This window comes from Larus michahellis, chromosome 4, assembly GCF_964199755.1.
Source record: "Larus michahellis chromosome 4, bLarMic1.1, whole genome shotgun sequence".
Classification (NCBI taxonomy): Eukaryota; Metazoa; Chordata; class Aves; order Charadriiformes; family Laridae; genus Larus; species Larus michahellis.
In genome coordinates this window covers 4,371,211-4,509,851 of record NC_133899.1, presented here as the reverse complement: position 1 = coordinate 4,509,851, position 138,641 = coordinate 4,371,211, and the positions used below count along the sequence as shown (strand labels likewise).

The window sequence follows — 138,641 nt, the reverse complement described above, 5'->3', positions numbered from 1 at the left end:
TTGTAGGGTGCCACCCAGGAATAAAATACAGGAAATGTGTGAGCTAACTTGTTCTTCCTCGTGTTATTTTAAATAATACTCTTCATACCTGATTTTTTTATATAGTGCCATTAACTACCAGTCAATGGATGACAAAAGCAGACAGAAGGGGTTAAGTGACTTGCCCAAAATTACACAGCAAGGGAATTTGCCTGATTCCTTAAGCCTCCAATTTCTACACTCAGCCTAACATATCACAGCTTCTCAGTGTCTCTATAACTTTCTTGGATCGACAGATCTGTGCAGTCCTACCTTGTATATCACAGAACACACTACTCTTAATCTCTGAGGCACTCAGGAGAGTTAGGTGCTTTTCAAAATCTTGGTATTAAGTTTCAATAATTGATCCAGTACAGCCCATCATAGCTAGTATGGCAAGACCACAGCACAGGATGACACTGCACTATAAACTCTGAAGAGGCTAACGGTAGCGTGGGGTGAGTTTCAGTAGCCATGGGATGGACAGGACTATGCTTGGAGATCTGCAGGTTTCAAGCAGCAAAGCCTACTTTGCAAGAACTCTCTGCAAGACACAGCGCTCTGTTGTCAGGGTTGTGATTTCCTGATACACGAAATCAAACCCTCGGCTGATATAAACTGCCAGAGTACCAGTGACTGCCCTGAAGCTGTGCTGATTTACAACTGCAGAAAGTAGATCCACTGACTGTAGTGAAAATATTTGCAGAGCATAGAACCCTTTCACATGACTAAAAGCACATTTAATACCTGAACACGTGGCAGTTTATTAGCTTGGACTCAGTGCTATGTTAATACAGTAACAATTTCTGATAAGCTCAGACTGAGGTAGAGCAAGCTTAGGTCTTCCTAGAACTTCTAGAGGTCAAACTTTTGGCTCTACGACGTGGTAGGCAGATGTTCTCTAAGTCTGTCAGAACATCATTCTAAAGCTCAAATTCACTGCTTATTCACAGGTCTAAGTAGTCTTATAGTCTGATTTCAGTAAGAAAATGAACAAATAAAATGGAGGTGAAGGAGAAGGGAAATTTCACAATTTCCAGTAAATGCTAAAATTTAATTCCTCAATGTAATTCATATCGTCCTGCAGAAATATAAGTGGTTGCACGCAACCATTGCCTTCACATGGGATTTGCAACGGAATAGTTTAAAAGGATCTGATACCTGATGCAATTTGGGGGTTTTGGTTTGGGGGGTTTTTTTCTTATCTTCCTCTCTTTACCTCTCAGTGTTTGACCAAATTTTTTAGAATACTGCTTGTTTTGCCCTTCCCCTTGGCTCACAGGGAAGTATGTCTTGCCTTGTTAAAGAGTAATTAGGATGTTCTATTAATCATTTCATTAATAGGAAAGGACCATAAGTGATTCTTGAGGGTTTTGAAAGAAGGAAAGGTGGAATAATAATCCCCATGGATATAACTTTTTTTCTGCGTCCTGTGGGACTATTATTTAATTAAAGAACCCTGTAGTTTTGTTTCTGGTCAATGTGAATAAATTAAGGTAATTAAATTCATTAAATTCAACGTATTGCACTAGTTGAACTGACAGTTCCACTCTTGCGAACTGAAAGTAGAAATCTGCTAAAAATAGAAATCAGTCATAAGCTGTTCTTCTGTCATGTTAGCAGCTTCCCTTAGCAACATTTTATTTTCCTATAGGACCTTACTTTGTTTTCTCTGAAGGCTAGACTTCTGCACATTTTGCCTGCCTAGCAAATACAGCTTGCAGGGAGTTAATTATTTTAAAAGAACAGGTTTTTTAAAAATAGCTGTTTCTTACAAAATCTGGTGTCCCGCTCTATTCAGCAATCTAAACGATTTCATAAAACTTATAAAAGTAGTGAAATTGCATACAAGCCCTACGGACCCCAACGACAAAGATACAATTTAACGTGGTGTTTAAGGCTACGGGGAATTTCTCCAAAAAGAACAGAACGGTAGAACATAATTTGAAAGCACCATAACAAATGCAATTTAGCTGATACTGACGTGATGTGCAATTATATAAAGCTTCTCAAGGACACAACTAAAATCTACCTTAATTTCTTACAGGAGTTGTGGGAGACCATATATTTGAGATCTACACATTCCTGGCCATTTCTACACTAGAGGATTAAGAACGGGCTCACAAAAAGACTTAAGCAGAGGAACCTGTGGTCTGTAGCGCTTCAGCTTTGTGGCAGCCTGTTAGTCTGGCTGCAGCTTGGTCATAAAGTCACGCGCTGTGCTAGTCCACGTGCTGCACGCAAACAATAGGGATTTCAGGTGAGGCTGGACTTGAAAACAGGTTCAGAACTGGCCTATTTGAAACAAATAATGTTGATGCACACACAGATGGATATCATGATGATCACTATGTTAACTTTTCCCAGAAAAACTACCATTGTAAATGCCTAAATTCCCCCAAAATAAGCATTTTGGTGATTCTCATGAAACTTTCTCTAGACAGTCAAATATCTAATGAATCATGAAAGGTTGCTTTAAAAAAACAAAACAAACAAACAAACAAACAAAACCAAACCCACACAAGAAATTCAAGGCACTGAATTTATGCTTTTGCATGAAATCCAGAATAAGTTTACAGAAAGAATTTTATTAATCTGGGTCTACGTAAAAAAGATTAATTCATTCAAATGGAAACGGGTCCCATTCTCAGAGCCTACTGAAATAGATTGAAAGACATATATTGACTTTAGCAGGCTTTGACATTTGTCCTTAAATCCACAAATAATCCACAGTTACAAAACAGTAAAACAGTTAGGTGGCAGAATCAAGAATGGAATCCCTAAAACCTGTTTCATGCTGCATTGTGCTAATCAGTAATAGCCTTGCTTCATATCAACACCAGCTGATTTTTGGGAACATTTCTATTGAAATTTGCATAAAGAGATAGGTTTACACTTTCAGTGAACACAATTCAGACTCTATACCCAGAAACAGTCATCAGAGTCACCAGAAATATCTTCTCAGGGTATAACTCGAAGGAGCAACGTGCACCTTAAAATACAAGAGAGATCTGCTTACGGCCCGTGCAGTCTTTTTGTCTTGGAAACTCATAATGACCAGTGATGGTTGCTTAAAGATTTTTAATTTCCACTGCATTTATGGATGAAAATGAAACTGTGCAATTCCTTCAGAACACCTGTGTTTATACTGAATCTTCAGAGCTGTCAAAACTCCTATCATATCGTTATATGGAATTAAACTCCTGGGAGACTCAAAATTTTAGCAGTGGCCTGAGTTTTGGGAGAAAAAAAAGAAAAAAACCTCGAAACCAGAAGAGGATTCATCAGGCCCAAGACAGCGGGGAAATACTAAACCATGAAAGAGGTATGCATTTCAAGAGACAGCCCAAACGCCAATATGAGCAGCATTTAATCTGGGATCTTTAAAAAACTGATATTTAAAATATCTTTTAGTAAAGCTGGCTCCAAACCATTCTCCTCCTCTTTTCTCCTTCATTTTTATTACATTTCATGAACCAATAGCAACAAATGGCTTATTTTAGCTTTGTGGCAAGTGAAGAAATTAACCATTTTTTTCCTTGGCTGTAAAAAAATTCAGGGGTGTATAAATGGACAGGAAAACAGTATATCCCCAGGGGAAAAAGCATTTTCATAAAGATTACAGTAAAGAAGACATCAAACATGAATCCAAGGTAAACATGTCTTTATCGGTTATAGGGTCTTGCTCATGCCACCAGGCTGAAAGAGGACACCATTTGCCATTGCCAATCTCCTGCTCATTAGATATCAAGCAGCTGCTGGTGCTGGCAGCAAACATGAGAATGAGAATTGGCTATTTGGCTTATCTGAGCTCATCCATATTAATACCTTGTTTCCACAGAGCAAAATTTAGGTGCTTCTTGAAAATGTCCTTGGTGTCATCACCTCCTAAACCTTGCCAGATAGTTTGCTCCAAACATTTATTACCTTCAGACAGAAAAGATGCTCCCCCGTGTCTTTATTTCAATTTGAATTCCATTTGTGCTCTTTTGTCAAGTTTTCTGCATTGAGTTATGAATAATGCTGACACTAGCTCTACCATTACAGAGTTTGAGCTCTTTAGATTCCCTTATTCAACTTTTTTTCTGAGGTTAAGGTTTTAAAGTAGTCCTCATAACTCATTCTTTTAAAGCTGAAAGCAACAATGCCAATGTTTTACTCTCGTGTTCCTCTTTTTTCAAGTGCCAGAATATTCTTTCCAATGCACTGACTGGAATTGACTGCTTTGATTGAGGCACTATTGCAGAGAAACTGAGGCTAGGTATTGAAGTACTAAGGGCTAAGAAAGATCCAAAAGGGCAACTCTCCATTTCTGAGTTCTCAGCGTTACCCACTTGAAAATAGGGCATCTGTAAAAATACAAGTCTCACTTGCTGTATGTGCTGTCTCACTAGAAAGTATGTATTCGTTGTTGCCATTGCTTCTGTATTTTCTCCTGGATGTGAATTTTTGAAGCTCATGGAACAAATCATTCCTGTCATAGGAGACTTTCTCAAGGACACCTTAAGATGTAGACGGGACAGTAAGACACATTCATGTCTCAGTGTGCTGGGAGTAATGCATGAAAATCTCTTTTTATGGGGAATATAACCGAGTCATTTAACTAGTCTGTCCATAAGCTCTGGTAGGCAAGACATTCCTCTACACTATTAACCCCCTAGTGGTTTATATCTTGGTAAGTGATGCTAAGACAAGATAATGTCCAGCCTGTGAAAGATTTTATGATAATGATTCCAAATGATGGGTATGAAGAACAAACTCCTTAGGCTATTTTCTAAGTTCTAAAAAGATTTAGGAGGGGGAGAGGGGGATGGATAAATTACACTATCCATTGTTTTTTATAATATCGAAACCACTGAAGAGATATGGATTCGGTATGTAGGAAAGATACTATACCAAAAATCAATTGCAGTATATTGTCTATGTCAAAGCAACTTCTGAAGCGGAAATTAATTTTCCATTTCTATTATGAGGATCCCTGACAGCTTGAGAGAAGGAAAAAAACACAGTGTAAAATGATATGCTAAATCCCCCCAAACAGGCATTAACAATAATGATAAGGGACAAGCCACAAATTCTGGCAGAACCAAGTGTGACATCTAAAAGTGTGGATCACCCCTTCAATGACTGCTGCCTCCAGGATGGATGTTCAAAGTGGTGACACAAACCAAAACCGGCAAGTGCAGTCCCTTTGGCAGCTTGAAAAGCCAGGTGGAAAAGCAGAGTCTATCTGTGTCCAGCAGCCTCAATATGCAAATCCATTTGTATTCATTATAACCTAATCCTGCTTCTTACCTGCCAGGACACATGGCAGGAAAGGAAATAAATCCATCAAGGAGGAACAAAAGCCAGGAGGCGATGTCTCTCTAAGGAAAGGGACGATGGGCTAAATTCCCTTTTTGAGGCACTGAATAGAACCGTAGCAACATCCCCAGAATTGTACACACTTGCAAAACAGCTGAATTTGGCCCTTCATATATAAATACAGCCAAATAACCAGGTGTTACCTGTCTTCAACGCAAGCCACGGGAGACATTTATTTGGAGGAACATTCTGAGGAACAATTAGGAAAAGACTAAACGGAGACAACCTGAGCTGTAACAATGGTGCAACATAGGTAAATTACTGTGGAGGAGCCGGGTGCTTGGCTTCCCTCAGCGTCCAAGAAACTCTGTCCCTATGTGTTGATTAGTCTGGACAGAAGCACATGCATGTGCTCCTTGCAATGCATCCTGGAATACATGTAAGAGAAGAGGAAGACACTTTTAAAGTGAGAGTGTGTATTCCAGTTTCATATTCTCACCAAGCTGGAGAGGGATGTATCCTGTCATATTTAGCCAGGATTTACACACCTTTTTAAAAACAAAATATGAAGTAGGCCTGTCATTGAAATTATACCCATGCGATTGCATGACAGAGGAAAGGAAAGCAAGTGCAGCTCCCCATCAGTGAAGGGAAGGAGAGAGAAGGCCTCAGAACAGGTGGAAGGGTAGACAGAAGCTGTGTCATCTTTTCTGCAGATTTACTAGAAAAACAGCGCTTTGCCTTGCCATGCCTTGCCTTTAGCCTTGCCTCTCATCTCACCGTCTCTTTCCCCTTCTCTTTCCCCTTCCTCCTCAAAATATTGGTGTCCACTCAGCGAAATTTCAATTGCTGTGCTGAAAGTCCTCTAAACCCCATCATGTCGTTTTGATTGCGTAACATGCACACTGTTGATTTGACATTGAACATTGCTTCCAGTACACTGTGTAATGATTTAATGCATCTGCTCACAGCAACTGCTTATACTGTGTGTAATTTTCTTTTAAAGGGTTTGTGGTTGGACCACAGAAAAGAAGGCCTTTTGTTTTACTTTGTGATGGCTGCTGCACGCAGCATGGAGAGACCACTGCACCTTCTTTGAGAAGAAACCAATACAGGCAGCAGGGACCGTGCAGGGTAGGAAGAAGGAGATATCTGAGAAAAGGAGAGGAGACTCAGAGCAAGCTTTAGATGCTGTGGAAAGAAAAAAAAATCTCAAGGTATGAAAGAAAAGTGTATTGAGATTGTGGCAGCCCAGGAAGTTACTTGAGATTGCCGGCCTGAGAGCAAACCTGAAAAGAAGGGCAGCTGCTGCAAAGCCACAAGGTAAGTATGTAGGGGGATGAGTTGTTTACGTTGCTACTCTGTCTCACTTAGAAGTTTGCTCTGCTTTTAAAAGCTCATGATTCTAGGCTCTCTTCTAATTAGACTTAGCCCTAGAATGTAAAGCCCTTTTGGCGTTCTTGGTATGCTTGCTTGAAGGACAAGAGGCAAAGAGATCCAAGGCAAAGCCCATCCCCTCATAACAAGTCATGAAATAAAAAGAAAAAAATTGTCTCAAGATGTACAACAGGTTTGCTGCCAGAAAGAACTTCCTTTCTGTCACAAGCTCCTTGGTATCAGCTAATGAAAATACATGCAAATTTGTCAGAGCTGACTTGCCCCAGAAGGCATATAGCTCTGCCCTCAGCCCTGGGCATGTGCCATGTGAAATCCAGCCTGGGGCCATTCTGGAACCTTCTGTCTGTCTCAAATTAGCACAGCACAGGTAGCTCATTCACAGCTTCTCTAATCAATCAGTTATGCACATACTCCTTGTATACCCAGGCACATCATATTTGAAAGTATAATTGCCACAGCGAGACAACACAAACTAGAAACATTAACAAATCTTATTTTTTCACATCCCCCTTCCAATCGAGAATTTGAATAATTTAGTATGGGTTGGCAGCTCTTGATTACATTTTTGCACCTTTTAAAATTGGCTAAATGAAATTTTCAGTGATTTAAGCAGCAAGTGAAAATGACACGTCTTTGTGGTCTGCTTGCATAGGAGAGAATACTGAAAGTGTCAGGTTTAGTAGACAGAAGGCAGATTCTCCAGCAGTTTTCTGCTAGGACAGTGAAATACCTGACACTGCTCCTGGGTACAAGGAGGAAAAATACTGATGTGAGCGAGGATTGTAGGGCTCAGTCAACATGAGTTGGCTGTGTGTCAGTTTACTTGGTTGCTGGGTATAACAACAGCATGCAGCCTAATGAAGAATGACTTCAATGGAAAGGCAGGATTCAGTTTGCAGAAGCATTGATATATTACGGGTTATTCAGACCTTAATCTATCCAGGGGATCGTAATTCCTGTAACTGGCATAGCCTTAAAAAGGCGCATGCAAAATGTCATGCAATGGGAGAAACTGCTGCTACCTCTCATCAACAGGCTGCATCCAGCCTTGTTAGCTGCTCGTTTGGGCAGTAAGTTTATTAGCAAGGGGGCCTTGTGTTCTATCTCTGCAAAATGATATGGGAGTATATGATATTATATAAATGAAATCTTTATAATTACTGTTTATAAAAGTTTAGACTGTGTATAAAGTAGGCAGACATCTTGGGGATACTCAGCTTGTTTGGAAAGCTCATAAAAAGATTTTTATATTGTAGCTTTCTACCTTAATACCAAGAAGCAGATTTCCTTGTGGTATTTCTCATACACATTACTGAAAAGTTAAGCTGACACTCTTTTTTTATTTTTTTTTTTTTTCCTATTTAGGAGACCCATTAAATACCATGAAAAAAGTACTCGCTTTCAGTGTACAGGTGAATTTCACCTTTCAGCTTCAAAACCCAGGGAATAGAGAGAAGAGCTAGGCAGCTCCCAAAAATAGGTCCATTGCCCTTCACAGAAGGAGCAAATAGAGGATTGTAATGGAGTGAATACTTGCAAGATCTCTGAGCAGTTTTAAACCTTTTCTTCCAGATTCATCTCACATTCCAGGAAGAGTCTGGTTTGTATTTTATCTTCTTCACCAGGTCACATATCCATAATACACAGTCTTGTGGATTTCTGTAATCTAAATTGTCCTTCTACTTAAAAGGGAAATGTATAACGTGATCAATATTTTTTACCCTGTTAGAAATGGAACTGTCCAACTACAAATAAATCTTTTGTATGTGACAGGCCCACAGCAAATGAGAAAAATATTCTCTTATACCCGTTATGTGTAAAATTTAGAGTTTTAAAATGAATGAATGAAAACAGAGGGAAGAATCACTTAAGTCTACTGAAGGAACTTGAGGAATACCTAGCATGCTTTGTCCTTGCTATTACCTATTGACTAACAATGGGAGAATTTTGAGTACAGGCTGAAAAAAACCACCCTCTTATGTAAATTCCATAGAATCAATGTCTCCTGCAGCTGCAACGTGAAACTAAACTGTGGATAGAAGAAAGCCTGAATAATTTCTTGTCAAAAGAATGATACTGGCCATACACTCCAAGACATGCATAAGATGCTATTGAAAATTACATGCTAGAATCTGGACATAAGTAAAAAACTAATAAGTTTCTTTTGTTTTACTGAGGTCCCAACTCTTGACTCAGTGAATTAAGAATTGGTCTCAATATGGCATTGCAAATTGCAGCTTCTTTATAATTTGCCCTCTTAGAGCATGTTTCATTGAATGGTTTCAAGTACCATTATTGAAATGGGACTGTATAACCGTACCTATGCTGTAAGGCAGTTAATAATTTCTTTTTAAAAAATGACTTCTTCTCATTTCTTATTATTCTAACTCATTTTTGGGTTCCTTTTAAAATGAGGGAATATGTTTTATTAACAAGAAAGTGAAAGTATTCAGCAAAAATTAGTATATTTTGCTAACATATTTTTAAAAAAAGAAAAAAGAAAAAGTAATTGCAAAAGAAATCCCAATAACCACCAAAGGAAACAATCAAAAAAACTTAAAGGAGAGAACCTTTTCAAACAGCCCAGAGTTATTCCCATTTAGCACTACGTAAGGTCCTTCAAAATATAAATTACACACAAGATGTTAACCCTGGAAATCTAATTTAGTTATTACCTTTTTCTTATATAGAATAAATGAAAAGAAACAGGGAAGCAGAGAAGAAATGAATCCATCAGAAACTGAAGCATGTCAGCATGAAGCACTGACATTTCAACTCAATTTTGCAAATAAAAAGAATGTTTAGAGAAGGAAAGAATTTAGGAGTGAGCGATGAAGGAAAAGAGGCATTCATTACAAATGCCATCATGCAATGCCAGATCTGGTTAAGTACAGTATGTCACTCTTTCTATAGTTAGGTGTTATTCAGTTTAAATTGAGCTGAGTTATGACAGCCATGAGTGGAATTTTTCATACAGTGCCAAAGAAATATAATCAGCCTCCAGAAGACTCTCACTCATCTACCTACAAAGCTGCATAGCAGAGTAATATCTGCAGAGGCTGAGCAAGGCCATGATGATCTAAAGAACCACACTTCACAGCTCCTGGAGCATACCTAGCACATCTTGGAGAACCATAACAGAATTTGGTGGACAAATTTGTTCACTGACTCTGAATTTCCAAATGAACACTTATTTTTTTCCAGAACATAATCATTCCAGCCTAATGAGCTATCTTCACAGTTCCTGGACCAATGCATTTTTTTAATTCCTCAACTCCAAACACACTAAAGTGGAAGATCTGATGCAAGTACCTTGGCACCATGAGGGACCCACACACTGAGATCTTGTCTTGCTCCCATTCCTGCTGTGCATGTCGTGGTTGTGTCTACCAGAGTCTGTGGCTTTTAAATCCAAACCTTGCAGCTTGACTCATAAAGCACTGAAATGTCAGAAAAATGGGACAGAGATCACATCAAGCTGATGAATTTATATTACAATGACTTTGTCCCTTTCCTCCCAAATACGTAAATTGTAGAGAGTTGCTGCATGCAGAATACGATTACAAACTAGAGAGGAAAACTGATCCCGCATGGATGATGCTACTCACTACAAGAAAAAAAAGCAATAACTGGTAAAAGTGATGGTCCTGTGTGTTTTGTTTGCTTGGCTTTGGCAGAGTGTTCCTGTACCCATTGCCTTTTGCCTGCAGTCCATTTTCTGAGACGTATTGCAGAACGCCATCGTTATGAATATAGGTGTTATTGCTGCTGAATTTCAGGTGATTCATTCCCACAAAATAGTGAGCATCATTAAACTAACTTTTAAAGTATTCCACAACTCCTCAAAGAGACCTGCACATCATATAGACCTTCTTCAAAGGACTCTCCTAGGCACCACTCAGGAGTCTCCCCCGTGACAGATATTGCTGCAAACAGCAGCTGCTTTGCCTCTCCCTGTATTATCTTAGAGTGAGAAAAAGTGAAAGCTATGAATCAGTCTGCTATCATGAATCCAGGGATAATGAAACAAGGAATAATTAAGGTGCCAGCAGTACCATTTGGCACATATAAATTATAAGTAATTTTTGAACACTGGTTCCATAAAACTTCTATTCTTCCCCAGTGAAATTAGGCCAGTATCGCAGCACAGAAACTGTGGAACAAGTTCTCAAAACAATTACATTCTACCCATGTTTCTGTTTTGACTTGGGAACAGCAAGGTTTCTGATAGAAGAATGAAGTTGCTTATATGTGTTTACAGATGGCTGTCTATTTGAGTGACAGACATATGTGCTGGAGCAGTGTTAAGTGCTGTCACTTTGGTTTATGGAGCAGTTGCTTTGGAAAGATTTAATTTTAATGCTAAATAAATGAGATTAAACTAAAAATATGTAGGGCAATTACAAAGTAAGTGTTTTCTTTTCAATTCTAGACCAATATTAAAGCTTGAAAAAATTGTCCAAGCATTGAAAAAATGTGGACCGAGGAGTAAAGAAGACTTTAATAACAAAATCACTTTCAAGTTTAGGAAGAAATACAGACTGTTATCAGGGGAACTGTGAGTATTTGCTTATCAGTTTGTTCAAATAAGATGACTACTGCACCTGGCAAGTCTGTCTTCTGCCACCTGAAGGGCGACCATTTAATATGGGGCATTTTTTGACCCAGTGGTGCAAATCCTACAGCTGATGGAGGTAACACAATGTATGAAATGAGTCTAAGTCCAGAAATATGAAAAAATACTGAGCCAGGAAATACATGAAATATATTAATATATTTTTGTTTGCGTAGGGGAGGCTGTGATCTTCTTTTTGCCAGTGAAAAGTGATTCACAACTGTCCTCAAATCCAGAAAATGATCTGCAACTTTTAATGTTTTGCAGAGGGAATGTACAGGAACAAAAGCAATTAGGTGTCACTGCAAGAGTCTTTTTCCTCTTATTAAACGTATCCAGGGAAAACCATGAAAAGAACTCCATGCTTTTCAAAGGAGATTTTTTTTCTCCTTCACAAACTGTTTTGTTCCTGTGGCTTCTCTTTTAAATTCCCAGTGCCCAGTTGACTTCAGCTCAAACAGTACATATATGTACTGAAATTACTGAAATTAGCATACCCAAAAAAAGTCATTCTAAACCAAGTATTGTGGAATTTTACAAGCAGGAAGAAACCCTGAGAGACAGGAGGGTTCTTTCAGCAAAACAAATTCTTGTATTTGCATTTTAGTTGGTCAGGAAAAAAGAAAACAAAACCCGCAAGTGCAAGGAGGCTTCAACAGCAAGTGATTGTCTTTCTACCTAAATTCTATTTTTATAAGTTCGTTATACTGTAGTGAAAGGAAGATGGAAGTGCTTTCTAGTCATAAGGATTATTAAATACTATCCAAGATCATGTTCAATAGAGTCTATCAGAAAATCAAACATCAGAAAGAATGGATATCTTTCAAGAGTTCAATGGGAACAGGCTTAGGAGATACCTGAGGTATTTCCTGAAGTGTCTGAGGACTGGAAGAAAGCCAATGTCACTCCAGTCTTCAAAAAGGGCAAGAAGGAGGAGCCGGGGAACTACAGGCCAGTCAGCATCACCTCCATCCCTGGAAAGATGATGGAACAGCTTGTTCTGGGTGTCATCTCAAGGCATGTGGAGGAAAAGAAAGCTATCAGAAGTACTCAACATGGATTCACCAAGGGGAAATCATGCCTGACTAATCTGATAGCCTTCTATGATGGCATGACTGGATGGATAGATGAGGGGAGGGCAGCAGATGTGGTCTACCTTGACTTAAGCAAGGCGTTCGACATGGTCTCCCACAGCATCCTCATAGGGAAGCTTAGCAAGAGTGGGCTTGATGAATGGACAGTAAGGTGGATAGATAATGTTCGAAAGACAGAGCTCAGAGGGTAGTGATTAGGGGCACAGAGTCTAGTTGGAGGTCAGTGACGAGTGGTGTTCCCCAGGGGTCAGTACTGGGCCCAGTCCTCTTCAATATATTCATCAATGACCTGGATGAGGGGATAGAGTGCACCCTCAGCAAGTTTGCTGATGACACAAAGCTGGGGGGGGTGGCTGACACGCTGGAAGGCTGTGCCACCATCCGGAGAGACCTGGACAGGCTGGAGAGTTGGGCAAAGAGGAACCTTATGAAATTCAATAAGGGCAAGTGTAGGGTGCTGCACCTGGGGAGGAATAACCCCATGCACCAGTAGAGGTTGGGGGCTGACCTGCTGGAGAGCAGCTCAGCTGAAAGAGACCTGGGAGTCCTGGTGGACAACAGGATGACCATCAGCCAGCAATGTGCCCTTGTGGCCAAAAAGGCCAATGGCATCCTCGGCTGCATCAAGAAGAGTGTGGCCAGCAGGTTGAGGGAGGTCATCCTCCCCCTCTACTCTGCCTTGGTGAGGCCGCACCTGGAGTACTGTGTCCAGTCCTGGGCTCCCCGGTTCAAGAAGGACAGGGAACTGCTGGAGAGGGTGCAGCAGAGAGCTACCAAGATGATGAGGGGACTCGAACACCTCTCTTATGAGGAAAGGCTGAGGGATTTGGGTCTCTTCAGTCTGGAAAAAAGATGGCTGAGGGGGGACCTTATCGACATTTATAAATACTTAAAGGGTGGGTGTCAGGAGGATGGGGCCAGGCTCTTTTCAGTGGTGCCCGGGGACAGGACAAGAGGTAACGGGCACAAACTTGAGCATAGGAAGTTCCACCTAAACATGAGGAGGAAATTCTTTACTTTGAGGGTGGCAGAGCACTGGAACAGGCTGCCCAGAGAGGTGGTGGAGTCTCTGTCTCTGGAGACATTCAAAACCTGCCTGGATGCATTCCTGTGCCACCTGCTCTAGGCAACCTGCTCTGGCAGGGGGGTTGGACTAGATGATCTCCAGAGGTCCCGTCCAACCCTATGATTCTATGATTCTATGATACCTAGACTACTCAAGTAAAATCACTGAAAAATTTTGAAAATGTGTAGAAGTACAAATGTCGAGCTAGTATTCAGGAAGACCAAGTGAAATCGCTGAGCACAGTCTTGTTAGCTCATCATGAAAAATCTGAAAAGGAATTCAACTGAAAAAGAATTAAGGGGGACTGCGAGACACCATGGTTCTGTGGAAGAAAGTTTTTTGCCAGACTAACATGATTTCTTATCCTGGTAAAAATACAAGTGCAGTTTATGCAGTAAAACACTTAAATTCATATAAATGTAATGTTAGAGTATTGTAATGCACAATATTCTGTTTAAATGTAGTATTGTATCTTCTTAAGATAAACATTAAGTGGATTAATAACCAGCCATATGGCAGATTTTACAAACCTATTTTCAAGGAAAGTTGTAATGGAAAAATGGAATTTTAGTGCCTCATTGCCTACTAGAATTCAATCTTTTAATCAGTGATCCAGAATTAAATATAAAATCACTATTGAGAAAATTGGTGGTTGCTGTAGCTATTGCTTGAGAGAAAAATTGGTAAGAAACCTGAACAACTGCTTGGTAAATTGGGGGAACTCAAGCAAAGGGCACTAATACACAGCCAAATGCAACTGGACATATCTAAACACAAGGAATGCTGGCCATGCCTATCACACAAAGGATTTATAGCCTGGAAAGAAATAACTCCTAAAAGATTTGCTGCTCAGAGTGGATATAGAGCTGAATGGATGAGTTTCCAGGATGGTGCTGTACCAAAAAGAACTAATGAAAGCTTTATATAAACAGAGGCAATGTGAGTAGAAACAGAAATGTGATTTTTATCTCCTCACCAAACACTCAAGAGTCTGATAGAGAAATTCTTGCATTCAAATAGATGCTTTACAATAAGATGCTTAAAAGCTCACTCCATTTAGCTTATCATAAGAAAGAAAAAAGGTGTCTTGAGGATGAAGAAGATAAAAATGCCATGTCCTGTAGTTTTTTAATCTGGTGGAGTAAAAGACAGGAAGATAAGAGAATGGAATAGAGGCCCAAAAAATCAAAATAATTTTTTTCAGATTCATCCTGGTTGTGTCTTTATAGATGTTTTAGTAAAACATTTCTCATCAAAAGCAGCATGGGAGAAATCCATGATCCTTGTGAAGATGGAAAATTTAGATCAGTATAGGCCAGGTGCAGTCACAGGTCAGATCTGACCTACAAGGTACTTCTATCCAGCCTACCATCTTTTTTCCAAAGGTTGTAAACATAGGTTCCTTTCGGTGGTGGACATGGCTTTAGCAGCCAAAACCTCTTTGGTTATACTTGAGTATTTTGGATGCCTCTTCTGCTTCCATAGATCAGTTAAGAAGAAGAAGAAGAAAGGCAGTCACCCTACTGGGACTGGCACCTGTGTTCTCACTATTACACTGCATCTTCTGCAGATGCTCTGCAAATGAGTGAAAAGCAGGCAACTTTTATTTTCCTCATGACTTCTTGTGGTATGCCAGCGTCACATTTCATAAATGGCTACAATTACTGGTATGAGGCTGTCGCTCTGGGAGGAAATGCTGACCTGGAATCTATGGATATCTATCACTTTTTTTTTTTTTTACCTATGTTAACTTCATGTACTTTTGAAATAACTGCAATATCTGTACTTGAAAGTGAAGTATGTAACAAGTGAGATGGTTTAGTACCATCACGCCGTATTGTTCCAAGAATAAACTTTTCAACCAAAGAAAACACCTATTTTGACATAAATGTCAAATGCTGTATCTTTTTCACCTTTAGAACGTATACAAGGTCTTTTGCAACCTTCTCCTCTCAGAAAAGTCTTGTTTTTCTATTAAAGATTTTCTTGTCTGCTATAATAAGCTAGCTTCCACTCCTACTGTGTTAAATGTTAACTGCTCTCAGATGCTCTCTTTCTGGCTGAGTGGCAGGGCTGAAGTTTGGGGAGACAAGAATCCTTCTCTCTGCAAAGGCTATTCAAATCTTGCTCTTAGACACTTGAGTCCAAGAGGAACTATCATAGGTCCCAATCATTTATTTCTTTCAGCTTGCTTCCTTCAAAAGGGAGACAACACAATAGCTCTTCTCCACTCACAGTTGATTTGCTTTTCTATTTGTGCTAATGAATAGGGGAAGCAGAACATCCAAAAATGACATCAGGGCTGAATGACATCTATCTTTACCCTTTGGGGAAAAAGCGGAGTATTTAAAAATTGATTAATGCATGCTTTTTATAGAAATTTAAGAAAATTTGCCTGTACCTTGGTGTGACTAATCCAGTCATCTGTGATTGACCTTTCCCTGCAGCTTGGAATAAAGCCACTAGATTCCATGTTGCATTTGACACCAGTTTATTTTATTGTCCTTATTGACACAGTTATTCTTTTGAAAGACTTGAGTATTTAAGGGAAATACTATCTTCTGACAAGGGGATAGGCCTTTTTAAATTAGGGCCATTGGACGAACAGATGTGAATAGACTTTTCATAGCTACTGCTGCACAAAAAATAGAAAGAAAAGGCGTTCAACAATTGTACTGGAAAGGAATGCTCACTTTAAGAAGTACAGTCTATTTCTATAAGGCTAAAAATTTTATTCTAGAGTGCTGCCAGCCAGATAATGAGGTCAGGGAAAAGGATGTGGGTGCATGAGGACTGCAGTGGATAGGACCGCATTGTACTGCATCTAGTACAATGGAATATGTTGGAAGACTGTTTTCTTATTGAATGGCATTCCAGGAAGGAAATGCATTTTATATCTACAGGATTTTAACCCATCTTAGAAATGCATTTTTTCCTGTTTACGTAACTAATGTATGAGCTTATTCCCGAAAATAATTGTGACAGTGCATTTGGATTAGATCCGCAGTGCCGTGCCAAAGAGCAAATGAACAGGAGATAAGTGCTGCTAGATCTTATGTAGGTGCTGCCAACCAAGAATGAATGCATGAGGAGGGCTTTTATTTCAAGGACTGCTTTGGGAACTGAGGACAATCAATTTAAATCAAAACATGTCTTATTGAAAGTAATTTATGAATAAACTGTTTTCTCAGTTGTTGTTGAGAAAAACACTGTAGCACAGAAGATGATGAGTAAAGGTGGCTTTAAGTTGGGTTTGAAATTCCCTGACCTTTGTCTGGGTTTAAGTCTGCCAGCACCGCGCTGACTGCATGCTACCTAGAGCCTACCTGGGCAACTGGCCTGAAGGAGAGGTTTGATCACCTCCATTCCTCTAAACCACAGTCCTGTTTCTGTACGCCACAGTTGGTGCTGAAAGTGAAGTGGCAAATATTCACTGAAGTATCTCCCTGGAGGAAGCCCTTTCGGAGTTGGATTTCCCCTCCCACCATAATCTGATTCATCTCTAGAGGGAAGAGGGTGAAAATGAGCTATTTTACACTAGACACACAACCCAAATTGGTTGCAACACTAAGGAATCAGATCTAAGGAGTCAGCTTGGTTCCTTATTAGTAATGCCTCAGCATATTATCACACCCTGGCATTGAAAAAATCTCTCCAGAAAGGATTCATCCTTTTGCTGCTAACAGAGACAGAAACAAAGAAAGAGAAAGAGAGAGACCGCGAGATGGAAAACAAGACAGAGGGAAAGAGAAGGAGCAAGAGAGAATGTCTTGCTACAGAAAATTCAAGCTACAGTTGTAAGTTATTTCACCTCTTTCTTTCTGCTGAATTGCACGTGAACAGCTCATAAGTTACTGACATTATTTCAGTGCCAATAAATTTACTTGAATAGTTATTGGCTGGGTGCTCATTTACAAATATTCAGTATTAAGAATATAAATTGTTTCAGCTGCATACATAGAATTTGTTGTATATTTGTGTTTCCCAAAATTTAACATTTAGATCAAGGTTTCTGGAATGAACACTGACAGTTACAAATGTGCTTTCTGTTAAAATTACTCTTAGGTTGGCTATTTTGATTAAAATAGCGTGGTGGAAGATTCACAAGAAATGAAGTCTGAAAAAGCACGGAACTCAATTTTGATGAAAGTTCTTTTCAGAACTGAAATAAGTATTCAAGAGGGATGGTGGGAGTGGAAAATGAAAAGTATTCTGTCAGCCTTCAGTCCAGTACGCAGAATAGTCACGCATCAAAATCATGCCATTTTCCTCAGTTTTCTTGATACAAACCCCATAACGCGCACTGAGAGGCTACATATTTTTCAGTGTAGCTGCACTTCACTAATGAATTCTAATTAACACCCTGAAATGCATTTAGTGGGAAGAGGCAGTCATTCTGTGCTTGTCACATTTCATAAATGGCTACAATTACTGGTATGAGGGTATCGCTCTGGGAGGAAATGCTGACCTGGAATCTATGGATATCTATCACTTTTTTTTTTTTTACCTAAGCATTGGAAAAATAAGATTCTCACTTGTGCCTACAGGGTGAACTACTACAGGCTGCTCATCACAACTCCAAGCTATTTCTGTTCTTCATCTTTTTGCAGCAAGTCCTTCTAATGTTTCAAAGTCCTCTAGAAGGTTACGTTCAGAAAAGTGGTACTTAATTACCCAGTCAGTCAACAGATTATTCACCTGGGATTCACTTTAGCATCTTTAAGTCCTGATTGTCCTTACTCCAGTGGCTGCTATTAAAAAGTCAATGATACCATGGCTACTACAAAGGCTTAGCTACAACTAAGGCTGGTTCCTGACTTACAACCTATGAGGACTTTTATTAGAATAACACGGGCCACTTGCGTGCTGAAAATTGTGTGAATATTTCATTCCCTCCCTGAATCAGATCTTCAGAATGCCACAGTTTTCCCCCCTGCATTAAATAGTAAATCATTGTATTTTATAATCCATCATAAATGTAAGCTACCAACGAAAATCATTGCTCATTCCAATCACTGTCTCTCTCCTACAAGCCAACACTAAATCTGCTTATCCATTGATGCAGTAATCAGTTCATTCTGTTTGATTTCTCTTCCCAAGTAGAAAAACTATGAAAACTCCAATTTTAATCTTCATTCTAGTCCAATAAATAGAAATAAGTAACGTATCAGAAAAGTGAGAATATCATAAGCAGTGCTGCAAGCCATTTAATACATATTTTTGGTATTTCACTTCATACTTCATATGTGATGAAGAAAAAGGAGAATTAATAGAACATGTATAATTTATTTGTATATGGGTAATATATTCATGATGTCATAGTAAGACTCTCATCTAAGAAGCCATAATGTAAAGACCATATAAAATATATATAAAAGAGTGAACATATGTCTTTAGTGAAAGTTCAGTGAAATATTTTATGGATTATAAATGGACTAGAACTAGAAAATAAGCTCCTTCTGAGGTTGATAGCTCAAGTCATTCCAATTATTATTCTCTCCAAACAATCAAGGTAGAATATTTCTGGCTTCTAATAACCTGCTCATTATGGTCTCACAGGTGAACATTCTTTCACAAAGAACAAATGAAGCACCACTGAGAACCATAACAAAAGTAATCTGGAGGGTACTCCTGAAAAGTGGGTAATACATTTTTGTTTTACCTTTTGGGGCACAACCATGGGCCCTACTGGCAGCCAAATCTCCAGGTACTACCAATTAAAATGAAGGTGGATGTTCCCACAATGCATCTACCATTAATGGGGTTGCAAATTTAGATGAGCTGGAATTTAGGTGGCATTGGATTGCATCCATGACAAGGACTGACTAGCAGAAGGAGATCCAAGATTCAGGCTGATAACAAAATAAGTTTCAAATTTCATATTTTCATGATTCTTTTGCCCTTCAGTGAATAAAAATAATAGGAGAAGCCCCAGAGACACGACTGGGTTCCAAGTAACTGTGTTCCTTAGCAATTCACAGAGGTGAATTGCTGACTTCTCTGAATGGTGGACAAATTATTATTTTATGGTTCTTGTTGAAGGCTACACAACACAAAAGGCACACAGACAATTTGTTTAAAGAGACATAATCATATTTCAGTAATACTCTTGAGGTGCCTGTAAAAGTCAAAAAAAAAATGGAGGAAACAAAAGTGATTACTTAATAAAGCCAAACTCTTACAAAGCTAGTCTAAAAGCCCTTGAAGGGGACATCTAAGAGACCTGAATATCTCAGGCCTAGAGAAAAGGAAGGACACAATCATATGAACCATATAAAGAGGCATTATAAAAAGACCTTGAATACTGTGCATAGGGCTGGTTCTCTCATCTCAAAAGGAATATATTAGAAGTGGGAAAATTTCTGAAAGTGGAAACTAGGTTGTGCAATAACTGTATAAAAGCAATAATAGAGTAGATTTGGACTATTCAACCTAGGAAAAGAATAATCTGGTGGGATATGATAGAAGTGTACAAAATTCTGAAAGAATGGAGAGGGAGTAATTTTTTACTAACTGTTCACTAGCTCATTCATGCAAGAGTGGGGGTATCGAGTGAAGTAAGGGGGTAAGGGGGCGAAGGGGCATGTTCAAAACTACTGAAAGGAAGTAATTCCTATCACTACAGGTAGCAGATCTGTGAAAATCTTTGCAAAGCATGCTACAGATGCCAGAAATTTACACGGACTCAAGTTGAAACTGGACATATACTTGGAAGAGAAATTAATTGCATATGAAGGATCAACAACCAAATTCGGTTCTCACGATGCATGGCCACACTGTCAACACTGAGACCAAGTAGATAATGGATTTATTTCTATACTCTGCACAATGCAGCATAATTTACAGCTCCAGGCAGTGGAGACTGAGTAAATTCTGACGCTAGGGAACTGCTAGCAAGGTATTTCACTTAAGCAGGGTGAATAGGCAGGATTAGGTATTAACACAGGCATTGCACTACAAGGTTGTGTCAACAGTGCTTTTTCAAGACCTAATCTGCCATGTCCACTTGGTGCTATGCTCTACTGAGCAAACGTACCACTCAGACTCCTGCTCTTTGTGCTGTACTAGCAGTATAAAAATAAGTTAATTACTAATTCTAATTTTATTCTTGAGCTAGTAACAGAGTGTCCATCATTGTGACTTGTGGGCAGATGTTTGACTTCATCTACATAAGCTTGCAAAATTATGTGCATGGGGTTAGTTTTGTCAGTTAATTTACGGCCAGATTGAGCCTAGTGGTGATCTTGATGTCTCATAAGCATCCCAAGGATCTTGGGCAGCTTAACCTGATAACGCTTCTTCAGGCTAAACTTGTAACAGCAGTGCAAGGTGTTATTAAATCTATTAGGCAAAAGCACATGAACTTAGTCAGCACTTCAAAACATTATTTGTGTCATGCAAATGGGGATGCCACTCAGGGCCACAAGCAATTCTGGGAGCTCCAAAGAGCCTATTGCTCGAAATGTTGATCTAATATAATCATTTTGTATATGAACTGAATTAGAAGTCTGCTAATTGGACAGCTTCTTTGTAAAGTAAACAGGCATGGATTATCATATGAGGTTTAGAGAAAAATTAAAATCAAGTTCATTTTTTAAATGGAATGCAATAAGAAAACAGCAATGGAGATGGCAACCTGACATGTACATGATGTGTCAATATTTGCTCCACACAATTGTTTCTCTGAAGATTAGGAGGGCTGGACATGGTAGATAATTTGAGCTGAATCACACTCCAGAACATATTTTTTGTTAGGAGGAGCTGCAGTAATAGATTTTGATAGCCATTCAATTAGTAGCCAGTACATGAACTCCGATTACTCATCAAGTATTCAGGGAGTGTATTTTCAATGGAAACTTTTAGACCAAGAGTGACTAAAGACTTCCAATAGTTTAAGCTTCCCTGAATCACTGCAATAAATTTTGGGGTCTGTAAAATTGGTGTGAATCTGCAAAGCAGATTTACACCCACACCCCTCAATTTAATTACTTTTCTTTCCCCAGAGGCAGCTCTATTTTCCCCCTCCTTCTGCACCCTTATCCACTTCTCACAGAAAGATCTTCTAGCAAAAGGAAGATTCTACTATTGAATTTCCCTTTAGCCTGGAAAAATATTAAGCTGTTACCAGAGGTGCTTCATGTACAATGCAATAATATTTGCACATGTTCATAAACACTTATTTTCATATTGAACATTATATATAGTTTTCTCTATATATAGTGTTCCCCTGCTATCCCCCAAGTCTCTCTTCAGTTGCTTATTTCATCCTAACTATTTTCGTTCCACCTGGTGCAAACAACATTAAAACTCCTTTTTAAGGGATGGGTTTAAAGCACCATTGGACTCTAATGAGGCAGAAGCACATGCTTAACTGCTTTGCTGAACTGGGGCCAAGAAAATGAAGTAACTTGCTTGCATGTGTCCATAAGCCAATTGAGTTTTAGTCTTTTATCATCGTAGGTTAATGCTGGAATGAGAACAGCTCAAGGCACCCTCAGTGGGAAGGCTCTGCTTAGGGAACTGCTGTCTTGAAGGCGGTGAACAGTCACTCTGAAAATCCTTTTCTGAGTCATCTCGGGGACTGTTCAACTCCCTCTGCTCCCAAGGCCCGATATTTTGAAGATCTGCCGCTAAGCCTTAAGAACCACATTTTCGTGTTATTAATTGTTGGATATTACCTTAACTGGGCACTTTGTAAATGGGATGAACAAGGAAAAGGTATTTCCAGCAACAGTCATCTGCAGCTACCATAATTTATCTGCTAGATTTTGTGTCAATATACTGAAAAGTTGTACTAGCAAAATAATCTTGTGTGTGCCTGTGCTACAGCCTGCAGAACAGTGTACAGAGAGAGAAGCTAGCTGTAAACAAGCTACAAGATACCGGAAGGAGAACAGCAATGGCAATAGATTGCTCACAGCTCAAGTTCCGTGACACACACAGGTATCTCATTGAAAGAGAATTCAAGATAAAAACAAAAGTGGCGATATTTGTGTAGTAAATTAAAGTGGTAGTACTTATAACCACAATAAAAATACTATTAATTGTTAAGTCTGCTCAACTGGTATGCAAATCAATGCTGCAACACATGGAAATTTTATGTTATATAAAACCATTCCATTTGATTTAATGTAATTTTGAGTGGCAGGAATAGGAAGGGAGGAGAGAAACAAGCAAAATATGTATTTGGTGAACAATGTTGCAGTAACATACTGAGATCAATTCAAGGTAAATTCCAGGGAGTCATATACACTGAAAAAATATTCCTATATTCCTCTTTAAGTAATTACTATGCTTTACCACTTAGAAAACTCCAGTAAAACACAGACAAGAGTCTTTTTATGACCAAACTGCATCCGAATTGCTTAATGCAAATAAGCCCAGTAAAAGTAGATTCATTCAGTGCATGCAAATCCAAACTGCTAGATCCAGAACTAGGCTCATCTTGTGTAAAATTAGGTCATTCTCCAACAGATGAAGGAATCTACAATGGCCAACACTTTTCAGAACAAATGACATCCTTTTCGAAGTGGCTTCATTAGCCTTTCCTGCATACAAGTAAAATGCAATTTAATTTCTTAAAGGGACTTCTCTCAACTGTAAAATTCATAGGATTTGGCTTATGGAACAATATTTTCTTCTGAGTTATGATTAAAAAGTATAAACTTAATAATCCGTAAGGCTATGAACAACCTTTGTATTCAGTACAGAAAGCTTTTCAGTTAGCTGAAGTGAGCATTTGGGTTTAGACACTTCCAGTCCATTGAAGTAATTGAATAAGCGAAAATTCATTCTTCCAGAATAACCAGTTGCTCCGGGAAGTGATGCTGACAATTAAGTAAGTGACGCTCTTTCTTCTGAAGCATAACCAGCAAGTGTCCCAGCAAGGAACTCTGTTGAACTACACATACCTTCTTAGAACAAATCATTAAATGGAGGCTCAGGCAACTTCAGAGAAGTACCGTGTTTGCCCCAGTTCTTTAATCACTTCCCAAATGCATGTGCCCTATGAACATCTCTCTGACCAAAGAAGAATGTAAGTCTGCATATTTCAACATTATTGGGCAAGGATCACAGATGGGCTGTCATCAGTCTCCCCACATAGCAATGGCTGATGCTGTTTATCTGCAAGTGTTTCTCATTTCAAGAAAGGCAGCTGAGGATTTTTAAACTAGGGATATGAGAAAGCTAAAGTGATTTAGCTGGATGAGCTTGAATTTAACAGGATTACTTCTTATTTTTATTAGAAAGCTATAATGTGATTCTGCTCTCTTTTTTCCATAGAAAGGTCATCACAGTAACAGCAGAATTATCTGCATTCTGTAGAATTCCTGCAGCAATATTATTGCACAGACTCACAGAGGTGTGGCATATTTAACTGGTTTCCCCATCCATCATATAGAACTGTCTACTACACACTCAAGCCTCTGGAAGATTTTAAAAAAACTGAACTGCATTTTTCAGTTCATTGCAAATTAAGAGCACACGGAGTTCAAGCAAATCCCGAAACCAGCTACCACACACAAAAGAAGTTTAGATGAAGAAGAAATACCCAAGACAAGAGTCATTAAAAATATAATAGAAATGAAACTGCTGCAATTTCCACTTTCCCCCCCACAGAAAAGGAGGCTGGGTTTCAAAGCACAGTATTACAATTATCATTACTAAAGCTGAATTGCTGTAGCATTGCTTCCTAATGAGAGATTACCAGTCAAGGATGCCTACCTATGTAAAAAATTGACTTGGTAACGCAAATCCTAGATGACAGACAAATGGGCAGTCATAAATCATTATATGCTCAAGGACTCTCAGTTGACACTGGAAAAAGAAGACCATGCAGTATATGGGTAACTGGCAGAACCTAAGAGAGGGAGTCAGTGACTCATCAAAAATAGCCACTACTTTTCTGAGTAATCCAAGGAAAAAATGTTTTTGTTCTATGCAGGTGACAGAAAGATAATGAGATGCTTTGTATTGAACAGAAGCATAAGCTTCTGAATATCAGAGTACCTTTCTACACAGCATGTGAGATGGAGTGATTAGTTTGCTCTTATTTTATGGGTAACAGCCACAAGTTTCATTTTGCAGGCTGTTCATGGATCACTAATGGTGAAGGCTGTGCACCAACAGGAATTAGTAACACCATCTGGTTAATGCCATTTAAGCTCTTTAAATGCCTCCTTTGCATCCTGCCCTTTGAACCAGGTTTTCTGAGTATTGCTCCACTTTTTTAAGTATGACTTTTTGTAACTCTTGTTATCAATAAGATTAATGTGGTTATAGAACCAGACAGAAAAAAGATAAAAATCCTGGCCTTCTGGTTGTTCGGTGACTTAGTTTTTAGCGGAGCTATGCTGAGCTCAAACTTTGGAATACTTTAGGAACCTGTGGGATGGAGAATGCTGAATAGATATCACTGTTTGTTAGACTAGATTCCTTCAAATATCACAATAAATCCTATTCAAAGCTTTACTTTCTGGTTGTAGGCAACCAAACAAGATGTGTGGGCATGAGTTTTGAAAGGCATGAGTTTCCCAAAAGAAAGCTCAGACCCCTCTCAGCTCCTCCAAGCCACGCGAAAAGCAGCTATGCTAGCTCTTTTACAGCCTGATTGGTGCAGTAGTAACTTAATTTGCCTGATTCTATAATTAAGAAGATACTTAGACTTGTCAGCAACAACACAGCCAGTTTGTTCTAAGTTTAAGCTCCATGACAAGGAAGATAGTAATCTTCAGGCTCCTGAGCATAATACATTAATATAATTGTTAATGCCCTGGTGTAATTTTTTTCTCCATTTTCTTTCCTCTTTCCCTCCTCCTTTCTTCTCTTCCATTTTTTTTCACTATCAAGACAAAACTGCATTAGAAATAGCTCTTATCATTTTAATAGTCTTTAAATTAGGCTGGCACAGCCTTAAATAAAGAGATATTTTGTGGGAGAAAAAAAAAGAAAATAGAGAAACTGTTTGTAAAACATAACTCTTGTGCCCAAAGGGACATATCATTTTCATATTTTAAATCTGAATGCATTTTAGTTATTTTGTGTTTTTGCAGCAATCAGTTCACATTATGAGAATAGGGTAGTATAATTATGGAAATTAAGTACAGATTTCAGTTGAATGAACTCATCAGATGGAATTACAGCCTTTCTAGATTGGTCGTCTGGCTTTATGTCAAATGATTTGCATAAAACATTTAGCTTAATGAGAAGTAAACAACGAGACTGCGGAATGTATTAACCCAAGGGGGTCTGAGCTGACATGTAAGAAATATTAAGGTTGTAGCTTTTTTTTATTTTAAAGACAAAAAGGAAGCCTTGAGAGCAGATTAGGGACATAAAGGTAATTCTGGCTTGGATCATAATTCTTCATGAGTGATATTCTTCACCACCTACAGTCATACGCTGTAAAGTAGTTTTTCAGGTTTATTTACTTTCAGTTGCCTGTAAGCAAAATCTGACATAATCTAGTTACCCTGTCAGATAGTATTCATGGCTGCAAACATGTCTTTGTGTTCAGTGGTTGAATTTTCTTCTGGTCAGTGGTCTGGAACTTGCTCAAATTACGTTCTGGGGTATCTAGTCATTTATCCATAATCCCTGGAGGGTCTAATTTTCATTGGGAAGTACAAAACCAAACCATACTTTTGCATCCTTAATCATCAAACTCAGAAATGCTACCATCCTAAAAGCATACTGATAGCAAGTCTACTTAATGCACAGAATATTAAAGGGCTCTTTCTTTCTGTTCCCATGGCAGCATCTACTTCTGGGAAGGGATTCTCCAGGAGGCCTAAGCAAAGTATATGAGAGGTGCATTGAAATCACTGTACTTCCCGTTAAGATTTTCAGGCTCTGCCTGTGAGCTGCCTCCTAGCCTGGTTACAGCTTGGCATTTCCACAATACTATTAGTTCTATACTTCATCCCATTTTAGATCACCTCTTGACATGTCTCCCTCTTATGCTAGAATTTGAAGGTGGCCATTTACCATAACCCGGTACTGTACTTGCACTAAGGGCACCTTGTTCTCTGTCTACAGCACTGTGGGCTGTGAAGTAGAAAGACTGTAGAAAGAAGCGGAATTCCTTCCCTAATATTTGAGAGACTTAGGACTTAATTAAGCCTTCAACACTGTACCTCCGACAAGAGTAAGAATGTGGACAGATGATCATAAGAGACCAAGCTACCACATAGAATCATAGAATCATAGAATTGTTGAGGTTGGAAGGGACCTTTAAGATCATCGAGTCCAATGGGGCCTCACCAGTGCCGAGTACAGGGGGATGATCACTTCCCTAGTCCGGCTCACCACACTATTCCTGATACAGGCTAGGATGCTGTTGGCCATCTTGGCCACCTGGGCACACTGCTGGCTCATATTCAGCCGGCTGTCAACCAACACTCCCAAGTCCTTTTCTGTCAAGCTGCTTTCAAGCCACTCTGCCCCAATCCTGTAGCGCTGCATGGGGTTGTTGTGTCCCAAGTGCAGGACCCGGCATTTGGCCTTGTTGAACCTCATACCATTGGTCTCAGCCCATCGGTCCAGCCTGTCCAGATCCCTCTGCAGAGCCAACCTACCCTCAAGCAGATCAACACGCCCGCCCAGCTTAGTGTCATCTGCGAACTTACTGAGGGTGCATTCGATCCCTTCATCCAGATCATTGATAAAGATATTAAAGAGAACCGGCCCCAGCACCGAACCCTGGGGGACACCACTTGTGACTGGACACCAACTCTTAAGCATTAGCTGAAAATTACCACCCTCAGCAGATGGGCAGCATTGTTTGAGAATGTGATTGCTTCTGAACATCTGGCCATACCTGTAGACCCTCTTCAAACTCCAGTCCCTCTGATTGCAAATAAGGCGCTTGATTACTTGAAAGAAATGTCCCTTGTAGGAATGTGTCTGAGAGAAAATGGTCATGTGAGCCAGCCTCCCTACTATGAGAGATTAGATTAAGAGCAAAACAGGTGGTAGAAGATGGAATTAGTACATGGGAAAAACGGGAACTGAGAAGGTAGAAAACATGTTGTGCTAATGACTAAGCAATTTACTATGTGAATTCTTGTAACCAATCTGATCTGTGAATGAACTGCATGGACAGTGCGTGGACAGAGACTGTAAGCCAATCATATAGCTGCCGCTAGCGCGTGCTCTTATTGCCTGTCTATATATACTCTGTGAAAACTTGAATAAAGGGAGAACGATCATACTCATATTGAGACTCCATCGTTACTCCAGGTCCATCTCCCACTCAAACAGTCCCAAATTAAGAATGTACCACTCACCATCCTCACTCAGGGAAAAATAAAAGTCTGCAAAGGCACACTAAGCCCTGTTGCTCCATCTTTCATTTAACCTACACATGTGAACATTTCAGGGAGCAACCCAGATTAGGCACTAAAGTGGTAATTAGAAATTCTATGGCAAGTATTTTGATTAATGCAGTTCTTACTTAGAGGCATGGAATCAACTACCGCGTTAGGACCCTGATGGTGCAAATTTTAACTTTTTTTGTATCCTCCAAAGAAAATCACCATATGAGACTGTCTGACTAGAAGGGTATGAATAAACTTTCATCTAGAAGGCAAGGCTTCGATTACCCTTGCCTAGGAAGGAACAGCACTGGGAGAGATTGACTTTCCCCAGTTCATGATGGCTAGTGACAACATACAGAGAAGCAACTTACCAATTCATTGAGTTGAAGAACAGCATGCCACATGTTGTGCTTAGATTTCAAAATAAAAAATCGTATGGCAGTAGGAAATGGAAAAAGGCACTCTGCTTTTGCTGCCACATGTGTTCTTTCTACTGCTGAGCTCTCCTTAATGAAAAATCGGTGCAGGCTTGAAGAAGCAGAGCAAGAGATGTGAAAGAAGTGGTGGCGTGGAAAACTACTGACCCTTGTGTCTAGTTGAATACAGAGGCAGCATAGGTAGGGGGTTCCTTAAAAGAGTATGTCTGAATCTATGAGCTTATGACTGGCTGCATTTAGGGAAACAAAGTGAAATGAGAAAACTTCAGTGTGCTGGATGAATGTGCAGATCTGAGGAGAAAAGATGAGCTATAGCAAATTAAAGGCTGACAGTTCAGTGGCCACACAGCCAGCATGAGGAGAACAGGATTGCTGCTTATTTCAGAAACATGTTGTATAAAAAGCCTTTGGGACCCGTCCTGCAGCAGTTCAAATCAGTGGGAATTGTACTTGCTAGAATAGCTGATCTGGTGCTCCATTTTGAAGTCAGACCACGTACCATTACCATAAACACCCTGGAGACTCTCTCATCCTTCTAGGTGGTCTGGTGAATATCACCCAGAAAGAAATCAGTACCAAACCTGCCATGGTCTCTTAAGAGAAGGCTAAAGAATTCCCTAACCGTTCATTTTTTAAAATGGGCCCTGTCTCACCCTTTGGTGACTCTGAGATTCAGGGCCATCCCTCCTGCCTCCGACACTCCAGAACGGTCCTGCTCGCAATGAGCAATTCCCACCTTCTGTCCTATGGGGAATTTCCTCTCAGGAAAACAATTCCCCTACACAGTCTCAATACAGAAAGTGCTTTGGGATGGCTGGGGTGAAGAAGGCTACAGGAGACTCTGGAACTGGTGTATTTTAAAGAGGTTAAGAAAGCAAACGTCCTTCATCTCTTACCAGAAATAGTGAAAATGATGTGCATTTCAAACAGCTAGAGTAAATCAGCAGCAAAGCCATGCCTCTTTTTATTTGTAATTCAACTGAATGATTGTGTTTTTCTCTTTGCCTTGGTTTATGCTCTGCTATAAACCTGTATGAGGCCCTCAGCTCAATCATCAACTAAATAAAATGATACTTTGTGCTTAATAAACACATTCTACCCATTGATCGCAAAATGCTTTCCAAAGATAAATGAGCACTCAAGACATGGAGAAAAACTATATCCAATTATTTAAGATTATAAAATGAAGCTGAATCAGAATATAGGTACCTAGGTACTAAGTATATTCATGCTCCCTCTTCCTGTCCTTCAGGACCATCCTTCCAGAGGTAATACAGCTTTTACTCTAAATTTCCTTGAGTACCTAAAAATTATATTTCATAGCATATGATGCAGAATCATCTTTTTTTTTGAGGAATGGATTTCTTGCTCCTAATTCAGGCTGAACAACTTACATGATTACAAACACAGCATTCAGCAAAATTTTTAACTCGGTGAAACCTGGCAACAAGACAGCCTCTCCCTTGCAGAGAGGGTGATGATACTGCTCATCACTTGATTAGTAGCACCTTATCCCTTTGAGATACATTATGTCCCAGCTCCCTCTAATACCATCCTTACCTATAATTTGGGGAAAAAAAATAATACAGTCTTGTATGTTACTGTGAAAGATTGCCAGCCCCTGCCTTAGGAAAAGCTCCCACTTGCAACTGAGCATGACTGGATGCAGAAATTAGATGGCCACCAATGATCCATTTGATTGTATTGGTGTGGTCTCCCCTAGCCATTTCTCTCAAAAATTTAGTCCAATGAGTTTTCCCAGGACAGCTATATCCTGGGGACTGGCAAAGGATCTGATAGAGGAGATTTCAGAGAAGGAAGGACTGTCAGTAAAGGAATACCCCTCAACTATCCTCTTAAATTTGACCCCTGTGCAGAGAGGAATACGAGATTCATTAAGCCAGAAATGGGAGCACTAGAAAACATAGCCTGGTGATTACAGTATTCAGCTGGAATAGTTTGTAATTTAAAGATGGTGAGCAATGCTCAAGTTGTTTACTGCATGTGGCCCCAAGTCACTTGTACCATAAATCAGTGTCAGAGCTCCTGATGCCTCTACTAGTCCCTTATCCACCTATGTTCCACAGACCCCTCTTTTATTAGCTACAACTTTTTATCAATTCTGCAGCAAATGAAATTGTAGAGGGGATGAAAATTCCCTGCTCTTTTTGGAACCAAGAAAGCAATAAGGAAGTTACAAACTTTCAGAACTATGGGAAGGAAAACTGTAACAAAACCTGGATCCCTCCAGATCATTCCCTCCCAGTCTGCTCAGTGTCACCAGGACTTCTCACATCTTTCACCTTCTCCTTATAATGGGGGATCTGAGACTTCTCACTCTCCATGAGAGATCAGCACTTTCCTGATAGCCAATACTATAACATCCTATTCTTAAGGCAAGAAACCAGAATGACACTACAGGGTACCTGATTGCTTTATTTTTGGAATATTAAGTGATACCTATGTTGATATTGTGAGGGGCGTTTTCATACCATGTGCTCTGTTTGAAGTATATACCATCAATGAATGTAATGCTTTGAGCTTATTCACAGAAATATTTACTGTTCATTCCAGAACTTCCCCCTGTGTTCTAGATTATGCCTTTTGTGACATAAGCTCCTACACCACTCGAAAAAACAAACAACATGTCAAGTAATCAAAATTTCTTGTTTGATGCTGTCCTAGGGTGCAGAAGGAAAACTGCAGGTGGAACTGCCAGTGTTAGTTGTATTTCAACAGCTGTTAAAATGTATGAAAATAATATTTATGTTTGAATAAGCATTGCCACTCCTACACATCAAGGAAATGTGGCATTTCTCTCTCCCCAAGAGAGAGAAGAAGGAAACCTCCTTTTGCATGTATCTTCTTCCTCAACACTTTCTTCCCCTGGGTGTTTTGACTACAGAGCAGCTCAGCTGCAGGGACTGCTTCTGACTTGCCACTTTTGCATCATAGAGCAACTACATCCTCCCGAAAGGCAACCTCTGTGCTGCGGTTCACACATCACAATGAGAAGTGACAGAGAATCTAGGCCCAGTCTGTTTTAAAAGCTGACATTTGGGGCACTTTCCTATAATTGAAATCATGCTGAATTTTTAATTCTCTCTTCATATAAATCCTTCCTGCCTACACATTTCTGTTTCTCTATTTATTTATTTGGGGGTGGGGTGTAAGGTGTGCTAAAAGCGCACACGTTTGAGCAGAGAGTGTGTGGTGTGGGCGTACTTTTGAATTAACTCCTGTTTGAGGTTTCTTAACAGTTCGATGAGGTTTGTAAAAATGTTGAAAAAGACCTGTTGATTGCATCTGTTCGTAATTACTAGTTGTGGAATGTGAATATGCAGTATGTATTTATTGAATTATGCTCTGAATATGAACAGTGTACTGCTGCTTCTTAATTGCCTACTCCGATAGGTGTCTGACAGTGTGGCTTTTCATCTCATCCCGCTTCTTCAGGAAAAAATAAATACTTTTTCTTTTTTTTCTGTTTAACAGTATGCTGACATTTTGTCAGCTAGAGCACATATTTTAGGAAATATTACTTCAATACCGGTGTTGCTTAGTAAAGTTTAAGGGAGGTGGAGAAAGAATCAGCAATAACAGAGATGAAATCACTCAAAAGCGATATTATGAATAATTTTAGTGCTTCATGAAGTGCCCATGGAGGTCACTGAGACTTTGTGAGACATTAAAGGAATTCTGCATTAGGTTCTTACATGTTTTGCTTTGCTTTGTTTTCTCCAAAACAAGGTCAATTTTTCTGCCAATGTTAAGTGATGAAGCTTCACTGAAATCTCTGGAAATGCACCAGCTTATGCCAGAAGAATATGTTGTCTATAATATTTCTACAGAAAGACCAAACTCGAACAAAATGTGTCTATAGGAAGGTTTCTTACCCATGTCACGAAAGAAATTTTATAGTGATCATACTCATTTATCCATCTGTGCACACAAACACTGCTCACAAGTCTTAAAGCGGCAAAATTCTTCTTTGTCTTATGGCATACCCTTGATTACATTCCTTAATAAATATCTTAAATATGTGTAATAAATAAGATGTATTTATTACACCTGCAGTCATTCACGCTATTTTAAAAGGAGTTTCAGCAATGGGCACCTTAGGATACGGTTTAGAGATATTGACAAATCTCCTGATTTAATGCATTACCACATCCCACATGTGACTGTAGCAGTTTTATATCTTTGACAATAACGGAGACATGCAGCCTAATTGAATTCCATTTAGAAGGGCTGTAGAACAAGCCAGATACAGTGGAAATTCTGTATTTTATAGTAGTATTGTAGCAATTTTTTAACAGTAGCTGAAAGTCATTTCCACACTTCTGATTTAACAAAAGAAAACACAGCCAGGGCTCCCAAGTATAATTAAATTGGTATTCATCATTCAGCAATAAAGAGTGCCATAGCACTGTGAAACAAAATCTCTCACAGGGGGTCTTAGCCCCTCTGTTTCAATTTCCTGAAGGCCAAGACAGTAGAAAGAAGATAAGCAAACATCCCTCCAGAAATGGGAAATAAGAATGTATTTCTGTGAAAGTCTGGATAAGCGGTAGCATAGCAATGAAAATATTGAAGTGTTTACAAATGCTTCAGAGGGATGCTATGGATTTTGGGAGATGGGGACTCTGCATACAGATGGATAAACTCCTTTTCTTTTGAGGAGCTAATCCAAATCCTGCTGAAATACATGCAAAGAGCTGTACTTCTGCGTACATCGATTTGATAATGTCTCATGTGATCTGTTCCCACCTGTGTCACCCAAAGTATAGGACCTCAAGGCCACAATAATCATTACAATATTTCCATATTATATATGGGAAAGTTTAAGTTTCAGACATCTCTGTGGGCCAGGAGCTGAACAGTCATTTCCTTTACGCCTCTAAATCACTGAAATAACCACAGAATTATTTTTCTAAAAGAATTGTTGCAATCTTAGAGCCCAGAAACAGATACAGCTGACAAGGGGGTTGACTTGTTTTCACAATCACTGTCATCCCTAAAAGGTAAAAAAACCCACTGCATTTGAGTAGAACCCTCTCATTGCAGGCAAGAGTTCTTACTTAATGGCTCCGTATTGCTGCAGTTTCTTGAGCTATCTCTGAACTTTAGTAATGCTGAAGACAGTGCTAATAAATGCCGTGTGTGCAGCACTGTTATCTGCACTGCACCAAGTTTGCATGCATTAGCAAAGCAGAAGTTTTAATCATTTATGTAAATGTATGATGTAGCACTTTATGGCATATTAGTGAAGTATTGATTGCTGTTTGAGACTTGTGTTTATGCATTCTGTGCTAATGAAATTTGTACCAAAGACCAAATTGGACAGTGATGTCAATATACATACATATAAACAAGGCTTATTTTGCAATGGTTCAGTCTCCACAATTCTTTTAAGTAGTTTTATGGGAATAAAAGCAGTAAGCAGTAAGCTAGTTAAACTATCCTCTAACGACCAATGAAAACAATCCTGATTTTCTGTTTTAAATGCTCACTTCGCAACATAAGCATCAGCCAAGCAGCCTTTTCCAAATCTTTTGCATTGTCAAAGTGTTTTGGCTCAAAATGAATGCACAAAGAGTGGCTCCTGAGACAGAGGCAAAGGCATCCGTCATGCAGCATGTTGCATCCAAAAGTCACCTGTGTGTTCATAGATAATGCGAGGCATTCACAAGTCAGAATGGATCCTTTGTGGGATTTTCTGAAGTTATATCTAAATAAATTTCTTCGGCCAAGTACATTTGATGGGGTCTCCAACCAAATGATAACATGATTTTTCTGAGTCGCTATGAACTCAACTGCCTCAATGTGTGTTTTTCACCTGCCTATCTGCTTTGATTTCCATTGTTGTTATTTTTTCCCTTCTGCTTCAGCCAGGCTTTCTTATTTTGCTGACTCCCTTGCTACTGCACAGCCTTTATTTTCTAGTTGTCCCACACTCACTTCTGAATTGGGCCAGAATTCAGACAGAGAGGATTCTCGGCTGATGCTGCTTTCACAGTCTGTATCGGCTCTTAAGTGTTGCTCAGAAGCCAATAATAAGACTAAAATAGCCAATACTTTGACACAGCAGCTGAAATTATGGTCACCTTTCACCAGATTTAATAACAGTATTAGAAGAGTTATGAGAATAAGACTTATAAAAATCTGTCTTTCAGAGCTGAATTCAGTAACTACCCTTAGGTTTCCAAAAAAAAAAACATAACAGTAGTAAAAAAGTCCAAGATTTTTGGAGCGGGCCAGGGGGCAGGAAGTATAAAGTAGTGCTGAGGGGAAGAGAGTTTCATTGGCCTTTGAAAATGTTTCGATTCTTGGATACAACAAAAGGGAGGCAAGGCAGGTTTTTTTGGGATGTGAATATGCTTATGAATTAAGCACATATGAATAAAGCTTTATGTTCTGTCAACATGGTAACCTCCTGCCCTTACAATCAGAGGAATCCTGACTGATGGATGAAGCAGGCAAAGGAATGCCCTGATCGCTGCCTTGTTTCCTTTTGTGACTAGGCTAACACACTAATGAAATTCTACCTTAGATTTGAGACATCCTTCCTGTCAAAACTAGCAAATATATTCCCATGAAAAGCTTTTTTTTCAACAGCACTATATTTTTGCCACAGCAAAATTCCAACAGGTTCTGCTGATCAGATATAAGGCAGAAACTTTTTACGATTAGGGTTGTGAATCACTGGGACAGGTTGCCCAGAGAGGTGGTAGATGCCCCATCCCTGGCAACATTCAAGGTCAGGTTGGATGGGGCTCTGAGCAACCTGATCTAGTTGAAAATGTCCCTGCTCATTGCAGAGGGGTTGGACTAGATGACGTTTAAAGGTCCCTTCCAACCCAAACTATTCTAAGACAATGTGGGTAACAATGCTATTGGAGATAAAAAAATGCGTGAGGATAGAGGAAGTCTAGTCTACCTTGCAGTTTAAGCTCTGTATCCTTTCTAAAAAGGACTCCAAGTCTTTGCTTAAAGGTCTTTGCATTCAATAAACAGACCACAGTGATTTAATGAACTTTGAATCATATTCTGGGTGCTGATGTTGGACTACAAACATTAAAGACTGAAGTCCTGTCACCTTGCTAACGAGCTACAGCCTTGTGACAAAGCTCACCCATACTGCCAACCAGCATGCCCCAGTTCGGTGTAAAGGGCAATTTCCAAACAGAGCGCCATTTGGTTTCTGTGCTGACACTATTAACAATGATGCCAATGGTAATAACACTTTTCATACAGTGGACACCTGTATGCTTGGAATAGGATAGAGAACATCAGCTCATTTCATTTTGGCTTGCAAATGGCTGCAGGTGGCAAAGCTATTTGCTTGCTTACAGCACAGAATGGACTTCACGTACAAAGGAAAAGGTTCTATTATTTCACAGCCCCCTCCTGTCCTTTCTATATATGCTCATTTAGGATTTAGTTCTTACTAGATGCAAACTAGATGCAAAACAAAATATGTTCCTTGGACAAAAAAAATCCAAAGTGACTTTATAGAATTTGGTAAATATTCTCAGGCCACAGAAATCAGAGCAGAAAACAGAAATTGTGTGGCGTGACGACAATTTGTCACAGCACAGCTATCAAAGGCATTGCACTAAATTTAATAGAGCCATCTTTACAGAAGCAGGAGTGCTCCATAGTGAAACCAAATGCTAAAAGCATGGACAGGATCTGAGTTCTGCTTCAGACTTGTATGTGAGTCCACAAAGATCAGTTAAAACCCTTTCTGTGATGGATTTGTTTGCGTATTAGGTCGTGTTATATTTCTTTTAAAACAACTCAGGTGAAGTATGGGGCGTGGGAGGGCATGGACATAGCTGGATTCTGATGGGCAGCTGAGAATGCTTTGGGGGTTTCAAGGATGGTAGGCAGGAGATTTGCAGCACAGCTGAGAACCTGTGGCTCATGATAAGAATGTGAAGAGCAGATAATCAGGCCCCAGAGAAAAAGGAAAAACATTTCTGGAGCCGTAGGGAACTGTGTTTGCTGCAACTCAGAAACTCATTGAATGAACCAAAATCAAGCTTGGAGGCAAGAACCCATCTGCTAGGACACAGTGGGAAAAGGAGGAATTCTATTTTCCCTCCTTTTTTAAAAAGGAGACAAACTACTTTTAACTACATACGAGTTTGAGAAAACAGTAATTTTTTGAAGCACTGTCAGATCTTCAGAAAAGAAAAGCTATGTCCTAGGGAGGAAGAAAAAACAGCAAATGAAACTGAGTGGTAGGAATAAAAAAATGACACTACATCACTGTAGTTATTTTCTATGAATGGTCTCAGACAATATTCAAAACACAGTTAGTGAAAATCAGAATGCTTTTCTCAGCCCAGGTCATTTCCCCATGCTTCATCTTGACAACATTTTTGCAGCCACAACCAAATAGACCTTTTAGTTTATGACACACAGAACAGAACAAGACAAGCAGACTAAATGTAACAGAAACTCATTTTTGTCAATAAAGTAAGCAGCTATGAATGGCAAGACTTCCACTAGGACAGACAGCTCTACCTATCAACAATTACCTAACCTTCCCTTTGAAGCCCCCGTGGTCAAAGACCGTTTACTCTTCAGTGTACTGTGCAGATGGCTGCAAGTGGAAGAAAAAGGTTTTGGAGGGGTCTCTGCAGTAAGACCCAGGAAAGAGAAAGAAAGCAAAAAAATGAGACAGGGAAAACTCAGTATGTTCCACCTTAGCTCTGGTGGGCATAGTGGCAGCTATAAAAAAAGACTCAAGGATGCAAAGTGACAGTGGCAGACACAGAAATCAAGCATATGCTGAGGGAATCATCACAATACTGGTACTCAGCAAAGACAAAGATGTCTGCCTCTACGAGAGCACTGAAGCAGGATGCAAAGCCCCTGCCTGCCCTAAACTAACAACTTTACACACTGCCCTCGCAAAGCCCAGGATAAAATCTCACCTCTGAAGTGGGATTCTGAAGTGCTGATGCCACTCTGCAGACAGGTAATGCACCTGTGCTGAACTGCAGCCAGTTTCTCAGAATAAGAGCTCTTCCTCCCTGATTTGCAGATGCCAAATAATATGCCCTTTTTTTTTGCTGTAAAGCTGCATGTCTTTAAAAAACCCTGATTTTTAAATAGGAGGCATGATTTTTCTTTTCATTTCTCTCATATATTGAAGCCAAATTTTCCTAAAACATGCCCTTAAACAATAGAAAAAGAAATCCTTTTCTACAGAAGCTGCTATGAAAAATGAAAAAATCATTACTTTTATTCCTACTATTATGTAATCTTAATTAATTATATTTTTAAAATTACTTTTTTCCTGCCTTATAAAATGCAGAACTCTACTGTTTATCTTGTTACATCTAAATTAGAGCATCCCCAAGCAGGTGTTACATTTGGAAGACAACATATTGTAAGCAATTAGAGAATTGTATGTAAATACATAATTTGTCTGAGGAAAAGAAAGCTCTTTGGTGTGATTAAGTGTCATTTAAAAATTTTGTGTTAAAAAAAGGTAAACAACTTACAAACTGGATGGATGATGCAGGATTGAAAAACATGCTTCCCTGAAGGATCAGCCCAAGGAGCACATTGTGTGTCTCTCTATGATCAGATGGTGAAAGTTCAGGTCTGAGTATGCTGTCTCATTTGGCAACCTCCGTTCCCAAGAGACTTTGCTCTTTGAGGAACTGATGAACTAGAATATGATTACTTCTCCACTAGCTGTTCCTTAATAAGAGTACGTATTTGTGACACACACATACACACATGCTGTTGGGATACTCTCAGTGGCTCAGGATGAAGAAGGCTGTGATAGGAAGCATGAGTAGACAGGGAATGCACAAGCAAAGGTGGACAGACATGTTCTGATTTTTGGCTGAAAGTCTACAGATATTAAAACTGAGCCCACGTAGAGATATTTTTTTCTAGTAAATTTTACCTAGAGTTTAGTCCTCTTATAGGATTAAAAACACCGTCAACTTCATAATACCCAGAAGGGGAAGAGAGCCATAGCCTTTTAGACAGTTGGAAATACATAATACCCACCACATCTGTATTTTGGCTTATCGACCCAGTGTAAAATTCTGCAGGAAATTTGTGAAGGACCTTGGAAAACTCCTGCACTCCACAGCACTCCTGTGACAGTGTAAGAGGAATTAACCTTATTTTACCAATGGATAAACCATTGTGAAAGAGAAAAAAGGAGCAAGCATTCTCTCTGCCTAATTTTGGGTGCCCACTGCTTTCCAAATGGATCTCTCCTGTCAAATGAACACATTTTAACATGAAGCCCGATGAAAAACTCCTATTTCTGACACTAAGTATTGTAACTTCACAGGCTCTGTGGAGACTTGCCATGTAAATGTACATGCCATGTAAATCCCAAGTAATTGAAATCACTTATCAAGAATCCTACACCAAATAAGTAGTAAAAGCACAATATTTTACTTTTTCCACCCCAGTGTTTATTGGCATTGTCTATTAGGCACACTGGTGTACTTAAAAGCAGAAGTAGTGACTTCCATCAGGGCTGAGGTTTCCCTCTCTCAAGTCAGAAATCTGTTATCCTAGTGAATGTTACAGCTAGCAACAGTGACTACACCATGACCATAACCATAACCATAGCAGCAGAACGTAGCTTTGCATTAAAAGACTGCCTACCCAACCAATACAGCCTGCTCAACCTAGGAGAAAATTTTCCAAATCAATTTTATTCCTTTTCAGGGCATATGAAATACATAAATTTTCCCCTCTGACTACCTGTCTTAGATATAGATTGCCTCTCTCATAGGACAAGGAAGAGCTGAAGTGCAAGAAGTGAAGTTTTCCTAGTGGAAAAACATGAGCTATAGTGTTAGATCCATTTTAAATATTCAGGATTCAAAGTGAAACATTTGGGATTTCCTTACAGTTTATGAGACAGAGTAAATTACTTGAGGTTGTCGTATACTACTGCAGCCGAAGTGCCTTTAGTATCTGACCTCATTCATTTGAACTTAGCTTGGGTGTCTTCACTACACTGCACTTTGCAATGCAAATATACCCTGATTTGATTACATAGAAGCTGTTCTGCAAAGATATTCACTGACCCCACTAACAACTGGTACTGCACTTCTCTGCTAAGGGCACAAATAAACCCGTGAGTATTTCTTTGGCCACCTCACAAGGAAATAAATGTAATGCTGCAGTAATTTAGGAGCAAATTGGCAAAGTTGTCAAAGTCTCAGACATTCACACCTTCTCCCTACCAACCATCATATCAAGCTGGTTCCTGCAACTAAGCTACAGCAGTGCTTTGAAGAGTATGTAGTGATGTCATGTCAGTTTTTGTACTTGCCACGAAAACAAGCACTGGAAACTATGTCATTTGCATGTCTGTCAAGAAGAGGAGGAGATGCAGGTTTGAAGAAGTGGCAATTCTGAACCTTGGCTAAAAAAGCTACTCTCTCCTTTTACTTTGGAGCCTTGATTTTGCCTTGCCTTCACAGATTACGGTGTTGCACATGATGAATAGCATATAGCAAATTAATATTTAAGAATTCAGCACCGAGAGGTAATTACTCAGCTAGCACAGGCTCACATTATTGATGTTTGGCTCCTTAAGAGGTTTTTTTTGGAGTGCCTATAAACTAAATTAAGACATTTAAAACATTATAGTATTGCACATCATTAGTTTTTCTGATCTGCATATTTTAGCAATTGTTTATGTTATGCAGCATGAAGAGCTGTTTCTTGCAAGTTATTTCTGAGAAAAGCTTGGACTCAATTATCTGTTTGTAATGTCTGATAAGAGAGAAAGTACCCCCTATGTTACTGCAATGGGTTGCAAGTAAATGTAAAAAGTACCGCCTTCATGTCCTCTAAAGGTGTATACTGAATCGTACATTTCCAAAACTCTGGTTTTCCTATGACCGCAGTGCCCAACTCCACATCTCTCCAACACTCTAGAAAACATCAGAGAAACTCTGTGGGATCTGTTAAACGTATCAAAGTACAGGACACATTCCTGAATCAGCGGACAGTTGCCTTAGATTTAGTCAAAGACTGACTTGTCAAGTTGCACCATCTGAAGATTCCAGAGTTAATCTTGCTAGGACAAGAATGGAAAGAACGCACTACCTGCCAGGAAACTTCAGTTGATACAAAAAGTTATACCCCTGAGCTCAGAAGTATGGTCTAGCATTAAGACATCAGACCTGTTTTCCACTCGATTTTGAGAGACATAAAGGTTTGGGTAAAGGTTGGAGGATTCCAGGAAGCAAGAATGGAGTTTTGTTAGACTGGAAGTATCTACAACACATTCAATAGCCTGTGTCCAACATGAGGACATGAGAATGAGTGCCACAGTTAAACATCATTGCTTCTCTGGCATAAAGAAAATCTTTATAATGATAACACACCTCTTTGAAGAAAAAAAATGTCCTAAGAGCCAAACCTAGATTTTGTCCCCCTTCCTCCTCCCTCCCGAAGATCTAAATAGCATCACAAATTCCAAATCCTCTAATCCAAGGAGTTTTGTCCTGGCTTTTTACACCCAAAACTTATAGAAAAATACATTAGGTACTCCTTCCTTATGAGGTAAAGTGAAAAAAACAACCCAGGAGAGATGTTGGTCATAGAATTGTGGAGAAATTCTATGGTAGGGACCTCAGGATGTCATCTAATCCAAGGCCCTGCTCCCACCAGGGCTGGGTCTGGAGTTTTATAAGGTGGACAAGGACTTTGTCTAGTCAATTTCTGAAAATTTACAAAATGGAAGTATTGACCCCTCTCTTTTTACTCTTTTGCTGCATCAAAAGAAGCAAGGCCAGCAGGTCGAGGGAGGTGATTCTGCCCCTCTACTCTGCTCTCATGAGACCCCGCTTGGAGTACTGCATCCAGTTCTGCAGCCTCCACCAGAAGAAGGACATGGACCTGCTGGAGTGAGTCCAGAGGAGGGCCACGAAGGTGATCATAGGCTGGAGCACCTCTCCTAGGAGGAGACACTGAGAGAGTTGTGGTCCTTCAGCCTGCAGAAGGCTCTGGGGAGACCTTATAGCTGCCTTCCAGTACCTAAAGGGGGCCTACTGGAAAGCTGGGGAGGCACTCTTGATCAGGGAGCGTAGCAATAGGATGAGGGGTAACAGTTTTAAATTGAAAGTGGGTAGATTTAGATGAGCTATTAGGAAAAAATTCTTTACTGTGAGGGTGGTGAGACGCTGGCCCAGGTTGCCCAGAGAAGCTGTGGATGCCCCATCCCTGGAAGTGTTCAAGGCCAGGCTGGATGGGACTTTGAGCAACCTAGTCTAGTGGGAGGTGTCCCTGACCAGGGCAGGCAGTTGGAACTAGATGATCTTTAAGGTCCCTTCCAACCCAAATCATTCTATGATTCTGTGATTCCATGTGCTACTCAAAATACATTTAATGCCCCAGTTAACAAAGGTGTTTTGGGAACCTACTTTATTTGCATGCATGGCTGCTTGTGTGTAATGCAACAGTTTAAAATCAGAATGATATAATGGCTCCAAAAATACCAGGAGCCAATTAATACCATTAATACCAATCTTTTCAGAAGGCCACTGACAACTAGAAGAATGTTTGAATTTCCCTGCGCAGACCATGATGCATTGAATCAAAAACACACAGACACTGGTCATACTTAGTTGAATGAGAGAATTAGGATCCTGAGGCTTTATGTGGAGTAGTCTTGGGTTAGAGCCAGGTAGAGTTGGAATCACATTTGGATTGATGCCACAGGGCAAGAGGACTGCACAAAAATAATTACACCAACAATATTTTGCACTGTTAAGCAACAAAGACATGATTTTGAGTGTATAATGCCTATTCACTTGTAATTGATCCAAATGGGATCTCATTCTTCATGAAAAGGGCTTGGAGAAGGGCCTGACAAATTGTCAGCTTTGTGCTGTACCTACATATGTTCCACAGCATACAGGGGTATAATCTTAAATTAATGCATTTTATAACTCGAGCAAAACTCATCTAGTTCTGTGGTGTAGAACTGAATGGCTGCACTTGGCAGGCATTTGTAAGTGTTTAAGCCCTCTCTTTATAGTCAAAATAACAAGACTCATCAATCCCATATTGTGCTCTTTGCAAAAAACAAAACAACAAAAATTCTGAAATTGGAAATACCATTTGTGAAGCAACCTTGCATTACACAAAGGCCTTAATTGGCCTTGTTAAATTTTATCTGAATAGATGTACAACCAACAATTCAGTAGAATTCTCTACACCAGCTATTAGTCCCCACTCAGCCTATCAGCGTACCAAGTGCTGGTTTATTCTATGTCCTGATGTTTACCTGTGAAAGTTTCTGTTGTCATGGTAGTTTCATAATTACATGTTGTGACTGGGGAGAAAACTAATAATAAAAAAGACACCTACGCTTGACACTGGTGCCCAAATGAAAAGGAAAAGATCTGTGCATCTGTTTTGTGTTAAATGGTTTGCCTGAGACACAATGCAGGTTCACTGGGGAGAGGTGCAGGAGCTGCAGGACAGTCTGGTGTATAATAGAGCCATCTACCGGAAAGCCGCTGCTGCATGCTCCTCTTCACCTCACTCACCTGCTTTCTTTCAGCCTCCTCAAAATTAACCCCTCAACATTTACATCCATCTCTTATTTGCTGTCCTTCCTTGTGCTGCAAGGTACAGGCAAATACTAAATCTCTGTTGCTAGTTGCCACCTGTCTAGTACAGGAAAAAGTAAGAAATCTCTGTGTTCAAGCTGGGTTTGCAGAGTAATAAGGTAAGTAAAAGACCCCCGTCTTTTGTGAGCTGGTAGTTTACTTAGGTATATGTCCTGCTGCTGGCCACACTCCAGTTAAATTTAAGAAAAGGAAGTCAAAGCAGGAGAAATTTGTTGTGCTGCAAGACTGTCGCTTGTTTCTACATGAAAATGGAAAAGTTTATCTGGTTTTTACAATGCACTAAAACTTCTTTTATGATGGTTTGATTCAACAGTGCTAAGAATCATTTTTGCTGCTTGGTTATAAGAAATATTGAGTAATCTCAGCTCCTACTGAGGTGGGATTTTTTTCTTATTCTTCCTTTTTTCTGCTTTTTTTCCTGGGTTTCTCCTCTTTTTGAGAGCTGTTTGTCTGCTTTGTCTGGGTAGCACATGCTACTTTTCCCCCAGAAACTATTACATTTCCTGTAGTAATTTAAAATGAGGTCTTAGATTAAAAGAGTTATGATCAGCCAACATTTTAAAGACAGACAGAGTTGCATTTGCATCTATCTTAATCAAGGTGCTCGGTAAGTGAAACAGCACTCCTAAAATTAGGCTGATTGCTTTTCATGTCCTGCAAAATGACTTAGACAGACAATAACTGAAAAATTGTTCTCTAATCTGCTTTGATAATACTTTTATATTTGAGCTTACCATTGCGTTTGTGTTTCCATGCAATAAGCCTTCACCCTACAGAGAGGAATAGTTGAAGAGGTCAAATGATGCTGCAGTGAATCAGTGTAAACACACAATTATTAATGTTGCAGAAGGTCTGTGTTCTTCAGATAACTGAGGAAAGAGCAAAACTGTAATTTAAACACAGTACCACATAGCTCATCAAATTCTAATTTTAAGTAGTATATGTAATATACATATGTGTTCATAATAATATGTGTATATTAAGTATTATATTTAGTATTACATGCTATTCTTTTTTAAGAATTTTATGGAACCCACTGGGACAAAGTCCTCCTCTGTGCTCAACCTAAACTCTTGCAGACTGTAAGGGCAGCTGTGCCAGGATAAGGGCAAAGAACTGCAGGGTTTGTATCAATACAAATTGAAAAAACATAGAAGTTTCTATAGATGCAAGATAAATAATTATGTTCACTACGAAGCTGCTTTTTGGACCCCACACCAATCATAAGGACCTTGCAGGAGTGCACATATCCAAAAGCCAAACTGGCACAAACCCAGAGATTGAACCGATAATCCTGCTTTACAGCTCAAACGGCAGGTACATCAAAATAAAGGAACACACACTATCAGTGAAAAGTTTTTTTTTTTGAAGGTGCATTTTCAGAAATGTGTCAATAGTCCATTAGAATGGTACATACAAATTGCCTGGCAGCTAGTGATTGCCTACTGCAGGCAGTCGTCAATTAGCTCTGTTTAATTTGCTTATTTACTCTTGAATTTGACCCTTTAGAGTCAGCAGAGAAGCAGTATCTATCTTACAAAACCTATATATGTGATCTTCTGCTTGAAGAGTGTAGGCAGTACAGCCCTGCTATCAAATGTGGTCATAAGTCTTTCCCTCTGAACATCCATGAGAGTGTAGCAGTCAAATGGGTTGAAACTGAGGACAACTAGGATGAAATCTAAATTGCAGGAGTGAAGCAAGGTTTTCTGTGATGGGAGCTTGTGATGCGAGAAGTGGTAGGTGTGCTCTCACAGCATTTGGAAAGGGGAGTTCACACTGCTGAGGAGAGCTGACTATCAAATTTAAAGAAATAGTAACTATAGGTTACTCTCTTTCCTCCCCTCCACTGAAGGAATGTGTCCCCCTGTCTTTTTTTCCTCCCTAAGCTTGTTCCTACCGCAGATGATGCAGTTAGAGGACAGCTGTCAAACTATCTTTCTAAATGAAAAATTGTTTCTTTCCAACAAATCATTTAATCTTCAAAAAAGCATCCTTACTTTCACTTCATGGAAGGTTTTTCTTAGAACCATTTTACAATCATTAAAAAAAAGTATTTTATATTTTTTTTCCTCGCTTAAATCCTGCAATCACAATGAGCTTGTAATTAACCACAGTTGGTAGAGGATATGTGAAACTATTATGCTGTACTATAAGGACATACACTTTATCAAGGCTTGAGCATAGTCTAATTAATAGAGATCGCATGCAGCCCATTAATTAACTCAACATGGTAATCAAACATCCAGAAATACTGCTTAACTAACCCCTGGTGTACCCAAGGGCAATGCATTCACTGAAAATGTGGTATGTCGTATTGCTGCATGGAATACAGCAGTGTTACCTTTCAGGGTGGGGTACTCACAGGTTAATTTGACGGAAACTATACAATAGCAAAGAATGTATTTTTTATGTGAATTTAAGTGCCCATGAAAAACACTGAATTAGCCTTAATGGAAAGTTAAGGATCACCACCTTCATTAAATCACAGCTATAGAACTCAGTTCCTGTCCTATGTTGCCCACACTGATCTAGACAGATTACATCAAAGGATGACAACTTTCCCAAGTGCAAATCGTCTTATTTATTTGACCTATTTACAGAGGCTTGTGATCAGGGTGAGCATCTAGGTATGGTTATCTCCCTGCTTTAGCTGATCAAGGATACAACTGCACAAAGATTTCCTGGGCAGCAACCCCCACCTACTCATCTTCTTGCAGCGGGGAGTAGGACAGTTCCCGGTGATTCATGTCAGAGCTCCACAAACAGCGGGCGCAACTAAATGGGCAGCATGGAACAAGAAACCATAGGCAGAGAGACAGAGTTGTTCAAGCCAGCACTGAACATTTTATCTGTTGGAGTCTGAAAGTTAGGCACCTGTTTAGAATACCTCTAGTGATATGTAGTAATACAGATATTTCTGGAAATTATGTTAGCCTATCTATCTCAGGAACTGACAATGAGATGATCATCCTGGGAGAGGCTTAATTATTTCCATTGGACTGTAGAGAGAACCTGTATTTCTAAATTAGACCAGATTTACCTTATACATGGGAAAATCAAATGGTATAAATTCTCACTTGAGTACATAAATGTGACTCAACAGTGGCTACCTAGTAATCAACAGTAGCTATTATCGTTTTCATAGAAATTACAAAAAGAATCCATGCTATGTTAATATTTAGGTCATCAGTTTGTTGCCAAGTCCCTTGAATCTCCTTCGTCCCCTTGGCAGATTGCTGTTTCACTAGTGCTATATTTGGGTGAATCATAACTTAAAGGAAACCATCATATTCCTGTTTTATAGGATCTCTCACACTCAGATGAAGGTCACTAAAAAGACAGAACAAAACAAAAATAACTGACCTAAAGAAAAAATTAATTCTAAAGCAGTTTCCCCTGGTCTGATTCAATGTACTTATATTACTAAGTAAATCAAACAGTAATAAAGCATTGTCCTCTGACATGAAATCACCATGCTATAATTCTGCTTCTAATCATTTATGGTGCTAGGAGACAGTGAATGCTATCTTTGCAGGCTGTGATCTCATTCAGCCTCATCGAGTTTTCATACCAGAAGGGAATACTACGTTTATCTATGTGACTTCCAGTATAATCCAGGTCAAAATACGTCACTTGGTAACTCCTGCTTCTTGATCATATTTTGTGGCAGGAATTAGAACAGATAGATATTAGAAAGATAATAAAATTAAATAATGAAAAGTCTTCTATAGCCCTCTGCAGTTCATCCCAAAGTTTGGCTATTTTTTGCGTGAAATTTTAGCATCCGAAGTCTGACCTGAATTTGTACTGGCTCCAGTTGTCTCTCACTGGGTCTCACCCTCCTTTCAGTTGCTAAGTATTTTGTTTCAGAGTCAACACAGGTCAGTTATTTTTCCACTTACGTATAAGCCAGATCTTCAATTTGAATTAGTCACTATAGTTTAAAATTAGCTGGATCTTATCCTGACTTTGCTTGTTAAGGAAACGTCTGCTGTGCCTCATACAGCCTGTCCCCTGATGTACTTTAATCAAAGTACATCAAAACCTTCATTTCAACCAGATTAATATGTTGATTACCCTGAGTTTTCCACATCAGATTCTTGTATGTGTATTCTGAACCTTTTCAGAAAGGAGGTAGTGGTGAGTTGACCTTGGGCTGCATCCAGACACCCACCCAGCCCCTCTCACTCCCTCGCTCGCTTCCAACAGGATGGGTGGAGAAAATCAGATGAAAAAGCTCACGGGTCAAGATAAAGATAGGGAGATCACTCACCAATTACCATCGTGGGCAAAGCAGATTTGACTTAGGGAAAATTAATTTATTGCCAATTAGAATAGATTTGGATGGTAAGAAAAAGACAAAATTAAAACCACACCTTCCTCCTCCCAGCTCTTTCCCAGGCTCAGCTTCACTCCTTCATTCCCAGCTCCTCCGCCTCCTCTCCCCGAGCGGCACAGAGCGATGGGGAACTGGGGGCTACACTCAGTACCTAATGGCTCCTCACTGCGGCTCCTTCCTCCTCACGCTTTTCCCCTGCTCCTGCCTGAGTCCCCTCCAAGGGCTGCAGCTTCCTTCAGGACATCCCCGCCTGATCCTGGCTGGGGTCCTTCAGGGGCTGCAGGGAATCCCTGGCCCAGCACACGGAGCCCCTTCTTCCTCCTCCTCCTCCCCTGGGGTTCACTCTGCTCTCTCACATTTTCCCCCCTCACTCCCAGGCAGCGTTTTGCCCCTTTCTTCAACACCCTTCCACAGAGGCACCCCCAGCGTCGCTGAGGGGGCTCAGCTGTGCCCTGTGGTGGGGCAGCTGCGGAACCGCCCAGAACCGTCTGGAACCGGCTCTGTCCAGCACGAGGCAGCCCCGCCCCGCCTCACGGGGGCCCTGCAGCCTCGCTCCAGCACTCGCACACCAACGCCCTGCACAGAAGCTTTAAGAAAAGAGGCACAGTTTCCTCAAGCTGATGGGATGTTCCTCTGCCAGAAAATTAGTTCTGCCGTTGGTAACGCAGTACAACCTGCCTCACCCTACTTCTCTATTCAGTCACGCGTCAGCCTCCTCAGTTACCTCGTTACTCTGAGCGGTCACAAGCAGTTGGGTATGTGCAATGTCCTCCACACTGTTTCAGGTTAATTCACTTCTATGATGCAGCACTTACTGGAAAAATGCGGCCTAAATTATAAGGCTAGGTCTTGTTATATTTAAAGCAGACGTTGGACAACTTCCACCCCACCACACAACCCTGACTTGCTCCTGACATCAGCCCTTTGCCTCATTAAGGCCTTTGCTGGAGTTTCTGTGCCGAACCCTAGCGAGAACCCAGAGGAACTGGAAACGATTCCTGATTTAGAGCTCCCTTCTGCAAGCTATCATCAAGACAGTTTGGGAGCCGTTTAATATGTACAACACCGATTTTGTATAGCGATAATTGTTTTTAATCAGAATGTTGTGCAGTACTAAGTCAAACACATTACAGAAGTCTAAATATATTATGTCAACACAGCTACTTTAAATTAAGCAGAGCTAGGCCCAACTCAAGAGCTCCATGGAAAACCATCATTCATTAGGAGGTAATGTTGATTTAGCTGTAACTATCTTGCCCCAGAAGAACCATTATCCTAATAATGTTTCTTGGGATGGATCTACTGGGATGGAAAGAGAGGAGGTTAAGGGACTGTGGCCCCTCTGTTCACTGCGTGGTGTGGGGTACTGCCTTTCTGATAGGGTACAGGATGCAGCAGCATTAGCTACATTCAGTCCTGACGATGCTATCACTGTTATTTTTTCAATAGCATAGATAACAGACGTCATCCCCGCGTTGTCTGCAGTAATTAAACATCAACGAACCTTTCCTAAGTGCAACCATGTTATTGGGGGAGAGGGACAGTCTTAAAAGCTGTCCAGGGTTTAATTTTGTAGATATATTGCTTTTTAAAAAATGGTTCATAGAAAAATTTCGTATGGGCAATAATGGACTCATTTGTCAAAGGTGCTGATCAATGGAGGTAGCGTCAGAGCAGCAGAGCCTATACAAGCTTAAAAGAAAGAGTCACCAAGCTACAGTCAGCCTCTGCTGTTTCCCTGCCCTGAAACAGAGTTCACTGCTCATTCATTCCTGTGCCACTTATTTGCAATCAATTTAAACTGGGTATTAAAAGTTGTAGATACTTTTTTCTGCTGTTCAACATGCAGAAAACGGACACAGAATAATGAAAGGGGACGTGGCAGGAGTAAACAGTCTCCTGTCTCCGGCCTTTCTTTCTTCACAGTGCCTTTTGCGGTCTCATCAGGTAAAAAGGGAGGAAAAGAAAAGTAAACCATTTGCTTCAGTTAGCAGGGGGGAATCGGGAACAAATTGTCCTTAAGCACCACTCTAAGTGAATTAAAGTAACTAACTAACCTTAATGATCGCCTTGGAAGAGACAGAATCGTTCAGTATTTTACTGCTTCTTTAATTCTAAATGGAGGAACAAGCAAAACCTGCTTTTCCTCAGGTTCATCCTGTTCACTCTTTAGACCACAACTCTAACAATGCTGTATTTTAGCCCCCACCTCCATGCCCGCCTGAGTCTGAAGCATGCGTAGTCCATCACAATCTCTTCATATTAAAGATGTAATCTTGATTCCGAAGCATTTTAAGAGCTTTATATTTTCCCCTTTACAAAACCAATGCAGACCCTCTCCCAGCAAAATATATAGTGTCTTTTTCAACAAAACCAGAGCAAATATGGACATTTTCAGACCATATAAATAATGGAAATGAACAAAGGAAACATAAAAAATGGCAGCGTAAAAGCTATTTCCAGATATTATTATGTTATGTATTCATAAAATAAAACTTCTCTTAGGCTGTGAAGCCTGAGCCTAATGATATAGGTGTCTGAAAGACCTACCGGAATGGAACATTGTGTGGCTTGGCTCTAGAACAGAATTTTCACCTGTCATTATTACTAATCTACCAGAGCCAGCAGCTCAAGGGGCAAGAACTCTCCCTAGCCTTCCTCCCTTCCTCATCCTTCCTACAGAGACCCTCATGATGCAAAAAGCATACTGCAGCAATAAATTCCATGGTGTCCTTCACATAATGCTCTCTTTTTCACATGCCACATGCCCATGTTGTCATTGTTGGGCAGTGAAGGATGAGAGTTCACTTTAGCAAAACTTGCACGCACCGAGAAACAATCAGTGACTGCTACATAAAGCTAACCACATTACAGAAATGAACTTCCTTTAAGCCCGAGAGCATGTCTCCTTGCATAGTAATTTGTAACAAAACCATTCAACAACATTATGGTTACGGCACATTTTCATTGAACTAACTATATTTTTTCAGGAAAAAAGCAGAGACTCCAAACAGTATGGAAGGAGCTGACTCTCAGTCACCTTCACCGTGTGCAGAGAGAATCTGCACGAATGGGAGACAAGAGAGAGTTTGTACCCAGCAGAGCCGTTCTCCCAGGCCGCTCCTAGTGATAGGTTCAGTTTCAACACGGCAGCAGGTCCCTACCTGCTGTACCACAGCTCTGTACCTTTCACCGAGAGGACTGTGCTTTATCAGGCAGGGAGTGCCGTGAGCCCAGCATCCTTCTGTGATCTCCTGCACAGAGCTGTGAAATCGTACACACAAACCACATTTTCCCCTGTGTCAGGCCTTCCAGATCAGTCAGCAAAAGAGGAGACTAGATTTGCCTGTTGTGTGACAACTGTTCAACAGGCAAAGTGGAGGATTTAGCTGGAACTGTTAAAGGCAACTCACCATCACGTTCTCCCCATCCTCTGTGATCTTTTACAGTCTCTTTCTCTCATAGGCTCGTGGCTTTGGACACAACCCAAGGTGCACCATGTGTGTTGAGGCTTGTGCTATTTTGAACAGTGAAGTGGAACCACCCACCACCCTGGATAAAATTCAGATTAATTAGGACCCCTCCAGTCTCTGCTTTCTGATGATTAAAGGCTAGAGATAGCCTGTAGAGATGACACCTGTCAGCATGAGTTATTGCAATACATTAACCACACATTTAGTGGGGGTTGGTTTGTTTTTTAACTAAAGGAATCATTCTGTTTAATTCAAGCAGTTTTAATTACCACCAGCATACTTCTTCAGCATAAGAAGTTATTACAAAGCTATAACCCATTTTGAAAAGGGAAGACAGCAAGGCCAAATTAAACTGGCAGGTTTGGAAATTTAAATTCAGTGGCAGTTCAGGTTATACACTACACTTAGGTAAAAAAGCCCTAATTCTATTTTAAAGGCTCATTTTCCACAAATGGCTGAGCTGTTTAAGTTAAAGTGAATAAATACCTAATGAGCCATTAAAGTCTATAAGACTGTATGGCCTCCAGGCACTGGTACCTGGATTCAGCCAATTATAGTTCCATAAGATAAAATGAAGACATCAGGTTGTTATTGGAATATATAAAGGTTGAAGACACTGTTAATAAGTCACTACAGGATGTGATAAAATTGTTTAAACTGTTTAAAAACTCTCAATGTGTTTTGCTGGACGCATTTTTACTGCTAGGTTTTTTCCGCCGTAAAGTCTAATCCTTTCTTTGCACAGCCTTGAGAACTACACTCCGCAATATTACATTAATACCAAAATGTGATTTGTTTCTACATTACCAAGTTTTTAGCCCGTACTCTGGAGGTTATGAAATATTAATGGTGGCAATTCCTCAGCCATGGCATAAAGAGAATAGGAAGGAAAAGAAAGAAATTAAGGAAATACCAAATTTTTTAAAAAACCAAAGCAACCGTCCAAGAGGAGAGTCATAAATAGTGAAAGCTGTATTTGCCTTTAAGGAATACTAATCTTACGGAGGTTTTCCACATACAGCTCCTATATATCTATTCTTACATTTTGCCAAGCTGAAGAACTCAGCTTATTCATAATTAGAATTCTCTTGTGCTGAATCTGTTTATTAATCTTTAATTATTTCCCCCCACAAAGCTAAGCATATAAAATTTGACTATACAATCCAAATACATAATGAGAAACATGTGAAAAATCACCCTGAACACATAGGCACCAGTCCTGCAAAGATTTGTGGATATGCATAATTTTCATCCCACTGGTTTAAGCTTTCCAGGGGGAACTTTAATTTGTCCTCTCACTGATTCACCCCTAAGACATGTACTCTTCAAGTACCTCTGAAAGAACTTACGTGTCTTCTTTTAAGCTTTTCAGTAACATAAAGCCTGCCAAAAGTCAGACCTGGCTAGACTTTTGACTTTCAGACTGATCATTTTGGCATTTTCTATACTCTCTCTGAGCCTGTTTCTCTGTATCCATCTGTCTTCTCTCGGCATTACCTGGAAGATTTTTGGGGCAGAGACTGTCTTTTTTATTGTGTGTCTGTACAGCACTTAGAGCAATGGCATCCTAATCTCTCTCCAGGGTTCCTTGCTGTTACGAAGCTTAACTAACTGGTATTAAGGCAGGGCATCAGGGGGGCCGTTAATGGGACAATTCACAGAGCCCAAGGTTAAGCATATGAATAAATATGTACAGAATAAGAGCCTGCCTGATGGAGGCCGAAACATGCCATTCGTTAAAGACACAAAGCCTTCTAACATGAGAAAAATATCTCACTACAATTTTCTTTATGACTTGCTCTCCTATGACTTAAGTATCAGTTATTTAAAAAATTGTGATTCTGTCCTAGGAACTACCATATAAAAGCCATAGACCATTGTATATTTTTACAAGCATATTATAAACCTCCCAGACTGATCAAGGTTTCTGACAGGCACATTTACACATTTTCATCCCCCTTGCTTTCCCACATAAATGTACTGAAGGTTAAAAGCACACAACATCGCTATCATAGCTTTATTTCCCAGCAGCATAACTTGCATAAAGACTTATGTTCATGCCCTGAATTAGGGAGCATCTCGCCTTATCCCCTCTTGTGCCCTGAGCAGAGCTTCGGGCTGGTGCTCCTGAATTATCACCTATGACTAATTCGGTTTCCCACTCTCACAGTTCTATTCTGTTTTGGCTCAAAGTCACCAAAGGGGAATAATCTTTCCACTAACTTATAGGATCAGATCCTCAGCTTGAGTAAGCCATCGTAATTCAAGTGACATCAACAGAAAAAAGGAGTATTACATCACTTCAGGGGCCAGCCTGTGGATCCTCAGGACAAACTAGCACAGTTGTTGCACCGAATCATGTAACTCTGCCTCAGTGTTGCAGCGTGAAATCTTACTCCTTATTTCCCATGCACGCATTCCTTATCAGTTCTGCAAAAGGTGCCTAACTCCAAATTTACTCAAGCTTGTAAAATCTGAAATATCATAGTACAATAGAAATTCCAGGTCCCCATGAGAATGTTTTACTGTTCAGAGCTGCACCTTGCCAATGAATGTATGTATATTGATGCCACAGGCGGGAATTTAATGAAGCACTTCAGTAAACATGCAGCTCTTCATGGCTGTGCAAATGAAGGGCTTGATAACACATCCTTGGAAAATACAGTACCAATATTCATCCTATAAGATGGCTTCATTGATTTGAATCTCCTGATTTTATACCTACCCCTCTCATTAATAGCTTGTGACAGAATCCCTGACTTCACAGTGGTTTTCTTTATGACACTGCAGTCTTTCCCTTAATGGCAACTCACCAGCTCTGCATTTGTTATAGACCCAAAAAAAAGAAGCAGGGGGAAAGAAGACATAGTTAAAGTTAGACAACAAAGCAAATAAGGAATCTGACAGTGTGAAAAATGTATTCTAAAGTACTGAAATCATATCTCAGACAATAAAGAGACTGAAAGTTGGGGTATTTGACTACTTCCAAATTACTTTTGCATGAGCCCTGCCTTTTTGTGTGTTAAAGATTGCTCATAGCTGCAAATTAAATATTTCAGGTATTATAGATAATGGAGACCCAACATCCTAATGGCACTTGGAGCCATGACTATGTAATGCAATCTCCTTTTTATTAAGGGAGATTATTTTCTTCTTTCCTGATTATATTTCCTGGTTATTTCTTTGTCTTTTATTTACTGTTACTATTCTATATTATAAGCATACTGTTAGCTACAGGCCAAGAACATAATTTAAAACCTGCTTTGAACAGCTGTATGCTTGTTGGCCTAAGACGTATTGTTTTATAAGTCCCAAAGTATATTAAATATGTATAGGTGACAGGAAAAAAGTGTAGCTTGGGTTTGGAAGTGAACACTGGTGGGATGTGTAAATTGTTTTAAAGATTATTACGAATATTTTTTGTAACTTAAAGGATAGATTACCCATAGGTTGGATGTAAGGGTAAGTAAGTTTTTATTTATTTTTTTTTTAAAGGGTTCATTCTTTGCTTAGAACAAGTGGAATAACATAAGTGGCATTTAATAACAATACAGTAAAATGCATGTTTAATTTTCCCCAAGAAAAGAAAGACAGTCTTTTTTAGTTTTGCAGCCAGGAGAAGAATTTTAGAAATTAAAAGATTGCAAATAAAATAGTAATCTCATAGAGTCTAAACTACAATTGCACTACAATTTACCACCATCAAAAGAATGTAATGCGATAATTACCTGGAAAACCAAACTGAGCTGGCTAGGCAAAACTTTCCCATCTGGAATGGAAGTGAAATAAAAAGAAATAAATTACTATGTATACTAAAGACTATGCTGCAGATGAAGGCCTCAAATTCTCCTGCTTAAACTGTTTCCCTGCTTTGTTGGTGATCTGCTTGAATGAGGCACTGGAATATTGTCAGTTTTGGACCTAACAAGCCATCTAGATCTAGAATACCAGAGTAAAACTCTCTTGTGTTTTTTTCAGTCTCCAGCTTTAGCAGCTGAATCCATACTTCATGATGCTGCTTCTTTTTTAACTTAACGACAATGTTTTGAAGTTATGTAGCAGCTTTCATTCCAGGATCTCAGTGTACCATCAAACAGCATTTAAGTGAATAAGAACAGAATGCTACCCATTTTGCAAAAGAGCCAAAAGAGATTAAATTATTTCTGAGAAATCACTCAGCAAATATTAGCCAGAAAGAATTGAGGAAACAAAACACCCCCATGCCAACCTGCGCCTGGAAGCCAAGGAACTCAGCAGTCATCATTCCCATGCTTATGCTCCTAAAACTAGATTTCAGTGCTTAGTATGTCCATGAAACGGGAGCTCGTATTTGCTGGATGAAATGCCCGAGCAGTGATTCTGTATTTAGAGTGATTCTGTATTTAGAGTGATTCTGTAAAACTGAACCTTTAAGAATACCATGGGCAGAAAGGTCTTCAATTATTTGCAGCGTAATCAAGAATGTCTGTCCTCAAATCCATTACCTCTCTTGAGCAAGCAGCTGTATATTTTCAAAATGCCAAAGGAACAGAAAAGAAAATGACAACAGACATATTCTCTTCAGATCTAAAGAGATACTGAAAAGACTTTTAAAACCAGCATTTTAATGTGTTATTTACCGTGGTTTTTTTTTCTTGAGAGAGCTCTCAGAGAGCTCTCAAAGGATAATGTATATTCCTGCAACCCCTGTTTTCTTTATCATACATAAAAAAATCTCCTCTGTGTTTTGATGTTTACCAGACTAGGCAGCAGGTAAGCCTGGATCTCGGCAGCATGGTGGAACGGTTTGGGTGTCTAGCAGGAGATGAAGGCCAGTGAGGTGTTTGCTGTGCTGTTGACACAGAGCACAAAGATCAGTCTCACACCCGAGTGCCACTTCAGCCTGGAATGAGAACGAATTGCATTCTGTGACTGCATTACTCAGCTGGTGCCACTACCAGAACACTTAGAAGGATGGATTAGTCCTCGTTATCACTCTGTCCCTCCAGCCTTCTGTTCAGGTGGACAGACGCTATCTGCACAGACCAGGTCCCAGCAAGTCTGATCCAGATGGTGCAGATTTAAGATTCTCTAATCTCCATTTTCCCTCTCTTAATTAGTGAGACACCTTACTTACTTGTCAAAATATTTGGACCTCCAGACTAAAACCTGAACATTAGATTATTATTGATACCATATACACTACAAATGTCTCTTCTAACTATGAACTAATGAAGAAAACAGGGTCACAAAGATATAAATGAGGAACTGAAGATTTCTTTTTTTTTGTCCTTGGATGTGCTAAATTTGCTCAGATATGACAAAAGAATCTGCCTGTCCAGACATTTTTTCCAAATCTGTTTTAAGCAGAACCATCTCACAATGACAGAAAATAATTAATATCATCATTTAACTTAGCACCTGTCAACTGCAATCCACTTAGAGCTGTGCAATGTTTCACAAGCTTTAAATAGACTGAACATTCCTTCTTCGTGCATTCTATATTGCAACCATTTTGCAAAAAGGTCAGTTGAGACACAGAGGGATTAAGACTAACAAAATACTGATTTCTGTGGCTCAACTGGCCTGCTTTTTGGGGACACCAAGAAAACACCTCTCTTCTTACCCCAGTTTAAGTTGTAGCCTCTGACTGTTGTGCTTTACAACCTGTTTATTAAGCTGGACATCTACAACTGGTTATTGGTGATTGCTCAAAAAAAAAAAAGGGAACAGCTGAAGTGAATCCAAAGGAAGTGGGAGACTTGAGACCTGAATCTTAGTTTCCACATCTAACTACAAAACTAACTGCTCTGGCTCCTAAAATAATATTACAAAAAGGTTTGGAAGGCCCTCTGAACTTAAAATAAAATAGAAAAGCCAAGGAGAAAAATTAATACACTTAAATTAAATATGGCAACAACAAATAAAACAACAGAGAATTTGTTACACACTATGGATTCTGACGGAAAGCATTACACCCATTATTTCTTATTATTGCTCCAGGAAAGAAATTCACAGTGAAGGCAAAAAATGAAGTTAGCAATGATTTTTCACTCGTGGGATAAGTTAGAAAGAAAAAAAAATGTTGCCTGGAAGAAGAAAGAAAGGATTATCTATGTTTAGATATTTAGCAAGACACTTGTACCCGCACTTATGCTGCTATAGGAAATCCATGAAACAGCACTTTTACACTTTTTATAATTTTGTCTTAATATATGAAAGAACTGTTTAGTCAAGAAGTAGTAAATTAATGTAAGTATTATAGCTAAAACTGCATCAGGCAGCAAGAGAGTATCCAGGATGAGGTAAACTCTTTCCAGTCAGGCTAAACTTTTGTCAGGTGGGAGCCAGGTATTTGTATCTGGGTTAATTACTGGAGTGATTGCGTGCGCTCTGTGTGTGACTCTCTCTTCCCAGGAGTTTATTGTTCCTATGCACATTTTAAGCAAAATATCCATATAACCTTATTCTCTGTTGCTTCTATCTTAATCGAGGAAAGCTGAACAGCAAGGCTCTCTAAATATCTGCTGGTTCACAGAGGCCCAATAACACTAACAGAGATTATCTGAATAAAAATGTCCATGGAATAGGCTGGGGTCTCAAAGAAAAGCGAGCAGATGGGAAGACAGACAGCAATGAAGAGGTGTGCCATAATAAGAATATGAGAAGTTTTCAAACACAGAGTGGAAGGGGAGGGAGTGCAATCAGAAAAGGTTACGAAGTGTTAATTTTAACAGGAGTTCAGAAATATCATAGAGTGAAAAGTCAAGAGTGATGACAGCATTTGTGGTGATAGCATTCATTAGATCAAAGGTAATATTACATGAAGCAAAGCATCAAATATCATACAAAACAGTAGGTACTGAAATGCAAATAATTAGTAAATAGAAGAAAGGCTAGTGGAAATAAAGAGAAGAAAGAAGAACATGTGGACTGAGCACACTAAGCAGAGAGCAGAATAGCTAAAAACCCAACAGAAGCCAGTGCAAAATGAGGTTGCCATTTAATAAGTTTGCACCAGCTGTTCTGTGGAGGATGGAGGGATTATGTTTGTTATTTTATAAGCTCAATTGCCAAATCAAACCTTAGAATCTTTGGGTATGTTTGTCTACTGCAAACAAGGATAATAGTAAATCTTTTGCAAAGGCATTGAGATAAAGGAAAAATGTGTTTTCTGCCTCTGAAGGTGGTTTAGAAAGGATCAGAAGCCTTAGTACCTACCAGTCTAGAACCCTCCCAGTTTGCCAGCAGCCTAACGCTATACTAGGGTGACCTGTGTCAGCATATGGCCAGGTTTTGCAAAGGATGTGATACAAACTCGAGCTCCTGGCCCAGCGGTGCTGGCCAAGAAGGAGACCCAGCAGAGCCCTGGGTAAGGCACTCATCCGAACACATTGACTCTGGCTTCATTGCTTGTCCCATCTGATCATCTTCCTTTTGCAGAGGGAAGAGAATGGCAAACATGGATTGCCCGTGTTACAACTGATGGGATGTCAGCTTGCTCTGATCTGAAACTGTTTAAACACATGGCTCCAGACTTGTACCCAAGTCAGCTCATCAACAAAGCTTATGAGCCTCAACCGATCATTTCACTAATATGCCTGCTCAGTTTCCAAAATGGAGCTAGCTCACATCTGCCCAGCTTGGAGCACAGACAATGGAGGCTGGCTTTGTCTGATATAATTTGATACAATGTTGACACAACCTGTAGTCTTAATTCATCAGGGTACATCCGTAATTAACTCAAAGAAATGGGCTTAAGACTCAACACCCGCATAGCTTGTTGCACTGGAGCTGATAAAATGAAGAATCTGAACGATCCCTTGACAGTGCATTTAGTCTCACCTAGACCTCTTTCAGGGGGTTGTTTGGGAAATATCTCGTGTTAAATTATTGATCATATAAATAAACAGAGATGGAGAGAACTGATACACTTCCACAGTGAAAACAAAGAACGGAAAGGAAGAAAATGGTAAAGTATAGAAAAACGGAGGTTTGAAGTACAGACATTACCTATACTAAAGGATATTCATGTTATTCTCTGACAGAATAACAACATTATGCCTTCTGGCTCATGTTAATACTTTGGTTAAATCCCTTAAGTAGATTAGAAAGAATTACAGATGCTACTGGACGAAAAAATCTATGAACAGGTAGAGTGCACGTTTTAGTACATATAGCTACCAACAAAGTACTGTCGTGGTACAGAAAGAAGTGAAGAAGCAGAATTACTTGGATTCATGAGGGGGAAGTTAGTAAGAAAAATTAAGGTTTGGAATTTTAAGCTTTACATGTTCCCTTCTGATGATCTCTATGCTCAGCTGCTCCCCATCCCTTTGGACAAATTTCACGATAAATTCCTTCTCTTAAAAAACAGTAACCCCAAGCCACTTAAGAAAGGATTGCAAAAACTATCTTCACGCTGCTTTTTCATATCTTCATGTGTCTTAACGTGTTTTTTCCACTTACTGAGTTATATCCTAGCCAGGGTAAACTGGGAAATCCCACTGAATCAAAAAGGTAGTGCTATTTCCTCTAAAGGTTCCTCTGATTTTCACTCTATAGCTGGCATTTTTACAAACTAAACATATTACATTCTTCCACACTTCTTTATTCATAAGAAAGGCTTCAAAATATAACCCAGATCACTCCTATAATAATCTGCAATAAACATACAAAATCTGCGCATGTACTCATGTCCTCTCTAGAATCTGAGAGATGTGGATGGGTTTACCATGAAGATTAAATGGTTTTTGTTAACATTCAAAAGATATGTTTTGTTGGTGCCTCCAGACATTTTTCATTTTCCACTTCAAGCAGTATTTATCGGACCTCCTCATGCTTCTCTAATTAGATTGTTTGCCCATTCGAAATGCACAGCAACATTCTACTCAGAGAACAATACATCCAGACAAAACAGCACCTTGTTTAAAAATACATAAGTAGGCTTCTTGTTTGAGCACAGAAAAAAACATTTCCAATTCCTCAAGAAAAACTTCAAGGACATCAGAAGATCCAGGGCAGACTGATACTGACCCAGCAGACACGAGACCTGTGGTAGGTTTCACTTTAATCCAGTTTTCTCCTACAATCACCTTTTGCTTACTCTCCCGCCTCGATAACTTTATTCTTGGTTTGAAATGTTCCTAGGACCTCTTTGCTATACCCTGAAGCTTCTCTACTCTCTGAGGGGCAGAAAAACACCTGAAGCACCAAACACAACTGAAAACACACAAACCACAGCCTCATTATTCAGGGGGGAACATACATCCCATAAAAGTGATTAAATATACTCAATAATTTTCCAGATGACACTGCATTACTATTGCACAGGAAAGATTTGCTGTCTGAAGTGCTGTATAAAACAATTACTAAAGCGAGGTGTAAGAGTAGCAATGCGGTATTTTACAGTGCACAGCAAAAAACTGCACGTATGAGAGAATTTTAAAGGCTACCCCAGAGACTGCAAACGCTGTAACAATCCATAGACAGCTTTGGGGGAATTCCACGGAGACAGCCTCTTTGAGGTTTGGGGTAGAACCACAGAGAACTGCAAGGGAAAGGTGACTATTGGTGTGAAAGGAGAACAAATGGGAATATCTGGATGTGGAGGCACCCACAAGGAGCACACAGCAGGTCTCAGGGTGGCCTGTGTTCGTGGCATTCAGATTAGCAGCTCATCAGGGCTCCAAAAGGGTTAAAAAAAGGTATGTTCAAAACCTGCAGGTGGTTACCAGTTTAAGAAGACCCCAGGAGACATGGGAGGGACTTGACAGCTGGTACCTCCACATGCATTTAAAATAGTAATAATCTTTAAAAAATTAAAAATAACCAAATAAAATGTTGTAGTAGTTGTTGTGATTATTTTAATTGTCCATTTTACTGCTGTATTCCGGCATGGGTGTTTGCTATCCTGTTGATAAAATGTTGCAACAGTATTTTGTACAGAAACTACAAAAGAAAATCTGGATCAGGACTTTAATCCTATTACTGATTATGACTATTTTCTGATTTACTTGGATTAGTTATTCTGCAGATTTTCCCCTCAAAATGTCTTGATGCCTCTCATTGCTGGGACATGTGTGACCACTCTAGGATAGTCTGTCACTCACGGAACAATCTTATGAAATTTGCTTGCTGTGTACAGACATACCCTAGTGAGAAAAAGGTAAATATCATTTTTCCTTTCTTTTTTCTCCTTAAAAAGGGCAATTCCCTGGAAGTTTGCCGTAATATGCCATAGTTTCATGTGAAGAGCTCAGCTGAGACTGTCGTATAAGTGTCAGTCACTTGATTGACAGCATGCGAGGAAGCGGGATTTTTTTCTTCCTCATTCCAGTGAAATCCTGATGACAAATTTGTGCTTATAATGCCAGACATCTGTAGTTAGTCCTCAAAACCAAAACATTTTGAGGACAAATGTGTTGTCTCCTCCTATAAAGAAAACTAACAGATCAAAACTGGAGGTATATCCCTGTAAACCCCAATAACTTCACAGGCCATTTTTTTGAGTGCGATGATTAGCATGGAGCTGTCATTAAGTGCATTACTCACCAGTTAACAAAAGTAAAACATGGTTTATTTGAGAAAGAAGATATCTCTTTAAAAATAAACTGTTTTGTTTTTTAAGAGTATCTGTTAGAAATCTGGATTTTTGAGAACTGGAATTCACCAAAGACATTTTAGATGTCAACGTCTGCCCGAAAAGCACAGCTCTGGCACTGAAGCATAGTTGTGAAAAATGTCCCTTTGGAACTGGTTCCTGAGGACCTTTGGGCCGTACGTACTCAATGTACCGGCTGCCCAGCCTGTGAGATGACGCTGGGATCTAGAAATCAAGCCTGACTGGTTTTGCATCTGTTCAGATGCTTCTAAGAGTGAACAGACCTGTACGCATGTGAGTACCTAAGCCGTGTATTGGTAATTCCACACTGCCTGAGGAGCTGGATGAATATAGACTTCAGAAATCCAGGTGGTAAATCAGTTGGAGGGGAGCAGCAAGGACCTGGGGCCAAACAGCAATACATCTACACCAGGAGGGTCTGTCTGGCAAGGAAAACTTGAAGTTGACTCCACATAGGTGATGCTCCGCTTAATTTCAAAAGGGTCCTTGTAGACACAGACCATCTCTGCTCTACGTTAAGTCAGGATTTGATCCACGGGGCCAGGATTTTCGAAGTATAATAATAAGGGCTTGTTCAAACAACCTTTTCCTGCTCCAGCTGTGCTGGCTAAAGAATTTATTACCTGAAGCCCCTAGCTCTATGCTGGTATCCACTTGCCCCTTCTGACATGCCATCTGGGGAATGCTTTTCTCACAATGAACTGGTTTAGCTCAAATAGTTTAATTGCCAGGGAGGTCTTCAGAGCCCTGAAATATGTTTGTGAATAATCCCAGCAGCCATGGAGCTGGAAGGTCTTAGGGGGAAGTAACTGCCTGAAGGGATGAGGAGTGATGTGGGTGGATCGCACCTCGAGGGAAGAGAGTGGGCAGGCAAGTTGTTAGGGAACGTGGCATCCAGCTCCCATGAGACTTCACTAAGGTTTAAGGTACCATTTTTAGGCCCAGTTGAAAATGTCATTCTAACATGACATTCTAGTGTTTCCATTTTCAGTTTTACTGCTCATCTATATGATCCTGAGCGTGTGGGAGAAGCAACATACAAGTAGGAATAATAGGAATTAATCACTCTGTTAAAATAAGTGCATAAAATGCCGGCCCTATTGAAATTATATCAAAGCACTTTCACCAAGGGCAGGACTTCACTTACTGGATGTACTCTGGCATAAAGCCAGCAGCAGTAGATCAGTGTCAGGGTAGCTACAAATGACTGCTCTGGCAGTGATGGAGCACAAGCACTTTCTATTTTTTTAGTTTCCTTATTCCCATTAACTCATGCAAATGTTGTGCCTTTCTGTGTCTTTTTTGCTTTAGCAACCTCAGTTAATTCTCTGTTAACATAGATTTTTTTCAGTCATCCTCAGCAGACATTTATTTCATCATTTCTTTTTTCTTTTGAGGCAGAGGGAAGAGAGAGAAACAAGCAGTGATGGAAAGAGATTAAGAATGGCAGAGTAACAAAGCACAGCAATGAATACTGAAGCTACCTTATTCTTATATTGGAACCTCATCAGAAGTAATAGACTAAAATGTACAGTACGGAAACATTCCAAAAGCAGAAGTGTTTGTAAACTCTTCAATACACTTGTCAGGTAATTCTCTGCTGTGCGGCATTTGCAGATGTATCCTTGTAACTGTGTCAGAACAATGGCCTTTGCATATGCCACGACTATGTTTTGAACATATTTTTCAGACATATGCCATTCAGTGGTTGTTGTTAAATGCTCCATCCATAAACCATTATGCTCCTCTATATCGAGGTTTCACTGCAACAGGCAGCTGTTTGACAGAGAATAAACTCCTGGGGCCAGCAGCAAATCAAATTAAATATATCTCCACAGAGCTATCATAGGGGGTTGCATGGCTTGATAGGCTGCATCAAGAGCAATAAGCACACAAAGGAAGAGCAAACCTGAGATAAATCAAGATAGACCAAATGAGCAAGCAGACAGACAAATCACTATTGGCTCCGTGAAAGTCATTAGGAGTTTTGATGTTGATTTCAATAGAACCAGTGTTTCAGCTGCCTATCTGTGGGCAGGAAGTTTTTAGTCCTATAAAAGTCAGAGAGATTATCTAATTATTGTTCTTTTCTCTGCCGCTTTTATAAGCTTGGTTATGGGAAATGATACTCACTGATATGCCAATAAATAAGCTGAGGGGAAAAAAAAAAAAAAAAAGTGGAACGTGCTAATAATTAAGACTTGGTTCACTCTTTTCTAATATTTATTTTCCTGACATAAACCGGTAACCACCCTAGAGTTCAGCACGGGCTAAAGAAAGAAAATGGCTTGATTACTTCAAGGAACAGACTCAAAGATGCTTTCATCTCAAACATTGGGTTATTCTCATTAAGAACTTTTCTACAAACAAGACAATATGAGTGTTTTCTTTCATCCTGCTTTTTTCTATTATGTATGCATCAAAGCCTATGAAATACATGCTGGTAGTATATACACACTCTGCGTTAGGGAGAGAGGAGAAACAGCAAGAGAAGTGCCAACATAGTGAATAAATTCCTCTTAATAAATGGCATTACATTAACAATGGCCTAAGCATAGAAGTGTGCACTTCTGGGAAGCGCAAAGTGCTCACATTGTATCTTACTTCGATATATTTTATATGAAAAACCTGCTCTTTCAATACTTGCTTTCTCAGCCAGTTGTTTCAGCCTGAATATACTCAAATCCTCAGAATCATTTCCTCCTGGAAAAGAAATGATAAATCTATGTAGAAGTGAGAACAACCTTGTTCTGTTTTAAAAGCATTCACTCCTACATCATTCATTCTGTTCATGCCCTTTCTCACCCAACATTTCACAGGCTCCTGATCAAACTGTGTAATGGGGGTCTACAATAGCCTTTTTTGTTTTTACCATTTTTCTGAGTGATACCATCTAATCAGATGCATAATGAAAAACAGAGAAAGGCACCTATGCTGCTCTGACTCACAGAAAAATTCCTTACAATCAAATATAACCTTTGTTTTTCCACCATGGATCTGTCAAGCATCCCTCTAAAGGCTGACTGGGAAAAGGTGGGATGGAAACAGTGGGCAGACGTCCCTAATTAGGCTAGCCCAGTATTATTTTCAAAATACAGTACATTTATTTGCCTGTGTCCATGCTGAATTAGTCCATTCAGCTTGAAAGTTCCTGTGCAACCCTTACACCATTAAACTGTTTGTTAGTAAAATTTTTCAGCAAGGAGAAAAACCCTAGATGTTTCTTTCAGAAGAGAGTTACGAAGAACAGGTATCATTTTGCTCAAGTGTATATTACTGCTACTTCACCGAGATGCTTTAGCACCTTCCCGACCCCCCCCAGGGCTCTGGTGATGAAACTGGGAGATCACCTTGTTCCTGTGAAAGACAGACAAATCCGTTCTGATTTTAAGCCTCTGAAAATCTTTGCTTGCACAAGCTCAGGGGAAAAACCGATAGCGAAATTCTCTGAAGCATTTAGGTGTACCCAGCACACTCCATTCCTTGGGCCTGCAGGGTCTGAGCAACAACTTCCCGCACAGCTGTGTCCCTGGCACCCAGAGCAGGGTGCAGTTCTGGGCACTTCCACTGGATGCAACCAAACGGTCTCCTGCAGCATCAGGTCTGCTGCTGGTCACTGAAAGAAAAAATGGGGAGAGCCTAACCAAAGCACAGCCGGAGGGAGAGCGATGCTGAAAGGGGGTCAGTGGGCAGCTGAGAAGCAGAGATCTGATGTCCACCCATAGAGCTCCATTTTCCTGGGGCCTCTCCCCATACTTTCTCTAACATTCTGAAGAATCCAGGCTTTCACAGGCACGGTCGGGTTTTTCTCCCCATTGTTTTTGAGTCTCAAGCAGGAGACAGCCGAGCCCCAATTCGTAAAGTTGTCAAGCAGCATGGACTACAGTCAAACAGAAACTCCACTTTGCATGAATAATGCGTTACAAAAGCACTAGCTAAAGTCAAGTTGCAGTCAGCTCCTGTTGGGCTCTCAGAATTAGTGGGATACTTGTGTCAGGCAGGGCTCTGCGGCAGTTATCCAGCTTCTGCTGCAGCAGAGCTGACAACCCGGCCGAGCACCGTGGTGACAGGCATCTCATGACAAAATCTGCAACTGTCATGTTAAAGAACGGCTTGAGTAGCGTGCCATAAATAAAGCATAGAGCTTCAGATTCTGAGATCAAAGATCTATGGTGTAATATGTATTTCAAACACTGAACTATCTGAAATTTGGTTAGAACTCAAAAGATAATTATTCAAAAATCCAATTAAAACTTTATCCTTTCCCTAAAGCCATCCTCTAAACTTTAACATAATGCATTAAGAGAGCTTTACTAGCAGTGAGTGTATGAACTTTCAAAGCCGTCTTGCAGGAGAATATTTTTTGAAAAATAACACCACAACATTTATTTAAAAAAATTAAGCAAACATATCTTAAATACCTAAATTGCATTTTAAATACCATTCTGGAACATAAAGTCTATCTAAGTGTATTCTTAGACACAGACTGTAGTAACTTAATGATTTTTTTCACTATTTAAAGTTCTTGCATCATTTTCTTTTTTTGTAATTAAGCAAAAACAACCAAGGTCATTTTAATTCTCATTCTTTCCCTTTCTCCACCGCTCCACCCAACACTCCCAAATTCCGAGTCTGGTTAAGATTCAGGAAATGATTCCACACTAATCCCCAGTAATTGGGTTCAAGAATTGTCTGGTTTAAAAATCACATTTGGGGGAGAACTTTGCGTATCTGTTTCAGCAAATTAGTTACCTTAATTTTCCTTTGTACTTCCCATTCTTTCCAAAAAAAAAAAGGGTCTATCAGTTTGAACAACTGTAGTAAAAATTGCTTTTTTGATTGCCATTTCTTAAAAATGGAAGAACATCTTTTATTTCCTCACAATCCTACTGACCCAATGCCTGTCTGGTTTATCTCTTTCAGCTACTAGTTGCAGGTGCTGCATTTCAGAGATTATAATTGTTAATTTTACTCACAATTAAGAGATGATAAAGAGATGGATATTGATAAATATTATACAAAAATGCAATACAACTTTTTTCTGTTTTTCCGTAGGTGAGCAATAGTGGTGAGCTAATGCATCCTGCAGGGAGTTACTCCATCTCCAGAAATAGCCACATAAAAATGAATGCAATTCCTTTAAAAAAAAAATAAATTTGTATTTGTACATGTCCGCTAAAGCCTTGGCAGCATATAGATCTTGAGTTTGCATTTGTCACGGTGACAAAACAATCAGTACACCGAAATCCCACACTTTTTAAGAAAACAACTCTCCCATTGATTTCAACAATGGTAGCACTTAAACAAGATCAGCAGATTCCAGCATTTAGCAAAGCAAATTGAAAGGGAACTTCTGAGCCTCACCTTAAGCAGTCTGCACAGACAGAAGGCAGCTGGAGTTGCTACCAGATTTTAACGCTTGATAACAGGAGAAAAGTTGGCTAAAATGCCAGAAGCTGTTCTTCCAGCCCTGCACCACTGAGGGAATTAAGAGAACCTCAGGAAACTATCCCAAGGTCTTTCCAGGAGTAGTAGCTAATGAGTAGTCCGGTATTAAATCCAAAGAAGCCAATGAAGGGTGACAACTTTAGCAGGGTTTGACATGTGCGGCGTGAACTACCCTCAACTGCAAGGCTTAGCAGGTGGGTAATGGCTTCCAGGCATTGCCATAACAAACCACTGTTGAAAATGGAAGACAGACTGGAAGACAGAATCCCACGTTAAGCTGTCCTCAGGCTTTCAGCTACAATCTGAGTATAAGGCTTAATAACTTATCCAGCACGTCAGATTACATATTGCTCTATCTCAGCATTCTCCAAGTACTTACCAGTCCTGGTACAGATTTATTTTAAGAGGAATGAGTATGCGTTCATTTACTAGATATAATGTGGCAACAAGTGATTTTTTCCCGAATGGTTTCGGGTATCCTCAATAAAAAAACAAAACATAAGGCTGACTAAAATAAAAAACAAAACATAAGTACTGACTTCAAGTGCCTTGAATCTAACCCACTTACACTGTGCTTAGTTCCCTAACTGTAAGCACCTACCTTGGATGTGACACATCAAGGCAATTCAGCTCCCCTTAGTATGCCGTGTACCAGGTAGCCAATGCTTCGATGGAAGATTTATGGCATCTATACAATATCCTAGTGATTAGCACACTTGCTTGAGAAACGTACGAGGCTTTCACCCCTCAGTGATATTAGCAGAGTCTTTTTCTTCCACCTGATCGTTGTTGTGTTTGAAAATTAGTATCTTCGAGATATCTGCTGTTCTGTCAAATTTTTTGAAAAATTCAAATGCTTTTGGAAGCAGTAAAAAAAACCAATAAATGTGATTGCTTATTCTTTATTTTCTGAAGAAAACAATCATAAATATATGTAAAATGCTCCCGGCATGCTGACCATAACACTGATTTTTCCCTTCCTTGGGGAGCTTCCTTATGAAGGGACTGAAGAATCAGAGTACCATTAACTTACTCTATCCAGTTTAATAAACCTTTGTACCCATTTCCACAAGGAGAGCACAGGAGGCATGCTTTATACATTACCACAGTTAATAACTAAAATAAACTACAGTGATATACAGGAAAAGTTTAATTCAAGACGCACCTACTCCTTCCTTTTCACAGGACTTTGTGATGGCTCAGCATCTGCAAATAAACTAAACATCCTCCATTCAAGCAAGATTTTGGCCTCTCATTACCCATCCAGGGCACATGTTAGAACACAGGTCCTACTCAACTCCATACGACTTGTACAAAGAGAGGCCCTACGCCTGTGACAAGAAAAAATGGTGTAAGTTGATCATAAAACAAGCATGTGACAAAGTAATGTCATTTTTATTGATTTGCTTTCAAAAGCGGGATACAGTTGTGATGCTTTCATACGCTGCACCTAAGAGCACAGCAGCCACCATTGCCTACTGAGGAAGCGAGCCTCTGAAACCGGCCACCGCTTTTTCTTTCTAGACACATGGTAACAGAAGGTGTCCTGAAAAAGCCAGGGATGCAGGCTGAAGGGCCAGGGTTGTTGGCGAAGGCTACTGGCAAAACCTGTGCTTTTAACTAGGCAATGACAGTCCTTCATGGTGGAGGGGTTTCTAGCAGGAGTTGCTGTCAGGTGTGTTCCTATGAGGAATGAACGGCACTGTAACTTTGGAATATTGTTTGCTACCAACTGTGCTGAGAAGGGCAGCCGAGAAAATAAATGGCAGTAGAAAACAAAGCAGCCCCTGACCTGAACTTGGTACGCCTCCTCCCAGTGCTTTAAGGGCTGAAATAAACTCTGACTGAAAAGCCAAGTCCTACAGGCTATAGTCTACATAATGGTCCAGATACTTCATGTTTTGTACTGCTGTTCACTGCCTCAGTGTTACAGTGTTAGAACTGTGAAGGCTGCCGGAAGGTAAATGTAAGCCAGTAGCAGAAAGCTGTAATTTTACCAAATTGTTGTCAGTCTTTAGAACCTTATTTTAGAACCTAACACTGGAAGAAGTGATGGATATTAAGCTATTGCCCTTTTATTAATGCCAGTTTTCCACCCATAAGACGTACCTTTGGGTATTATTCTACAGCTATCAATACCATTGCTTCTAACAGCTTAAGCCAAGATAACTACAGAGATAGTTTCACTGATGTAACAGTTGTGAAACAGTTGACTCCCTGGATGCACAGTTAAGAAGCCTCTAATGCTCAGGATGGTAAAGGGGAAGGGCTGCAACGTGGCTCTGATGTGCACAAGCTGTGCCGGCTGCTGTTGGGATGTACCACGCAGGACAGCTCAGAGCTCGCAATGCGGCACAGCCAGCTTCGTAACGTGACCCACACGTGGCTGCAAGACTTCTCAATGGCTAGAAATGAAAGAGTATTTGATACGAAATGAAATCACCTGAGAAGCCATTCAGAAAAATGGGAAGGTATTTATTGACTTTTTATCCAAAGAACATTCCACAGAAAGGAAAATGTACTCATAATTTCAGCGTTGACACTTCAAAGCGTAACACAGTGCAGTATTATATACCCTAAATTAATCTTAAAATATGTTGCTCGAAACACATTACTATAGTTAACAGGAAGCAATGACTTCGACAACTTTTAGTATTTCAGCTTCCTTAAAGGACAGGCAAGTTACCTCTTCTTTAACATTACGTGCATGCTCTTCAGAAATGGCATAACAGTTTTTACACACTGAGAGGGAGAAAAAGAAACTGGACTTCTTTCTTTCTTTCTTCTTTCTGACTTGTGAAGACTCACTTTGAGAGAATAAGATCCCTCTCTAGTGACATACTTATGTCCTAGTAAGTAGTACAGATGGTGAATATTTTTTTTTTTTCTCTTCAGCATCATTCATGCTAAAATCACTCTTTAGTAGCAAGTTGGAAAATCCAAGCACTGCTAGACAGTTAAGAATCAATGACCAAGGAAAGAAAACTAACAGCAATTAACAGCTGATGGCTTTGATGGCCTTTATGAGCAGACGGTCCCATGTTTGTCTTCACTTGATACTTTTGCACTTAAATTTGTACTGTGATTCTGGTACAGAACTCACTGTATGAATTTTTAGCCTCATATTGCTACCTTACCAATATAACAGACAAAGTGACCTCAGAAAACAAAACACAACCAATAACCAAAACTGTAAGAACGGCTGAAAAGGAAATAACTCTGCAGGTGCGAGTGTTCTGATGGAGAACAGATGTCACATAACAAATGTACCCTTCCATAATAGCTCCAGTGAGATGCTGCTACATCTTTGCCTGTAATCTGCCTCTCGGCCCCACATCTCAAACACCTTACAACAGCTCCTGGGAACGAGAGTAAGTTAAACTGACTGCTAATGCAGGAGTGACTGGTAATTCAACGCCTAGAGAAACGTGGCATCTGTGTGAGGTGAGGTAGAAGGGGTAGACCTGTTCCCGACACACCAACCCATTGCTTAGCAGCTGAGCAACCAGTCCTGGCACCACAGTGTACATCCAGGTTTGAATTTGAGAGAAAGTCCTATGGCTGGTTTGCCCGAATGCCAGTATCCATCTTCCTGATTTTAAGATTGGTAAGAAGAAAGAAAAAGAAAAAAAAAAAAAAAGAGATACGCCTGCTTCCCTTAAGCTGAGGGCAGATCTATGAGAAATAACTGAAGTGTTGACAAAGTGTTAGCAGCTTTGCTTTTTCTTCCTCATAAGCTACTACCACTTCATGTCACTGAGCCAATTCTCATGCATTTGTCTGGGTCTCCAAGTGGAAAAAACGCCTTATCCTTCAAGTCCAGCTGTTCGGAATATAGGATTGTGTTGTATTTTCATCTGCAATAAAGCAGGAGTGTTAGCTCTTTTTGAGCTATGGCCAGGTGGGTGCACATTTAATTGCCCTCATAGCTCCTCCTGTTTCAAAAGAAAAACATCTTTCAAAATCATTGCATTTTCAGAACTCTTTCATTTGAAGTAAGCAACCTGGTTTCCTCAAACTTGACGAGCTTAACAAAACAGAGAAGGTTGTCTTTCTCTATTCCTCCTAACCAGGAATGGTTCATACATATTTATATCAGCAGCTAAATTTCACCTTGAAACTTGAATTCTAAAGAGTTCAGAAACCTTAGAGAACCCAACAGGAGAATGAAGCTATCTTCTGTTAAAAACAGAAATAGTGTGTCCTGTAGTAATCTGTATGGTGAAAATTTCTGTACCAATAGAGTTATGTGCGTATGTTCACCTTAAGGCTCTGTACAAAAACCTGACTGGCAAAATGCACATGCTACACAGAAAAGAAAAAGCAATGCGTGAGTAGCCTGTTCAGATCTGGTATTTTAAACTGTAGATAACTACTTTTTAGTAAGTTTTTCACACAGGGTGCTAAATATATATATATACACACACACATACACACTGTGTACTCCCTAACGTTCACATTTTGGGTCTAAAACTTGCACGACAAACTTCAGATGGAACTTCTAACAAAATTTTCGTAATGCCTTAAAAATGTGGAGTTTGAAATAGAAGTCGCAACAAGGTTCTTCATCTTATAATGCCACGCCAGGAGAAGACACGTCTTAATTAATTGAAAAGATTATATACATTTGACTCCCATTGTCCAGCTGGCTTCAACCCCTGTCTCTTTACCTGCCTGAAGTCTCCTGTGGACATGCAATTGTTCAATACTAGTGATCAACTTTCAGCATTTCTTGAAGGTAGACCATAGACTTTAATTTAAAAACCTTCCATCTGAAGTACTATGAAGACTATACATACATGCGGTTGTGCAGAATACTTACCGTAACTACTGATCCAAAAGCAAAAATTGACAATCACTCTGAAGCTATTTCCTCAGGTTGGCCAGGATGGAGTTGCCTGTTCAAAGTCTCTCACTAAAAGTTTCCAACGCTTCGAGTGTTTAATCCTGAGTTCTTAGCTCCCCAGTTGAGAATAAAGAAAGTATAATCAAATAATCTTCAGATTTCTTTGTACTTCTACAGTGTTCCCTAGTGCACATTCAGCAAGCTATCTAGAGAAGGTGAAAAAAAAAAATAAACATCCATCTTATTTTTTGGCTTATGCCATATTGCTCCTGGTATATGCAGCAGAACACCATCATCACAATTCAAGGGGAACTCAACTTTTCTTTAGTGGTTTTGGCAACTGAAAAATTGCTGGACGCATCTTGCTTGCAAGGGGAAGACAGGATTTTTTCCTTTAAATCATATCTCATCGAAATCAAGAAACTAACTTTAATCTGTTGATGTAGGAGAAAGCTGTTGACTTTTTTGGAACAATTCTTAAAAACATACTGAAGGCAACATGGCATAGGAGAGTTGCCACAGCTAACACGGCATCACTGCCACTGATGATCAGCTGCCGTATAAAAAAGTCCTTGCTCTCAAGGGAACAGCAGCCAGTGAACATACTCTCTCCTTTGACTATCACTGTTGCAAATCTACCATGAATAGAAGTTAAGTCAAGTCAAGGTTTTCTCTGCTTTGAAGGTATGTATAATAGATTTCCATGGCAGGTTACCAGCTTGGAGGATGGGATTTTTTTCTAATAATGAATATGAAAAAAGTGTATCCAATTATATAATTTCATTCTAGGAGAAAGGCTAATTGGACACTTACAGCTTTCTTCACGTCTGTTTTCATACGCCAGCAGGAACTCTATCACTTTCAATTCCTCTGTAGAATTCTTTTCTTGGAAAACAGGACTGGAACTTGACCAGACACGGAATAAATCAGAAATTACAAAACAACATGAAATTCTGTTAAGATGGTCCTTCTGCTGTGGTGATACTGTTATCAAGGGGGGCTGTTAAGTGAAGGAAGGTACATGCTGAAATACACAAGACATGATTTATTGAGAAAGTTTATTTTATTGGTTTTACAGGTCACACCTACCTCTTTATTAAAAAAGCTCTTTATCAACTTAAAAAATTACCAAAGCAAAAATATAATATACGTATTTGGAAACTTCTCAACTGATCCCTAAGTATCAGTCTCTCTTATTCCCCTCTCCTATTTGAACACCTCCTTCTTGCTCATTATAGTTTAGCAGAGTAAAGTGCAAATATAATACTACATACCTGCTGCACTGAGAGATCCTGATTTTTCAACAATATTAATGCATGGCTTTTCCATGCTCCAGCAAAGCAAGGATTCAGTGAGATTTTTAGCGGGTTTGAAAAAGGAAAATACCACAAGGTTTTACATGAGAGTTTTTGAGGGAGAAAAAGACAAATATTATTAAAATAAAATTGCAGATTAGTGTTTTGCTAATATATTTGACCGAAAATTTACTTTCATTCAGTACTTCTTTCCAGGTACTTTGGTACTGAACTATCTATAGTAATAGTATGACAAATAAGTGCAGCTCCTTTCAAAGACAGGTTTATTATCAACAGAATAATGGTACGGCTCAAGTATTTTCCACTCAAGTTACCACTGAGTTGTAACCAATTGAGAGAATTGTACTCATCCTTTAATGCATACTTCCAACCAACGTGCACACAGCAGATGTCTAGAACTTACAGTGACTCAATCACAGCAAATCAGGTTTTGAATATATGGCAATGTAAGCAAGACAACTGATAATCTAGACAACGGCATCCTGCTGTGCTGAGTAAATTTGTTTTGTAACGGACATTCTCATTTAAATACAGACGCTGCAAAATATTACAGCTCTTTATGGGTGAGGAACACTTGTTCTTAGTTTTTGTAATATTTAATTAAAGCTTGCTATTTTGCTGGAACTGAGACACCAAGGAAAGAACCTGCTCTGAGGCTTTAATTTGTTTAGTCCCCAGGTATGCTGCGCTATTACTGGCTGTATCCTCTAAGAAATATCGGTAGTTTACCATCATGCCACAAGAAGCAGCAATGCCCCGAGGGCTGGTGTCCGCCATCCAGTTTATCCGCCACATCACAGAGCCGTTCTGAAGATGAAAGTTTGCTACTGGATTAAGAGCGTAGCCACGATGTTTCTCTCCATACAAATACCAGGCACAGAGTCTCATAAATGGCGAATGGAGCACTTTAACTAATTTCTCTGATCTCACCCACTCGTTGTTATTTAAGAGTTTCTTAAGTGTTTCAGTAGTAGAGTCTCCTGTGATCTCAGAGATTTCTTGCCATTCTGATTCTGTAAAAAGTTCATTTCTTTCTGGTTCTTTAGTTTGTGAGGAGAGGAGACCAACAAGCCATTTTGTGAATCCCGGGATAGGTGAAAGAGTAGAAAAAGCTTTTATCTGAGGAAGTTCTTTCTGCAGACAAAAGGAGAGAAAAAAAAATAATATTCATGAGTTTTGTCATGATTGACAATGAGAAGTTTGAGTGAAAGAACAGCTGATACCCTTCCCCTGATGTCAAGCGAAGACTAGGGATTCTGAGAATTAACTGATACAAATAGACAAAAAAAAAAAATAAAAATCACCCTGCCAGTAACAGGTTAGTGACTAGAAAGCACCTGGAGAATGAAGACAATTTTAACACTGACTGAATTACAGTTAACACACAGAATCTATATAAAAGTACTTATGCAGTACTTACCAGCACTACATTCTTGTGTATCATTTTATAGGCAGAAATAAACAACTACAATTGCATGCCACAAGGAAGTTAATCGGAGGTATAACATTTTTCTAAAAAAATAAATATAAGAGTTTTCAAAACCTTTAAAATATCATTTATTTTTCCATATGTAACTACCTTTTCTTTTTTTTTTTTTTAAAATCAAGGGCAGTTTATTATTTCAGTCTATTGCAAAATCAGAAGAGGTACGATTTCTAGATTTTAATGGAAAGAAGTATTTCCTGAAGTTTTGAAAGAGGTTCTTTATATAGGTCAGCTACTTTTCATGCTATTCCCAAACTATAAAATACATTGATAGAACAGCAAGATAAGAAACATATACTTACTGTAAAAAAATTAATCACACAGTTTAATACCTGTTTCAACAAAATAAAACTTCTGCTAATTTATGAGCAAAAACTGTTAACTATGTAATCATGTAAAGCAAAACATACTTAAGGAAAACTGTGTTACGTTTGGGACAACCAACGCAAAGAATAGAGAAGGTTGTTAAACTGTCACTTGGAATTCATAAAAATGACATCAGTCAGCCCTGCTGAAGGAGTAGGGGGGACAAGAACAGAGGGAAGACGGAGCTCAACTGAACAACCACAGTGTTGTTTTAATTACCGTTCATATAGGAAGAAGTGGTAAGAACCAAGACATTTATCAACATTACAGAAGCATCTTAATGTCAACAGAAAATTGTCTTTAAATGACTACGAAATGCATTTTTTTCTACTTTGAGTATTACCGAGATAACCATTAAAAAGTCATCATGGCTCAGATGCTACCTTACGCTAGCAAATGTTAATGGGAGGCGTGCTGCTAGGTTGTCCGTATTGCATCTGCGCCGTGGTACCCTCAGGTACTGCTGTGCTCCACACAACGCTGCCATCTGCATTCTGTCTCGGGAGGCTGCAGAAGCCAAGGAACGCGGGCCTGGCACGCCCCCGTTACAGACTGGAGCCAAGCACCACTTCTGATGACTTCGATAACTGGAATAACATTCAGCTGGTTATTTCCAACATCTTTTTCCTTCCCACACAGAGCTCCCCAAATAGCTTACTGCTCTTCTGCTGGCTCCCGGCACTATGATACACCAGCCAGCTCAGATCTCCCACCTCTTCCCTTGCGTGACTTGCAACGGCATAAACTGGATAACCTCACTCGCTCCCTGTATCTGAAGTTCTCTGACTATTACACAGATATCTAAGTCAAAGAATTCTTCTTTTGGGACCATACAGAAACAAGAAAGGCAGACTAAGTTATAAAGAAACACCCCATTTCATGTTCTTAGAGAACTGGATAAAGCAAAAAGCAAATTATTTCGTAAAAACACTCATTTCTATGTCTTACTTAAAAACCCGACCATTTATGTAATCAGAGAGACCAGGAGATCCTGACCATGTCATATTCTCAACGGCTATAGCTACCATGGTCAGACAATGCAACAGTCGTAAAGCGTTGATCTCCTGTGACTTTTTCAAGTCCCCACTAAAGGACATTATGATATTTTATTTTTAAGAGTAATTCCAAAGCATAAGACTGTAATAAGATCTGTGAAATACAACTATCAGGTCTCATCACACATGCATTTCATAAAAGAAAAAATATTATTTGGAAATTGAAGTATAGACATGTCTGTGGAAGGCTATTTTTGCTGATGTCTTAGCATCTCTTTGTACAATTTTATACAACACAGCACTTACAAAAAAAAATAGTTTATTAGGGTTGTGCTTTTACTGCGGACCATGGCTACAAGAGGCATGGATATAGAAAATAGGTTTTAATTAAAAGAATGTTTCTTGGAGTATACAGTTCAGCCTTTTTAGAAAAGTTCCCCCTCTGCTTTTGAAAAAGAGAACAATGACCACAGTAAATAAATAAATAATATATATAGATGTAGATAGAGAGTGCACGAGACCCGGGAGCAGAAAAAGGGCAAAAATGAGAATCTTTCCCTTCCCAACCCCACGCTAAATACCTCCCCATGGATATAAAGACTATTTATCCACAAATCAATTCAAAATAACTTTATAAAATTTGAATACAGAATCAAATGCACACACTAAATCTTCCTTTGATCACCTTTCATCCACCTCCTTGTAGGGTTTCTGAATCAAGGAGTATACCTAATCATCACATTTGGAAACCACTTTTCTTTAAAGCAGCAGGATCTTAATGAGTACGGTAGAGGAGAGCTATGCTCAGATGCCCCCTTGTCAGCTACACTTCCCTTGATTGAACACTAGCCCTCACCAAAGACGACACTACTAGCATAAAACCACACATCTCCCAGAGAAGGGAGAAAGATGGCACAGAAGTTAATTTTTAAAGGCTACTGGAAAAATAACGTCAAGATATTTGTTCCCAGAGAAAAAGCTGATAGCTTTCAGTTTTGTCAAGATGGTAACGAGCAGCATCACTTGCTACCTTCGTTCCTCCATCAGCGTACTGAAAGCTGACCAGTGGTGACTCCACCGTGACCAGCCATAGCTTAGCTGCTGAGACAGTCTGCTGTCAAGTAATTTGACCTTTTGCATGTCAGCACTTGCTTCAGCTAGATGAATTTCTGCACAGAAGGGAGGGCTACAATTCCCTTGTGAAGATTCAATGACCCAGTACCCTTCTGCCTGTCCACACGATAATGATGGATGACAATTCAGCAACTGTCTAGGATGTGACAGACCTGCAAACGAACCTTAAGGTACAGAAACACAAACCTGTAATCTCTAATGAGAGGTACCCTTTTCATGTCAGCATCTTTAAGCAGCAGCAAGATCTCCCCAAAACACAGCGGATTTCAAAATGGGCTTTCATTCTTCTACGTCTTCATTCCCTGTTGTGCTTTAAAGTTCATCTTTAGTCCATAACACAGAGAACACAAGAGACAGGGATAAATCGTTAAAAGTTTTCAAATTAATGACCTATCAATGAGAAATCCTAGATGTACTGCTAGAGGGAGTACAGATGTTACTATTGTGCAGTGAGGGTGAAAAAGAAGGAAAAAAAAAAAAGAGAACAAGGAAAAGGTTGTTAGAGGCTATTTTCCTCTAGCTAGGGATTCAAGGAACACAGGATGTGTTTCTTTTTGACCTGAAGATGGGATTATATTCCTTAAAGGTGTTCCTTTTTTTCTAACTATATTATTCATCCTATAAAAGATAGTGCCTTAGAGAATATATTGCTTAGCTCTTTTTCATGAATTCTTCACAGATGTTTGGAGTTAAAACCTGACAGAGGAAGAAGGAAGGTAATGGTGAAATCTGAGAAGCAGAAACTCCTTCTTTACCTCTTCTTTCAGGTAAAAGGAAAAAACGACTGGACCAAGAGAAAAGGCTGCTTACGACAAAGTCCAGTCTGGAAGTCTTCTGCACCATCTCTGCTAAGAAAGCACAGTGTTTGAAAATGCTATTTTCCTGCTGAACTGAGCTAACGAACAGGAGTTTTCACGCAGGAGCTGAGCCATGCCCATTGCTTCCATAGGGTAACAATTACAACCTCATCTCACAGCTTGCAGAGCCAAGAGTAACAACGCACCATCCACAATGATAAAAGTGAGAATGAACAATTTCTTCCCATATTAAAGTATTAATAATAACCACTGCAAAGTTCCTACTTAAGTAAACCGACATTTTGCTTCCCTGTGACGTTGACTGCTCTTTGTTTATTTCACTTTCAGTGACCTGTTCACCAAGCCCAACCCAAAATATTTATCAGGAAGTTCCTAGCTCCTACTCTATTAATAAATACAAAATGGAAATTGTGCATTTTTTTTTACTTCTTAGGACAGATAAGACATGGGAAAGTGACCCCATTCTGAAGCTACAGTACAGACTACTACATATCTGATAAATGCTTGAGTTTAGGAGCTTATCTGAGGCGGCCATTTCTTGTAGAAAAATAAATAGATGCAGCGAAGTGTGCACATTTATGTTGTTGCTAAATTGATGTGCTAGTTTCTAAGGCTATTGGTGGAGATCCATTAATGTTTATTTTCTTGTCACAAACCCATGGACCATTAAGAAACAGCTGCTCATTTTGTTTTGGGGTAGATTTCTGGTTTTGTTCGTCTTTTAGTTTGGTTTTTTTTTTCATTGCAGAAGAGCACAGATTTCTCCTATTATCCATATCTCATCTGAAACCGTCTTGCACTCTGAAAGGTGCAGTCCAAGGTCGCATTTTTCATCAATGAAAGCAAAGCCTGTTTTGGAAATTATGATCTCCCCAGGTCACCTAGATCAAATTAAGGTAGCAATTATCAACAGTCCAACCAGGAAGTTAAAATCTGCCACCAATTGTTAAGCATTCTATTGAGTCACATAGTAGCTATCAGTTTTCTCCCCCAAATGCCACAGGCTATAAAATTCTAAGCAGTTTTCTCAAAGGCTTCACCACAGTTATCTGTGTCTGTCATCTGCAGACTGAATTGCTATGATGTACCTTCTGCGGTGCTACCGACCATTTAGAGTGGCTATAAACACATTCTGAATTAAATGTCTGTCTAATGAAAAATCTATCTGTCTACACATTCACCAGCCCCTATCGGCCTGCGAGAAATGCATCTGCCTGCCTGTTTTTCAGCACCCAATTTGGGGTTTGTTTGTTTTCTTACTAGTTGTCTGAAATTGTTTCAAAATCCAATTCGTTTCTGGGCACAATACAAGCTTAAATTTAAGAAATACAAGAGATTATTTCTGTTGTCTGCTCCCTGCTTTATATACATTAATATAACCAAGAGACTATGCAGAATCCATAGGTAGCCTACTCTCAGATTTGGACAGGCAGAACTGGGACCAAAGTGGTATCTGTGGACTAATGAATTCATCCCACTGCTTACCCAAAATAGAATCATAGAATGGTTTGGGTTGGAAAGGACCTTAAAGACCATCTAGTTCCAACCCCCCTGCCATGGGCAGGGACACCTCCCACTAGACCAGGTTGCTCAGAGCCCCGTCCAGCCTGGCCTTAAAAACTTCCAGGGATGGGGCTTCCACCACCTCTCTGGGCAACCTGTGCCGGTGTCTCACCACCCTCATGGTGAAGAACTTCTTCCTAACGTCCAGTCTGAATCGACCCATCTCTAGTTTTAATCCGTTCCCTCTAGTCCTACCATTACCCGACATCCTAAAAAGTCCCTCCCCAGCTTTCTTGTAGGCCCCCTTAAGATACTGGTAGGCCACTAGAAGGTCTCCTCGGAGCCTTCTCTTCTCCAGACTGAACAACCCCAACTCTCTCAGTCTGTCCTCATAGGAGAGGTGCTCCAGCCCTCGGATCATCCTCGTGGCCCTTCTCTGGACACGTTCCAGCATGTCCATATCTCTCTTGTAGTCGGGGCTCCAGAACTGGACGCAGTACTCCAGGTGGGGTCTCACGAGAGTGGAGTAGAGGGGGAGAATCACCTCCCTCGACCTGCTGGCCACGCTTCTCCTGATGCAGCCCAGGATTCGATTGCCTTTCTGGGCTGCTAGTGCACACTGACGGCTCATGTTGAGCCTCTCGTCCACCAGCACCCCCAAGTCCTTTTCTTCAGGGCTGCTCTCAAACCAGTCACTGCCCAGCCTATATCGGTGCTTGGGATTGCCCCGACCCAGATGGAGAACCTTGCACTTGGTCTTGTTGAGCTTCATGAGGTTGGCACGGGCCCACCTCTCCGGCCTGCCAAGGTCCCTCTGAATGACATCCCTTCCCTCCAGCGCATCAGCCACCCCACACAGCTTGGCGTCGTCGGCAAACTTGCTGAGGGTGCACTCTATGCCACTGTCCATGTCACTGACAAAGATGTTAAGCAAGACCAGTCCCATTATGGATCCTTGAGGGACTCCACTTGGACATGGACCCACAGACAGCCACTCTTTGGGTGTGGCCATCAAGCCAGTTCTTTATCCACTGAATTGTCAGTCCATCAAACCATATTTTATCAGCTTGGAGACCAGGATGTCACGTGGGACAGTGTCAAAGGCTTTGCTCAGGTCCAGGCAGATGATGTCAGTTGCTCTCCCCTTGTCTATTGATGTTGTGACCTTCTCATAGAAGGCCACCAGGTTTGTCAGGCACGATTTGCCCTTGGTGAAGCCATGTTGATTGTACCCAATCACCTCTTCAATATTCTTCTGCCTCAGCAGTGCCTCCAGGAGGATGATCTCCTCCATAATCTCACCAGGCACGGAGGTGAGACTGACTGGCCTATAGTTCCCTGGTTCCTCCTCCTTTCCCTTTTTGAAAATGGGGATTATGTTTCCCCTTTTCCAGTCAGTGGGGACCTCACCAGACTGCTGTGACTTTTGGAATATAATAGAGAGCAGTTTAGCAACCTCATCCACCAGTTCCTTCGGTACCCGTGGATGTGTACACCCCAGGTTCATCAGATGGTCATGAACCTGATCTTCACTTACAATGGGCAGTTCTTTCCAACCCCTGCCATTGTCTTCTGTGACTTTGGGAGTGTGGCTGGAGCCTTTGACAGTGAAGACTGAGGAAAAGAAGTCATTGAGAACCTCGGCCTTCTCCATATCACTTGTCAGCAGTTGTCCCGTTTCCTTTCTGAGGGGGCCCACACCTTCCCTAGTCATCTTCTTACCATTAATGTACCTATAGAAATTTTTGCTGTTTCCCTTGATCTCCATGGCTAGATTTAATTCTAACTGGGCTTTAGTTTTTCTCACCAGGTCTCCTGCTGTTCGGACAGCTTCCTTATATGCCCCCCATTCTAGCTGTCCTTTCTTGCACTCCTTATAAAGTTTCTTTTTGTGTGACAGTGTGTCCAGGAGCTCCCTGTTCATCCAGGCAGGTATCCTAGCATTCTTTCCTGCCTTCCTCTTTGTCGGTATACTTTGCTCCTGGACACAGAGAAGGTGATCCTTGAATACTGATCCAAAGAGGAGATGCTCAGATAACAATAGAAGCCTGTTTACAAAACCCTTCTATATTATTCATCTAGCAAACTTTTGTCAAGCAACCACCAAAAAAATAAAACTCTCCTATTTAGAGCAGCATACTTTGTCTCAGGATGCCCTCTGCATGCGACACAAGCTACGTCCCTAAGGTCCTCTTCTGATCTCCGTTATATCCCTCCCCTTTACCCAATTATGTTACAATACCTGTGGCAAATGCCAAATCATAACGCCTAGGTAGAGATTAAGGATTTAAACTGCTAACTGTGCACATATAAAGAGATGAAACGGAGGACCCATTTCTCTGACTCAACTTCATATGTCCTCCATCTGCTTAAATTAGTGACAGACTCAAAAGCAGGGGCCATTAACTTCCATGCAGTGCCTCTAACTAACAGTGCTTAACATCGAGGGTTGTGATCTTCACCAGAGCCTCTACTGCCGCAGTTTTCCTAACGGTCCTAATAAAAACCCATTTGCAAGAAATAATTTCATGAGGGAATCTGTACTTGACATTCTTTGAAGGTGAGAAGCACTACCCTACACATGTTCATGTTTAGCAGTGTATGTGACCAGTTCAGGCAAATTAGCAAGACGATTTCTAAAAATTTAAGCTCTATCTTAATTGTACATTACAGAGATTTTAAGGAATCTGGTACTAACTGAATTTATAGACATCACTTTCTAGTGCAGATACCTGCTAGGTCAATGTTTCAGTACAGTTTTCAAAAATCTTGGCAAATAAAGGCTTCAATGGTGAAAAAAAAGAGTGGCTATTAGCATATTTCTAACTTAGTACATGTCTCTCTCTTATCTAATGATACACATTCATGACAGGTCTAATTTGGAGTTTTCCTTATGAAGAATGACAGCTGAGAAGTCAGTTTTGAGGTTACAATGGCACTTACAAGTAGAAGTGTCAGAGCAGGTTAAGTTAAGGCAAAGCCAGATAAAGGATTTTTACTAGAGGATAAAAAAAGTTTTAAGAGTTTGCAGTACCTTGGGAAAATATGAATCAAATAACATTCTGCAGATCAAACAGATGTCCATAAAAGTTAACTCAAACAAATGGCAAGTTATAAATGTGTATTAGTCATCAATGATTCAAATATAATTAAAAACAAGATCCTCAACCCCTTCAAATGGTCTCCTCTTCCCAAAGCATTTTATTATCAGTTAAATTAAAGAGAGTCTCAATTTATGTAACCTGGAACACTTGGTGATTTAGCAGCACGTTAAATAAAGATTTGTTTATTGCAAAGCCATGCAAAGGTTACATAAAAAACCCCCTCTTCCTATCCAAGACCTCAACTATCTATTTTTACAAAGGCTGCTGGAAGCTTGCTTAATGAGATGTAATTTTTGACCCAAGACTTTTTGCTGAGGCTATATTGTTTCAGCTGCTGTCACCAAGTCAACTCAGCACTACTGCTATACCATTTGTCCCTTTTAAAGTAAGTGACTGTAATGCTGCTCCAAAGAATTACGTCTGACCTGAACACAGACAACCTTGGAAAGTCCTTTGCTTACACCTGACCAGAGAGAAAGAGAACATGTGTGTGCAATTGATGCACTTAAGTAGGACTTCCAGAATTTTGGGAGACCGGTAAAACAGGCTGCCAAGGGTATTACTTATCATATGCCCTGCCATTGCCTTGAACAATCTAACTTTGTAGAAATTTCACAGTGTAAGTATTTTGAAGCTGAAACGCACAGGGCTCCTCTCCACTGAAAGGTGAAGTCCACTGAGATGAAAGTCACAACATTTACAACAAAAGTTGAATGAATACGCATTTTAGAAGTGCATCAAATAATAACAACAGTATGATGATTTAGGGTCACTTCACGGACATAAAATCTGTAATGGGAGATGGTTCTTGCAGAATTCAAGACGACAAATTCAAGAACAATACTTTGGAATGAAGAGAAAGGAAGAATGAAGGAGTGGGAAGAAGAGAAAGAAAAAAATACTAACATCAAAGGGTGGAAGAAAAACTGTTAGAAAACCACATGCATCATGGATATACACTCCTGGCATACCCTTCATATCTTTTTTAGCCCTGCAGTGGTACCCAACAAGGTTTATCATCAAGTGAAGGAATGGCGTAGAGGCGATACATGGAGGTTGTCGTACCTTTAACATATAGACATAGTGTAAATATATATCGGCAGTTCAAGTTGTGCTACAACTCCATAGTCAACTAAGTACATGTCTAATTTGCAATATAAAACCTTACTAATAACAGCACATTTTTCATAACATTGTAAAGCAGTGTATGAAATTTAAGTAAGGAGGAAAACCTCCATCTTCAGCATTGTATGGAAAACTCTTAGTTAGCTTCACTATTAAGCAAGTTATCTAAGCTTGAGGCAATAATTTTATGTATTTAAAGGCATCTCAGACAAAGTGTTTCCTATTCATCATGTGCTTGATGAACACTGAAGAAGAGCTGGATTTTACAACACTGAAATGTAGAAACTTTGTCATAAGAATAAATAAGGAACATATTCTTCTGTTGGACACATTGAATTTTAGAACTTGCATGTAGGTTATCTAAGTATGGTATGTCTGTTTTCCGTTATAACTCACTCATAACTTCTCTAGTGTTGTAAGCAATTAGTGATGGACAAATATGTTGTCAATAGGGTTATTTTATGACAGCAAATCAATTATCCAGAAATTATTTTTCAGATGTGAAAGCAGATAACTGCATGAATTTATTCCAATTTCCCCTCAGTCAAGATCAGACAGATGGCATGGCCTAATTATACCTGGACTACTGCACTTTAGACAATTAATCTAAAAGCCATTCCAAAAGCAAGAAGCAACAAAATTCAGCCAAACTATCCATTACAAATAAAATAAAATAAAATAAAATAAAATAAAATAAAATAAAATAAAATAAAATAAAATAAAATAAAATAAAATAAAATAAAATAAAATAAAATAAAATAAAATAAAATAAAATAAAATAAAATAAAATAAAATAAAATAAAATAAAATACTTCAGGGCAGCCAGCTGTGATTCAGTAGTTGACTAATCAATCATTTTGTAGTAGTAGAAATTCGGTGCATCCAATTTTAAGTTATTTTTATAAGTAAAACTGACATCTAAATCACAGACAATTTTCAAGGCATCATCATTAATCCAGATGCTGGAACAATGAACATAAACACAAGTAGTGATCATTACTTTTAAGTGGTAGCTTTGTTAATAATTTAAGTAGTAAAGACTATTGAATAAAGTAACATACTCAACACAGAAACGTGACCATCTCTTTCACACCACTCTGTATAAATTAATGAATTTTCACTCCTTTCTCCAATTGCTTGGAAGAAGGTTCTACAAAAAGTCCTAAAACTAATAACAATAATCCCATAGCATCCAATGATATTATAGAAATTCATAGAACTGACTTACATAAAGTAACTGATTCCCATGACTGATGTCCTGTTAAAAACATCTTCTTTACTATATTGCAAGAAATGCCTGGGCAAAGAAATCTCTCTCCTTTTTCTTTTTTTTTTAAAAATTCAAGGCAAGAACGCAAACTGCATACATAACCAGTGGCAACTCAATAAAACAAACAAGAAAACAAATTAATTAAGGTGCAGGAAGTATTTTTGTTACTGGAGCAGCTGTAAGATTTTGAAAAAGGAACGGTCAGCTACATTGAAGAGAGAAAATGGTGATCAGCGGCCTGGAAGGGAACCTGTTAGCAGGCTCCATCCACTCAACTGAGAGACAGTAGTGAATCACATAAGACACTACATTGCAAAATACAGCTGTATTAAAGCTACCTTCGATAGAAATGTACTAATCTGACTTTCAGGCAACCTGTGCACGTGATTAGGCAAACACAAGTAATTCACACAGTACACATCAACTGCATAACAGTATCTACATCTGGCAGACATTAACCCATAGCAGAAAACATCCTTCCAACTCTTTACACATCTTCAAAGGCTGATGTGGTAGGGGAAGGGGAAAGGGTGTAGGGGAAGACCTAGCAGCTCCTTGCCTTGAGCAATGACCCAAAATGGAAACTAGAACACCAATATAAGGGGTGCACGTTGGCCAAACAGCATCTTAAGTACACTCTGGCACACCTACCTGCAGCTCTTTTACAACCCGCTTGATGAGGTAAGTCCCAAGTTCCACACCTTGCAGTCCCTGCTGAGTCAAACTGATCGAGTAGAAAATTGCTGTTGTAATTTTGTCTGTATCTTCTGTTTCTAAAGGTGGCACTTCTTTCACTATGGCCTGGGGAAAAAGGAATTAAAAAAAAATAAGCTAGCAGTAGTTATTATAATCATTACAGGGAAGAGGGCCTTTCTTTTTAACTTTCAAATATGTTAACACTTTTCCCCACTGTTTTATTCATTACCCTCTGTGAGAAACAACAAAAATCTAATAAAAAAAAAAGTAGGAAGAGCTGCTTATCCATTAGCAAGTGCAAGAAGTAATTGTAACATGGTTTAAAGTTTTCAGAAGTAATCACAACCGCTTTGAAGTTTTAATATCACTTGATATCTTTTCTTATGTATTTCTTATTCTTCTTGCATTTAAGTAAAACCCCAAAGTTTCAACTTCCCTAATACAGGTGCCATGCAGATTATCCCTGTAATTTTTAAGTGCCAATTCTCTAATCTCTTAAAAAAAGGAAGCAAAAACAAATATTCAAATTACACAGAATTATAGCTATTAAAAGAAGTACACTGCAATTTGAGCACTTTGCTGTGTACTAAATGCATCAGTGACTGTACCTGGATGCTGCTGGAGATATCACTGGTCAGTGCAACATGCAAGACGATCAATGGTTCTCCTGGGATTGCACAGTGAGAAAAAAAGTAGCATCTTCTATATGACCCAACTCGACGCTTCATATCAACCCAGTTTCTAACAGGATGCACAGCTTCAGAACTCAATAAGAAAATAAAAAAAAAGTAAAATTATAATTTTTTTTCCATTTAAAAATAGAGGTCAGCTGCCAACCCTCCAAGCTCAGTACTTTTCCCACTGATGTCAGTGACAAAAGTCTCCAATCAAAAAAGGACAATCAAGCTGTAAGTGAAAAAAGTAAAATTCATCAGCAAATTGTGACCAAGTAGATTGTAAAGGCATATTGCGTACCCACCCTCTCTGGTTTTCTTTGGGATATGCTTATTATGTATCTGAGATTTCACTTGCACTTTCCATTCAGTATAGGATATCCAAGTGAGATGACAAAGTCATTGAACGAGTCTGAACACAGCTCTACGGAATTAGTTTTACTAAGCTACAAAGTAGTCTGACGGCAATCCCACAGCTGTGTCTTCAGCCAATCATTCAAAATATTCTTTTGTCTATTACATTTTGAAAGTCTAGTGTGTTTGCCAAAACACCTTAAAGATTAAGGAAAATATTACTAATTATTTTTATTTTTAAAATTTAGCTTGTGTGAGATCTTTTTTCTTTGCCCGATCAACATTTAAGTCATGTACCTTCAGAACACTTCAGAGATTCATTTTTCCTCAAGTTCTTTATATGACAAAATGCCACACAACATAACTTTGATTTAGTCACCTTCACCACTACAACTTTGAATATTTGACAGAAATTCAGAAATAAACGTTGGAGATTTTAAGAAACGTTTATAAAAAACCAAAGTGTTCTCTTTACACACAGTGTACAAGTGATACAAGCTCAAAGTGACCTGGCAATGTGCGCTCACAGCCCAAAAAACCAACAGCATCCTGGGCTGCATCAAAAGCAGCGTGGCCAGCAGGGTGAGGGAGGGGATTCTGCCCCTCTACTCCGCTCTGGTGAGACCCCACCTGGAGTACTGCGTCCAGCTCTGGGGCCCTCAGCACAGGAAAGACATGGACCTGTTGGAGCAAGTCCAGCGGAGGGCCATGAAGATGATCACAGGCTGGAGCACCTCTGCTATGAGGACAGGCTGAGAGAGTTGGGGTTGTTCATCCTAGAGAAGAGGAGGCTCCAGGGAGACCTTACAGGCCCTTCCAGCACCTAAAAGGGGCCTACAGGAAAGCTTGTTAGGGACTCTTGATCAGGGAGTGGAGTGATGGGATGAGGGTAACCATTTTAAACTGAAAGTGGGTAGATTTAGATTAGACATTAGGAAAAAATTCTTTACTGTGAGGCTGGTGAGATGCTGGCCCAGGTTGCCCAGAGAAGCTGTGGATGCCCCATCCCTGGAAGTGTTCAAGGCCAGGCTGGACGGTGCTTTGAGCAACCTGGTCTAGTGGGAAGTGTCCCTGCCCAGGGCAGGGGGGTTGGAACTAGATGATCTTTGAGGTCCCTTCCAACCCAAACCATTCTATGATTCTGTGCATCTCACCAGCTCCAGCCAGGAATGGGAGCCTCACCACATTAGAAGTAAAACATACTCTTGAGTGTTGGGCACCGCATGCTGCATCAGACTTAAATATTAATTCTCCACCAATACTGGTGGCATAGCCTGAGGGGAGAAGGTGGCAGTGGTGACAGAGGCAGGAGCAGCAGCAGCACCTGTGGGAGGAAGGCAGGGCTGCAAGAATCTGGGTTTGTAGGAAAAGTAACAGCAGCACTTCTGGGAATGTACGAAGAGTAACTGAGAAGGCTGGGAGAAAAGACAGCAGTCTGCAAGTGCAGTATGTGAGCTAAAGGATCAAATCATGGGACAAACGGTCCCCTTTACCATTTACTTAATTCAGTTTTTAAAGCTTGCTCTTCAGTGTGTTAATTCCGTAATTATACTTTGCCTATGGTTCAGTATTGAAAACAGTACCTTGAAAATTGTGGACTTGTGCAGTCACAAGCATTTAATCACCTTTTCATAAACGAGCACTAGCAAATTTTAGCACTTACTCACTAATTTTCTGGAGTACTTCACAAGGCGATTGCCAAGTGACCCGTTCCAAGTTTAGGAATCCTGTCGAGAACCACTCTGAAAGCATGTTCTTAAGAACTCCATTCATTTCCTGCAAACAGAAGAAAGATGGACTTATCTGCTAAACAAGCTAGAACATAGGAATGTGAGTAAAAATAACCTTGATTATTCCACGCTACAACATGGGGAAGTTCAAGGAAACTAATTCATCTATTTGAGATTTAACCACGTAATAGTTCAGCTTTCCTCACACAGGACTAAAACAATGAAAACTTTTAAAGACGCTGTCTATAGTAAACTGCAGACAGGGAAATGGAGCATAATGCAGAACGACGTAGATGAAAAGCAGCCGATAAGTAGAAGTATTGGTGCAGTATTGACAATAAGGCCGTAGTTGCGCAGGTGCTCAGATTTAAACACCATGAAAAAAACTGATGGGAAATCTGATGAAAATAAGGACTTGAATTTCACTATAATTTTCTACATCTGAATCTCTTCAGAGTATTCAGCGGTTCATGCCTAATTACTACTAGCTTATTAGTTTAAGAAAGCAGCTCACCAAATTAAAATTTTCCAGTTCCCTAACATATTTTATTAGTCATCTTTACTTTATTAAACATTTTTTCCATTGCTCTTTATGAGAAAAATACAGAATAGCTATTTACTCCTGCACATTCTGCACCATGATTAACAAATGTGCTGCCTTACTACCTCAAAAGAGCAGACTATTTCTATAATATGACATTACTGTGAAAACTGCGTAATTACTGTTGGCTCAGGGCCCTTCAACACTTGACGCACTCTGACAATACATCACTCAACTGCGTTTAGAGGAGCTGTAATCGATACTGGCAAAACTATTTGTGCTGATGCTTCTGGGCTGGTGGATTGAAGAGAAAGCAGCAGGTAAACCAAGCTGTACCGAAAAGAGCCCAGAATTGTCTGCGTAACAGCATCTACAAAAAAGGGCTCTTTCTGTCACAGCTAAATCAGGCAGGAATTGCAACTCCTGGGCAGTACAACTGAGCAGGTATTGGCCCGAAACTTCAACAAGGCTTCCATCAGCAACTGGTTTGTTGGGAAAAGCTGAATTTTAGTTTAAGTACTCTCTCATACACAGACTTCTTTCTTTTTTTAAAAAAATAAATACATTTTTCATCTCGAACCATAGAGATCTAAGTTTCCTAAACAAGTATATTCTGATTGTTTTATTTCGGCTTTAAGGTACTTCCCTTGCGACTCCTTCTTTCTGCAAACCTCTGAAGCTTTTACAAAATAACCATAAATCATTTTGCTCAAAAATCCCTTGGTGTAGTGAAAGTCTCCAGGTATTTCAGGATTGTTTGCTTTCTTTTTTTAACAAAGAAAGACAGAAAAATAACCTAGAGGTGTCAGATCTGGGGTCAAACGAACAGATTCCTGCATCTCTCTTGTCATCCATCTGCTTTTCGGAGCACCATTTTGAGCTGCAGTCCAGCAGGTAGCAGAGAAAACTGCTGACGGCTGCACTCCTGCGAGTCATTATTTTGAACACACTGCTCTGTATCTATTGGCAGAAACATGGCTCAGATGGCAATGAGCCACTTGGGAGAGAGCCAGTTATACTACACCGATATTGGTAAAAGTGGAAAACATCGGAATGAGATGCATTTTGCTTCTTTGAAGCACTTACAGATTTAGCAAGGACACTCCCTACGATGGGACAGTGATGCCCAACTGAACTGAAGGCTACTTTTCAAGATGCAGAACGCATTAGAGAGCTACTTAAATCAAAGATACAGCTGTATAAAAGCAATGCAATTGTAACCAAAGAAGAAAGTGAATCAGATGTGCTTTTTGGTAATGATTTCGGAGGACAGGAATATTCTTTATGGGGAATTACAACTCAATTCAAATAATCTGTCAGTTCCAAATAATAATAATGCCTTATAAAATCAAAGGGCAGCACGCACTGTTGGAAGGGACCTACAACCATCATCTAGTCCAACTGCAACTGCGTATGTTGACAAAACTTCTTAGTGCAGAAAGACATCAAACGCTTTATGCTATCCAAAACTGTGTTTAATTCAAGTCATCTGAGCAAAATTGTGAGTTGTGTTTATTATCACAGTATATGCTAAGTTTCTGAAAGGTTGATTCCAACAATGACAGTCTCAAGTAGGTTCTCTTATTCTGTAAATTTAGTGGTAAGTAAATTCTTATTTTCATTTCTGAGGCCTTCCTAGTCATAAAATTACATTTCCAACATTTCATTAAAAAGAAAAAAAAGCACACATTTATTATTCAGCATCCCAATTTTAAATCTGAGCAACAAGACATACTCAGATAAGTATTTATAATTACCAGCTATACTTCAGTTTCTATTAGCTGAGTATAATAAATTGTGATTATTTTTTTTCTTAATTCTGTGTTCTTGCTACGAGACAGCAAATTATAGGCTTTTTGATCCTCACATCAGATCCCTATTTATTGGGCAACAAATGGGAAAACTCTTGTGAAAAACTTAAAATTATTTTTTTATTAAGAAAAACTGCCTCTCTGATGAAAGAACTATTTCCATTTCCCTCTCAAACTACTGAAAAATAAAATACCCCTTACAATGAAAATTCATATGCAGATTTTTACAGATAAACATAACAGGAAAGAGCAGTAACTAACACTCCACGCGTATCAAACGGATGGCTCAGTTATTGTTAGCTGTCGGTTAGGTATCTGACAGGGCTACAAGAGAAGTATTCTGCCAGCCAGGCATGAGTCAAGTTTTTGCATGGCTTTGGAATGTTTGAAGGTTGACACGTGTTTCCAAGTGCCTCTGGGGTTTTTTTTGCAAATTAGCTTCAAAATATAGACAGAGAATACCCCGGCGAGATACTGAAAAATATACCCATCAGCAAAATGAGATTCAATAGTGTGACACTAGTAAAGGGGGACTGTTGTTCTGCTTTTTCGTTGCTAATAGTAATCACTGCAGTGGTAATGGTAGTGTTGAAAACGTCCCTGGCTCTTGTGTTTTATATTGTTTGATGTCTTATTCTTAAAAAAAAGAATAATTTTTATTTCACTCCTCCCCCCATTTTGGCTCATTGAGACAATGAATAAAATGTGCGCAAGCATTTTCAAGTGACCTGTATATGTTATTTTACTGTAATCTGTTGAACTAACATGAAATAGAAATGTTTTATCAACCAATATCTAACACTCTAAGCTGCTTCTGAGTTGATATGTTTTGAGGAAATAGAAAAATATTTTATATTTACAACACAGCAGTGGGTAATCCTTATTTTAATAGGTCTTTCAAAACGCAAAGTAAAAACTAAGGACTGTCTAAGAAATATTTGAGACAGTTTGGGCAAAATCAAAATCCCAGTAGGCCATATAATGCATTCTGTAATTCTCCTCCAGCATCAAGAAGATCCATTTAATTTTATTTCCACATTTTCTTGCCAGTGCAGATACAAATACACATAAGTTATAAAATTCTTGTTGCACATTTGCCTTTATGTATGTTAGAATTTAGTCAAATCTACAATAATGAAATGGCTCTACAGGGCTTTTGATAGGTAAATACCAAACACTTTTTTGTAGAAAACCTTCTAACTTTCAGTTATTTCTCTAGTTAAGGGCTTCTTAGGTCTTTAAAGCAAACTGTTTCAATGTTTAGATTCTCCATGTAGCCACTGTTTCACCTGAGCGAACACATACTCTAACCCATTGACGAATCCTCATCAATGACACTACAGTTCTTTCAAGGCAGTACAACTGGGTGAAATAAATGCATCCTTCTGTGGATGTATGTAGGTAAGACATCTATCACCACAAGTATTTCCCCTCCCCAAAAAGCCACGTACACCCTATGCACAAAATATTCTCCCTTAAAATCTGTTCCACCAATTCCCCCACTAACATTTAAACCCATTTTCCCTGCTTATCTGAAGGTCAGTGTTCAAATCTATAAGAAAGCTTCAGGAAAAAAAATAATTCAAGGAAAAGTCCAACTTTAGGTCCCTGCTGTGTTTAGGAGCAGCTGCTATGAAGGGAAATAATACCCAAAACAATCATGGTATTTTTTTTTCTGGTAGACCAATACAAGAACAACAAGATTACAGATACACTCCAACGACTGCTTAATTATGGAGGCAGGTTTATTTATAAATCAATTTGACAAAACTGCTATCTTTTTCATTATCTTTTGCCAGCAATGTGAACCTTCCACTGACTTTTTCTAAATCATATGGAAAGATGAAGAATATTTTAAAAGGAATAGTTGAATGATTTGCTACCTGAAATAATAATGTTGTGAATTTTTCAACAGAGTCCATATTTCAAATGCTGAACTGAGTAAGCAAGCAAAACATAAAAAACCTCAAGAGGAAAATGCTGGCACAGAAAAAGAAGTACTGCAGATGAGAGAGTTATGGGCAGTAAAAGGAAGACCTACGCTCAGGAAACACATTTTCAGCAAATTTCACTCTGTCCATTGCAAAGGCTCAACAGAAAATCAACTTGCTTATGAAGACACTGGAAAACATGCATGCCCTTTGGTTTCATAGTGCTGTCTGAATGTTTTTTCTATGTTCTTGTCATGTAAAAAAGAATTAGGCCCAGCTTTACTGTAATTTAACTTTTCAAACAACGTATTACATGCCAGTACTGTTTTTTTAAAATGGTCATCTTAACATTATCCATGAGGCTTACAGTAGTATAACTGATTCATATATTTAATAGAAAAGAAGACTGAGTCATGGAACAGATCAGAAGTTTCTCCTCAGCATATGTCCTGTACGTATTTTTGGTGGACTCTTTGGAAAAAAGGCTGTATAACTTCAAAAGTGTTGTTTACCACTATATTTTTATGCTCTGATTATCAGGAAACTTGTGTCAAGAGTAGTCATCACCTTTTACACATCCACAGAAAGACATTTACTATGTCATACCAACTTGTCCCTGAGGATACCTATAATTTGTCTGTCTTGCTCCAGGTGACGATTCTGCCTTCTACTGACTTACTTAAATATAAACTAAACCTTATTTGCAGCGTGTTCCTTCTCCTTGCACAATCTGTCATTTTAAATATTTCCAATGCATTGTTCAGGGTTTATGTTCAAAATCTATGGAATTCTTCCAGTAAGGTAGTCACCATTCTTCGCAATTTCTTCTAAGTCAGCTTTTTCAACCCAATTTGCCTTACATTGGATCCTGACAGCGAGGGCACTATGACTTCTCATTTAACGGACACTGCTAAGATAGTTCAGTGACTTCAGTGCTCAGAATCTTTCATATGACTAATAATGAGAAGCATTTTGGAGCGTAGCGCAGCTAGGCACATGTCACACAGTACATAAAATCAGAGTAAGTTAGGCATTTGCACTTCCTCATTTACTTTAAACATCAATCCAACTTAAGAGGTGATTTATGAAAGACTGAGGACATTATGAAGATGTGTATACTTGGGAGTAACTGAAGACAATACTGCACCAGTTTGCAGCGTATCATCTATTTTGTTTATGATTCAGGAACAGTGAAACCAATGGAAAAACAATCATCAGGTAATTTGCATCTTCTTGTTTTAAAAAAAATACCTTGAGAGATACCAGCAGACAAGAATTCATCATATGTAATACTGAATCCTGACATGTTAACGTCCATCCCAAGTTCCAGAGCTTTTCTATACGTTTTTTCATCTCTTTCCCGCAGTTAGGGAAACCAGCAAAGAACCGTTCTGAAATGGACCACTACAAGATCCCAAAATATATGCTCTATCACAAGAACAGTTCTCTACTCAAGACAGAAATTCTTTATTAAAAAGAAAAAAAAATAATTTTAACAGACACCCCCCCTCCCCAAATCTATAGTCTGAAGATTCTGCCATATATTTTTCTCTGTTCTTTGGATTTAGCCTCATGACAGGCAATACAGTATCCCACACCTACGGCTTAAGGTATCATATTAAATACACATGCCCTCACACCACTTCCTCACAAACCACTTGCGCCAGCTAGTAATCAGCTCCACTGCAGAGACTGTCAAGACCTCTTGCGGGCTGGGTGCTCCCTTGGGTGCTCAGTTATTCTGACGCTCTACTTGCAACAGAAACAAATAGATTTTAAAGGCCGAGCAAGATGCTTATTTCAGAAGCAAGACATAACACCTTTCCCAGACGCACTAGCAAGAACAGTGGAATAGCACATAGTTCTAGGTCTTGGTTGCTGTGGAAAACAGATAATGACCTAAATGAAACTTCACACTGAAAAGAAATAGTACCCAGGGTAAATTCTTAAGTCAACGCAGCCACAAACAAAACCCAATGCAAACCAGATATAGCTTAACCATTCCTAGCTTATGTTCTATTTATCACCAACTCTCAATTTTGGAATACATCATATCTGAAAAATAAAACTGACCAACAACCACAAAAAAGACAAGAACAGATATGCAGAACTAAGCCCTGTCATGAGAGGAACCCAAACATTTAAAAAAAATACACTGAGAAGACGTAACAGAATGCTTACGACAGCCCTTTTATTGAAGCTTTAGTTTTGCAGTCAGTATTTTCCTACTTCTAGCTGGGTTTAGTATGTTTCTGAACATACTGAATTATTTGACACATGTACTTTCAGCTGTTTTACTCATTTCTATCCTGCTAATTTTGCAAATTCAGTCTGTTTTTATTTGAGACGATACAACTAGATGTGGAATCTTACTAATGCTGTTGCTACTTTAGTCATGCGATGACTGTGGGTAACTGACAGCACTGACATCAAAAACATCCTTTTCTTGTCAAATTTGGATCTGAATATCAACAAACAAGTTGTGGTCAGTGCATCTGACCAACTTGCTGTCTTTCTTCATTGCCTCCCGGGAAGTCCTGTCACCTCCCGCCACTGTCATCTGCTACATCATTCCTTCCTCCACACCCATGTCACCTCACTGTACCACGTAACCATGGAGGATGTTCCATTTCACCTGTTCTCTACACACCACTGAGCTTGGTCATGACAAATCCTTTCTCTTGTTGACACGCTTTGCCATTAGCACGACATGGCTGCCATGTCACTTGTGCTCCTGTATCAGGAGCACACATAGGATATATATGTTATATCCTATATCACTCCACTAGACGTCACACCTGCTGGGAGTTCCTGGCACAGCTAAGCAGCCCCAACATCAGCTGCATTATGTCACATTGCGTCAGTGTGGCACTTCATCCACTGCCCTAAGGCAGCCTCCCACGGCCACGCCGCTTTGGAAAGCCCATTGCTTCACACCACGGGCTGCTCCCTTCCAGCGCCGTCCCAGCAAAGCCATCTCACACTGCTGCCACGGCCTGTGGGAAGGGGCTTCGCTTATGTGACACCACAGAGACCCCAAGACTGAATTCAGCCCAAGGTGAAGGCTCCATGAGTACCACCGTGAGTACGAATCCCCAAACCCCATCCCCTCTGGCCTCCCCCCAACCCCCTTTCAGAGCCACCCACCCCCAGCCCGGCCCTCACCTTGACATGAGGCCCATCCACCGCCTTGGTCGCCAGCCCCTCCACCAGGTCGCCCCTCAGCTCCACCAGGAAGCGCAGCCCACCCTCCAGGCGGCCCAGGTGCTGGAAGAGACCCCGGTACTGGGGGTTGAGGTAGTAGCGAAGCCGGTCCTCGGCCTGCAGCAGGGCCCCAAGCTCCCTCTGCTGCTCCCGGGCCTGCAGCACCTTGGCGCTGAACTCTGCTACCCGCCCGTGGTCCACGCCGAAGTCGCGGGCCAAGCGGGTGAGGAGCTCGGCCCTGGGCGGCCCGGCCTCCAGGGCGCGGTAGTACCGCACGAACTCCGCGCTGAGCCGCTCCGCCGGCGGCGGCGCCTTCTCCTTGGTCTCGTAGGGGGCCAGCGGCGGTACGGAGCGACTCAGCAGCTCCTCCATGCCGGCCACCGTGGCGGTGTCGGAGCCCGCCGGGCCCCGGCGCAGACCGGCCGCCACCGAGACGCGGCACAGGCCCCGCGGCGCCGCCCAGGGCCCGGGCAGGAGGGGCCGCGGGCGCAGACACGGTCCCAGGCGGCTCATTCCGCGCCTCGCCTCTTGCAGGGGACACCCTGCAGCCGGGCCAGGCCGCAGCACCGCCTTCGGAGCCATAGCCCGCGGGCTGATTGGCTGGCATCACAGACTGACAGCCCTCCCCGCCAATCGAAAGCCAGGAGAGTGTGGCGGGGTTGGGATGGGTTGGCGGGCGGATGGGTCAGCGCGCTGCCCGTAGGACGCCGGGCCTCGTCCCCGGCTGCCCAAGGGCGTTACGGCCGCTTCTTCGTCGCTTAGAGCTTTTCTCTTCCTGAGTGTGCATTCACTGTCCAACCCATTGGCCCCTGTACCTTTCCCACTTGTCGCTCCCATTTTCCCCCTAGCCACTGCTGTTTCCCTCACAGCCCACCGGTGCCTGAGGGAGACGCCTGAGGTGAATGTGCGCTAGGCCAGGTGCCACGATGGCCCTGACAGAGGTCAGATGGCATCACGGATAGCACTGTTTTAACACTGGTGGCATCCAAAAAGGTTTGTCCCCATGCTTTTAGGAGGTGAGCAGGTTTGGGCTCAGGGAAGCCTGCCAGCTGTCAGTTGGAGCAGCGGAGCAGTGAGGGGACAGGGGTTACCTCACAGTCCCAGGAAGCCCAGGCCAGGCCTCCTAGTATCTGTTTGCTCTGAAATAAGTGCAGGAAACCGCACAAATTTGATTGCGTAATTTGAGGACACAGTCCTGAAATTAGTGTGCCCTTTGAGACCTGTAACAAAAATCTCCAGGCATGACCCCAAAGTCCTCTAAAGTGCATCAGGACTATTAATGAGCAAAACTAAACATAAACATAGCGCTCCCAGTTCAGTCTTACAAAGGTGTATTTCCCTCCTTTTGACACCCCGTGTGCTCTGTCATTACTATTGTTATTTGCCCATTAAAGCAAGAAAAACACATGGGTCAGATTGATGTCAGTGAGATCAGAATTGAGGACAAATTGTCCTGACCTTCAGGACAGGGTATTCTTGATTCTCAACATTCGAAGTAAGAATTGAGGAGGGAATCAAGCCCTCTCTACCAGTAGAGACAAACATAAAAACAGAGCACTACCTAATTTATCTATGTTGGACCTTCCCAAGGAAAGCCGGGGGGTGGAACCTGTGAGCAGTATAGCACTGGAGAACTGAGGGTCATAAAATAAGCTAAGATACCCTTAAGATAGGGAAAGCACGACTCAGAAGCATTACAATAAATGAAACATACTGTTCTTAAAAAACATTTTAATCCCACAGGCAATGAATTATGTTTCAGAAATTCCCTTAACAACTTCATAACTTCATTTTCAGCAAAGGCGAAAGCCCTCAAAAAGTTGGCTGATTAGTCCTGCTTCACCTCTGCAGGAATCGGGCTGCCAAAGAAAGCTTCTGCCTATGTTAGATTCCCAAGATAATATTTTCAGAGACAGAGGAATGGATAAGTAAGAACTTTCACCAAATTACATGATTATATTTGTACGTTCACTGTTCATAGACAGCAATGCTGCAGTTTTAAATGTGTATCCATTAGTCCAGTACAACCTTTTCCATTTAAGAACCAAAATAAAACATTTTTTAGCAATGCTTTATAACAAAAGTTGGACACACTTGGTGTTTTTCAAAAAAGGGTAGTTACAATTTGAACTTTTCCTTCGATATGTTTAGTAAAGATCTTTAACCTGCGGCATTTATTTGTCATATATATGATTATATAATAAACTTCTTTACAACTCATGACGCAGATTTGATTAACATAAGCCTAAAAATTGTGCTAAAAGTCTCCATGAGCCTAGTTAGTCTTTGTGGCAGTTTTTGTTAGTGCACAGCAGCTTCTGAAACCATTAGGACAAAGCAGCTGCTTTCAACTCATGGGACAAAAAAACCTAGCTACCCTTATGCACATACATATCCCCAGGAAGACACATGTACACTCCTGTAACTCTGTGTGAATTAATTCAATCAAAGCATTAAGGCATTTACAAAAATATTAGTAGAGAGCCTTCTGCGCCAGTTCAGTTTCTGTATGATTCAGAGATTCCTGGAAACTTCAAGAAGCCCAAGACTGAGATATTAGTACAGGGAGAGCGGTGATGGAAGCTGAAGGCTTACAACCTCCCAGGAAATGGCCAGCATTTCTCAGCATCAAGTTCAGTATTTCTAGCTTTTAAAAATCCTGCATAGAAATCACTTCTATTCTTTTCATTTTGACAACCCTCTCATATTGGCCTTGGTTACAATTCTTACAATAACATAGTTCTCTTGTGTAACCCACAGGCCATAAAAACTAGCTACCTATATTGTTCATTGACAAAATAACATTGTGGTGTAAGTTATAAGGCTTTGTAAAGTAAGACATTTCTTTTGAAATCTTCTACTGCTTCTTTTTTTCCCCCGTAGGGAAAACTACTATCTGTTTCAGCTGCTGCTGCTTGAAAAATGAAAACACATCTCTTTCTCTCAGGACCTGAGGGCACTAATAGGCTTTAATGGCCCTGACCAGCCTCACCTGGGGCCTTCTCTCACACCCTCCTGTGGGTCCAGGAGCCCTATTTCAACTTAGCCTGGGGGGTTTTAGTCCCTTCCTGAGCTGTGCTGTAGGAGTGTGGGTCTCTTGTTCAGCCATGGTTATGCCTGTGCCTTGTTGGGGGTGTCTCTGATCCCAAACTCGCTTTCTGGCTTGACTTTGGATCTGCCTTGCCATTATGGACATGCCCAGCAATCACTGGGCTGTGTCTGGCTCTGGTTTCTGTTATTGGGCCTGATCCTGGCTCACATTCCTGACTTGACTTTACACTACAGAGTTGCCTGTTCATCTGGCCTCCTGGTTGAGCCTGGCTGCTACCTGGGTCTCCCCTGCTTGCCTTGCTCAGGTATGGTGGGGCTAAATTACCGTCTTCAGCTCCCTGTCCTGTAGGAAACAGCCAGCCCTTGCTGCTCCCTGACCCTTCTATGCAAATGAGACCGCCGATTCAAAGGGAGATAAGTAAGTCATTCAGGTCTAAGAATTTATTTTCCTTGAAATAACAAAGACCTTGCTAAATTTTGGAAATGAACTTATATTCTTATGAAGTGACTTTTTTTTTTTTACTGTGTTGAAAATTGAATGTTATTATCAGAGAACTGGAGATTGAAAGAGACTAATTACACTTCAGTAATTATAACTTTTGTCTCCAAGCAAAAAGAGAAACGTATAAAAGATGGAAAGTCAATCTGATCCCTTTTTTTTTTTTTCTTTTTTGTCTTCTTTAGTCTGTTCAAAAGTTAAGTAAAAATAAAATACATGTCCTGGATTCTCTGTTCGATAATTCCACTGTAATGAAGATAAACTGATTTATGTTTGATGTGATATAGTCCTGTGGCTTGAGGTTTTGGCTATTTTTTTAGCATTTGCAGTTATGTGTAGAGTGCCATATAAGTGTATGTGGGACAAGAGTTTTATATGAGGAATGGACTGTGCTACTATTATAAAGAAAAGTGGAACTTCAATTAACTTCAAAGGAAACAACATGGAGCCGTGCATTTCCAATAAAGTCTTTGTTTGTGCCTGCATAGTGTTCATCCTAGAGAGATTTATATGGAAACATTACTCCCCACCTATCATAAAGCTATCATGACTAACATTTTATTCTTGTTTGTAATAATGGGGTGTATATACAAATTTTCTTTTTCCAAGCATAATATCTGCTGGAAAATATTAAAAAGACCTATCTGTTTAATTGAAAAACAGCCCTTTTCAGGTTGATATTGGGAAAAAGGCTGAGAGATGATAAAAGGCCTCTTCCCCTGTTTCTCTTTCAAGGTTGGTGAATTAGCAGTGCTTATGGTGTTGTAGCACAGTGGTAAGCTGCATTGCAAGCTCTAAATGCATTTTGTAATAGCTTGAAGAAGAGTTTGTAAAATGACTTTAAATGAGAGAGTATCCCATTTTGAAGGTTTCATAAATCTTACAAGGTATTGGAAAAAGAAAATCTGCTGTAGTTACTTAGTAAAAAGCAGGATCTTTTCAGCTTTCGTACGAGCTCTTCAATTATTTAGACCCTCCAGATAGGCAATTCTATATTGCAGTTCTGAGGCTTGTTTTGTTACAACTCCCAAAGCTGTCTGTTTAAAATTAGATAGCAACATTCGATTGTCAGAGCTGTAGCCAGTGTTTAGCTTTAATCTTAATTTTTGATAAATAAGATATTGCTTTATAGAATTATCTGTCTTTAAGCACATAGGCTTATACACAGAGGCTATAGAGTAAACCTGTGCTCTTACCAAAGTATTTTGTTAGAGTTCTGTTGTAAGGCTAGCTGGGTTCAATGTTTCATTCCTGATTCTTCAGATCTTCAAGCGCTTGCTTAATTTGCCTGCAGTGAGTTGTTCGCTAGGTAATGAAATGAAGTACTGGACAGGATAGGTGTCTGTCTTTGAGATTAGATCATTGTAATATTTGTTTCAAGTGATTAATCTTTCTATATTGAGTAGTCCTCTGAAATAATGGTTATAAAGCTATGGATTTTTACTTAGGTGTCTGTGGAATCAGGACTTTTGTCATAAAAACTCTGGTTTATTCGTCTTTTTCTGTCAACTTTAGGAATACTTATAACTGCCAGTGGACTGAGTGTATTTCGCAGACTCAAATGCTTTATCTTTTTTAAAAAAGGAAAATAAATGCTCTTGCAGATTTTAAGAAATGTCTTTGAGATTTCAGTATATAGTTAAAACGAATGTGATACTTTTTTATTTCTAGACGTGGGTCCTAAGTACAATGTTGGAAGGTGCTACTGTTCTTATGAACATTGACTTGATTTGCTTTATTGTCTGATGCTTTATTTTGCTCTTACAGGGTTTGATAGTAAATAAGAGTGTAATATATTTCATGGGCTTATATATAAATATACTTCACCTTTGTTACCACAGAATCATTATAATTAGCATGGAGATTGGCAGCATACAGGCTTCAAGCTGCTCTTTTATCCCCTATTTATGTTGAGCTCATGAGAAACAGCAACAAAACTCTAGCTTCTGTTTTAGTATGAAAAATAAAAGGTTAATGTTAGCCAAAGTTCTTCCTCTGCACACCCCTTTATAAATAGCGCTTTCCTTTTTTCCTTATTTTGTCTTTTCCTCACTTTGAGAAGCCTTAGTTGATGATTCAGTCCCTATTTATTCAGTTCCTTGATATTAATTCTTGCTAAGGCTCAGATGGCATATTAGAGGAAAATGATGCCAAAGATTTAAGCAGATACTGTTAATTATTGCTGGCTTTAATGTAAGGTGGACAGAATCCTACAGGACAACATATGAAGCTAATCTTTTCTGCTTCTGGCACAAATCATACAGTATAGTAGTAAATTCCTCATTAAAATAGTTATTTCTAACCTGATGTTTGTAATTTTTCTCCTTGATTGCTGAGCCAGATTTTTACACTTGTGTGATTTTGGATGTCAAAGCAGTAAGTTCTTAATTAAATTACCTTTTAGCCTGCAGAAATAAGGCTGAATATAAGAGTGAGAAGGTATCTCCCTGTTTTCCCGCTCCCAGTAAAAATTATTAGATTTTTAAACAAATGGAACAGAGTAAGGAGGAAGAGGAACAGAGGTGTTCAGGAAGGGGAAGTTGCATAATTCAAGTAGGGAGAGAATATGAAAAGTAACTTGTATTTTTTTTTATGTGTTTAGTCACAGAAGTTGAATGAGAAATTTAATGAAATATTTGGGACTCTTCAGAGGAGGACATAGGACTTTTCATCTGTCATGAAAGGGTTACAGATGTTGGGCTGAACTCACCTGTGCTCTAACTTAGATTGTGAACAGCATAGAACACTGTGAACTTTCTGGTTTTCATTGCTTTCTCTTTTTTCCTTCTCCTTCATAAAAGATTAGATGAATAGCTCAATACAGCCCAATGAGTCTGAGCTCTGCAGCGCTTAGGGGAATAAATGACCTGAAGCACCGACAATCCAAGTTTTTTATTGAAGTAGAGGCCTGATTTCTTGTAACTGGATTATGTGTAAAGTGTTATGTTGTCCATGAGCGACCTTGGCATTGCCCTGGATGGCCAGTCTCTCTCACTCTCTCTGTCATTAGAGTGATTTTTCCAACACCCTCCAATTCAGCTTCAGGCATTTGCTGAGTTTTAAAGGATTTACCAGATCATATGAGGAGCAGTTCAGGATGCAATAGAGTTATTTACTGTGTGAATTTTACTTCTTTTACACTTAGTATTTAAGTCAACAGGGGTGAGTGTAACTGGCTGTTATAATCCTGTGCAAATTTATTTAGTCTCTTGTATGCTAAAAATATTCATTAGTTTTAATAAAATAGTGCAAAGATTGGGAAATTGAGAGATGTAATTGCTTTACACAGCATGGAACTTAATATTCGGGAAACAGAATATTTTAAAATCTTTTGCTTTTATACTAGTGGCAAAGAAAATAATGCTTTTATATTGTTGTCTTCAACAGACCTGATTTTTTTAATGTTGCTGGAGTTTCCTTGAGGAAATTACTTTTGAAAATTATTTGTCGTAATAGCTGTGGTGCTTGGACTCGGTTCTCTTGTTGCATGCTGACTTGCTCTGTGACATGGAGATACACACATGGTTTTATTTCATAAAGTTACCAGCGGTCTAATCACATGTCTAATGCCATAGCTGATGCACTGAAGTGTTTACAGTGTTTAGTTTGTGTGTATATAAAACCAAGAATACCAAAATTGCAAGAATGTCAAAACTTACAATACCAACCTATTAATCTGTCACCAACTCTAAAGGCCTCTGAAAGCTCAATTACCATTGAGGTGTCTCCACATTATGCCCACAGTTATGCACATATGAATCGCCAATGAGGAAAAGGTGATGCTTATTTTGGTCATTTCTGCTGTTTGTGTGCATTTACTACATACTAGTTGTTTAGTTTCTTGAAGTTGTGATGACTGTGAAATGGAAAAAAAATAAATTGGTCCTTTGTCAGCCAGTTAAGCTAGCTTTCTAAATGATGTTTGCAAAGGAGCTATTACTGGTGAGTGGGAAATACATACAGATTAGCTTCTGTTCTTCTGCTCATCTCACTAGGTTTATTCCTATAGCCAATGGGAGGAGAGAGCTTCTTCCAGAAGGTAACTAAATGTGTTCACCTTGCTCCATTGACTGGAGAGAGATCCTGGAGTCTGTAGTCAATGTTACCCAAGAAAACTAGCTAGCATTTATTCCCTGTATGCCTTCAGATCTCAGGGCAGGGACTTCATATAACAGTCATAATTATTATGAACAGGCCACAGTCAGGCCTCAGGGGCAGTAGGCAGAGCTTTCCCGAAGCTCTAGAGGAGGCCGTGTCAGGAAGCCAGTGAAAGTTGCTGAACTTGAGCAGCACCGGAGGTGTGTACCCATTGGCCAGGGCCCAGTGGGCACTAAAGTAATTGTTACTAAACCCTTAAATCTTTCTAGTTTAGTAGACTTGTTTTCCCTGCCAAAAATGGATCTTGTAGTTTATGTACTAATAAAATGCATCTTGGAGATTAAAAGTGCTTTGGTGTGCTTACTTCCAAGAGTTGCAAATAATTTTATTATCAGACTTGAGCCAATTTTTCCCCATAACGGGAATCTCACTATAGTAGTTCAGAAGGGCAGATGTCAGTAGCTTATCCCTTTTTGCTGCATAGTTGCCAGAACAATTTTTACCTGAAGGTCTGCACTCTCTGCTTTATATTGAACAATATTTAGGGGTGGCCTTGCATTCAGTAACACTGTGACATAGTGCAAGGAGGTGGCTTGAAACATATGAGGAGGCCTTCATATAAATGATGAACGTGTTCAATAATGAGGTAATAGCATATCCATAAGCCTGAGCATCTGATATCAGCAAACACTTAAATTTGAAATGGAACTGCTTATTGTGTTGTCATTAAAATAATGGTGAAAATCAGATACTTCTGCGTCAAGGGCTAAGGCTCAAATGTAATACTTGCTCTCAATGCAGGGAGCTCCTTCAGAATTAAGTTTTGGCTATGATGTAGCCCTTATTCCTAGACCTGATTTTTTTAAGCCTCGCTGCATGCAGCTGATTCAGTTAATATATACCCATGAGACTTGTAAGCAGAAACTGAAATGTTAATCTCTGTGTCCAGTTTTAGAAGGGAGGGGTGGGAATACTTTCTGAATTTTATACTAACATGTATGAAAGTGCTGTTATCTATCCCATTACTTAGAGATCTAAATGCAGCTGGAGTATAGTTCATAGTTTTTGTTTAAACTTTTATTGATTACTGACATTAGATATTACCCACAAACTGGAATATGAAAACCTTAACTGTGCAGAGGTGTATTTCATTTAACGTGATAGTAAATATAGTTATACAAGAGGGAGAGGAATCTTAGGGAGAACTTGTCTGATGCTGCGGATCGTTTTCTGCAAATACTGTACTAGTGGCTGGTGAAATCTCCAAAGGATAGGAGAAAAAGTAAGTCAGGGCCACAACCTCAATTTACAGCATAACAAAATTAGAAATTGAAAGGACTTTCAGGGAATGCATCTCTTAGGAAGAAACTATGACTCTGTGTCTCTCAGTGTGCTGCTGTATCTCTGCCCCTGTAATTGAGCGCGGTACTGAGGATGTACGGTGTTTCTGGTCTTCCTTTTTACACTGGTTAGAGACTGGGGCTAATGACTTTTCTGAGTTTTATGCTGTAGTTATGGTGCAGGATTTTCAATGTAGATGTGCACAATTGTGCTTAAAACTGATCCTAAGGTAATGCTGAATGTGTACTTAATGAATTCATGGTAAATACGGTGTGTTCAAGGGACTTAGGTGTGTACTAGGTATTTGCATTGATAACTGAGTGATCTTCATTCCTGCATAGGTAGTATTTACATCTACCTGGAATCACCTAGTTTTGATATGCATGGATCAATGTGCTCATATGCTCTGGTTAGGTGTGCTGAATAATATAGGAACTAAAGGCTGAACCAATGAAATAATGTTACATAGTAATTGCTATGCTATTTGATTCTTTCTTCGAAGCAGAAGTTTTTATCACCAGTTTAAGTTGAATTTGTATGGATTAACAAAGATTAGTATAGGAGTTTAAAAAAAACACAACTGTAATACTTTGTGTAATATTCATTCAGGACAAGAAAGATTAAGTTGCAGAATAACAATTGTATGATATTTTTATAATTAATGGAATTTTTTTCTTCAAAATACTTATTAAGCAAATGTCTACGCTATGGATGGGTTGTAGGAAGAACAGCTGAATATGTTACCTAATGATGTTCTGGCTGGGATCAGCACATGGAGACTTGAGATCCTTGTTAGGAAGCAGTATATGTCTGGAACTGCTGAAAATCTTTGGAAGTGGCATTGAAGGTGTGTAATTATTTGTGTGAAACAAAAGAAGGCGGCTCAGTGTTGTGATTCTTTCATGGATGTTTTGTTACTGCTTATTGGAAGTGTGTGTTATATTCTTCTTCTGTTTTCCTTTCCTTGACTGTGAATTCATCACCTGCAACATGAAGTGCAATTTATTCCATGGTTACTGTATTTTCTCACAGAGAGTAAGGAACAGATGTGTAGGAGCAGAAAAATTCACTTCATGTTGGCTGGTTGGGTCATCTGTGTCACTGAACAAAGACAATATAGGTACTAATGTCTCTTTTTCTAACTCTAGGACTTGTTCTTTATACAAGCTTCCTACCTTGTCTACTCTTGTGCTTACCTTAATGAAGTATTTATTTGAAACCCCTTTCCCATTTGATTTTTTTACTCACATCCTAACAAGATGTGACAGGGGGTAGCAGACTGGTAAAGCACTAAGGCCTGTAAATAAAGGAGCTGTTCCTTTTTATTAAATTTGTGCAAAAAAAAAAAATAATTGAGTGAAGTGTTTCATGTGCTATTAGATTGTTTCCTTGCAGTTGCAGATATTTGGATGATGGTGTTTTGGATTTAGTGCTTTTAATGTATCAAACATAATTCTTTTCCTAGAGCTTTGTCAGTTACTCTTTTTAAATCAACTAAAGGTTTCTCCTTTGCTTTTGAATTATTCCACAGATTAATGTATTGTAAATGGGCTCATTTCTGTGCCTCAAATTAAGTTAGTTCTGTTTCAGCTTTTTCTCAATTACTCCTGTAATTAAAACCCATAAACCCATATCAGAGAATAAAATAAGAAAGTAAAAAAAAAAATATTAAAAAGGGGGGGAGCATCTATTTGGCTTCCTTAATAATAAATTGCTTAAAACTCTTTCTGAAACAGCCACTACAAAGGAAGTGATTAAAAAACTTGACAACCTGTATGTAGTTTTGAAAAGAACATAAAGTTTTCAGACAGTAGTCTCATCAGGGATACCAGTTGTAAACAGTCTGGAGTGTACCCACTTAATTATATGAAAACCTGGCATGGTGCTCTGGGGAAGAATCAACAAATGCTAAACCTGCATCCCACACTGAAGTGGAATATTTAATCAAGTCAAAAGCTTCATTGCACCCTATAGCAAGCCAAGTTAAATCTAGACTGTTAAATATTTTATTAGTGTTGATGTTCATTCTAGCCATATATCAGATCATGGTAACAACAACAGAAGTATTTCTTTTCATTTAGAGAGTGTGGGACTATGATATGTAATTTTCCTTGACACTTACGATGGTTACTATGGTAAGTGGCCTCAAGGAGAGCTGTGCTTGAGATGTGAAGTGGCCCAGGCTGAAATGTGTTAAGATGGTCTGGATGCCATACAAGAAAGAACAATTCATAAATGTGTACCGTTCTTTATTCTTCTTACACTGCTAGACACCATTAAATACATTAATATAAAAAAATGAGGATATTGTAGTAACTCACTGACACACAGGCTATTTTTACTCAAGCCCAAGGACACATCTAAAGAACAGAAAAAACATATTTTTCTTTTAGTTTATCTTCAAAGCAAGCTCATATAACAGAAAAATATAGCTTTCCTTCTATGATATTTGTGAAGCCAGTTGTATTAATTTTTTTTTTAACCACTTTCAGCACTCTTTCAGTGTTTTGGCAAGCCAGCTTGGAGGAGAAGTAAGTTTGTGCTGTAGTTTAGGTCAACATATAGCTTTATTAGCTATAAATGATTTGTTAGGTATTCAGTGGTTTATGACGCTTGCACTGGAGGGCCATCATAAAAGCAGTTATACACATAGTATCTCAGAAATACATTTTTCATACTTTTGAGATCTTCTAGGACATTGATTAGGGATTATTGCATGACTGTGTGCCATAAAATTAAATGATAGCTGTCGTCTTCCTAAATATTTATTTCAAAATGCACTAAAGTCAGGTTGAAATATTTCTAGACACTAATGATCATTACAGACCCATCATTGTCTTCAGCAGCTTATTACAGATAAGGTTTAAGTGGGTAATGAACAACTCTTTTGTAAAAAGAAAGCTTGTTTTAAGCAGCTTGCAAGAGGCCACATGTACTAATAGTATTCACAGATTTCTAGTGACTTTCAGCGTTTTCATGCTATTTACTGCAAGTAAACAGAAATGCTTTAGAAATGCCAGTTAATTGAAAGTACAATGAAGCTATAGAGAGTTTACCATACACCAGACAAACCTAAATCCCAGTTTGGCATTTTACTATATTGTCTGATTTCTGTTCCCACATCTGGTTGGGGCCACAAATTAACACAGGACTTACTCTTGTGTCCACAGCCATTTAATCTACCAAAACAGGGTTCAGCTTGCCTTCTGAAGAAGCAAATCAGTAATGTTTTATTATCATCCTGTCATTTGATGACTTTTGAAACCACTTTCTTGTTCTAATGTTCTGCAATAATGAAGCCTCCAATGTCACTCCTTTCTACATGTTTGTAACCTTTTTGAACTTAAAATGACCTCTTGTTTATTATGCTCTACAAAATAAGATCAAATACAGAGGGGTGTGGAAAAGACTAATTACCTCATCTTGATAATTATGAAGTCCCTCTGACTTTTCACCTTTCACCTTTCAAATAACCTGAATTGTTATTCCAGTTACTGCAGCCCCTTTGGCTTGTCCACATCAAAAGTGTAGCTGAGTTTCCTGACTCCGAAAGTTCTGGAATTTGCAGTCTAAGTGATATCTAAATATAGAGCTGGTATATCTCCTAGCCCTGAAACTTCAAAGTTTAGCCCCTTAATTGTGTAACTACTGTCCCTTCTGTAATTTTATATTTGTTGCTTCTGTAATTTTAAAATTATGTTGTGGTTCTAACCTTCTTTATGTTGCCTTTGACGTTTAATTGATTTCCTTGGTTGTTTTTTTTTCTTGTGTCCAGTTTAAATGACTGCATAAACCAACACTATTGTGGAGAAAACATGCAGTGACAGCTTCAACATTTGTATTAGCATAGGCTGACTCAACTCATGCGGTATCTGGTGAAGTAACTGTGATTGTATTTAAATGATATACTGTTCATATTAATTTACACCTTCATGGTATGAAAAATTATTTCTCTTTGTAGACGGGTTATATTGTTAAAAAGGGTGTACAGTGTTTAAGCCAATTAAGTACTTGTGTATGCTTCTGAATGCTATTGTGTAAAACATGTTTATGAATAAAAGTAATATATGTCTGGAAGCTGTAAGTTAGATGAACAACTAAAACTTGCCTTTTGCTTACCATGCATTTCATCTCCTATTGTGTATCTTCCCTGAAGAGCAAACACCTTTTTACCTAAATCCTTTATTTAAACACACTGTTAATTCTGTGCGTGTGACCTGCTGAAGAATATGGGTACACTGAGAAGAAACAACCTTTTTTGTGATTATACAATCAAATATATAGGTCCTTGTAATAAGCAGGTCGTGATAAGCATAGTTAAGTTGATTTTTAACGGTAGTATGTTCTGATAAGACAGAAATAAACTTAGCAGTTCTGAAAGCAGGTCTGACTACAAGTATGTACTTAACTTCAGGTAGGTATCCTATGAGTCTGTGGTCTGATGTCCTTACATTTGTTCATTTTGACCTGTTTTGATTGAATTTGCATTTTTTCCATGTTTTTTAGTTCATGTAGGCATTAGATAACTTGTCAGGTTGATAGAATGTACTCTGACATCTTTCAGTGCTGTTCCTCTTAGTCACTGACTGAAGAGCAGTGTTTGCCTTTACTAGGGAATAAAAGCATATTTATTGCTGTAAGCCTCGGCTTTTTCTGCGACTCATAGGAAACCAGCACTGGGCTGCAGGCAAGCTGGTCTGCTGATGGATAACTGTGCTGTGAAGGTTTTAATTCACACATACATTCTTCTAGAATGGACATACAGATGGGGAAGGCCACTGAAATGGTGAGCACAAACTGATGGAAACATGTTATTTTCCTGTTTCTACAGTTTGAAGGTAGCAAAAGCTAGTACAACAAGTGTAGGATGAATAGCTTGAAGAATGTTATTCTCCTGCTTTATATGTGTATGTAGAGACAGTCCCTGTCTTGAATATCTTCCAATTGAAATACTAAGACCAAAGAATTTCCCCTTAGATTTGACAGAATAGAAAATGCCAGCAATACACAAAGCAGTCTGTAAAAGGCTCGCATGTGATGGTCAATAATGTGGAGATATTTTTGTCCAGCTCCCACAGACGAACCCATGGAGTTCTTATGCAAAAGCTTTGCTTTTCTCGTACCTATTTTGCATTCAATCTGCCATGCTTCACTTTGTGTGTTCGTTTCATTCCCACTGGATGTCCACCTCCTAAAAATTACTTGTTTAGCTGAAGATGTAGTGAATCTCTTGATCCTTTTTGTTATTGTTCTAGTTCCTTTTTTTTTGGGCGTGTGAATATTTAATGAGGAGCCACAGAATGCTTTAGGATTTTGTGGCTTTCAAAAAATCTTTCTATTTCAGCTAACTGTTGTCCACTTTTAATAGCAAGTCCTTTAGGGGGGAAAAAAAAAAAGAAAAAGCGGGATCACTTGTCATGACTAGGATAGAAAGCAATTACACAAGCACTTCTATCAGCAGATGTGAGAGGATAGTAACACTTGGCAGGAAGGGAGGGAGGGAGTGCTGCTAAGGTCAGTAAACTTGTAACTCAGCTCAGTTGCAGGCAGAAGAGCAATCCTGATGATGGCTTCACTCTGTTCCCTTGAGGCACTCTTCCTTGAGATTTTACAATACTTTCAAGAAGTATAGGAAGCTGTAAGAGACTTCAGTGTTGTGTTCAATTAGTCCCAAGGACTTGTACAGAAAAGATCACATTAAAGAACTTTTAAATAAACAATATATTAGTTTAGGGACTGAGGAGATCTTGCTGATTTATCTGGGAACATCACTGTGTTAGTCTTAAGACCTTTTGATGCAATTGTCATGATGGCTGATTATTGAGTTTCTTCACCTTACAAATATTTTCTTTCATCTCCTTCAGTAAACTGTCACAGGTGTACCCCCGGACTGTCTTAAGAGTGTCCTGCTGTGGATGTGCTATCAGTGAGTTAAGAAATAGATATTAAAATGCAATAAAAGAATGAGAATGAAGTCGTGCTAGGAGAGGATTTTTAATGAAATGGCAGTTACTTCGTTATTGGAATCAGAATCTCCAGCACGTGAGCAGTTCTGCATGCTGAGATAAGAGAAGATAAACTCTTTGTTTCAAACCGTATAATCCATGCGCACAGGAAATTTGGGTTTGGTTTTCTGGTATACATTGCAACTGCTTTGTTAATTAGAAACAATCAAATAGCTAAGCCAGAAGATGATTACCTTAAAGTCGTGAAAAGCTGTATTCCTGCAAACATCTGTGTGAGCACGGACGTTATTACCCCAGATAAGTACTTGAAGGATAAGGCCCTGTAATCCTTTGGAACAGTTTTTCTCTGCTGGTGCAAACGATTGACACTTAATAATTTCCCTGCTGTAGGTCATTGTGATTCTTGTGTGTTCATTTATGGAGGGGAAATAAGTTCCTGATAAGCAGGTTTGTATCTCTTATGAGCAAACACGGTGTTGGCTGAATTGGGAGTTTCCTGTAAAAGTGTCATTTTGATCTATGAATCTTCACTGTAATGAGAGCAGAGAATAAAGCCACCACAAGAAAGAAACTAATGAAAACAAAATCCAGCTGTAATAAGAGACCAGTAAGAAGAACGGTCTTTAGATAACTCTGGCTTCAAAAAGCTGACAGTTTAATTAAAATACTTATTGGGAACACTAGGTAATATAGCTTTACATTTAATAGGAATATTTTGCAAAACAAGTGTGTGACTATATTTCAAAATATAAATTAATTGGTTGCTGGCAAGAAGAATGACAGATTAGTAGGCATTTGTACCCTCATCCTGCACTGTCTGGTGTCTTAGCATGTTACAGGTGCAATGAGATGGCGATATGATTTTGCATGACCATACTTGCAAATTTGAGCTATTTCAATGTCTTGTTAAGATTTTTGGATGCTACTGAAAGAAGGCTGAAGCAATTCATACTTCTAGTTAAGTCTAAAGCCTTATGTCATGAAAGAAGAAAAAAAAATTAAGGGAAAAGAAGTAACTAGGTTTGCTTTTTTTTTTTTTTACTCCTATTGACACAAATCAAAGATGTGCATATTGTCTTGAATATTTTTAATAAAAATGGGCTGAGTTTCAGGTAGGATTCATTTGGAATGTAAAATTAAAACCTTTTTGAATAACAATATGGATAGTTTCCCTTCAAACCTCATAGACAGCTGTTTCTAAGCTTATCTTTGCAAAGTTCATGCAAAGCCTAGTGTATGTCTCGCTTATCTCTCGCATGTTGTAGTGCTTCAGAATACCGCATGACAACCATTTATTTTACACCACTATGAGTGGGTAAGAATTAATCCAGCTTAAACAGCTAGGCTGAAAGAACAGAGGCAAAGCGATTTGCTCAAGGTCATCCAGAAGATTATTGGCAGAGCCAGGATTAAAACTTACTTTTTAAATCCTAAAAGATGAGAATTTGTAACGGGGCCTGAAAGGCCGGCGGGGGAGTGAGTCTCTTATGAATTTTAGCAAATTGAAACACTTTCTTGTAAACTTGCTTCTGTCCACAGTAAACCACGTAGGCATACAAGAAGAGAATCATAATTTTTCTTCTCTTTTGACTTTCCTGTTTAATTTATGGTACTTAAGATTAACTGTTAGGGCCAAATTCTTCAAAGCCTCCTTTCTTATACCCCTGGTAGGTAGGTCATCTTGGAATTCATGTTTGCGTAAATGGGGAATGCAAAAACTTGAGTCTGACTCAGAAGATATTTATGTATGCTTTATTTTTAACCTTCATATAAATTGCTACTGTAAGAAGATTAGAGTCAACGTGGAAATTTGAGGTTTTTAAGAAATGTCTGTCTATACCTCTGTTTTGATAATTTTAGTTGGCCCTCTGTCACATAAAATTTGATTCTGCTAGTGAGCTGCTTCTAAACAATATCTGACTAGCCCTAACAAAGATCCTCAAACCCCAAAAGCGGTATGTATCACCAGTAAGATGACTGTTGTTGTGCTGCAGGGGTTAAATGCCAGTGATTCTTTGGGCTGTTACTACAGTGTGTTCGTTTCTCTTCCTTCTGTAAAGCACGTTCAAAGATCAGGAAGCTAAATAAGGGGAGAGTCTTAATTACCCCTGTGTTACCCCTGTGTGTTTTTCTGTGCAGGCACAAAACAATCTATCGGCTGGTTCAGAGTTGAAGCAGAGCTCCTAATAAAAAAAAAACAAACATAAAAGCGAAAAGTGTGTTGAGATGGTTGTTATGCAGTTGAGCATGGCAAATATCATGCAGTCTGTAGAATATTTGTATTTGTGGAAGCACTGACAAAACAACAGTACTTGGGCTATTTTGTTTAAAATTTTATTGCACTTATTTCATGCTAAAAACACATTTAAGGTTCCAACTTTAAAACTTTTTGTAATGAATAGTTCTAGAGCAAATGTTTAGAACAGATTTCTTGATATGTCCATTTAAAAGCTTTTGAAAACAGACTCCTTTTCAACCTCCAGTGTTTATTCTAGATTCTAGTTAACTGCTTTATAATGCATTTTTTTGTCTCTCTCTCTTTTTTTTTTTTTTTTTTTTTTTTTTTTTTTTGCAAAAAGAGCCCTGGAGCACAGCTTGATTCTGAAAGTAACGTTGGTATGTTTTGTTACTAAGGGAGTTCCTTGGTTGTTTTCCTGCTGTGCCATGCCACAGAATTCCTCCTCTTAGGTGAAACCGGACAGAACGTAACATAAATAGTTTTAAGTATCACCCAGAAATGAAATGACCAGTTGATAACTTCAGAAACACCAGCACAGTGAACTTTTTGACAATATGTGGCTGTTTCTAGTAGTAGTCCTCTTATGAAGTAGCTTGAGATTATTATTGCGTGTTGGAGCCAGAGTTCAACCCAGACATCAAAATATCTATTTATTCATGGAACTTGTAGGTCACGGTTGCCTTTAGGTTATGTGATAATACAGGAACCAATCCTGAAAGAATAACTATTTCTGCGCAGTAAAGAGCAAGCTGCATGGAATGTCTGTTTGTCAATTCCTTGAATTTACTGTGATCGAATACTTCAGACTCTTGATAAAGTGAACCCCAGGACAAACTTCATCTTCAGACTGATCTTGTCATTATAATTTTGTGTGTATAGAAGGTCTATTAGTTAACAAATATAATAGGATCAGCAAAGCTTGATGATGCTAATAACTTCCCGGGGATTCCACAACAACAATCTAATTAAAGCGGAGGTGATCTGAGGATTTGGCATGAAAACACTGGAATGCAGAGTGAGATGAATCTGTAAGTTTTTGAACAATGTGTTATTGCAAATTGCTGGACTTGAGTGAATTGCTCATTACAGCACATCTGGCACTGCATGTCCCTTCAAATGAGACGGTATCTTCTTCCTGATAACTTATTAAAACGGCAGTTTGAGGCATAGCCTTCTTGTCTAATTGGGTGGGCATGATGACAGAACAGTGATGGAACTGTAACTTTGGGTGGGACATTGTTGCTGTGTTCTTAAAGTACTCCATGAACCACAACAAATTGGGAAGCGTTATACAAATCACCAAGTCTCTCAAAAATATTTATTGCATTTGTGACATTTAACCGTGGGTGATAATGAGTACGTATTTGTTGACCTTTAAAAGTTCAAGCCCTATAAAAATCAATCTGGATCACACCTTATTGTGCTGGAGCTAATGCATCCTGCTAAGACTTGCTTGCTCTTAGCATGGCAGAACTTTGCAACTATAGAGCTTGAACGAACCATGCTGTAACTCTTCGGCTTCCATGATCTGTCGAAATGGTTTCATAGTAGAGGGATTGTTTCCTGAGGTCAAAACCAAATTGAGGAGCCAACAATAAAGCTTAAATCTCAACAATTCTTTAAATGTATCAGTTGTCCGATTCCTACTTGGAGCAGAAACACTTGTTTGGCATAGAAAAATTTTGAATAAAAAGTACGAAAATAAGTCTACTAAAACATGTAACTGTATTGAGAGCTGCACTTATTGGCCAGTATGCTTATGTAATATTTCCTTAAAATTTGTACTCATTTGCAAGGCTTCTTTTCCCCACCTTTTTAAGGTAAACATAGCCTCTCTGTCCTTGTAAGTCTGTGACATATAGTTGCAACTTCTACTGGGTTCATCCAAAGCGTGATGGAGATCTTAACAAAAAAGGGAAGAAGAAAAGGTGGGGAAAATGACTAAAAAGAAAAAAGATTCTTAAATCAGGGACCTGTCAATAGCATCATGCAAACTAAATTTAACAGCTAATTTACTGGTGACAGAAATATAATCCATATAATTTATGCATCTAATATAATCTGTCATTTGTGTTTAAGGAGGAGAGGAAGGCAGCATCTAATAAAATGTAGAAGAAAAATGAGTTTGTAGGGTGAGTGACAGAAATGTTCATTACCACAATTCTTTCCTGTGTTGTTCCTCCCTTTTTCAGGCAGGAATCTTAGGAGTTTGATTCTTATGAAGTACAGAATTATTACTTTAAAGGACTCTCTTTTTTTTTTTCCCCTTCTTTCTTATCAAAACTTAAAATTGTTCCAGTTCAAAACCAATCAAAGAAGAAACAGAAGATTCTGACTTCATCCCTGTCCACAGAGACCAAAGAGAAAAGAGGCCAAGGGCTGTTTCAGAGATGAAAGACGTATAAGTTAATTTGAAATCACCGTCAATCTTTCCAGATCCTGTCTGGACTATGTATTAGATATACATAGGTGAGTAAAAGAGGTTACTAGGTTCTGCAGTCTGTGCCAAAAAAGAGGAAATCCAGATTCTATGAAAAACACCTATAAATATGTGGTAGAATAATATTATCCTAAAATTAATTTATTTGAGTTGTAGCTGGAAATACAAAACAGGAATGAAGAAACTGGGACATTGAAAAATACTTGACGCAAAACCTAAGGGAGGTTCTGGACTTAAGTTCCTAGTGTATTTTTTCTGTTGTTTTCTTAAATGGCATATGATGATTAGTGATGCCAAAGTACTAAAGAAGGCCTGGTACAGAGCAACATCCCATCTGTTGTAGTAGCACAAGCTGTCGTAGACTTATCACGCTAATCCCAGCGTAGGTCAGAGGTCTTGGTAATCAAGACATTGACTTCAGGGCATTGACTGTAGCGGAGAAGTAGGACAGCTGTAGAAGTATCTGCTGTATCTTCTTTTGACTAACATGTTGCCTGTTGCACTGTGATTTGGGTGTTTTGCTCTCTGTAGGCTTTTGGAAGAGGGAGATAAGGCAGCATGAAACAGCCATACAAAGCTGGTTTCTGTAGTTAGAGAAGAATATTGAGACTGTTAATATCATGGCTGAGGGAAGACATGATTCCTCCAGTTAAGTGCATCTTAATAACAATATAAAATAAGAAGCTTCTCTACACAATTACATGAAAGGAGTTTTCTGGAAAATATAAATCTCGTGTAAAACCCTTCTTGCTGTGACAGGCATTAGTTCCTGTAAAAATGTTTTCTATTTATTACATGTTGGCATTTGGGAGTTCAGAGATACTATAGTGCATTGCAGACAATGTGATATTTATGTGATGTGATAAATGCATTTATCCACAGGCATTTTTCTATTAGATTAAGAGATATTGTTGATTTAAAAATGGAAAAATGTTGTGTTTGCAGAATAGACAATGGAGCAAACAACCTATTACCTCTGGCTTTTTGTTTATTTATATTGTAATCCTATGATAGTCTCTTAAAGTGAAAGGCTAGCTCCCCTGCTAATTGTAACTGTGGTATTTATCAACAGCTTATAATGAAGACAGCAAATTGTCTATAAGCGGTTCTTACAGAGACATGGAAACTCAGAATTTGCTTAGCGGTTTTTAAAACTAATACTTCTAGTTAAGTACTTCTTAAATGCTTCTAACAGTCAAATATTTAAGCTGGAATAAGCAGTTCCGACTTTAATCACTTTTATTTTAAATACAAGGATGAAACTGGAGATACTGCATTTCAGCAAAACTATGGGTGTATATATTCCTTCATGCAGTTTTATTTCAGGCGTTACTTTGGGGGAAGAATTTATTGCTCTAGATTTGCACGATACCTGTTTTTGTGTAGGCTCTTACAATACACCTTCCTGTAAGAGTGATGATTCTTGAATTGGTTTCATACTCATCTCATCGGCCATTAATCTTGCATTATTATTAAGTGGTCCTTTATTTATAAGGATGGCATTTAGGATCCGCAGTGAGGTTTGGGGCTATTCAGTTACAAAAGCAAGTAACTGCTGCTTCAGAGCTGGGAATCCAAATAGGCAGCTTGAGGAGCAAAGGGGAAAAGTGGTACATACAGCGCAATTGTCACTGCTTGAAACCTTTCCAACAGAATATTTTCTCACAAGAAAACAGTTTTGCCAATATGGAAACTTTCCACAAATCCATACCAACTTTCAGTAAAATGTAGTTGTGAAAGAGAAGTCAAAATAAGTCATTTCAATCGATGTCAAAACATTACTGAAAGAGAACTTCTAGGATTTTTCCAAGTGTTAATTTTTATACTATGTATTTTAAAATATAATACTGAAATCAAATCTTTCTCTTGACTCAAAATGCTTCATATGTTAGCTTTATAGGAAACTGAGTGTCAAATTTAGAGAAGAACTGGGATGAAAATTGGTTTCACAATGGAAGTTTTTGGTGGCTTTGACCATGGCTAAACCCAGAATATTTTATACTCTCATACAGGCTCCTCAGGTGTTTGTGCTATTTTGGGGTGAAATTTGCATCTGGGATGTATGCAAGGGCAAAGCTACTTAAAAAAAAAATTAAAAAGGTCAAGCAGGAAGAGTGACATATTGCTAAACAATAAGGTTGAAAGGATAAAGCAAGGCGTGCAGGACAACTAGAATAGAATAAGACCAGAGTGACAAGATGCAAAGGGTGGCCGGAACAACCAGTGATGGGAGATGAAAAACACATAGCAAATCCGTCTGACATCAGTGTCAGAAATCCATTGCTTTTTCTGTCTTTAGTCTTTTATCTCCATTTTGGAGGCTTTCTCACTTCTAAACCTTAAGTCTGAACACTTTAGCATGGTGTTTAATACCATGTACTTAAGTACTTAATATTTTAAAACCGCTGAACTCAAAACTAATACTAAACCATGTATTTTGATTTTTAAAGTCCCTGCCAAATGTCTTGTACTTGACCTAATAAAAAGGATGAGCTCATATCTTGCTGTGTCATCAGGTTAAACCTTTAAACATAGATTGCCAGCTTTGTCACAATCACTGCCAGTGAACATTTAGGATGTCTGGAGTGGATTTAGTGCATGCAACAATAAGTAAGATATTAAGTGTTGTGAAGGAAAGCCAGGCTAGGTGAAGTCAGAACTCCCCTGTGCCCTTTTCTCATATGACTGCCAAAGCTTCTCTGTCTGTACTTGCTGTAATCCCTGCCATTAATGCAGTGCTAATCGTACCAGCAAGGGAAGAGCTATGACAGGCATGTACGTTAGGCGCCAAAATGGCTCTAATGCTTCCAGTTTACTTTAAACCTGAGTTTGGTTATAGGTTGTAGAGAAGAATGTGCATTGATCCTGCTTCATCAAGATGACTTCTTCAGGTTAGGCTTTCTTAGATTTGATGAAGTTAAATATAGCATAGAAAATGCTAGTAAAAGTCCTTTTTATTTCACAGGTTATATAATCTTTTCTGTGAGGTTCTTTGTTTTGCCAATTATTTTGCATATAATAAAAAAACAAACAGGGAAGATCAGGTGAAAATGCCACTGTGAAGTTAGTAGCTACTGCATGCATCAGTTGAATTTCCAATTCTTTTAAGTTTTTAATGTGTACTTTGGATTAAAAATATATATATATCCATTTCCCTAGCATTCCATTGAAATGAGATCACACTGAAGTGGAATTGCTTCTGACTGGAAAAGCACACTCTGATAATGGAAGTGATGGGGAAATATGAACTGGTGTAGACAATTTTATTATTGACTGTTGTTGGTTCAGCTTAAATATGGCTGCACAAAAAGAACAATCTCCAGTTCAAGTCTTTCAGGAGAAAAGCACAGCTGAGTGAACCTCTTGAAACAAAATCCATCACCAAGGAAAGAAACAAGGATTTATTCCATTCTTCTTGTTTTGAAATAGTCAATATCAAAGTTAACTGATGATTTGCTTTGAGTCAAAGGATGGTCATAAATCCAGAACTGTCATTTAAATCTGTTTAAACTATCATGAGCTGTTTATTCTTCAGTTCTTATGTTTAGTTCCTTATGCTTCTCTGAAAAAATTACATCATCAGGGAATGATGAAGTGGCAGTAAATGATGGTTGGTCTGCTATGATTCAGGTCAGGAACTGCTTCTGATTGGGGCAAGGGGGGAAGAATAATGTGGAAAGTCCGTGTGAGTAAATGACTATTTTTCGGGTGAAGGAGAAAAGGAAAGTGAAATTTTCTTAAAACAGATCTGATTCAGTCATAAAATCATGTTTCCACTGGCACATTAAGTCCTATTAGGCTTTAAAATTCAAAAGCAGCAGGTATCGGAAATGCAGATACAGTGAAGATTTCTTATGGAGGTTTGGAATTGGAGGGAATAAATTATCCCTTGATTTAGCATAACTTGTGATGTTCACGAGACCTTTCTCCAAAAGGGCTAGTTTCTAAGAGTTTTGGAGAGCCGTTGCCTCAATGATCATAATGTTCAGGAGATTAAAAAACAAATAAAAATAATAGTATCCTTGAGAGAGCTAGGGAAGTGAAGCCAAATGAGTTGTAAAAGGCTTGCCTCATGATTGCCCTAATTTTGTAGAAAGTGCTATACCTAATACAAAAGCTGTCTTGTATTTAATTTACATAAAGTGTTTTAGTAGCAGACCAAGAGAGTTATAATTTCTCCCCCCAGAGGGTAGTAATCTTGCAACAAAAGAAGATATAATGGGTAGAAATAGTGGTACTCAGCTAGCAAAAAAAAAAAAACAACAAAAAAAAACCAAACCAAAACCTAAATAATCCACTCGTCACCTAAGCATAAAAAAGGGAGAAACAACTGTTAGAATTGTATTCATATGAAAAATGTAGCTACCAGTCTTAACAGATTTCCCTGCTTTCTAATCAGTGGGAAGTCCAAGAGCCATATTGCATTGGATATAGATTTTTTTTTTTCCTGTGAACAAATATTCAGAACTCTTCAAAAAGAAAGTTATTCCTTTTACTCAAAGGTTGAAAGAGATGCTCTTCTCTCAATACATAACAGCCCGCTCTTATTCTTTGCAGTCAGCCTCTGTGAATCTTATTAAAGAGATTGTGCCCTTTCTTTCTTATGATCATCTCTAAAAAGCAACAGTGTGCGCTTCTGGTTCTTGCAAACATATCTCAGCAGTCTGACTTACTAGGATGGGTCAGCCGAGCTAAGAATATGTTTGTTGTCCATAGAATCTAAACTGTACATCAGTGCCAACCTGGCAAATGCTTCTAACTGTGCCAGGTGAGACTTGGAGACTACGTCATTTCTTAATTTCTGATATTCTTAGAACTAATGCTATCTGCATTTAATCATCAGAAAGGCAGTTATTCATTAGCTTGTGAAACCCTGCCAGTTTATCACTATTGTTTAATTAGTTTTCTTTTGAGAAACTGTAGGACTACTAAGGAAAATGACACAATGATAGGTGAATTCTCAAGAAGTAATATGGTTTAGCATGTTAAAAATAACTTTTCTGAATTCTAAAATGAGAGAGAAACATTAAGGCCGAATTATAATGCAAGTTGCTGTTCCTAGTCTAACTTAATTGGGTAAACATGTGTAGATTGTTCTTTATTTTGTGCCATTGTACAATTAGACTCATGATTTGCGACTATGGTGTTACACTACCCATCAGTAGATTAAGACATTCTCTGCTCATTATTTATTATACTTCAGTTTACTGTGCTTTCATTTGATTTTAGTTCATAGTATATATTTGAGAAAGGTACTTAACTGACTTCAAGGTAACTTGCACTTTCTAAGAGACAATTCCTAACAATTGTAAGAGCAGGTTAGAATACTTTTACTCGGTAAGAAAACACATAAGCATTGAAGTCAGTGACTTATTTGGAATGGAAGCTTTGTGTCAGATCTGAGAGGGAAGCAGGCAAACCTTTCTTCCTAACAAAATAGCCAGAAAGAGGAAGAAAGTTTTGAACTTCTGCTCAACTTGATGGGGAATCCTTACTTTTTCCTTAATCCGTCTAAAAATCAGCCTATTCCTGACCTGCTTCTTAAGGAGATGTAGGAGCCATTCCTAAGGGCAGACATCCTGCACTTGCACTGGCTGAATAAGTTGCTGCCTCCAAACCTCCCTTCTCCCCGAAGCAGCCACTCCTCTTCGATTCATGGCAAAAGGTGCTCCTCATCTGGCAACAGGCCGTTTTATGGCTCTTGGGTATCTGTAAGAGCCCCGGGGGGTTGTAGCTGGGTGCAAGAGCCTCAGTGCAGTTGGAAATTCTACCTCTGCGACCTGAAATCCTAGCGTCTGAGTTGAGGAACTCAGATTTTTCAGTGCAGCATCGCGTGTGAGCATTCTAACTTCTGTGATAGCAAAACACACTCTTGTTTTGGAAATGTTTTTGCGTCTCGGTGCAGAGAGAAGGTGGTAATTCTTGGTTTTGATTTGTTCTTCCACTTTTCAGAAAGTTAAGGCCCTTTCCCTGTTTTACACACCAAACATTTCATGTTTGAGAATTCAGTAATAAAGCAGTATCTTTAAATTTGTCTTAATGTATCAAGGCCGCAAAGAGAATGAGGTAGCAAAAGACTCCACTTTTTTTATAGCTCCTGGTTTTTCTTCATTGTTACCTTGTAAAGCAAAGCTGCATTTATTACCTTTTAGAGCAACACATTTTATGGTGGTTATGTGATAGATAACTTCAGGCAGCACAATACATTTTCCTTTCCTGAGGTTTTCTTATGTGTGTATGTATGCCTGTACTTAAAGGGAGAATGAAATTATCTGAAAGAGTAAAAAAGGACGCTTAGGGATGAGTAGAGTACGGTTCTGTCTTGAAATTAAAGTGAGAGAAAGAGCAATGAAAGAAGTGGTAAGTACATATTAGAATTTACATTCTGGTTTAACAGTTAAGCACCCAAATGAGGAAAATCTAGTCTCAGACTCTTCAGCACTCTAGGTAAACATATGCAAACTGCCATTTAAAAGACTCGGTTGTCTTTTGTTGACAATATAATGTCTTCTTTAATTGACAATCACAGTTACACTTAAAAAACCCATTTGAGTACACTTACCTCTCTTCAAATTTGTCACTTTGATAAAACCTATCAAAACAATAGCAGAAATAGCTATATTTAGTACTTCATGTCTAATTATTCCTACAGATTTAAATTGCTTTGTCTAACTGGAAGTAGCAGTGCTTTCTGGCTTGTTTATTTGTTTGTTTTGTATTGTTGTTGTGGGTTTTTGTCCCCAAACAGTCCCCAATGTCCCCATAACAGTAGATTTCTAGCACTTGCTTTGTAAGCAGAATCAAAACAGTATCACAGAATCCTGAAAGTTTTGTAGCAAAGTGAGATGTTTTTTTTCTTTTGATGCTCTCTCTTTTCACATGCTTATCATTTCTTGTAAGGAGAATATACCAATGCACTTTTACTATGCTGTGTGGATTAATCTTTTCTATCTAGGAAAAGATAAACAGAAGTACCAAAACCCTAGACCAGAGTGATCTTAGGCCTGAAGAATACCAGAATTATTACAGATATAATTTATAATGCTGCATGGGTTTTTAGATGCCCCTTTTCAGCTCTGCTTGTAACTAGACAACTAGAGCTAAAGGCTTAAATATGTAATAGAGAACACTGAATGTTTATTTATTAAGAGAGGAAGGTTCAAAACTAATCTTGGCTCAAAATTAAAGTTGATGTTCTTTATATGTTAAAGGATAGGCAAATGGAACTGTTGCACTCAAATCAGTGTGAGTATTGATCCAAATGCATAAAAATCTAAATGATCACTTCAAAAAAAAAAAAAAGATGTATATGTGGCTTTATTTTTTATAAATCATACATTGTTACTTTGCTGTTTCTACATTCTTGAAAAAAAATGTCCTGGCAATGACAGATAGTGTTTGACAATACCAAAGAAAGTATTAACTGTTCACCTTAAAAAATATTTTACTACCTTTGTACTAACTGCAGTTCAGATTAGTGATTCCTTGTTTCCACTGTCCTGATTGCTTGTTTACAGATAAAAGGTTCGCTTCCTATATCTGCTCTCAATTGGTAAGTCAAGACTGAGAAGGTAATAACAATAAGAAAATTGCAAAGTAGCTGTAAGGGCTAATGTATAGAAACAAATTTTTTGCGACTCTCATAAAAATCAAAAGATTGAGCCAAATGAATTCTTTTACTTCTGAATTTGCAGTTGCACATTCGCTGCTTAGTGCGTAGAGGGAGATGATAGTCTTTTACATGTAATGGTGTTTCATTAGCTTCCCCATTTATTCAAATTATGCTTTTACTGCTATAGAACTGTTATGTTTATATTTACATTTTATAGTCTTATATTTACTTAAGAGAATAACTTGAAAACATTCCACAGATGTAGCAGCACTGAAAACCTGCCACAATCCAGTGAGAAAGTGCTTAGTTAGTAAATGTCATTTAATCAAAACTGTTCAGACTGTTAGAGGGGAAAAATACCCTCTTTTACGGTAATTGCATTGGAATAAAGGATATGCTGCTGCTTCTTGACTGGCATGAAATTGGAGAGTCGGTGTTCATGCTTTCAGTAGCCTTAATGGGTGGGTCAGTGTCTGCAAATGGCTAAGGCTTCTGAAAGAATATTACGTATGGTACTTTTTACTGAATACTCAGTTTCTTATTCCTGTCTAGCATTCCAAGACTTACATGCACTGTTCTAGTAATTTTTTAAAGAAACTCTTGAGACACCACACAGACTCGTTTGTCTTTAGTGTGCAGAGTTGGAACTGACTCTTCAGGCTAATGAAGGTGTTACGGGATGCTGAGATTGCCAAGTTAAGATTACTCAAATTAAAATGTGCTAGTTTTAAACCAGACAGCATAGCCTTAATACATAGGCACAAGTTCAACTATTATATTTTTTTACCAACTTGAGAAAGTCTGTGCACTGCTGAAATCCTGCTGGATTTCAGGCCAGTGATTTGGATAGAAAGCAGAAGCTTGAACACAGTACACTTAGACTATCTGTACTTGAGTCAAAGTGTGCAAACTCTTTCTATCCAGGAGACTCAAATCTCCCGTTTTCTTACTAGAAGGGTTTCTGAGGTCTGGTGGTCTGAATCTACGTGCAGGAAGGGTTTGATGGAGATTTTAATGCTGGTTGGCGTAGGAGGGAGGTGAGCTTTGGGAACCTTACTACCTGGTTTCAGAATTATGTTTCCAATTCCTGGGAGCAATGTGTCCATTGTCATTTCAGGTCAAGCTGCTGTAATTCCATAAATTGTCTCCTTGGCTCCGTTCCTGCTGCTCAAAGGTGTCTCTTTTCAATCAGTGAGAGGGTTAAAACAATGTATCCTCTATAAGAACATTCAGGATTTTACCTGTGTTAGAGCAAGATGAGTAAAGATCATGTTGCATAACGAAACTATGAATTTAGTCATTTATCTTGCATATCTTCCATGTTCTCATTCATAAGGAAGAGGAAATCTGGAAGTATTAATTGATATTTCTAATTAATTGACAACATGTGCAGATAAATTCCAAACTATGAATTTTGGCCAAACTATCTGTTTGGGGTGTCAGACTCTCCTGTGTGATTTGTTACTGAGTTCAAAAGGTCTCTGTTTTACATTTTGGCTTGCTGAGCATTTTTAAAGAAAAGTGAAAGATGAAAAGTGTATATCTAAAACATATTTTCAAATGAAACATCATTCTTGCAGCTTCAGAGTTCATAAATGTTTTCACACAAACCAATATCTATTAGAAAATATTTAAACAGACATTACAAATGTAAGTACAGAAGGAATTAATTTGCCATACTTTATCATAAAGGCATTTGCAAATTGCTTCCTGCATTACTCCACTACTTGCAGTTATTTGTTCTTTTTCCACTGGAGCAGACTAAAATTCTTCTTTCCAGCCACTTGCTGCTGTTATCTCTTGAAATGAATTGTGTTCCCCATACAGCACCCACGATCGATGCAAATATGCTTTGATTTTTTCACAAAGCAATTACCCATAAATACCAGAGTTCATTGCCAGGTTAGTACATATTGTACTACTGATTTTAAATTGGAGGACTCGCTTGTAAACACTTTCTTTTTGCATTATCGTTTAGTAGTTGAATGATGTGATGCTCTACTATCAGTTGATTTCCAAACACAGTTAAAATGCTTGACTCCATCACCTGAACGTTTCTATCCCCTTTCTCATTTTTTTTGATGTGTACAGCACTTCTTTTGATGTGTTTTGGGTTGTGGGGTCTCTTAAAAAGAATGGAAAGGTTTCCCACATTTGGATGAACTTGACTTAAATTCGGAAGTGCCTGTAAGGGTGTTACACAAATAAAATAGTACTGGGGCATATTTTGGGCTGAACTCTAAAGTCATTGCAAAAGGTGAATTTGAGAAGACCTAACTGTGATTCAACGGTAATATACCTAATCTATATTTGAGACATAATCTTTGTCCTTTTGGAGGTACAATTTTAAACAAAATCAGAATAAAGAAGTGTGCATAGTAACAACCAGCTCTTGCTTGTCAACGTACTGGTCTTCCACCAAGGATAAAAAAAGTGTATTTTAAAGTACGAGTGGCTTCTCTTTCCTATTTTTTTTCCAAAGAAACTTTTGAGGCCATTTTTAAAAGAAGTTTGCACAGTGTCAGTGTTTGAGGAGATAAACTGCAGCTCACTGAACTCCAAGCGCGACACTTCAGAGACATCATTCAATGCATAGTGAGGGGAATATGAAGACCATTTTTCTTATCTCATTGGAGGATCTTGGGTTTTTTAAAGTGATAAGTAGCCCATTTCCCAAATGAGGACTTGTTTCTGTCAGCCTCCAGCTTCACTGAGACATGATAAGCTACTTTGAAGGCTGCTCTTCATCACTTACTTGCTACTCACATATTTGCATCTGTTTCATAATGTTTCTTCTCCTGATCTCTGCTATTTGCAATTAATATCTGGGCTGATCACCAGATTTATGAATTACTTTAAATTCTTATGCTATAGATAACATTCCACCTGTATTCATTTGTTTTGGATTTCTGTCCTAGAGCAAGTTCCGTAGGTATTCAATCCCAAGTTATTTTCACAGACAAGAAGCTAAGTAGAGGTTTTCCTCTTTGATATCCTTTATTTATTGTTTCAGAGTTCTAAAGGGACTGGTTCTGCCACTTTTTGAATGAAATACAAGTTATTCTACTAAATCAATATCAAATCTGATAGACACGAGGCAAATGAGTTCCTGGAAACTCAATGTGGACAGTTTTGACTTAGCAATTTTTGGACTTTCCACCTCAGAATTATAATAAGGAAGACAAAAGGATGTGTTTATTCCTGGATTGACTTCATATTAATAACTTTTTAAAGCTGTTTACTTTTAGCAAACTGACTTGTATGACAACAGCTAAAAAGTACAGTTATTAATGCTTTATTCTGGATTCCAGCACAGCCAGCACATGGTGCTTAACCATTCTGTATTTATTTGGAGAGACTTTGAAATGTGACATACTAGATCATTCCTATAGACTCAGGGAGGCTGGGAAGTGGCCCTTCACTCACTTTTATTTACCCCTAAACTTGTCTGTTTGGTGTTGGAGGCCTGGCAGTGAACATAACTAAAAGCTCTATTGCCCAGGTAAGAAGCACGTTTGGTTTAATATTTACCCTTGACTTCTCTGCTGCAAGTAACTACTCCAATTTTAAGGAAAAGACTTCCTCTCCTTGATCTAACTCCAGGTGCACTTTGGAGACTTTTTTTGAGGGATGAATCTCCCAGGATGCAGATCTTACTTAGATTCTGATGAAAGCTTTTCCTGTGATTCAGATTTATATGAAGTCTTGTAATTGAGGTTTGGTCCCAAGTGTTTTAGCGTTCCTAATGCTTGATGCTGAAAGTAGTTTGGCTTTCTCCTTCCTTTTAGAAATGCTATTTCCTTCCTATATAGACTTTCTTTCAGTCCTCCTTTCCAAATTTTGCGGCCTTGTTGAGAGGGGGTTTGATTATAAAGAACTGGAGAGTCAAGTACTGTGTGACTTCCTTGAATGATGGAAGAAACATCAGGAGACAGAACTGACCCAACAAATCTAAGCCTCCTAGTTCTGTGGCTGGCAGTGTGCCTACACATCTGTAGAAGAAAGGCAGCTCTCTAGAAGATAGCTGGCCTAGGAGAGCTCTGAATGAGCAAATAAAAACTAATCTTCATATTTAAGTTGCATGGGGTTTTTTCTGTCTAGCTGTTAAACTTTTCCAGCTTCAAGATGAAAGCAGTTTTCTTTATTTTATCCCACCTCCCCTCAAACATGATGGAATGTTCCGTCTGCCTTCACCTCAATGCGCCAATGCCTTATTTATGCCAACAATAATTTTTGAACTGTACAGAAGCACCACTTTACACTTATTGCCTCAAGGAATGGGAAAACCTTTCAAATTGCTTAGTCCCCGTGTATCCGTATTGTATCCGTATTCCTACTGTCTGATACTAAGGAGCATCGTATTGCACTGTACAGATGTTTAGAGCTGCACATTGTGGTAATGATGAGATTTTTCGTTTGGCTGCATAGTACTACTCTGCCAGTTTAAATCCACTTTTTTGTGCGCATTTTGCATCTGTGTATTGCACTCTCTTCTGCATATGGGGGTAAATGAGGAAATTAAACCCCACTTTGTATCTGTAAACTTCTTCCATGATTCTGCCTTCACTTCTCATTCAAAGGTGTCAAATCACGTTTTAATTTAACTGTTGCATGCATGGGAATGTGTGTAAATAAATCTATGGTTGCTTTGTTGGCGTTTATCAAACTGAGCTTTCCGAAGTTAGCCTATGGATGACAGTCATAGAAATGATTTGTATCTTCCAAACTCAATTCTGTATTTTTTGAAATTAGGTAATTATTACTTGAAATGTTAGATTATTGTTAGAATTAGATTTGGTTGGTACATATGGCTGAATCTCATAGCTGTTTATAAATCAATATCAACGCTCCACATCCACGATAGCTCAGGCAGAATGGCCAGTCGAGCCTAAGGGCTTTTCCTCTCCTTACCACAGCAGATCATCCCTGCAGGATGATCGGGATATTTTATCCTGAGTGAGTTCAGGATAAAAACACTGCCTCCTCTATACTACCACTGCTTCCTACTACTTTGGGAAATCAAAGCAATGGATTATTTAAAGGCAGATCAGTTTCCCAAAGTGGCCCCAAGTCAGTGGCACAGACTGAAGGAACTATAGTTGTAATATAGTGCTGAAACTGGATGAATCTTTTCTGAAAAAAATATTCAATGCTAATAGGACAACCTGTGTCTACAGTATTTTTCTTCCTTGTTTGTGTGATTTTGAAAAGTTCAAAGGTAATTTCACAAACTTGTATCCAAATGACTCAACAATGTTAAATGTTCAACCACCCACTGTGATTTAGCATAATAATCACTTTAAGAATATTCTACACTGAAAAATGATTAAACATTTCTTGTATTCAGCTCCCCAGGGTTTTCCAGGGCTTTTACACTTATGCAAGAATAAAACTTTAATAAAAACCCTGTGTTTTATTTAAAAAAAAAAAAAGCCAAAAAACCCCCACAACCTACAAATTCATGCTATTGTCCTAATAATTGCTTTAAGTAGGCATTTTTCTTTAGCTTACCTTCTGCTATGCACATTAAAATAAAATTCAGAGCAAAACTTTAGTGATTTCACAGAATTTCACAGAATTTTTCAGAGTTGTAAGGGACCTCTGGAGATCATCTAGTCCAACGCCCCTGCTAGAGCAGGATTGCCCAGAGCACATTACTCAGGACTGCATCCAGGCAGGTCTTGAAAGTCTCCAGAGAAGGGGACTCCACAACCTCCCTGGGCAGCCTGTTCCAGTGCTCAGTGGAGCATCCATTGATGATGCCATCCAGTGGTGGCATCATAGTGCTCTGAGCATTCATTTGCTGCTGCATTAGCTGCAGGAGCAAGAGGACACGAAGGACATGTTTCTCATGGAACACTTTTCTAGGTAATGTTGCATCATTTGCCTGGTAAAAGCAACAGCTGCAAAAGTCAGATCGGTGCCAAATCACAGACAAGTTGTTATTAATGACACGCTACTGAATTAGATTACATTAATTCCACATTTTTTCACTTTTCATGTAAAGATATTGTTTGGTGGTCTGAGCAAAATCCTGTAAGTCATTATTTCCTGCTATACTCAAAACACTACTGTCAACAGCATTTTGGAGAATGGATTCTCTGTATTATTGTAGTGACTAATAAACATTCTCTCTTCTGTAAAACTTTCTCAATATGCACTTTACTGAGAACTAGTGTTTGGGCTTTTACAGGTGAAAAGCTTATCAAGCTTTTGACCTCGTGTTGCGTACAAAACTTTGAAAGCTGAATTTGAAAGAGTGGTAGTGAAGTGTGGTGCGTGCCAGAAGGGATTGTTTTTATTTTGAGGTAGAGGTTAGGCAGTTCTGAAATCAAGCAGCAGAGACAAAACCTGCGATGACCTTATGCTTCATTTCAATAATAATAAAGTCTAGGAGAAAGAATGATTTCATATGTAATAATTTCCCTTGATATTAAAGTTAGCCAGAGTAATAAGTTAATGTGACACATGTGTCTCTAGCTTTTTCCTTATCTGTAGTGTAAATAAAAGAATACTCGGAAACATCCAAAATGGCATTTGGCTTTTCCTGTTCTGAGGATTTGTCTTTCTGGGAGTTAGGATTATGTCATATCCTTGCCAGAGGTAATAAGGTGGAAAAAAATCCCCTTTGATTTAGCCTCCAGTGGTATACTTGTCTTGTTAACGGCTCCCAGTAGGTGTCAGTGGAAAATTTACCTTCTCTATTATGAATTGTAGGTGGGAAGAAAAGAAATATGAAGATGGTATCAAATAGAAGTTTCTGGAAAACCAGGTTCTGTTGTTTGCCCCAGATTCTGGCTGGCTGCCTGGAGATATGAAGCTTTTTTTATGATAGTAATCACCTACTTCATGAGATTATTGATAAATGGGCCTCAATGTCTTGTGTAATGAGCTTGCAAGCACTAATTGTTTCAGTATGGGGTTTTATTTGATATCAGGATAGCCACTGAAACCAGCTTAGTAGTTTATATAATTGATCTCTTCCAAGAGATCCTACTGCTGAATCAACTAAGGACAGTGTATTTAAAAAAAATAATTTAATACGTTGACTTCCAAGCAAGTTGTTTTCTGCTATAGAGTAATCATTAATAAAAGAACTGTGAGTGAAATCAGTAGCAGGAAAATGCCTTATTTTAAAGGTTCTTGAAACCATCTTTTGACTGCCTTCCCTTCATGCCCCATGCCTTCTTCTAAAAACAGAACAGTGCTCATTCATAAATCCTGTAATAAAAGTGCTTTCTGGCATGAATGTGCATACACAGTTCTGATCTAAAGCCTATCAAAATAACTGAAATGTATCTTAGTTGGCTTTAGATTGGACTTGCATAAAAGCGGTGGTTGTTTGCATGGAAGGAAGTGAGTAGGGGTGGGAAGGTGGAATCCCTGAGCTTTTCACTAGAGTAACCCCTGCTTATAATGATGTGGCAGATACATCCTCATATAGACAGACAAATAAATAAATGCATGAGGTTTGATCTAAATGTCAGAGCTTTTTCAAAATAAGCTCTGAATATGTACTAGAGCGTTTTTAGTTGGCTTTTGATATGTACAATATAAATATATTGTTTATGGGGCTGTTGTTATACAGAATGGTTTGCGATTTGCTGATTTTCCCACATATAATAAGCTTTGAGCATTGTTCAGATCAGGTAATGTAATTGCAGATCCATTGTGTTTTGATTAACTTAGCAATTGATTCAAAGTTAAACAAAAGGTGATGCTCGTGGAGAGAAGAAATTAAAATTTTATTAGGTTCAGCAGCATCAATCCTGATGTTTTCCACTGTATCTTTCTTTCAACCTGAATTAAAAAATGCTGCTGCTGACTAACTTTATTATTTTATAACTTCAAAATTTTATGTAAACCTCCGATGCTCAGCATTTTTTTGCAAAAGTTGACCCATTACTGGTCAATTTGAATTGCAACGAGGTCAGATCTACCACCCATAATTCATATAATGAAATGCCTCATAAAATCTGAAAAATAATATACTAGAAAGTGCAGAGGGAACGGGACCTTTTTCAGCTGTTGAAAAAGCAATAAAATGTTACAGCGTTTCTCTGCATAGGAGCAATAACAAAACCATTTCCAGCCAATAATCTAACTTGATTTTAAAGAACATTCAGCTTGCTTTATAGTGAAGACATCTTCTGAATGTTTTATGTATATATAATGCAGAACTGGGTGCCAACCTGGATAAATGATGTGGTGCCTCTTCTGATTTTCCTGTAAAATAATCTCTGCTAGGCCTGTATTTCCATATCTGAGTGCCAATGATAGTAAATAGTGATTGGGACTAAAAGTAAAAATATGTTGGGGGAAAAAAAGGATCCCAGAACTACTTTGTGGTTTTTCCATAGTAACAGCAGCATTTGTTTTATTAATACCGTCATACTTGAGTGGCTTTTTAGAACATGTTGGAATCATCTTAAACTGTTGATTTTCTAGCTCCAACTAAAACTGTGTTTTAAGAACAAATATGTTTTAAAACAGCTTTTTTTTTTGTCAAAAACTTCTGGAACTTTATTAAATTATGAGCTTAAGAGAAAGTTGTGAGTTTTATTAATGCATTACCTGTATCAAAATGACTAAATGCCATCTCCACTTACAGCCTGGATTCATTGGGGTTCTTCTGAATTGACGCTAGTTTAATTGAGATCAGCTGGGGCTTCTGTTGCTCCCCAAGGATAATTGCAGCTCGCTGTAAGCACATTTGTTGCTGTGTGACGAAATAAATGACTTTGCCCTGCAGTTGCTACAGCGTAACACAAAACCACACCAGTCCACGAAATAAGGGCTCGTGAAAATGATTTCATATAAATATATATGTTCTAGAGTTGTCTGCGTGCTAGTTATCTATATGCTTGTGCATGGGTTGGAGTTACAGATTAATGTGAAGCATAGTGAGGTACCAATAACTTTTCTTTTGCATTTCAATAGATCTTGATCCGACAAAGCACATAAGTCCCATATTGATCAGCAGGATTTAAATATGTGTTATCCATTCTGCCGAGCTGCAGCCAGAATTTTGAGAGTTCAGTGGCAATGGGACAAAACTCTCTCTTGTAAGCTATTAAATAGGAAACTTGTGTGAAGAAATTTCTTTCATATTTCTCCAACACTTAGAATTATTTACATTTCAAAGTAAAATGGGTTGCTCCTGTGTAAGTGAAATGGGATTATTTTGCTTTGCTCTAAGATTGAAGAGACAATCATGTAGCTTTGGAGTCTTGGACAAAGGCTAAAACTCAAGTGGGAAGAGTATAAATGACACATTAAAGTGGTGTGTCATAAGACGTATGATAGGTTTAAAAATGGGTCCACATTAAGAAAAAAAAAGATGAAAGGACAATTGACAAAATGGCATTACTGTAATGGCAGTCACAGTATAGCTGAATAAGGAAAGCCAGTGGAATGATTCCATAGTTGCAGCAGAAAATACTTCCTAACTTAACACACTGATTAAAATATATATACTTTTTACAGCTTCAAAGTTTTAGGATTAAGAAAAATCCAATGCTGCTAATACCGTCTAGAACACAACTTGCAAGGAGAAGATCTGGTATCACCATGAAAGGAAAGTCCTTCTGTGAATACCAAAGTTGCAGTAATTCCCTTTCTATACGCGAAGTGTGACGCACTGAAATATGATGAGCCTCACATCTTGCTCTTGCACCTTCCCTCACAAACTTTTCTACATGACAGGTACCAGTGAAATATAGTTGTGCTTTGCTTATGTAAACCCTGTCCAGGTGTGGAAGAATTGCAGATATAATTGAAATCCTTGACCTTTGGAATCTCACTAATTTACAGTTGCAGATGAATGCATTGCAACTGCTGTGAAGTTGCCATTAACCTCTGATTAGACCATATGAAATCAGTTTGTTGGTCTTCATTCAGTTGCCTGAGGCTTGTGTCTACCCGTCACCGCATTTGGTACTAGCTGGTGTGGTCTGCACCCAGCATAGTTATGCACAGGCAAGTCAGCTCTAAATATCTGCAGGAATGCCAGCTTCTGGCAGCTGCTTGTCTTCCTGGGCAGGAAGTGGCTTTCTTCTCTTGCAAAAAACCTTTTTTTTTTTTTTAAAAAAAACTGTTCTGCTCTGACCAAAGTGAGGTGTCTTTTCTTGTTTTGAGAAAGACAGAAATCTGAATACTCTGTATCTCCATAGTCTGGACCCTCCATTAATATATGGAAGATAGATGTTCTGGGTTCAGTCTGGTCCAGCAGAGAATTGAATTTAACTGTGGCACTGTTGGATGTTTTGGCCAGATACTCCATTGTGGTGTTGAAGTACTCAAGAAACCGATACAAAATTTTGAGAAGTTGATGATCTTTATGAATTTAAGTTCTAATGGGAGAAAAGGAAAGAATGGAAAGCTCTGACAGCTTTGGTGTTAAGCCTGTGTTTCATGTGGAGTGAGAAGGGACAGACAATCTGTGAGGAATGTGAGTTGCTCTCAGTATTGTATTTGTTAGCACGAACAGAGAAATGGTTTCTGCAGTTCCCAGAGCAGCACCTTTCCATGCCCTGAATTTAAAAAATGCTAATTTCATTTATAGTGATGTGTACACAATATCACATTAAAACCTGGAGCTGGAAAACACAAATTACAAACAATAAATCTGCCATACTCTGTGTGTTTAATGGTTACAGTAGTAAATGAATTGGCTTTGAGGCGTTGAAACCATTTTGAACTCACCTTTGCTTTCCAATAAATAGTCTCTCCAGACTCAGGATGTTGTTGTTTATTGTTGGAAACTTTATTTAAATATCACATTGGTTCCTGCAGTTAGAAGAGCAAAACAGAGAAAACCTGAATCCTGACCAGATGTTTCTCACCTAGTAACTTCTGTATCCGTGTTCATCAAACCCTTCACTGGATAATTCGAAAACACAAAGTAAACCACTCACCCAGCTATTCTTATATAGATATTAACTTCCTAAGGTTTCGTTCTGAATTTTTCTTTTAAAGCAGTACGGGTTTTAGTGCTGTTTGCCAGTTAGTAAACTCTGGCTATGTGTGAAACAATCGCAGGGGATCATGCATGCTTCATGTGTAACTGGATGAGTATGTGAAGAAAAGAGCATGGCAATGTGTTAGTATCTCAAAAATCTGAGGAGGATGTCAGCAACTTAAAGCCTTTGACATAAATAGTTTGTGCTAATTCTGTCACTTTGACTTCTAGATCAATTGGAAAGATATAGTCCAGTGTAAATATGGTAGATACATAATGTTAGTTTGATTATTATAGCAGTACATAAGTAATAAGAGAAATAGCAAAGCAAATGTTGGCCTGCTACTGAACAACAACAACAAAAAAAAGCTAGGCTTATAAACGGATACAAATACATTTTCTTGTTTATGCATTTTTGTATTGCATCGTCTTTCACAAAGGAGGTGACTTACAATGAGATTGTTAATCCAGTTAATGTCAGAATTCCTCTGCCTAAAGCAGGCAACGAACAGCCTATGGAATATTTATATAAATTAGCAATCCTGAAGACAGGCATGACAAAACTCTTATTTGAGATGGCTTTAATCAGTGCTAGTGATTGTCTGAGAAAGGATGGTTTGGAATGGATGAGGTGTGAGAAACACTAGAAAAGGGGACGTTACTCAGAGGGCTCGGGAAATAAAGGGGAACTCAGCCTGGCTTCAGTTCCCAGAAAAGTACTGAAAACATTACCAAACAATTGCAAAAGTAGGAAAGAAACAAGAGATGAGTAAGAACCAACATTGTTTTGAAATTCGTTCTTTACAAATCTATCTAGTTTAGCTCTTTGATAGAGAAAACACTTGTGGCTACAGGAAAACCAGTAGATATCCTGTCTTGGCTTCAGCAAGATTTTTGAAGCTCTCCTAAGTGATGTTTTCAAACAGAAAATGGAAGAAGTACGTCTTCTTTTGATTGAAGGATTTTGATCCTCTCCTGCAGCCTTTTTTTCCCTTCCCCAGTAGTCTTGCTGGGGGGAATCAATGTTCTAATCCACATCAGCACTGAAACATTTCCTTTTTAGTGATGCATAATGTACGCTATTTTTCTACAGGTGTCACAAGACCTCTGTCATCATTGCAGCAGAATCATGGGAATATTCAGACAGAAATCTAGCCACAACAAGGATATCCATCTTGGAGAAATACAAATGTGAGCAATAAACCAGTTAGTGGAAGAAGTAGAAACATGTCTGACAGGCTGTGACTGAGCTGAAAATTCAAGAATCTAATCCAGGCTCTCACTACAAGAGCACTTTAAAGGTACCTTTCACTGTTCTAGTAGTTTTAAAAGGGTTTGAGTTGTTAAGTTTTATAAGTTGCTGCAAGAATAAAATGAGAGGTAAATTTTTTTCTTGGTTAAATCTGTGGACTTGCTCACTGATTTATTTTTTTTTTTAGCCCATGTAACTCGCAGCACCTGGGTCCAATTGAAGAAGACAGTGTGTTTTGTAATGGATTTCTGAAAGCTAGATGTTGGACTTGACTTTAAATCTGGATGGTACTAGTGCAGTTAATACTGTGTATTTGAGGAATCTTGCCCGTCTAAAGAGTTGTCATCTTGTTTTAATGTTGGTGTTATCCTGTGGGAAGGGGGGGACTGCAGGACAAAACAGCCGTAAATGAACTGGTTCACGTACTGGAATAGGGCCTGGAGAGCAGTGGGGTTTCTGCAGCGCAGGAGGACACCAAAGCTGGCCATCTCGGTGCTTAACCAAAATGGCTGGCAGGTTTTGAAGTCTGTGTTCACTCCAAATTTTGTCACGGCTATGCTGTTGTCAATCCATGCAACCTGTTTGCAGTTTAATACATTTAAGGGTTATAACCTAAATAATACAGTGATCAGTCAACTCATTTCCTGTCAAATTTCTTTCCTTTGTGTCAGATGTCTCCATCCCCTGCTGTCTTTCATCTAAGCCTCTCCTCTCAGGCACAGGGAGCAGCAGTGGGTGCTGATAGCAGGACTGGACTAAAGCTGAGGGCTTCTTCAAAGCTATATTTAGCTTGGCAGCTTTATTATTCCAGGCAATCTGCCTTTTCCACTCAGGCTGAAATGCCACCCCGCTTCTCAGCTTTTCTTCCAGCCATCATCAGGTATGCCAACAACCAAACCCTCGGTGCAATTCATAGGAGAGGCATGCATTCACTGGTGGGAGAAGCTAAGATTTTGTTACTGCTAGAGCCTTAAAACTTTAAAGCGGGTGTCAAGAACCTTAAGATAAATTCAGTTCCCCTTATTGTCTGTACTTAAAAATAGATCTAACCAGCTGATTGTGAGAAACAGGGATGGCTTCCTGGGCTTTTTATGTAGACTTGACTGCAAAGTAATTGTTTTTTGATGGACATAATTTTCATCAATAAATCATTGAGTTTCTTTGACCCAGTTCTGATGTGTTTTATAGGCATTATAATTTCTCAGCAAACATTTACCTCAAGCTTATGAAATCTACAACTTTGATATATTGCAATGAAGTCTTTATACTGAGGTTAAATGCTTATTGGGTTTTTTCCGGTATATCAGTTTTCAACTAGATCTACATATGAAAAATGATTTTATAGAAACACATAAACATTGGTGGTTCTTCCCAAACTTACTTCTTTGCTAGTAATACTCACTGGTTGTATGTTTCAAACATTTAATTGAATCTATTGCCTTTTAGTCTTCCGTTACATGCCAGGAAATAGGTCTTCGATATTTCATCAAGGCACTGTCTGAATAGTTTGATCTTTGGCTTATTACTTTACTACTTTGTGCCTTGATGCATCTCTCTGAGAAATAAGCATTAAAAGAGATACTGTCTGCAGAGTAAGAGAGGAACTGCCTTATGTTGAACAATTATAGAGCTTGTTGAGGGTGCTTAGATGAAAGCAATCAAATGCTCTAATGCCTCCTGGTTGAAATGTAGGGTTTTTTTGTTGTTTGTTTTCATTTCAAGGTAAAAAGGTCTTAGTAAAAGCAGAAAAGTAGTGTGCTGTAACTCTTGAAAATTCAGATAGTCTGTATACATCTTCCTGTTACCATCCAAAGGATATTATTCACAATGGGATTTCAAGTCATGATGATATTTTGGGGCTTTTAAGTGAGGCTTATTAGCTGCTGATATCATCTGTCCTGATGCCTCTATGGAGAACATAGGATGCCTCATGGAAAAGGCCTTCTAAAATAGTATTGCATCTGGCATGCACTTGAAATTAATCTTTAAAGGCACCTGAGGGGAACTGGTGAGCAGCAGCATGAAGAGGGAAGCTGGAGGACTATCACGTTACCACATAATGGCCGGCTCTGAGCTGCACAACAGCTAGACTTACAGCCACTGTGTGTTACTCATCCTCACTCCCTTCCATGCTCTCTGTGTGTGCTTCCACTGTTCACAAAGAATTTCTTGGCAATGCAATTTCTCAGCATGCTAGGAAGAAGCTCAGCTGCTTGGTTGCCTTTCACACTAGATTGTCGTGGCCCTTTGCTGCAGGGACAGCCTCGGGTTTGATGCAGCAAACTCTGCTGTATTAGAGCTGAGGTGATGCTGCTCTCTGGGCACTATTGGGTCGTGTCAGCCTGCAAAACCTACAGTTAGCTATCCTCCTCTGACTTGCCATATCTGCTGTTTAGGGGCCAGTCCTTATGCTAGTCTTTTTTTGAGTAACTGTCTGTAGGAACTGTTGTCCCTCCGAGCAAGCTGCTACTACAAGACTTGGGCATCGCCATACAAAGTGACTGCTAGCTTCCGAGCTGCTTTCTCATCAGCCCGTTCATTCTGCAGGTGGCAATAGCTCAAAGTCTGCCAGGCATTCACAGCTTTCAGGCTGATCCTTATGACAGCACGGTTCTCCTCAACCAAGAATGCTTTTGCAGATCTTGAGGTTGCTGCCTTCCAGCCCTGTGAAGTGCTTTTACAGCAATGTGGTGGCTTACTGCAGCGTGCACAGCCGTTTGAATACGCAGCCCAGCCTCAGCTCTCTTCTACCCCCAGCCATAGGTGACAATGTAATGTTACATTTTTGTGACATTTTATAAAAAGATAAAGATATAGCATTACCTATTGATAGCAGTGGTCTCTGTGCTGCTCACGTCAGTGTCCCCTGTGAGAACGTGGAAAGCTGTGCGTGACAGGGATTCGGTTACCTAGAAACAGAATTGTAAGGGAAAACTGGCCTTTCAAGAGCTTGAGCTGAAATGTAACATCTGACGTATCTTGTTTCAGATTCTTGTTTGGTGTGTGCTGATGTTACGAGCCTGAGTGAGATGCACAGATTCCTTCTGCCACTTCCCAAATATTCCTGTCTGCTCAGCTACTTACGTATTTTTTTATTATTCTTCAAGGTGCAGTGGTTTCCAACACAGATTTTTCCATTAAATACCACTGAAATAATACAACGAAGGTGAGGCGAAAGCCTGTATTTTTGTAATTGAGAGAGGACTGAGTAGTTCTGTTAGTTTGTTAGGACCTCAGTTCAAGGATTTTTGCTATGTTTCTTAAATGCCAATTCTATTTAAGAAATGTTTCAGCTCTTCATTTACTGTGATTAAGACGCCCCATGGAAAAACGTGTTTCAAGCACAAGTTATATCAGTACAAATTAAAGAACTGGAATTATGGTACACACAAGTTTTTATACTGAAATCTGTGTTCCTTCTGGCTAAGTTCATGCACTTTCCTTCTAGTTTTCTTCTACCTGAGAGTTGTGTTTTCTTTTCAGGCCATTAAAGGGTACAAGAGAGCACAAGAGTA

General features: G+C 39.1%; 1 protein-coding gene and 1 long non-coding RNA gene across 10 annotated transcripts; one reads left to right on the top strand and one right to left on the bottom strand.

Moving 5' to 3' along the window:
* Positions 1–17,044: 17,044 nt before the first annotated feature.
* On the top strand, positions 17,045–94,313 carry LOC141741776 (uncharacterized). Of its 5 annotated transcripts, none has more exons than XR_012586463.1 (4): positions 17,045–17,292; positions 60,718–62,905; positions 66,372–66,958; positions 67,950–78,020. It is a non-coding gene; the product is annotated as an uncharacterized LOC141741776 (long non-coding RNA). The 5 variants fall into 5 exon arrangements; XR_012586466.1 differs by lacking the exon at positions 17,045–17,292 and adding an exon at positions 92,449–94,313 and having other exon boundaries at positions 47,870–62,905; positions 67,950–77,927; XR_012586465.1 differs by lacking the exon at positions 17,045–17,292 and having other exon boundaries at positions 47,870–60,860; positions 61,323–62,905.
* Positions 69,221–96,249, bottom strand: MLYCD (malonyl-CoA decarboxylase). Of its 5 annotated transcripts, none has more exons than XR_012586461.1 (8): positions 95,630–96,239; positions 88,115–88,227; positions 86,032–86,188; positions 85,379–85,528; positions 73,656–74,060; positions 72,424–72,634; positions 71,587–71,816; positions 69,221–70,699 (listed from the first exon to the last, which is right to left on the bottom strand). XR_012586461.1 is itself a non-coding variant. In XM_074582819.1 (6 exons), exons 1-6 carry the CDS (start codon positions 96,179–96,181, stop codon positions 72,350–72,352), a joined length of 1,638 nt encoding a protein of 545 aa, XP_074438920.1. In that variant the 5' UTR covers positions 96,182–96,239; the 3' UTR covers positions 72,260–72,349. The 5 variants fall into 5 exon arrangements, 2 of the variants coding, with proteins under 2 accessions (XP_074438920.1, XP_074438921.1); XR_012586460.1 differs by having other exon boundaries at positions 72,424–72,515; XR_012586459.1 differs by having other exon boundaries at positions 69,222–70,699; positions 72,424–72,610.
* Between the last annotated feature and the right edge of the window lie 42,392 nt (positions 96,250–138,641).

What these genes read in the sequence shown, in the direction of transcription:
- MLYCD (XM_074582819.1), bottom strand. Translation starts at nt 96,181, where the DNA reads ATGAGCCGCCTGGGACCGTGTCTGCGCCCGCGGCCCCTCCTGCCCGGG. An exon ending in TGGATGGGCCTCATGTCAAG is followed by an intron (nt 88,228 to 95,629) that starts GTGAGGGCCGGG and finishes TTCTGTTTGCAG; the next exon opens with GAAATGAATGGAGTTCTTAA. An exon ending in ATATCTCCAGCAGCATCCAG is followed by an intron (nt 85,529 to 86,031) that starts GTACAGTCACTG and finishes CTTTTTCCCCAG; the next exon opens with GCCATAGTGAAAGAAGTGCC.